Below are 144,179 nucleotides of genomic sequence, written 5' to 3'. Positions count from 1 at the left end.
GTGAACTCACCACCTTGACCTGCCCAGATTCCTCACTCCATCTCCTGAACTCGGGGAAACTACTGGGCTCTGCCTCGGTTTACTCTCTTGGTACCATGGCCTGGAAATCCTCTCCAGGAGGTAAGCAGGGACAATCATAGGGCTTACTTCACTTATTTCCTGTCTCTTAGGAATCACTATCTTTAGTTGTCTGATATCCAATGTCTTAAAAACTGTTGTTTCATATATTTTGTCCAGAGGTAAGTCCAAACCCTATTACTACATCTGGGCCAGAAGCAACAGTATAAGCATAGAAAATTAATAGAGCTAGGGGTTATGATTAGAACACAGGCATGCATATCATAAAACTTAAAGAGGTAATATCATATAGTGGTTAAGAGTATGGACTCTGGAAAAAAGACTGCCTGGATTCAAATTCTAGCTTTCCATCTTACTAGCTGTAAACCCTTGACCAGTTGTGTAATCTTTCTGGGCCTCAATTTCCTCATCTTTAAATGGGGATCATAATGGTCCTATCTCATTGGAATGAGATGAGGGTTAAATAGATTAACATGTAAAGCATTTGGAACAGTGCTTGGTTCAGAGCAAGCATTCAATAAATATTGGCTATTACTATTCTGAATACAATAGTCTCCCCCTCTTACTCACAGGGGATACATTCCAAGACCCCCACTGGATGCTTGAAACCATGGATAATACTAAACCCTATATGTACTGTTTACCTATACATACATACTTATGATAAACTTTAATAAATTAGGCACAGTAAGAGATTAACAACAATAACCAATAACAAAATAGAACAATTATAATGATATACTAGAATAAAAATTATGTACCTGTGGTCTCTCTCAAAATATCCTGTTGTACTGTGCTCACCCCACTTCTTGTGATGATGTGAGATGATGAAACCTCTATGTGATGAGATGAAGTGAGGTGAATAAAGTTGACATTGTGATGCATTGTTAGGCTACTATTGACCTTCTGATGTATTGATGAGGATCATCTGCTCCAGGTGATACTGGATTATTGAGATGATCATTGAGATCATGACAATGTTGATGGTTGGATGTAAGGAGTGGATGACATGAATGGTTGGGGATCCTGGGTGAACTAGAGCAGGCGGCACAAGATTTCATCAAGCTACTCAGAATAGTGTGCAATTTAAAACTTATGAGTTGTTGGGCTTCCCTGGTGGCGGAGTGGTTAAGAATCCACCTGCCAATGCAGGGACACGGGTTCGAGCCCTGGTCCAGGATGATCCCACTTGCTGCAGAGCAACTAAATCCGTGTGCCACAACTACTGAGCCTGTGCCCTAGAGCCCACGAGCCACAACTACTGAGCCCACCGTACTGCAACTACTGAAGCCCGCGTGCCTGGAGCCTGAGCTCCACAACAAGAGAAGCCGCTGCAATGAGAAGCCTGCGCACCGCAACGAAAAGTAGCCCCTGCTTGCCGCAACTAGAGAAAGCCTGCACGCAGCAACAAAGACCCAACCCAGACAAAAATAAATAAATAAATAAAATATTAAATTACTTAAAAAAAACTTATGAATTGTTTATTTCTAGAATTTTCCATTGAATATTTTCTGACCATAGTTGACCACAGGTATCTAAAACTGTAGAAAGCAAAACAGCGGATAAGGGGGGACTATGTACTTGTTAAAAGTAGCCAGCAAATTTGGCTGTGAGTTCTCTAGTGACCTTAGCAAAGAGGAAATATTGGTTACATGATTTAGTGTCCATAAAATATATAAGAACTCTTGTATAAGCAAAGTACAGATTTCAGAATGTTTCCTCCCAATGTTTCCTCATAAAGAGGATACTGTGTGTGCCTGGAATAATATACCAGCCAGAGGGAGTTTCCCAGGATTTTGTCTTTACCATCCCTCCAAATAGCTGATAGCTTCACACCAGAGCTCCGTTCAGTAAAAGTGACTCCACTGGGCCTGAAATATTGTAGTACCTTTGGTCTGGCTTAATCCAACGATAAAATGTATAGTGTCAACATAAAACTACTGAACCACTTGTCATTCAGGCAGTTCTCCATAAATATAGGGTGGTCAATTAGGAACCAATTACAATGGTTCAGGCAAGACAACTATAGCCTGAGCCAAAGAACTAACTCCAGGATGAGAGTGTACTGGCAGGGAACAAGCCCACTGCACAGTGAGAATCCACAAGGCTTGGCAATTTACTCAGTGTATAGCTACAGGGAGGAGGAACTTTCAAGGCCCAGGAATGGATGTATGGAAAGATGGAAAGAAAAAATGATCTTTGCGTTGTTCAAATTTTCTATAGCTTTACAAATAGTTTGTCTTCTTCCTCTATCTGTTACTGAGGAAGATGTGTCAAAATCTCCCACTATGTGGATTTGTCCATTTCTCCTTTTAATTCTGTCTTATATATTTGGAGGCAATGTTTCCAGTTGGTACAAATATGTGCTGCTCATTATATCTTCCTGATGAAACTGTCTCTTTTATCATATCTTATATATATCCCTAATAATGCTTTTTGGCCTAAAATCTATTACTGTTGCATTATTTCATTTTTTATTTGCCTAATATATTTCCCCCATCCTTTTAACATTTCTGTGTCATTATCTTTTGAATGCATTCTTAATGCTTTTTTTTTTTTTTTTTTTTTTGCGGTACGCGGGCCTCTCACTGTTGTGGCCTCTCCCGTTGCGGAGCACGGGCTCCGGACGCGCAGGCTCAGCGGCCATGGCTCACGGGCCCAGCCGCTCCGCGGCATGTGGGATCCTCCCAGACAGGGCACGAACCCGCGTCCCCTGCATCGGCAGGCGGACTCTCAACCACTGCGCCACGAGGGAAGCCCGAATGCATTCTTGTAACCAACATACAGCTGGATTTTTAAAAATCCAATCTGAGAATCTTTGTCTTTCCTTAAGCGTGTTTACATTTCTTCTACTTATGACCTATTGTGGATATTTTCCCCCTTTGTTTTGTCCTTTGCCATGTGTTTTATTTGCTTTATTCTCTTACCCTGCCCTCTTTTACTTTGGTTGTTTTCTTTACTCCCTTTTTTGCCTCACTAGTGGTTTGGAAGTTATACATTCTAATTACATTCCTTCAGTGGGTGTTCTTATGTTATCAATGTGCATACTCAACCTAACATTGTTAAGTTAATCACTATCTTTAGCACACTGTGAAAATTTCAGAAACTTTAGAGTTCTTTAATTCTGTTCTCCACCCCCTCTATCTTCCACTTAATTTGGTTTTTAGTATTTTAGTTCCAACTGACTTTTAACCACTCACCCCCCCTCCATTAGATGTTTTAACAACCAGAATTTATTTATATTTACAAACATGCATACCAATTTCTCTGCCTACCTTTCTTTAGTCCTTTCTTTTTATTGAAATATAGTTTGTGTACAATAAAATTCATCATTTTAAAGGTACAATTCAATAGTTTTTAGCATATTCACAAAACTGTGCAACCATCACCACTATCTAATTTTAGAACATTTTCATTATCCCCAAAAGAAATCTCCCCATTCCTCCTATCCCTAACCCCTGGCAACCATTAATCTACTTTCTGTCTCCATGGATTTACCTATTCTGGGTGTTTCATATAAATGGAATCATGTAATATATGGCTTTTTGTGTCTGGCTTCTTTCATTTAGCACAATGTTTTCAATGTTCATCCATGTTGGAACATGTATCAGTCCTTCATTCCTTCTTATGCCTGAATAATATTCCCTTTTATGGATAAACCATATTTTATTTATCTGTTCATTAGTTGGTGGACTTTTGAGTTAGCTCCACTTTTTGGTATTATACGTAAGGCTGCTACGTACATTTGTGTACAAGTATTTTTGTGGACATATGTTTTCAGTTCTCTTGGATATATACCTAGCAGTGTAAACCATTATTTCTTATATTCAGTGGTGTTTAGATGTTTAACAACCAGTTCTCATGTAGTAGGAGTAAGGGAGCCCTGGCTTGTAGCATTTGTTGAGCTCTGAGGTGCAAATACTCAAGTTACCAATGTGACATCACTGAAATATAGAGAAGGAAAAGGATGCACAGCAGCTATAGTATTTAGTATTTCTACCATATAGATGTGGGAGATAATAACCTCAAGTGCATAGATAATAGAAAAATTGTAGTAAAATAATTAGGAAATGATGCACTGTGAGGATTTTTTACCTTTATTTTAAAAGTAATTCGTTTAATTGCAAGTTTGTATAATTTAATTTTTAGCAATGACTGTGTTTTACAACCAGTTCTCAAAATTCCTTAAAATTTAACAGTCACTCTTTGGGCTGATAAGAGCTGACTCTAGCACCTCACTTGCGTCCCCCTCCTTACATCTAACTTATTTTTCTAGATTGAATTTTCTTTTTCCTTTTTTAAAAATAATTAATTAAAGAAACAATTTTTGGCTGAGTTGGGTCTTCTCCGCTGTGCACGGACTTTCTCTCATTGCGGTGAGCAGGGGCTACTCTTCGTTGCGGTGTGATTGTGGTGGCTTCTCTTGTTGTGGAGCACAGGCTCGAGGCGCGTGGGCTTCAGTAGTTGTGGCACACAGGCTCAGTAGTTGTGGCTCGCGGGCTCCAGAGCACAGGCTCAGTAGTTGTGGCACACGGGCTTAGTTGCTCCGTGGCATGTGGGATCTTCCTGGACCAGGGCTCGAACCCGTGTCCCCTGCATTGGCAGGTGGATTCTTAACCACTGCACCACCAGGGAAGTCCCCACAGTCTCTATTTATTTATTTATAGTTGAATAGAAAAGAGGTTTAATTTAATTTTTTTATATCTTTATTGGAGTATAATTGCTTTATGATGTTGTGTTAGTTTATGCTGTATAACAAAGTGAATCAGCTATATGTATACATATATCCACATATCCCCTCCCTCTTGACACTCCCTCCCACCCACAGCCTCTTTTAAATGGTTCTATTTTAACCCTTCTTCTCTCTAGTCTGTTGTGTTGGTTGACTCTCCATTTTGCTCATTTCTTTCCTCATGTGGTTTGATACTTTTCAGGAGCAGCTTCATCAGGGATTGTTTCTTCTAGTGGATTCTGCAAGCTCTGGATTGGTAAACATCCCTGCAGAGCTATTTTGAATTCACTTCAGCCTAAACCTAAGAATTTTAATAGGTCTTACTTCAGCCCTAACCTAAGAATTTTAAGGTCTGTACCAATTTTTCTGTTAATTTATCTCACTAGCTGTTTGCACATACAGGTAAATTTAAACCTCCATATGCATTTGGCACTGATTGGGATTTCTGTTTCTCTTGAGTGCCATTTCTTCCCTTCCCAAGGCCTCTTCAGACATCAAGGTTCCTTGAACTTCTCTAACCTTGGGGTAGAGTTTTTCCAGTCTCCTTTTCATGGAAGGGGACAAAGCTTCCAATGTCAGAGCTGTATGCAAGGGGCTCAGTTCCAGCTTTCTCACCTGCCCAGGACTGGAGCCCCATCTCCTACTCCTTAGTGTTCGGTGGAACCCTGGCCTGCAGTTCTCAGGAACTATAGCTAAGTGTGAAATCCTTGTGGCAGCTAAGGTACGTCACCTATGACCTGTTCTGTCTTTGAGCTTTTCATTTCTTTTTCATTTTTGATATCTGGGGGTTTCTCTTTATTTTTTTCAAATTTGGCAATAAAAATATAATGTCTGTTATAGTTCATCCAGCATCTCTACGTGTCTGTAGCAGGGGGTGGGATGGGAAACCCATCTATATTAGGATAGTTGATCATGTTTCTGGAAGTTCCCAGATCAGAAGGAATCATTCTGTGAGAAAGACATTTATTGTCTTCATTTTTTAGATAAGAAAATGGAAACTCAGAATGGTTGTCCAAATTGCCAAAGCCATAAAACTTTAAATGGGGAAATGGGTTTTGTATCCAGTCTGTTTGCAAAATCCCATGCAAGATATCTAGGCATCTTAAAGTTGACTTGGTACCTCTGGCTTCTCTCCATTATTAGCCTTTACGGATAATTCACCCCTGGCATTTTGCTGAAGCAAATACTCTGGAAAAGATTCTTCCTGCTTCTTAGCTAAGGCTGTTTTGAAGAGAAGGGGAGGGAATAAAACGTTGGTCGTGGAAGCTGGGCTGTCCTGAGCCTGAGAGCCCCTGGCTCTCAGAAGCATTTGCCTTGGAGGAAGTGAAAGCCAACAGGCATTTCTGCCCCATCCAGAAGCACCCCCAAGCTCACTCGTGCGGTGGGCAGTGAAGGGGACATACCAGGGGTCCTGAACATTGTCTTTGGTTTGCCTCTGGAAGAAGGAAGAAGCCCAAGTGATGGCAGAGACTGGCACATTCTGAGGCTTTTCACTTTGCTCCTTAGACTAGAGCGCCTCTTGCCCTGTGCATTCTGCACAGAGCCTGGCCCTGAGTGGGTGCCCTACAAAGGTGATGTGGATCAATGACTCTAACTGAGGAAAAAGAAGCCACATCAAGTATTTACAGTAGAGGGACCTTAATGAGGAAGACTGGTTACACAGGTGATAGGATAGGGGACAGAGAGGCATCCCAGAGCTTATCAAGGAAACCACTGCTACCCATAAGGCAAAGGGGCAGAGGGAGGAGGCAGTGTCACCAGGGACCAGGAGCCAGGAGATGGAAGCCAGGAGCCACATGATCAGAAGCTGGAGCCCTAGCAGTGGAAGCAGGAGCCATGGAAAATGTGTAGCTGGAAATACCACCTCAGGCAGATGCTATGGGGGGTGGGGTGGGCGGGACATCCCTCTGCCTCCCCTCCCCCACCACAACCTACCCCCAGTCTCCTGCTAGTACTTCCCTCGGGCCAAAGTCACATGTCTTAGGGCTTGGATTCGAAGCCTGAATGGATCAACCTCCCTGTGCTACAAAGCAGGGCAGAGCAGAAGAAGGCTGAGGGGTGAGTCTGAGGAAAACAGGCCCAGGACTGGCATGGAAGGAAAAAAGGAAGAAAAGGGCTTCCCTGGTGGCGCAGTGGTTGAGAGTCCACCTGCCGATCCAGGGGACACGGGTTCGTGCCCCGGTCCGGGAGGATCCCACATGCCACAGAGCGGCTGGGGCCGTGAGCCATGGCCGCCGAGCTTGCGCGTTCGGAGCCTGTGCTCCGCAACGGGAGAGGCCATAACAGTGAGAGGCCCGCGTACCGCAAAAAAAAAAAGGAAGAAAAGAAGACAAGCCTATGTGTAACATGTAAGCATTCTAAAATACTTCTTAAATATCCTTTCGCAATTAAAAAGGATCTTTAGGATAAAAGGTTCCCTTCCTTACAGAGTTGTGAGGATCAAATGACAAAATGGATGTGAAAACCTTTTGAACTTTGACAACTACTGCATAAATATGAGGCGATCATCATTTACATCATTAGTCCTTTGGATGGAGGAAGTGTACTTGAATATGAGTATAAATGGAAACACTTTATAGAGCATCCATTATGTGTGGACACTTTTTATGCACGTGTATTAGAATATTATTAGCTGCAAGCAATAACTAACAGTGACTTAAACAAATAGGTAGTTACTTTCTGACATAACAGAGGTGCTCCTTTGGTCTTTCCATCGATTACAAAATGGCTGCGATGCCCAACCTTCACCTCCAAGTTCAAAGCAGGAAGGTGTGGGGATGGGAAGGCAGTTCCGACTTCGCAGTCCTGTTTCATCAGGAAAGCAAAAGCTCTCTCAGTAACTCCCAGGAGAGTTCTATGTAAACCTCATTGGCCAGAGCTGGGCCATATGCGATCACCCCTAACTACGAGAGAGCTGTGGTGGGAGGGAGCAAGGGAGAAATGGCTTCTGGGTGACCAAACAGCAGGGTGTGCCACGTGCATATAAAGCACAGTACTTGGGCACAGGGTAAGTGCTCAATACATGTTAGCTATTTTGTGTGCATGAGTGTGCATGTATGTATGTGTGTATCTATGCCTGTATGGTTCTATGCAGTCCCCATTTCTCCTAACAATCCTGTGAAGTAAAATCACCTACAAATGAGGCCTAACACATGGCTGGTAAAAGGCAGAGCCAGGCTTCAGACCCAGCTCTTTCTGACTGCAGTCCAAACGCTCTTTCCATTGCCTCGCCATGGCCCACCCTGCCCCTAAACTGGCCCCTAAGATCTTGGTGTTGGAGTCACATCAGGCTCAAGTGGGCTTGATGAAGAGAGAAAGTGGGATAGGACCAGCTCTGAAATGAACTGACACCGGTACCTGGGGCTATACACGGAGTAACAATGAAGTCATGAGAAGAGGTCCCATAACTACACGTGCTAGACTTCCTGCACTTGCGTGTAGCCACTTTGGAATGATCATGCTGGGAGGCCTGGCACTTGTTCTGATGATGCCACTACTGCCCAGAAACTCCTGTGGGACTCCCCTTCACAAGTCACAAAAAACCTCAATGTCATTACTGTAAAATTACACCTCGTTTCTGACCCAAACCCAGCTGCAGCTCCTCATCTCATTTACCATGAGTTCCAAATGGCTTTTGACTATTGCCAAAAATAAAAAATCATTCCCCAAAGACAGAATTGTATTGCAACTGAGATGCAAAAGAACGGGTTTTCTGCTCTTCAGGCAATTTTCAAATCAAAATTATAGGAAAAGCAGCAGAAGAACTGTTCAAATAAATATACCCTCCTAGGTTGATATCTTGGAAGAAGACAACTCTAAGTGTGGTTGAATAATTTTTGGTGTGTTTAAGAAAAAACTACTCACCCTGAGTGGCATTGTGAAAAGAACACGGTGCTTGGTAAAGATTCCCAATGGGATAATACTAAATGTAGGTCAGGGCGTTGTGAGATAGGCACACTCGTGCATTGATGGAATTGCAGATTGGTTCTCAGAGCAATTTGGCAGTGGGCATCAAGAACCTTTGAAGAGTTTTAACCAGCTGACTTAGACATTCCATTTCTAGGAATCTTTCTTAGGGAAATAGTCAAAGATGCAGACAAAGATTTATGTATACAGTTATTTATTTTATTTGTAAGACAGTAAAAAGAAGTAACTGGTCCAAATGTCCCACAATGAGGAAATTGTCAGGTAAACTGTGGTATACTCATTAAATGAAAATAATGCAGCCATTTAAAAGAACTGTCAATGACGTGTTTATGTTCACAATGGAATAGATGCTAAAGCGAGACTATAAAACCACATGCATTACATAGTCCATTTTTACTTTCTATATGTGAAAAAAAGACTCAAGATATACTCAAAATGGTACCAGTGGTTTTATCTGGGTGATGAAATTATGAGTGATTTAAAATTTTCTTCATTATACTTTTATATATACAATTTTTTATCATTATATCTATAAATATTACTTTCATAATTAGAAAAATATGTATGATGAAAATTACTTTTTAAGAAAAAAAGAAATGTGTTTTACTAGAGAGAAGAGCTCTGTCCCCAAGGTGCTGATGGTTTGATGAAGGAAATGAGACACATACGCAAATAAATTCATTACAAGGTAATAAGGGCTATAATGGAGGGAAGGATTAGCTCTACCTGGAGTTGAAGTTGGGTGAAAAGAGGTAACATTTGTGCAGGGTCTTGAAGGATGAACAGGAGTTCTCTAGGGCTTTGTAAATTGCTAAGCATTATATAAGTGTAAGTTAGTTTTGGGCCTTTATTATGACTGTCAAAGCTTACCTCATATAAAGCTCTCTTTCTTGTCTCTTTCTCATGCTCCCTGAGGCCCAGGATCCCTGGGACAGGAAGCAGCGGCAGTTAAACAGTCACACATCAGTGCTCCAGCAAGTGAACTGAGGTGCATCCAACTAAGGAGCAGATCCAGGACCAGAGGACATAAAATTACCTGGGAGCAGGGCCAGGAAGGTGCTGGTGGGTAAACAAGTTCCCCCTTATTTGCCATCCTGTGGAAAGGCTGCCTTTGCTTGGGGCCTCCACTCTGAGTTATAGGGCCATCTCCACCTGGGGGATGGTAAAAACTGAGAATAAGCATCACATATCAGTCCATGATTTACACTGGCAGGAAATGGTGTGTCAGATGTCCTTACAGCCTCCAGACAGAGTGGAGAAGAAAGGAGGAGTGTGAGTGAGGAGACCCGGAAGGTTGGCAAGAGCTGATTTGTTTGGGAGAAAGTCTTAGAAGCTCAAGGTGGAAGAGATTTAAAAGTTATCTTACTTAGTCCTACTGATCCCCTCCCAACATCCCCATCACATTGTCATCCTTCTTGGCCTTCAGGGAGCAGCTCAGAGGCCACCTCTTCTGTTATCTCCCACCTCAATTCCTCCAGCCTATGCCTTAGGTATTCCTTGTTGTTCAATTTTATGAGAAAAAAATTCAATGCCCGCTGTGCACCAGGCTGTGTGCTTATGGTTCTTTGATTGCAGTAGGCCCTCCTGCGCCTCCTGTTGTTTACTTATTTATTCAGGCAACAAACATGTATTGAACACCTACACTATGCTAGGCAGTGTTCTAGACATTGTGATAGAGTGGAGAGAAAGACAGCCAAGATCTTGAGTTCTCTTGGACCTGCCATTCTAGTCAGGGAGACATAGAATAAACAAAGGAATGAATAAGAAAATACCAGGTTGGGCTTCCCTAGTGGCGCAGTGGTTGAGAGTCCGCCTGCCGATGCAGGGGACACGGGTTCGTGCCCCGGTCCGGGAAGATCCCACATGCCGCGGAGCGGCTAGGCCCGTGAAGCCATGGCCGCTGAGCCTGCGCGCTGCAACGGGAGAGGCCACAACAGTGAGAGGCCCGCGTACCGCAAAAAAAAAAGAAAATACCAGGTTATAAATGTCAAGAAGTCCCCTTTGGGGAAATTTAGGGGAAGAACTTTCCATACAAAGAAAGCAGCTAACTCCAAAATCTCAGGGGATAACCGTTGCTTGTTCTAGAAACAAAAAGAACACTGTGGTATTGTGCATGGAATACCCTTTTGTGCTTTATCTACAAGCAAAAATCTTCTCATTTTTTAGGACTTAGCTCAAGCATCGCCTCTTCGGGCAAATCTATCCTATTTATTTTCCCTGGGTAAAAGTGACCACTGTCTCCTTTCCTCCCCACTGGCTCAGAACAGACTTCTGTCAGCACACATGTAACGACTTGCCATTCTTACCATACTATAGCATTGCTACTCCCTAGTGGATCTCAGTCTTGTCAATGGCAGAACTTCCTGTCTAAATCCCTAATGCCCATCACAGAGCCTGGCACAGAGTCTGTAATTGGTAAACATTTGTTCCTTGAATACATGAACTCTCACATAGCACTTTCTCAGAACCTCCCTGGTACCGCTTATTCAGAATTAGCAACCGTTTACTGGTCGGTGCCAGGTCCTGCACTGTGTTCTTTCAACTCTGCTACCTCTTATAAGCCTCATGGCAGCCAGGTGCAGTGTTATTATCCTATCCTGTAGTTAAAACTCAGAGGATCAGAGTGACTTCCATGGTGACTCAGAAATAAGAATCAGGGCTGAGATTTGAACCCAAGTCCTCTTGATGGCAAATCTCAATGCTTCATTTTCTGTGATGCACCCATCATGCATCAGTTCATTTGTGTACCCATCCTCTCCTTTCTCCTAGATAACCTTTTCCCTTAGGGAAGGATCTGTACTTGACACCATTCCATTCTGTATTCTCCATGACACCAGAACAGTGCTATGTATTTAGGACACACTCAACACAAATCTCTAAGGATGGAAAAGAAAGAATGAATGTGTAAATGAATACTTCACCCAAAGCGGATCAACGACTGATATCAGTTCATAGGACGGTGATGCGCTGGAGGAAGAGATGTTTCTGAGGGGAGGGACCTTCCCAGATACCTCTGCGCCCATCTGGGAAAGCTGAGGGTGCCATCTCCATGCTACAGCACTCATTCCTTAGAAATCACACCTTTCACTCAGTTGTACATCTCATCAGGAAGCCAGGGGCACAAAGGGGAACATGCATGGCTTCCACTGAGTTGGGAAAATGAGGTTAGGTTTCGATTCAGATAGTTAATTTTTGTTTTCTGGGTCTGCACGGTCAATAAATTTTCAACGAGCAGTGATTCTGTTCCTCATCTTTCATTGCTTTATGGGACTTCAGGGAATGAAAGCATAACATCCTGCTTTCCCATAAGTTCTCTGGCCGCTAGCCTGGCACCAATTAAAGACATGTCCATGCAATTAATCAAAACCAATTTGGAAGCTCTCTGGCACTGCTCCTCTGACGTGCTGCCTGCTCCACACACAGTAGTTCCTCAGCTGCAGCGACGGAGCCAGGTATATAGGAGCTTTTGATGAACTGGTCGTGCCAGCCCCAAGTGTTAACTGTGTCATCTGACATGACTAATGAGGCTCCCAACTTGATCTGTGTGAGCGGAGCAGTCCTGCTGTCTGGAGGATGCTCAGTTTCCAAAGCCAGCCTGGGAAGAGGCTGCAATGTGCAGGGTACACACTCCATCATGTCAACTAGAGTCCTGGAGGCCTCTAGTGTTGGAGCTGAGAGTCGTCCATGGGGAGGGTGATGGAAACTGTGGGCCAGGCTCTGTGCTGGGCGCTGGTGGGAATGTGACCCGACTTAAACTTCTAGCTCAGCCTCCTCATTTTATAGACATGGAAGCCAAGAGCCAGCAAAAGTGAGGCGCCTGCCAAAGGCCTGAGCTGTGGGGAGAGAAATAAAGGAGAAGGCATGGATCCTACCTTTGAGGAGCTAAACCCCTAGATGAGCAAACAAACATGTGTGAGGATAACAAGTGGGGTCTGATGCAGGTACACCTCCTCAAGGGTTAAACTGTTGGTTTCCTTCCTTCATTCTGCAAACATTTATCAAGAGGAAGAGAGTCTGTGTTTTTGTCGCCTCTGCAATCCCAAGAGCGTGTGATTTGAAGTCAACAGGTCTGGGTCTGAGTCCCAGCTCTCCTTTGAGTTGATGTAATCTTGAGCAAATCACTTCATTTTTCTGAGCCTTGGGTTCCTCAGCTGTAACACTGGGACAAGCCAAATATTGCCTACCCAGCCTACATCCTACAGTCCTTGTGAGACCCAGCAGAGTTAATGGGTGTAAAAGTATAAGAGTCCCTGCACACGTTAGTTATTATTCATATTACTACCCTCTCCAAGGACCCCTGGCTGAAATCTCTGCAATATGGATCCACAGATAGCTTTAACTCTCTTCCTCTTCCAGCCCCTTTCAAAATGCACAGGAAAGAAAGGGATATAAAACCAATTGATCATCTGCCTACAATCTCAACAGCTTTCCCAGAGAATCCATGACACAGGAAGACAAAGAACTCAGCCCTTGTAATTTAATGTCATTCCACACTTTGATTGAGCACCTACCATATAGCAGGCGTTGGCCACGCTGTGTGGGGAATCAGAGTTGGATAAGACATGCTCCTTGGCCACATTGAGAAGCTCGCCATTCAGTGGGAGAAACAGACATGGACACAAATAACTATAACATACTGCAGAAAAATACAATTGCCATAGGAAAGATACAAATCAAGTTCTGTGTGAGTCAGAGGAGGGAATGATTCATTCCCCAAAAGGAGATCGGGAAAAGTTTCATCAAGGACGTGGTATTAAAGGATGAGCAGGGTTTAGCTCTGTCAGGAAGCACCAGAAAGGGTGCTCTAGACTGAAGGAACAGCGTGGGCAAGTGCATGGAATCATGATAGGAATGGTGATCTAGAGGACAGAGTAAAACTGAGTAAGATAGGGAGTGTGAGCATGAACAAAAGAAGACTCACTGGGCCCCAGCTCTGAAACCCAAGCATGGATGTTGCTATTTCACTGTTCTCTTTGCTTGCTGAGGTTACCTTGGCCTCTCTCCCTCAATCAGAGAGAATCCTGTACTGGTTCTTCCTCCAGCAAGGCCAAACTCAAGCCCCAGGTGGGAGAGCCAACAACAAAAATGAATGGGGAACAGCAACGACCATCAGATACAAAGTGGCCTGGACTGGGAAGCTCTGGTCACAACCATACATCCCTGGCCCAGGTGAGAAGGTCACATAGATGCAGCCATGACATCAACATCTGAAGCATGATGGCAAGGACCTGAGGCCTCCTGGCATGGGTCACACACTACATTTCTCTCCTTTCCTCCTTTGTTCAGAAGAAGCCAACTTCTTCTTTATGTGTGTTGCTGTCAGAATGGTTTTGGAAGGCCAGGAGCTGCAGCTGGGCTCCAGGCACGGCCATGGGCCACCCCAGGGACTCATATTTTCTCCATGTTTCCATTTTTCATTGTAAATTGGTGTTTTTTAATATTTATTTATTTCTGGCTGCATTGGGTCCCCGTCGCTGCGCACAGGCTTTCTCTAGTTGTAGTGAGCGGGGGCTACTCTTCATTGCAGTGCATGGGCTTCTCATTGCGGTGGCTTCTCTTCTTGTGGAGCATGGGCTCTAGGCACGTGGGCTTCAGCAGTTGTGGCTCTCAGGCTCTAGAGCACAGGCTCAGTAGCCGTGGTGCACGGGCTCAGTAGTTGTGGTGCACGGGCCCAGCCGCTCTGCAGCGTGTGGGACCCTCCTGGACCAGGGCTCGAACCCGCATCCCCCGCATTAGAAGTCAAACTCCTAACCACTGCGCCACCAGGGAAGCCCCGTAAATTGTTTTTTTATTGTGCAAATAATACAGTGATAAGAACAGAAACCTCAAAAATAGGAGAAAGAGATAACCCATTCACACATTATCTGTTTCCATTTCTTTTTGCCCCTTCCTGCTGTTGACTGTGAGCACGAGTTTGGGGGGCAGCTTTGATCACTGATACAATTACATATTCTTATTGCTCAGCTTTGTAAGCAATAAGAATATGTCATCATACAGCTTTTTCCATTTTGCTACTTACTGCCAATCTCTGGTGCCCACACAGTCTTGGCCCTGTTACCCCAAGACTGAAGAAAGATGCCAGGGCCACGTAAAAAGGGATGCCCCATAGATAACGTGGTGATTGTTGACACTTGCCATCATGGTGCAGAGGAAAGCACTGACTGCTCTGCCATCACATAGACTTGGGTTGGAATCTACGTCGAAGCTAGATAGCCCTGGGCAGATCGCGCCATTCCTTTGAGCCTCAGGTCCTTGTCTGTAAAATCGGGTTGGTATTAGTACCACCCTCATAAGATTGCTATTGCTGTGAGGATTAAAAGAGATACCAAAAGGCAAATGGCCCATAATGGTGGCTGCCCTACCTGTGCCCTTGCTGGGACTGGCCTTGAGTCCACTCTGCTTCCACCCTTCTTCTCCTGCCCACATTGGACCTTCTCCTCTCCCCTGAGCCCAGTAGGCCTCCTGGGTGAGTTCACCTAAATTCTGACAAGCACTCCAGTCTGTGTATTTATTATTATTTATTTTTTTTTTTTTTTGGCTGCGTTGGGTCTTCGTTGCTGTGCGCGGGCTTTCTCTAGTTGCAGTGAGTGGGGGCTACTCTTTTTTGTGGTGCGCGGGCTTCTCACTGCGGTGGCTTCTCTTGTTGCGGAGCACGGGCTCTAGGCGTGTGGGCTCAGTAGTTGTGGCTCGCAGGCTCTAGAGCACAGGCTCAATAGTTGTAGTGCACGGGCTTAGTTGCTCCGCGGCATGTGGGATCTTCCCGGACCAGGGCTTGAACCCGTATCCGTTGCATTGGCAGGCGGATTCTTAACCGCTGTGCCACCAGGGAAGCCCTGTATTTATTATTCATTGGATGAATGTGCCATCTTTTACTTAGGTATTCTCCTCTGATGGAAATGTTGGTTGTTTTCCAATACTGATGTAATAAATATCTTAATGTATATTGCTTACTCCATCCTTTAAAAAAAAGTATTCCTTAAGAACAATCTCCAGGAAAAGGATCACTAGAAGAGGTTAGAAACATCTGAACAGCTTCTGATGTATATTTCCAAGCTGATTTTCCAGAAGGTTTGTACCTGTTATTCCGCCACCAGCTCGAGAGAGAGGACCACTTGGACTACATTACAGGCTCTTGGATTCTGGCCACAGACTCTCATTCCTGCTCATTTTTCACCATTTTCTTCCCCAACATCTTTCTTTCTTTCTCGCCTCCCACACTGCAGCCACACAGGACAACTCAATATCTTCCCTCCAAAATAATGCTTCCATGCTTTTGTGCCTTTGTACTTCCTATTACTTCCCATCACCCTTGCCTGAGAATATCCTTCCCTTAACATACCCTCTCACCACAGAGCTCATCTTTTGTGGAACCGGGAAGTTCTATACTATCTTTAAGACCCAGCTCAAATACCCCTTCTTTGTGAACTAGTTCCAATCCTCCTAAGCGGAGTTAGTCACTCTTGCCTTATGTGGTGATTGGAGGGACCCTTGGCATCCAAGTGCTCACCAAGAAACCGTCATCCTCTAATCCCAGCTTACACGCCCAAATCTGTGTGAGTCTCCTCCCTCTCCCCCTCTCTCACTCTTTGCACCAGGCAATTACCAAGTTATGCTAATTCATATCCTAATTATAATTTTGTATCCACTTATCTCTCTCATTGCCATCACCATTGACCATCACCTCTCATCAGGATTCCTGGAATAGTCTCCTAAAAGAAAAAAAAAGTAATATGTACATGGTTCAAAAGTCAAATTTTCTTTAAAGCTTATGATAGAAAACAGTAGATTCTTGTCTCATCTCTCCCCACACCAAGCCCTTCTCCTCAGAGACAACTAGACACTTTCAACTCTTTCAGCTGTTTCTTTTGGTATTTACTTCTGTTTTCCAAATAATATAGCTCTACTGTTATTTCTTGATTTTTAAGTTCAGACATTATATATTGACTTTGAACAATGGAAGATTTCTCTAACACCACTTCCCTGCCTCTCTTCCAATACAATTATATCACAATTTTGGGTTACATCATTCTGTGGTATTTACATATTATGACCAGGAGTACCATTAAAAATATTTGCCATCTGAGATGCCAGCATTCCCTCCAGGACTGCTATCTCTCGGGGGTGAGGTCTGAGCCTGCTGGGGGAAGGCGGAACATTCAGGAATGGGGGTTGATATGTGGGAGGTGGGGCAGGCTGGCCACTGGCTAGTAGCCGGGTGTCTCTGGATGGTTTCTATGCAGGGCTCCCTGGGCCCCGGTAGGTGTAACAAGCAGTGCTGAGTTAAGCCTTCTGGGGAAACCAAAGGCAGTGCCCAGGAGGGGCTGTAGGCTGCTGACTGACACGGACACTTGACGGATCCAAAGAGATGCTGGCCTTTCCAGCAGGGTCTAGAGCCCCAGTCTGTGCCAGGTAGTTGTGGATCCTGAGAAGGTTCAAGGAGTTTTAAGATGGGGGGCAAGGGCAGCTGGAGCAGTGGCAGTGGGGTACTCAGGGAGCTTGGGGTAACTACTATTGATATTTACTAACCAGTATAGAAAAGTGTCAAAACGTTAACAACTTATAAAGTCTAATATAACTAATACAGTTCTGTTGACCCTGATTACAGCTATGTAAATATTATTCATAGTCAAGCTGTGCAGGGCTGTGTGATAGCATTTCCATTTTTGCTAAGATTTTTCCTGGAGTTTTTCCAAGAGTTAATAATTGCCTTGTTTTCTTTTGCTTAGTTTCAATATACCCATCACTAATAAATCTTCTCCCAAACTCTTTGGTAGAACAATATGATTACCAAATCCATCAAGTAATTTCTCACTTTCAGCTATATCCCAGGCACTGTGCTAGGCACTGGGAACTCAACTGTGAACAAGAAAGACATGGTCCCTGCTTTCATTGAGTTTAAGTCCAGCAAGGGATCAGATATAAGTAATTACAGTAATTTTAAGTGTCACAATGGGAGAAGTATGGGTTCCTCTTAGAACGCATAGCAGAAATACCTCACCCGGCTAGAGAGACAGGAAAGATTTCAGACCTTAAGAATGGATGGAAACTATTCATTTAGACAGTATATATTTACTGAGGGCCTCTTACATGCCAGCCACTGTTCTAAATGCTGAGAACACAGTATCAAACAAGACAGACAAAGCCCCTGCCTTCCTATGGCTTACATTCTAGTGAGAAGAGACATAGTAAACACAGAAGATAATTTTCAATTGAAACAAGGACTATAAAATAAACAGGATGACTTGATGGCTGGGGCAGGAGGTAGGGGAGCTGAGGCTAGTTTAGACAGATTGGCAAGGTCATGGAAAGTCTCTCTGAGGAGGTGATATAGGACCTAATATCTGAAGGATGAGAATAGCCAGCTATGTGAAGAGCAAGGGAGAGCGTGTTCCAGGCAGAAGGAACAGTATGTGCAAGCTCTGAGGAGGAGCAATATCATAAGGTTTCAGGGCAGAACTGAAAGCAGTGCCATGTAGCTGGAACATAAAGGGCAGGGGGCAGTTGCTAGAGATAAGCGAATGGATGTGAGATACAGGGTGGGATTCCTGGTGTCTCCTAATAATATTATTATTATTGATAAAACCCCTACTCTGCAGTTATTTGTCTGTTTGCTGTAAGATACATTTCCCCCCATCCTTTGCTCTCTTTAGTATTATAAGAAGTATAGGAACTCACAAATTACATTTTTTAAGCCTCCCTTGCCAGATGGAAGTTATTGGCAGGAGACCGAAAGGCATGAGGAAGGAAGAAGGCATCATTTTGTCCTGCTTTTTGGTGGTGCCCCCAGCAGCGACACCCCTAATAGATCAGTTACCTACTGTGGGCTGGCTTCTCCCAGGGTGGCGGCACCTTCTTCATGTCCCTTTTTCTCTTCTAACTCTCCTAAGCCCTTTCTTCCTTGGTTTACTCCCATATGCTTAACAATTTCCTGTTTTAAATCCCTTTCTGCTTGAAATGATCTGGAGCAGTGCTGTCCCATGGAATGTTCTGTGATGATAGAAATGTCCTAATTGCGATGACCAGTACAGTATCGACTAGGCATATGTAGCTACTTGAAATGCGGCTAGGGTGACTGAGGAACTTACTTTTTATTTTAATAATTTAAATGTAAATAACCACATGCGGTTAATGGCTACAGTACTGGATAGCACAGACCTAGAAGGATTTGTTTTTCTGACTGGAAAAACACTGGCTGATACAGTAGTTGATATGGAAAGTGGTTGGGAAACTGACCCTCAGAGATGGGACTCTGGGATTGTTATATGACCTGATTGGGCTTGAATTCAGCTATAAGGTCTTTGCCAGTGGAAAATGGGATACTGGTCAGGGAAGAACCCCAACCTCATGGAAGATGGCAAGCAGTAACAAGACTCCAAGTTGGCTTGCTACACTCCAGAGGTCCCCAAAGTAGACAAGTTCAGTGGATCAGAGAAAGACAGTGTATTTCACAGCACTGCAAAGAGCAGGAACAACAGCATGGTACAGCTGGTTTCCTTGCCCTCAATTCCCATGGGGCAATGCAATGGGCCCAGATGGCAGCTACACATGCAATGGGGTTGCACTGTCACTGAGGAGCCCTGGACAAGGGCTCAGAACCTTTTACAACAAGCAACCAACAAGCCAGTCTCCTTCCCCAAGGGAGTGAGTGAATAGTTGTACAACAGTCATGCTGTGGTCACCTTGGTCTACTTAATTGCCTTTGAGACTAGTTACAGAAATGACCCAGGGTCCAAGCATGGTTAGGCCTTGCAGTTTGGCACACTCAACAAGGGTGTACAGTGGGCTTCCCTGGTGGTGCAGTGGTTAAGAATCTGCCTGGCAATGCAGGGGTCACGGGTTCAAGCCCTGGTCCGGGAAGATCCCACATGCCGTGGAGCAACTAAGCCCCGGCACCACAACTACCGAGCCTGCGCTCTATAGCCCGCGAGCCACAGCTACTGAGCCCGCAGGCCTAGAGCCCGTGCTCCGCAACAAGAGAAGCCAGTGCAGTGAGAAGCCCGAGCACCGCAACGAAGAGTAGCCCTTGCTCGCCATAACTAAAGAAAGCCCGCACACAGCAATGAAGACCCAACAAAGACCCAACACAGCCAAAAATAAATAAATAAAAAACAAGGATGTACAGGGACCCTTGGGGCCCGTGGTGGACTGCCTCTTCCAGTAATTAGTAATCCGTGACATGTAACAGCAAGAGTTACTTAAACTATCACTTGTGAAATTAAACCAAAAAAATGAAAAAAAATTATCACCTGTGAATACCTGGGATGAAATGCCTATTCAAGGCCAGTTTTTGGGAGACCAAATTTCTGCTGAAATGACTATTGTGGTGGGAATTGTGACTACAAGGATTTTGAGACAGGTTGGCTGCTTCTGACGGCACCAGAAGGCTTATTGGAAGAAAATCACAAGCTCAGAGTTCTACACTCTCAGTTCTAGGCACATTAAGAGAAATGGAGAGCTTCTACTATGGCTTGAAAATAATTTTTTTACCTATTACAACTTCAGGACTGATATAATTGAAAATCAGACTCAAACTTTGATCCTGTGGCTGCCCAATTATAATGTTAGTGGAAGTCACAGGTTCCCCAGGTTTCTTTGATGAAAGTTAGGGCATGAATGAGAAGAAATGGAATCCTGAGACATGGAATGGAGACATTTGGTTTGATTCAGACAAATAGGAGAATCTAAAATGCCTAAATCCTCCTGAGATCCAGAAAAATAAAAAAGCTTATGGGGCTCTTTTCTATCTATCTAATTTCTTGGGTAAGTATGAGAAAATGACCAAGTTTTTAAAAAAAATCAATCCTTACATATAGATGTGTGTGTGTGTGTGTGTGTGTGTGTGTGTGTGTGTCATGAGACAGAAAGAGAGGGAGAGCACAGAGAGAGCACACGTGTGCATAAAGGCATCTGTACCCCCCAAGACCACTTAGGATCCCTGTGTTTGAAGATGGAATGTAGAAACTCAAAGCTGTTTCCAAGTCAGAAGAATCTAGGTCTCCTCTCCTCAAATCACTTTCACTCGAGCCCTGCCTGTTAGCATAATAGAGGCAGGCAAGGTCCATGTGGAAACACAAAATTCCCAGTCATAAATCTATCAGACTTAGAAGCATTCACAGCCTCTTGCCAAGTCTGATTTCAATCCTCCTCTTGAGGGCCTACATTTTCCCTCTCCCATTTGTTCTACACTTTTATTGTTTGTTTATTGAAATGCTCCACTTTCTGGAAGGCTCCCAAGGAAGTAAGTCATCATGCTATATTTTGCGGTTGGGATTCTGGGGGTGAAGAGGGAGGGAAGGTGAATGTGGTGCTATGTCGGGCTCCACACAACACCCATGGCAACTTCATTGGAAACTGCAGAGCTCCCCTTCACTGATAAGACTTCAGTGCAGTGATAACACTTCAACACGCTACTTATCAGAGGGTAGAGCAATGAATAAGTTGGGGAACCCTGCCCTCAACTAATGGTCTTACAATCTCGTGGTAAAGATTGAGAAGAAAAAGACAGTTACAAGTTATCAATCCAGGGAGATCAGTGCAATGACAGAAGTAAGTGCAAGGTGCTTCAGGATCACTTGAGTTTTGAGTAGGAGGTAGAGAAAGAGGGGGTGCTTTCGTGAACCTCATCCTGAAGGATGAGGAGGGGTTTTCCAGGCAAGCCTGAGAGTGGGGTTGGCATTGATTCCGGCAGAGGAAGTAGCAAGTGCAAAGGCTTGGAGAGGAGAGACAGTGTGTCTGTTCAGGGACGGCAGGTCATCACAAGAGACCAGCGACCAGAATTTGAAGGGAAAGTGATGAAAGATGAGGCTGCGCAGGTGAGCAGGGACACCTGTTCTGAAGGAGTTTTAGGTGTATGAGTGACACGGTCAGCTTTCTCTGTCAGAAATGTCATTCTGGAGGATGGCATGGGGGCCAGAGAGACCAGTTGAGAGGCTGCTGCATTACTCCAGGCCGCATTACTCAGAGAGATGTTGGAGGCTTGAAACAGGGTGGTGGTAGTGGGAAGAGAGAAGCATGTGACGACTTCAGCGTTATTTAAAAGGTAGAATTGACAGACATTAGTAACCTATTAGACATGAAGAGTGAAAGAGAGGGAAGGGTGGAGGGTGAGCCCAGGTTTATGGCCTGCCTAACTGGACGTACTCATAAGTGTGAACCAATGGAAGGTTCAAGCAAGTGCTCTCAGAACTCAGAGGCTAAAGAGACCGCTGTGGGGAAGGATGTGGAACATGTGGTTAGTGAGGGTCACTGCCTTCAAATGAGCAGGGTAAGAGGGAAAGATGGGTCAGTGGAAGAGTATGGGGCTTTGGCATCAGATACATGGGTTCAAATCCCTGCTCTGCCATTAACTTGCTTTGAGATCCAGACTAAGTTCTTATTCTCTGAGCCTCAGTATCATCATGTGTAAAAATTAGGCCAAGGCTAATTTCTACCTCTACTGGGAAAATTTAGTTTGTAAAAGTATAAGCATTGGACTTGGGTTAATTATCACTGTCTTCAAGTGCATATGTGCACGAATTCACCTTCTGTAGTCAATCAGCAAATAGTTATTGAGTACTTACAAGAACACAGGCACCATTTATTAAGCTTCACCCAATTTGACAAGCATTATGTATAGCTACCATCTAATTTAATCTTTACCATAACTCTAATGGATATTACATGATCATCCCCATTCTACAGATGAGGAAAATGATACTCAAAGAGAAATAAAGAGTTCTGCCTAAGGTCACACTGCTAGTAAGTGATAGAGCTGGGATGGGAATCTGGATCTGACAAAGCTATAGTCCTAAGTGCCGTGGAGAAGATGATTCTTGCCCATCAAGCTCCCCTCCTAAGCTGAGGACTCAAGGCCAAGAAGTGAGATCTACTCTTGGTGGGTAATGGGTTGTTAATCTTAGGCCATCAAACCCTTGAGTAGGGGAGGCCTCTAGTGCCCTCTAGGGGCAAGGGCACCAGCACAGTGGGTCACTTAGCAGAATCATTGTCTTATGGGGTCTTCTGACACAAAGGCATAGGTAACTGTTCCTGAAGGATTAGGGCTGGCAAATTAACATGCACAATCACAACTATAGAACATTACATTTGAACTGGTTCTAGTGAGGTCAATCCCAGGAACCTTTGTTGGAGATGGTCAGCCTGCTGCCCAAGTCCTCTGGCAATAATTATGTACCACTACAATAAACAGCTACATTTACTAATCAACTAAGACTTTACATATGCCATCTCATTTAATTTTATAACCATCCAACAAACTAGAAACTTGGCACTCTAGGAGATATGTGACTTGAATAAGTTTGCACAGCTAATAAGAATAAATAACAACAATAGCTAACATATATTTAATGCTTACCATGTACCAGATTCCATGTGGTAACAGACACTGTTGGTTGTCTACATAACAACCATCCCACTCCTTCTCTGCTCACAGAATCCTAGTTTTGTCCAGATATCCACCCCTAAGGAAAGGGGACTCTATCTCCAGTATGACTGGCCAAGCCAATCATGGTGATTCTATCCCTTTTGTCAGTGATTGGATTAAAGGCAGTCTTGTGACCCAGCTCCAGCCAAAGATGTGAGAGGGGGCGTCAGTGAGGAAGTAGCATATACAGACTTCGAGGAGAGAGACAGTGTGTTCTGTGATAACACCAGGGAAAGGTTTTCTTACTCTTAAAAAGAAAACACAAAAGAGATGATCCTCTTCTACTTTTGCATATTGTAGTGTCAGGATGTGATGTCTGGAACTGTGGCAGTCATCTTATGTTCATGAGGAAGGCCAGCCTAGGAAAGCCTACAAGCTGAGGTTGGAAGAGCATAAAGACAGGACAAATCTGAGTCCTTGAAGAATAAACCAATCCTGGAACTTCCCTACTTCTAGACTTCTTGTTTTGTGAGATAATAAATTTTCCTAATTGTTTCAGCAATTTTGAGTTTTATTTGTTACTTGCAGCTGAAGACATTCTAGCTGATACACGTGTACTTTATCATTTGTCACCCAAAATCAATGAGGCTGGTGTTATCGTCCCTATTTTACATATTAGAAAATGAAGGCTCAGAGAAGTTGGGTAATTTGTCCTTAGTCACAGAGATGGGAAATGGTAGAATAGTATCTGAACCTAGCTCTGCCTAACTCCAGAGCCAGAGTTCTTAACCACATCATACTATGCAAGACAATGAAAACCCAAACTGGTCTGGCTGGCTCCAAAGACCAGGATTGTTCCTCCACATTTCATTGCTTCCCAGTTTCTGGGATGAAATTCTCAGAAACTTGAATCCATGATGTGTGGTGCTTAAGATATGATGGCACCCATTAGGAAGAGGAGGGGCAGCCACAGGATGCAAGGCAGTATGGTTGCAATTGAAAGGGACCCAGACACATGTATTGGTTTGGTCTGAGTCCCCTGTTACCAGCAGACTGGGCCTTTTCTGCCACTGTGGCTTGAGAACATCTGTTGTAAGGGATAGCCTGGCCTCCAATAAGACACAACTGGACTAACTCTAATGCTTTTGTATATAAAATCTCTCTCTTGCCCCAGGTTTAGTTCTACCTGGATGGACCTAACCACTTTCCAACTCCCCCAACAGGAAATTACCTTGCATTGTCCCCTGGCAGTGAAGCTGGGATGTCACAAAGAGATTATCATCAAATTCAGGATTAGACAAAATAATAGCTAAGGTCCATTCCTTTGCTGAAGAGTCTAGGATTACCTGAGAGGTACCAAGAAGCCTAGAAAAACATTTGGGGTCATCCTGAGAAAGTTCCAGCATGCCAGGGCAGATGACTTGATTCGAATTTGGTAGGAAATGAGCCAATGAAGGCTTTTGATCAGAAACATAACATCCTCATGGGAATACCCTAGTGGTCCAGTGGTTAGGACTCCATGCCCTCAGTGCCGAGGGCGAGGGTTCGATCCCTGGTCGGCGAACTAAGATCCCACAAGCCGTGTCGCATGGCCAAACAAACAATACCACACACAAGCATGCTCAGCATTAGGCTTTAGTGTATGTTAATTCAGCAGGTACAAGCAGAATTGATGTGGGAAAAGATGGGGAATCGGGGAGATCAATTTGAAGATTTAAGGGATCCCTTCTCCCTTACCACCTAATGAAGGCACTCCTTTCCTACTAGCAGAGACCAAGTGTCTTGCATACCACGGAAAGGCAGCTTCAATGGCCTGGGAAGAAACTCACACTTCGCTCTGAGGGTTCCCTCCCAGCTCAAGGCTCACACACGTCACGGTGCACTCAGCAGAGGTGCTGACAGAGCCAGAGGACCAGGATCAGTTACACAGGGAGAGGAGGTAAGACTGCCAGAGCCAAGCGCAGAGAATTATCACTGAAGACAGGAGGCCTCAAAGGCGCTCAAGGCAGCCTCTCAGCCAGCTGTGAGGAGCCCAGAGGAGGAGTTCCAGGCTCTGGGAAAGCTGGAGGCCTTAGATAGTACTTGGAAGTGCAGCGCCGTCAGTCCCAGGATGTGAGGACTAGGGGGGTTTCTGAAGGATCCAGTAACCCTGTTACTGAGAAGCTGGGCCAGTTCTGCGTGATTACTGGGAGCAGCTTGGTTTTCTGGCCCTGGATATGGAAGCAGGGGTTGCACAGCATTTCCTCCACGCTGTCACCAGCTGCAGAGAACTCCTGCCATTAGCTGCCTCTGGGCCATGAACAAGCCCTTTTCTGAGCCCTCTCAATCTCTTCCTACTTGATTCATCACCTATTTGAGGCTCTGAAAGTCAGTGCTGGCTTCTCTTCGACAGGCTCTGGCCAGACATACACATGTCTCCTACACCTTCTTTAAGACTAGCACTCCTGGCACATTCCTTCTTGATGGCCTGTGAACACTGCAAAGTTTTATGAAAAGTAAGGCAGCCCCATGAAGTCATCGCTCCTTATATAGCAAACCCTGCAGGTAACATAAATGAGTGAGGGACCTGGGTTTAAGAGAAAGTTGCAGTTCTCCAACAGATACACATTTCTTCACGTCCACAAAGAAACATGCTATTCCTCATTGCTTTTTTTTTTTTTTTATTGCCTGCCCCTTGTGATCTAATCTCCATTTCCCCACTTTTCATGGAGACATGGGTACTAAGAAATATTTCTTCCCTTAAAGAAAAACAAGAGTGCAAGTGTGATGATAAAAGGGTGTGGTGGAGACTTGCAAGTTATAAAACACCCCTGGCATCTAAGAAGGACAAACAATACTCAGCTAACATGAGAATGAGAGCCTGGTGTGGCCAGATCTTCTGATTTTTCAACAGAAGCTGGAAATCCAGGATTTTATGTGAAATCTCCGAATTTTAAAACATTGGCTCATTTCCCTCCACTTCCCAACTGTGCTTCCAAGCCCTTCCCACCACACCAACCTGCCTGCAGCACCCCCCCACCCCCGCCAGAACTTGATCTCTCCTGTTTTCACACCTCTGCATTGTTGGTCTCAGTCTGCAATGCATGTCCTCCCTTTTCTCTGCCTGGGAATTTCTTAAGCAATTTCTTAAGACCCAGATCAAACTATACTTCCTTCTAACAGCTACCCTTCTCTTTGTAAGATTAGGTGCTCGTCATTCTCTCTCTGCTCCCACAGTACCCTGCACATACTTCAACCAGACCTCTTACTACACTGTCCCGGAATTGCTGGTTTCCTTGTCTTTTGTTCGCCAGCCTGAGAACTCCTTGAGGGCAGGAACTTTTGTAGTCTTTGACCTGAGAATCTAGGGTTTGGAGAGTGAGAAATATGTCAAGAAAGTAGAAATAGTTTAATCAGAGGGTAAAGCAAGATAGCCAAAGCCCTGAACATTTCAAGTAAAAGTCCAAGAGGTGATTGCAGGTAGTAAAGAGAAGACAAGCCCAGGAGCCAGGAATTGGGATGATTAAAACAGGCTGGGAAGTGGAATGGTTTAAGATAGAAGCTATGGATGAAGTAAGGGTATCTGGAGCCTGTTTTTACAGTGTGCTGAGAGCATGATAGGGACAGAGAAGGGTACACTTCCTTAATGTCTTTGTGCCGGACTCCACTATTAGCTTGACAGTCTGATGAGTTTCTCTTCTCCATTTCAAGGATTCATTCTCAGCAAGCATCTGTGGAGCATCTATTCTGTGCCAGGTTCTGTTAGGTACCATAACTATAGAGCAGAATCAGATATGATCCCCATGCTTGAGCTTGTGGTCTGGTGGAGGAAATGGATGCATAAATAGATAATGACAAGAAAGTGAAGTAAATGCTACAACAGAGAGAAGCAGAGAGCTATGGTAGCACAGAGCAAGGGCTCCTGATCCATTAAGGTCCAGAAATGTAATTTACCTGAGAACATACAGCTAGGGAGGATTAGAACTCAGGTCCTGTTAGACTTAAAAGGACACTCTTTTTCCATTGTAGAAAATTGGGAAAAGACAGAAATGACTTTGTGATGATGGAGGCAATTTATGTGTGTCCGCTTGCTTAAGCTGCAACTGTATGATTCTAGGTTAAACTTGGTTTAAAAAGAATAGTTGTTTGAGATTTGGGAAGAAGTGAATCAGCAGCCATTGCTCTCTGAAGTCATGGGTCTGACAGCAGACATGGAGGTGCCAGCAGGTGCCAGCTTGTCTTCACTCTCCTCCACTCCACATCCAGCTCCTCCCACTGCTGACTCTGCTGGCCCATCATAGCTCCAAGCCCACCCACCACCAGACACTTGGCTGAGCACCCACAGACTTCCCCCTTAGACTTCTCCAGGAGCTCCCCCATCACAGCCCCATTCTGCAGCTGGGTGTGCTTGGTTTCTCCTGGTTGGTGACTTCACTGATCCCCGCCCCCCTCCACTATCAGAGCTACACTGCCCCAGCTTCTCCCACAATTGTGCAAGTTCCAATTCCTATAATAAACTCCTTATCCCATAATTCATAAGAGTTCTGCTTCCTTAGGTGAACACTGACTGAAATACTGTGTTTTTCCCAAGGATGAAAATAATTGAGTGAATAGAAGAACAGACTAAGGTTAAAAGTCTATCTTCACCATTATCTCCATAAATCCAATGCCCAGGCACTTAGCAGTTCAGTAAATATTTGCTGAATTGGACTCAATTTTTAGGTTGCTTCCAGTTCGCTGGTATAGCTATCACTGCAAAGAATAGCTTCTGGGGAACAGATTTTTAAATTTTTTTGCTTTTGCTTCTGTTTAATTCTTTTCCTAGGATCAGTGCAAAGGTATGGAGTCCTTTATGGCTCAGGCTCTGAAGTTTTGACCCAGGGCAGTATCTGATGTGTTGACTGTATGTGTTCATCTCCTGGGTTACAACAGATTTTCCTCTGGCTTCAATTTTCCTCTTTCTCCCTCACCTTCTATCCCTTGCGAAAAAGAAGAAAACCTCACTCTTGTGCATTTTCTCCAAAGAAAATATTTCACACTCTAATCAGATCAGCAAAAAAAAAAAAAAACCAAAAAAAAAAACCAAACAACAACCATATATTGAGTTACCCTTATGGGAATGCTCCTCTGGCCGGCTGAGTTGGAAGTGAGAGAAACAAAGACATCTGGAAGTGGAGGCTCTGCTCACTTGGGCTGGATGGACAGCAATCAACTCTGAACCACTTAATTGCAGGGGAATTTCCTCCTTGCTACTTAGACCATTCAACGCTGGTTGAGAGAAGACATGTTACATGCTCACTTTGCCTCCTGGAAAGCTGGGTTAAATGTTGTTTCAATTAGATAACCATTTATGAAATGTCTGTCCTAAGCTAGTCCCTAATGTAGTTGCTGGAGATACTGCCCTTGAGGCATTTTCAGCCAAAGTGGGAAGGAAACACAATGAGTTACAGCACACGTCAGTTTATACTAAGTGCTAGAAAACAGGCATAAACAAAGCACTACAGAACAGAGGAGGGAGCAGTTATTCTTGATGAGGGAGTTGGGGTTGGGGAGGGGGAAGAAGTCTAATGGAAACCTAAAGAATGTATAGGCAGAGGGACCTAACATTTTTAAAGAACTGAGTTGGGTTTCAGAGAGCTAACACTTACTGATAATCTATCCTGTGCTGGTCACTGACCCAGGCGCCGTACATACGTTTTCACATTAAATCTTCCCCAAAGTCCATCTGGAGGAAACAGGCACAAGGACATGAGGTAACTTGTTCAAGAATTTGAATGAGGTAGAACTAGATTCAAACCCAAATCTTTCTGACTTTCAAGAACATGCCCTGCTCCTATCTGTGCTTGGAGAATTATTTTCAAAAGACATTTTGAGATGGACTATAAAGAATAAGAAGGATTTTGATAGGCTTCAAAAGGCAAGGGGGTGGATGAAGGGACAGGGTAAAAGCATTCCAGGCAGAGGAAGAATGGAAGAACAGCCCTAGGGCAGAGCATGAAGGTGTAAGGCCTGCCTGGGGAAACTCAGGCAGTCTGGGTGACTGTGGGAAGACATTGCCACATGCCCACACCACTGTCCTTTTGGGTTCAACACACCATTCAGTAATTCAGTCAACAGTGCTGGGGACTCAGAAGCCAAAAACCTCAGTCCTTGCTCTCAAGGAGTCTCCAATCTAATGAGAGTCTGGTGAGATAACTGTTATCAGCACTGATTGCCTTGTACACTTCAGCTCAGGGTGCGTGCGTGTGTGTGTGTGTGTGTGTTTGTGTGTGTGTGTGCGTGGCGCACATGAGCACACTCACACAAGCGTTATTTGGACCATTTCCTTCCCACAATCATTTCTCAACACATATATTCCCCAGGCTCTCCATAAGCATGTGTTCCTTTATTATCTCTCTGCCTTTAGCAAGGCTTGGATTTGAACTGCTGGCCCTGATGTGGTTAAGTTTGTGGGTTTTTTTTTTCATGTGATAAGTTTAAAGCCCATAGCATCTCAATAAGTGCCCTTTCACCCATGAGAGACCTGACTTGGTCTTCCACTAGCTCACCTAGAAAATAATGATCAATCCTAGGGTTACAGGAAAAAAAACCTTCACTGGAACTGACAAGAAAGCAGACACTTTCTACCATTTCTCTGAAGACTTCACAAGTGCTCAACACTTTTTGAAAGAGACTATGGCTCCAAGGCTTTCATTCTGCTGGCTGGAGCAGAGTTTTAAAAAATGCATTTAATCTCTGGCAAATCACAGCAAATGTCATAAACAGCTGGAAAGTCTCTGAGGTGAAGACAAGTTGAATATTATGTTTGGATTTATAGCCCCCTCCCCCATGATAGCTGATTTCCATTTCCGACAGGGTTATTATTTCCATCTTCATGAAATATTTTGGATCTCACCTTGGATAATCACTGATTATAATCAGCTCCTCACCTGAGGCACCTTAGCACTTGGGTGAACCTGAATTTTTTTTTTCAAAAATGAACTAGGGAAAACTTAATGTGTGAGATTATGTCTTTATTTCTATTTTCATTTGCAATTCCCTTTGGCTTTCTAATGATCAAGTCATTAATCAGTGTCAAATCACCATCCAGAGCACAGACAGTATTTTTGCCACTTGGGTTCCAACGAGGATTAAATGGCAATAACTTGTGTTATTAGGTCTGGTGCTCTCTTGTGAGGTACTGTGGTAATTATTTAGGGTATGGACAAGATCTCAGTGGCCACCTAAGGCTTTTAGCCAAGAGTGTACATCACAATCTTCTGAAATTTGATAGAGCTCCCCAGGTTGTTCTGACAGGTACTCCCAGTTGAGGACCACTAAGAATCCAACATCTCTCATTTCACTTCTGTGTCCTTTTATGCTTCCATGCCTTTGCTTCTCCTATTTTCTCTGCCATGACACCCTTGGTACCCTCTCCTTACTTCTCTGCCTGGTAAAATCCTGTTACTTTGTGAGGCCCAGCTCAAATGCTACCTCTCCTTAGAAGCCTTCTGTGATGGAAACAATCCTTTTCTCCCTGATCCCATAGCACTCCTTAAATGCTTCTGTGAACGTTCTGTGTTACCACGGTCTCCTATGGTATATAGAGCTATCTGCATGTGTCTAACTTCCCCACTCAACTGTGAGCTCCAGGAGGATAACTGTTGTATCTTATTCATCTTCATAATTTCATGGCCTGATATTCATTGAATGAATAAGTTGATACCCAAAAGAAGTAAACATTGGCCCATTAAATTTAGCCAGATCTGGGCTTCCTTTGCATTTATTCACTAAGTTGTTTACAAAGAAAGAGTGCAAGGATGTGAAAGGGAAGGACCTAAAGGGCCATGATGTTAGTTTTTAATATTCTTTTAAGAACACCACTTTCCCAACAAACACGGTAACTGCTTTAATTTGAATTAGTAACGGAAGGCTAGATATCAACTTGAAATTGAGGATGGGTTTTCAGAAAAGCAGACAATCTCACCAAAATCCAAATCTTAATTGATTGGTTAAATCTACCTCTCTGGGTCTCAGACACCTCTCCTGTAAAATGGGGGGGGGGGCGTTAAACTGAATATCTCTGAGGTTTCTTCTAACTCTGAGGATCTATGACCTTAACCACAATCACTAGCCAACTGATGTAGCAGTTTGTTTATTCTGGCTCTACTCCATACTTAAGAGAAAGAAATATTCTTGGTAAGACACTAAGGAGTTTTACAAAATACATTAAATCATAACAATAATATAAATACTAAAAGACGACTATACAGTGAAGGGAAAAGGATCATCCATGGTTCTACCACTCTAGTATGCTATTGTTTTGGCGTGTTTTTCTTCCATTATTTTTTTGATGTTTATATGTACATGGTTTTACCACTTATCATAAGCATATTCCTTGATGTTAATTATTTGTAATTTTCATCTTAAATGACTACATACTGAAACAGATGTATGGGGTATGTAAATACTCTCCTATTGTAAGATAATTAAGTTGTCAATCTTTTTAGATAGCATTGAAATTAAAATCTTTGTATATGTAAGTGTTCCCATATTTTGGATTATTCCCACAGATGGGAATCCTATATCTAAGGGTAGGAACATTTTTATGACTCTTATCACATTGCCATCTTTTACTTTAGTAAGCATCTGTGATTTTGCTGTGCGGCATTCTTTTATTTTCCTCTGATTATAGTACTCTAACTTTCCTAAGGGAAACCAAGCCCACGCTCACACCCACTCCCTGTGCTTTGGGAATAACTGACTTTACCCACACCCTTCCTCCTTTCCCAGAGAGTAACATGTGGTTCAGGCCTGGCAAATCAGGGCATTACATTCCCCTGGCCACAGTTCAGGGATTGGCATGTGACTCAGATGGAGTCAACAGCAACAGAGCAAGAAGACTTTCGTTAAGACTGCTGGAAGAAATGACATGTGCTCTTTTCTTCTGAGCCTATAAGCAGGCGGATCATATTAGCTTGGAACTGCTGGGAGCCAACACATGTAGCCTGAGAATGAAGCCAACACGGTAGAAGACAGAGCTGAGGGATGGAGAGATACTAACATTGGCCCTGTTAGAATCCTAGATTCTTTAATGCCTGAAGCCAGAACTACCCCAGCACTCACTTTTAAGTGAACCAAAAATTTCCATTGTTCCTTAAATCATTTTACTCACTCACTCATTCACCCATCCATATATTCATTCATTTATCATTTGTCTCTCTCTCTCTCTCTCACACACACACACACACACACACACACACACACACAGCCCCTAACTGGCACAGATAGGTTTTTTTCAATCCTTTTAACTTACGGCTTTTTAAAAAATTTATTATTAATTAATTATTTTTTAGAGCAGTTTTATGTTCACAGCAAAATTGAGTGGAAAATTCTCATTTGCCTCCTAACCTCCCTCACTATCAACATCCCACACCAGAGTGGTACATTTGTTACAATCGATGAACCTACACATCGATTATGATATGATAATGACACATCATTATCACCCAAAGTCCACAGTTTACATTAGGGTTCACTCCTTGTATTGTACATTCCACAGGTTTTGACAAATGTGTAATGGCTTGTATCTACCACTGTAGTGCCCTTTTCTTTTTATTGAGGTATAATCTACAGAAAGGACACAATTTACATGTGCACTTGGTAAGCATGTACAGCTTGGTAAACTTTTACATGTGCATATCTATTTATATAATTCCTACCCAGATCAAGATATAGAACATTTATAGCACCCTGGTACATTCCTACAAGCTCCATTCAAGTAGTTGCTCTGCTAAAGGTATTTATTCTTCAACTTCTATAACTACAGATTATATTTTATTGCTTTTGAACTTTATATAAATGGAATTTCACAGTATGACTGCAACCTCCTAGTCTCTGAACAGCCCAGGTCTGCTGTCATAATGGGAAGAGACTTTGGGTTTTGCAGGGAAGGAATGAGTGTGTTTTGCATGTGAGAGGGATATGAATTATTGTGGACAGAGGACATTTTCCAAAAATGGCCACAGCAACATTTCTGTTCCCACATGTTCTTTCAGAACTCTAACACTCTTCTATCTAGCAATGGAATCTATTTCCCTTCCCCTTGAACCCGGGTGGGCTTGACTGTTCCAATCAGGAGTATGGCAGAAATAATGCTATGACTTCCATAGCTTGATTATAAAGATGATATAGTTTCCTTCTCTCCAGTCACTCACCCTTGGAATCTGGCCACATGGAGATGCCACATACAGATGTTCCCGTTGATAATCCCAGCAAAGATTCCAGGCAACAGCCAACATCAATTGCTAATCATATGAACGAATGAGCACTCAGATGATTCCAGCTCTTAGTCTTCAAGTTGCCCAGAGGAGTAGAGATGAGCTGTCCCCACTAAACCCTACCCAAACTGGAGATTTGAGAGCAAAATAAATCGTTTAAGCCACAGCAATGGTTTGTTATGCAACAATAGATGACTAGGACTCTGTAGTATGTGTGTTCTTGGGAAGTCTTCTGGTGATATCAGACTTTGGATAATTTCTTCTCTCTAGGTTTCCTCAGTTGTAAAATGGAACAATAATTACTACATAATGGGAATGTTGTGAGGTTTAATGAGGTAATACACACAAGGTGCTCTTTTTATAATGGGACTTAAACAAATGCTACCTAATATTATTTCAACTTACTTCTGTCAAGTTGTTTTGGATTTACTGCTTTGTACAAATTCCCTTTCATGGTATGTGTCATATACACACAAATATAAAACCTGGTTTTGTATATACACACACAGGTACATCATAATACCGCAGTTTCTACATTGCTCTCTCGGAACGCTTGTTCTAGGGGACGCCAGCTACCATTTCATAAGGATGCTCAAGCCGCCTTATAAGGAGATCCATATAGTGAGAAACAGACCTCTTGACTCACTAACTTGCCAACCATGTGAGTGACCTACCTGGAAGCTGATCCTCTAGCCCTAGTCAGCCTTCAGATGACGGCAACCTTTTAGAGACCCCAAGCCAGAACCACCCTCCTAAGCCACTCTTGATTCCCATAGAAACTGCAAAAACTGTATGAAATTTAAAAAAAAAATTATTGGTTTACGTCACTAAGGTTTGGGATAACGTATTATGCACTAACAGTTAACTAATAGATCAATCATCATGAGGAGGGATGCAGGGAAGAAACTGATTCAAGGTTGAGGGCTGTTTCAGGGTCAATGTAGAAGGGCAGAGATGGCTGAATGGACTTGAAAGTGTTGATGAGACTGAGTTTGAAATAAATCATCACGGAGTCCAGGGTAGAAAGGGAAGAAAGCAAAACCAGATGAGGGAACAGATTTGGAACTGGGAGACTGTAAACTGCAGATTTCACTGAAGCTGAAGAGCAGGTTTGGTGAGGGTAAAGGAGTAAGAATATGCAAAAAAAAGAAAGTTTTGTTTTGAATGTGGAATACCTTGCTTACTGATTCAAAGGTGGAACGGGACTTCCCTGGTGGTGCAGTGGTTAAGAATCCACCCGCTAATGCAGGGGACATGGGTTCGAGCCCTGGTCCTGGAAGATCCCACATGCCGTGGAGCAACTAAGCCCTTGCACCACAACTACTAAGCCTGCCCTCTAGGGCCTGCGAGCCACAACTACTGAAGCCCACGCGCCTAGAGCCCGTGCTCTGCAACAAGAGAAGCTACTGCAATAAGCCCGCGCACCGCAACCAAGAGTAGCCCCTGCTCACCACAACTAGAGAAAGCCCGCACACAGCATCAAAGACCCAACGCAGCCAAAATAAATAAATTTATTAAAAAAAAAAAAAAATCTTCTCCTTAAGATCCTTTCATCCCTAGAGTGATGGAATGAGGGTGAAATGGAGTTTGAATGGCTTAATGGTGAAAGCCATAAAACAGGGGTAGTCGACCTTAATACAGATGTAGTGACAGGTTAGGAGAATGCCAGCCTTTATTTCTGGTTCAGGATATTGAAGATGCAGGGGAGAAGGAAGAACTCCATTTGAAAGGGCTTCAAGGGAAGCAGTGAACTTAAGGAAAACATTAGATTTTAGACTAGATTAAAAGGTGACAGCAGTGCTCTAGGAAAAGTTTAGATGTGTAAGGATGTTTCTTTGAATTAGCATGGGTTTGCTTATAAAAAAGCTAAAACTTTATTCTGTTAGCATCTGGGAGCCTCTCAAGTTTTATGCAGGGGACTGACAAGTGCTTTGAAGTTCAGAAAACTCACCCTGACAGTAGTGGCAGTATGGTAGATGTACTGGCAAGGCGTATAGAGAGGTTCCTTTGGAGAAAAAGTGTTGGTATAAAGGTCCGTCTCACGCAGGTGATGAGGCCTCATCATCTGCCTACTAAAACAATGGGGTCAGCTACCTAGGAAGTAGAGACTAGAGAACTGAATGGACAGTGGGGGAGAGTAAGGGACGCAGTGGACAAGGCAGTGGCCAGATCTTTTACCTTTCTGAACCTGTTCTAGATTGTTCCAAGCACTTCTAATCCTCTATTGAGCCTGGATATGTAATTGCCAGTTATCTCCAGTTTACTTTCCTTCTATCTTTTCTGTCCCCCAAATCCACTTATTTTGATCTACTATTTGATATTCTACTTGTATATTTTTTTAAAATTTTGGTCTTGCTATTCCCTTTTAGTACACCTTCTGGCTATACCAGTGTGCTAATAAAACTTTCTGATGGTAAGAATCTAAGGGCAGTGTGATACAGTGGAAAGAGCAGCAGCCTATAAGTCAAAAGGGCTGCTTCCCAGTCCCAATCCTGCCATGAAATTCTTGTATGACTTTGGTTAACTCATTTCTTCTTTGGACCTCACTTTTTTTTAATTTAGAAAATGAATCTCTAAGGTCTTATCCATTTCAATTTGCCTACCTGTACAATACCATAGGAGCTATTTTCAGATATTTTCATGATAATGGTGAAATCCACCTTCTCCAACAGAGTACTACAAAATTAGAATGGTGGACGGTAGGCATCTTGAAGTTTGTTCCAAGAAACCTGCTTAATCTGCTTTGTGAATACAGGAATAAAGTTTGAGATAGGTACTGTATTCCAATGCATTTTCTCAGACCAGAGGTAGAGGAGAGTGGTTCTTACTTTATTTACCATACATTTCCTGGAGTCAAAGTGCCTTCACTTGAATTCATGGCTCTACTAACTTACTAGCTTGTTACACTGGGCAAACTACTTGAAATCTCAGTGCCTTAGTTTCTTCATCCATAAAATGGGGGTAATAATATATCTCATAAGGCTATTGTGGAGATTAAACAAGTTTATTAGGTGTGTAACAGCATCTGGAACAGAGAAAGCCATCGGTAAGTATTAGCTATTATTCTTATGTGCTAGGCACAAGAGTGTACAGACTCTTGTGCCTCCTTAAAGAGCTCACTGCCTGGTCAGAAATATTTTCAAACAAATGACCATAACTCAGTGTTCTGAGTTCTGTAACAAGATGTATAATAAGTGGTGTAGGAGCAGAGGCAAGAATGCCTGTCTCATTCTAGAGAGAAAGGCAGGGGCAGGACAATATTCTTGAGGGTAGAGTTTGAGTCTGATTCTTAAAGAAGAGAATTCAATGTTGGGAACATTTGGGAATATGGAGCACTAACCGACAGCACGGGGAAGGCAGTTTCTTGCTGCAAAAGACAAATATGGTTCCAAGGAAAGGGAGGATGTGTGGTAGATCAGAGGTAGTAGTTGATGCCAGAGCATCAGCAGTTGAGAGCTTGTTAGAAATATAGGCTCTTCAGCGCTACCCAGACCTACTCAATTAAAATTTGTATTTTAACAAGATACTTAGGTGATTCTTTGAACATTGAAATTTAAGAACCACTAGTCCAGAGCACACACTGGAGCCAAGCTGCTTAAGTTTAAATCCTGGCTTTACCATTTGCTTATTATCATTATTATTATTATTATTATTTGGTCGTGCCACTGCAGCATGGGGGATCTTGGTTTCTCGACCAGGGATGGAACCCATGCCCCATGCAGCGGAAGCGAGGAGTCTCAACCACTGGATCACCAGGAAAGTCCCACCACTTACTTATTTATTTACTTATTTAAACATCTTTATTGGAGTATAACCACCATTTACTTATAATGTGTAACTTTAGGCAAGCTATTTCACCTCCTTCCTATGCCTCAGTTTCCTCATTTGTAATTAGATAATAGTTTCTACCTCATAAAGTTGTTTTAAGGATGGAATAAATATTTTAAATGCTTAGAACAGTACTTGGCACCTACCAAGACCAAGCATAAGCGGAAGGACTATAAGATATTCAGGGGACTGCAAGAAGAGAATTCAGCCAAATCTATAGGATTTGGGTGAATTCCAGTCGAAGATCAGAGTTATAAAGCCCAACTCCCTTCAATTGGGTGAGTTCCTGAATATCTGTTTTTCTCACTCCTAGTAAGGGGTAATCTTAATTATACCTGCCTCACTAAGATACTCAAATCAAAAAATATATGTTCAACTACAAAATCTTCTATTAAAGTTTCATTCATTATCTTTCCAAGAGTTAAGTATCTGGCCAGAAAGCGGTGGTACCTCAATTCAGTAGGAAATAGATGGAAAAGAATGCATTGGAAGATCAGGGAGGGAGTGGTGGGAAAGCCGGAAGACTATTTGTCCCACTTCCTGACTTTCTGAAGGGGCAGACTTGGGTTTCAACAATAATTTTCCTGGGACTCAGAGAGGATTTTTAGCTAATGGGCAAATAGTACACAAATGCCGTTATTTATTTTTTCTTCCTAACCTAACCTACAATGGAGATTCAAGAACATGAACAGTCTCACACGTTTGTATAGTGGTCCAAAATTTACAAATAACTTTTCTCTACTTTGTGTATCACAACATCCCTATAGGGTAATATTAACCTAACATTTTATAATAAAACTTTGTTAATATCATAAAGCACATTAAAAACTCCTTTCCATTTAAGTATTTTTACCATATCCGATGTCTCCCAAAGTATAAAATTTAAAAGGGAGAGCAATCACAAAACTTGATTGGATCTTCAACAGTAGCAGTTACTGGCTTCGATCTTATGGCCGCGATTATTTGTATATTGGGCCCCTTTTCTCATCCGTAAAACAGGGGCAACAATACCCTCTTCACACAACTGTTTTGTGATTAAACACGAACAAAGGCTGAAGGGTGAACCTACCACGTCGCAGGGCCTCAAATAAATCCCTTCTCCTTCTTGCCTTTGACAGATATAGCACTATCATTCCTACTTCACACGCGGAGAAACCCAAAGTTGAGAACGCTCGGGTTCCTCTTCTCTACTTGCAACTCCGCAACCCCCAGATCGGGTACGCGCAACTGCGATGTCCACTGTGTCAGGTGTCGTAGCGTGTATTCTCTCTCCTCGAGCTGCGTCTGACGGGGCTGGAGGCCGCTGATAATTGCTCCCAAGACTCTTGAGGAATCCGATCCTAATCCTCAACAGCGCTTCAGGGATTAACGTGCTTTCCCACCGTCCCTCACCCCCCCCTAGAATAAAGGTCGCGGGGAACCTTCAGCTCCAGCTACCAACGCCATCTTGACCGCTACGTGTGACGCCGCACGTAGCGGAGAGCGCAGCCCATTGGCTGGGAGGCTGCAGGCGGAGGCGAGGCGCGCGAAGCCGGAGAGGAGGGTGTGGAGGACAAGCCAAGGAAACTACAATCCCAGCCTTCCTTGCGCGTGCACACCAAGAGCGAAAGAGGAGGGAGTTTGGGTTCGGACCACAACTCCCAGCACCCCTCGCGATGTCTCTCCTTTCCTTTCAAAACGTGCCGGAAAAGAGGGACAGAAGAATGGAGGCCTTCTGGTGTCCGTTCTCCGAAAGGCGGGAAAGGCGAACTACACCTCCCGACTGGCAGCGCGCGGCTGCGCCTGCGCCTTGATACCTGTCGCCATCTTGCCCCTTCTGAGGCACAGCAAACAAACCCAATTCCTGGTGTCCCCTAGTCTTGGCGGAGGAGCCTTTTAGATGAGCCCAGAAAGGCCGGGCAGGTGGGTGATTCTTAGACAGGGTGCTGGGAAGAACTGGCAGGATAGCCAGTCTGGAAGAGCGCCGGGCCAAGCATTCGGAGCCCGGCTTGGGGCGCCCAACCCCATCCTCCGTTGTCTCCTAACGGGATCGTGGGGCTCCCGAGGTGGGCTGAGGGGGACTCTGGCAGGCCTGGTGCTGAGATTGCTTGGGTCCAGCTCTGGGGGCCTCCCAGTGAGTCTCTGTCGTCTGCCTGGCTGTCCGAGCGTCTACTCTTTCTCTCCGTTGTCCTCTCCGCTGAGGAGGGAGAGAAGCGCTGATGCTTGCCGGAGCCCCTGACTCCGGCTACTGGTCCTGAGAGGGCTTGGGTCGTGAGACATTGGGGTGAGCGCTGAGCGGCACCGGTGAGGAGGGTGGGCGGGCTGCTCTTGTTGTGGTGCTGCGAGAGAGTGCGTGTTTGGGGAGGGGGCGGGGCGGGCTTGCCTCCTTGACACTTGAGTCGGGGGAGGATTAGACAGGATTCCGGTTCTCGGAGCGGGCTCCGGCAACCTCTGCCCAGGTTTCCAGTGCGATGCGGCCCCGCAATGGGGTCCGCCGGCGGGGACGCGTCGGGATGCTGTGACGTGGTGCTTGATTCCGGCGGCCACCGGCCGCCTCCAAGATCCTGTCGGGAGGCGGGGACTGGCTTGTGGAGGGAGCGGATTCCTTTGGCTCTGCCCCTTCTTCCTCCCCACCCCTTTTCTTTATGTCATTCTGCCGGCTGGGGCGCGCACTCCAGTTCTCCTTGCTCTGGGTTGGTTCTTAGATGAGAGGACTATGGGAAGTAGGGGGAGGGGGTTCAACTTATGGCGTGGAGTTGGAGTTAGCAGTCCCAGCTCTTGGAACGTGAGATAGCAGTTATTACGGGTCGATGCCTGACTCTTAGACGAGACACTGAGCTCGCTTATTCATACATTCACTCGCTCATTCATTCATTCATTCATATTACTTGCTCTTCTCAGTCATTCATCTGTTTATTTAACAGATATTTACAGCGGATCTGCTGTGTGCTAAGCAGGTATAGTGCAAGGGCCCAGCGCTGTTGTCTTTTTCTCTAGACCAGGGAATTCCCAGTACCAAGTTCCTGACATCTAAACTTTTGGTAAATGTTTTTTTGAGGACTGCTGGGTGTAAATTCATGTTTCATTGTTAAGACTCGAGGAGAAAGTACTATATTAAGTTCCATTGACCCACTTAACGTGCTAGGAACTTTACGTATTTTATTTCATGTAGCTCATAATGAGAAAGCCGGCAGAAGTCAAGTGACTTGCCCAAGGTTACACAGGTAGTGGCACCTGTTTATGAAATAATGTGTCAGCCACTAGGATAAGAACTTCACATACACTGTTACTTAATCCTCATAACAAACTGATTGATAAAATCTCTGTTTCACAGATGTGTAAAGTTTATGTTCAGATAGGCCAATCTACCCAGGATCACACAGCCAGTAAGTTGAAAGATTGAATTAGAACCTATATGTGTCCAACGCCTATGCTCTTTCTACTATGATAGGCTGGAATAGTAAGCTCGCATATGGTTAAATTCTTCATTTGTCAGAAGCTGGAAAGCATGGAGGTGAAATAGGATTGTGAGATATTCTTACTGGTTTTGCTTCTTAGCGTGTGGATCTCCACGTGAGCGGGCTTTTGAATGTACTTTCGTAATTTGAGTTTTTGGTTTTTGTTTTGGTAGGGAAGACAAGCTCTTTGGGGCTACCAAAAAGAAGCAGCAATGCCTGTTGTGTGGCCAACGCTTTTGGATCTCAGCAGGGATGAATGCAAAAGGATTCTTCGAAAATTGGGTATGATTTTCATTTTTGATGTTTCATGCCTCCCTGTGATCCTTTTCCCTTTCTGTTTGGGTCATGGCTGTTTGCATGGATATCATATTTCATGATGGTTAGAAATTCTTTAGAGGTATAGTTCTTGTCTTACTCTGTTATTTCCCTACTGCTTTGTATAGTGCTTTGTACACAGTAGATGCATGAATCATATTAATAATAATAGCAGTTAAAAGTTCTTCAGGGCTACTGGGCTATTCTGAGTCCTTTACATTCAGCATCTCATTTAATCTTCATTCAAACCAAAAAGATAGGTATGTTTCTTCTTTTGTCCCCATTTTACAGGTGACAGACCTGAAGCTTAGAACCCGAAGTAATGCTGATAGTAAGTCATGGGGTCAGAATTTCAACCCAGGGAATAGGATTCCAGTCTCATGTTAACATACTTTTAACCTTCATGAATGTATGTGTGAATTACATACTGTTTCTGAATTCTAAGTTAATGTAAGCTATGCTGACTTTAACAAATTATATTTTACTTTCAGTAATAAAACACCATTTACGCCTGTAATGAATTATTTAGTGCTTCTTTTCCTTTAGAGCAGCCTTTCTCAACTGGCATTTAGGGAGAGAATTAAGCCCTAATACTAAGTTATCCATTGTATGTAATGAACTAACTTTTCTTCATGCATCTAGAATGGTATGTATTATCCTTGGGAAAATTGAGAAAAAAAGAGTTATTCAAATCATTTTCTTTATTCTGTGGTTTACATGAGTATCCTTGGTTGAGAAATGCAGCCTTAGACTGTAAGGTCCAAGAAGGAACCTTTTTGTGTTATTTACCACTATAGTCTCAGGCCGGCACATAGTAGAGACTCAGTAAATGAAAAAGTAATTTGAAAAAGAATATTAGATGTTTTGGCAGTGGATAGGAATTATTTAGATATCTATGACTTTGAAAGGGAAAGTGTGGACCTTGAATTCAGATAGACCTGGGGTCTTGGTCCTGTTACTAATGACCGACATGATCCAAGGACAAGTTGTTTCATTTCCCTAAATTTGTTGACACTTTTGTAAATGAAGGACAATAATATCTGCCTCATAAGTTTAAGTGTATATAAAAAGGGCCTATCACAGTGCCTGACATATGAGTATATAGCATTTTAAAGCAGCTGCTTTCAGACATTTATTTATTTGCAGGTGAATCTTTTCTTCAAAGGAAATCTTTGTTGGGAATTCCTATGCATAAATCTGAATCAAAGCAAATATGGCCCTGCCTGCTAATAACCTTTGCCCTTTTTATTTCCCCTTAGGCCACTATGAGGATTTCTATATTTTAAACTACTTAGCATTGTATTTTGGCACCTCTAGAGAGGTTTTTTGTTTTGTTTTGGGGTGGGTTGGTTTTTTTGGGAGTCAATTATTCCTTTTTTTTTTTTAACCTTATATCCAAACTTTTAGTAATTCGAGGGTGATTCTCTACACACTTATATGCAATTGCTCTAACTTACTAGTTACCAGTTATAAAGTTGGATTTTTATTTATTTCATAGCTGAAATAATTGCAGATGACAACTGAAGTTGATTGCATTAGAGTTTCTGGGCTTTTGGGACCTTGAATCAAGAGATTATGTTTGAATATAAAAATTGTAACCTTTAAGTCTAAATTTATCCTTAATTTTAGTCAGAGTTGTGTGGGTAATATTGCTGAAGAGCTGCTTCTATACAAAAGGAAACAGCCTTCCTAGAGGGTAACATCATCTTCAATGACCCTTCTTTTGGGAGGTGAGCCTTGAGAGTGATTTGCGGAAAGACTGCCTCCCCACCCGTTGGCTCATTATCATAACAGTGAAACCTTTGAATAGCTTTCAAACACTAGCTCTAGGTCCGAAGTTTAGAGAACGTACTGCATTTAAAAATTAGCTTAAAATATTTTAAGAATTAGCTTTAAGGGGCTTCCCTGGCGGCGCAGTGGTTGAGAGTCCGCCTGCCGATGCAGGGGACACGGGTTCGTGCCCCGGTCCGGGAAGATCCCACATGGTGCAGAGCGGCTGGGCCCGTGAGCCATGGCCGCTGAGCCTGCGTGTCCGGAGCCTGTGCTCCGCAACGGGAGAGGCCACAACAGTGAGAGGCCCGCGTACCGCAAAAAAAAAAAAAGAATTCGTTTTAAAACAATTATTTTAAAAAATGTTATAAATTATTTTAACATCAGATGCTAAACATTACATTTTACTTAATTGTAGAGAAATTGGGATAGAGAATTTCTTTATGACACACAGAACATACCAGTGATAGATAAATGCTTCCTTCCTTCTATCCTGCCTCTCCCCTGCCCTATTTTTTTATGACCATTCCTGAACTGTAACTCTTACATGAGGCTTTATGAACTATAGTATAATTGAATGGCTGGTTTTTTTAAATGGAAAGGGTTGAGGGCTTCATAAAAATAGTTTGGCAAATCTTTTGTTTCCTGTATTTTTTCGTGTGTTATTTTGTTATACTTATGTGTCATTAGAGTTAACACTGTAATAGAATGGTACCAAAAATAATACCAGAAATTCAACTGAGTTTGATATTTGTCAGAATTAGGATTCTCATCAAGTGAAATCCACAAATGTGAATGAGGTTGGGAAGCTAGTAAAAGTTCTTTACAATGAGTGAGTTTCTCATTGAATGAAGGGGGGAGGTATGCATTGGATTGTGTAGCTATGAGAACTGTTCTGAGTTACAGTTTTGTGTGAGGTTGCCACCTCTTTTGTGCATGACTTTTTAGTTGGACTTGGAATGAGACTTGAGATGTCAAGAATCTTTGTCTTTCTTCAGTTAATTTCACTTTTTTTGAAATATTGTGAAATAGTGAAATTTTGATCATCATAAATTCCACAGGCCAAAAGTGAAGTTTTTCCTCAAACCACTTCCTCTCTCTGACCTCTCCGTTTCTTTTTATGGTATTGCCATTCTACTAAATATCTTGGAAACTGAAAAACCTGATTCTTTTCCTTCTGCCATTCCTTCCATATTTAATCAATCACTGAGTTCTATCAAAAACTTTTTAGACTGGAAATGGTGGCTTTTCTTAGTCTGGCCCCAAACAGTTTTTCCATTTTTATCCTTGTTGGATTTTAATCACCTTGAGGATAAGGATTTTGTTTTGTTCATATAAAGATTCTCCATGGTACCTTGTAGTAGTAGTGTTCAATTAGTAGTTTGGTTTGAATTAGCAACTAACCAAGTATGGACATATTTTTACTTTCCCTAGTGTAAAACTCTCAAAATAGTCACTGACTATTACTGGAAGTTTAATGTCTCTGTGAAACATTATATGCTCTTTTACTCTCTCTGTTCCTTTTGCACATTTGCATTTCCCCCACTGCCTGCCTAGAGCACAGTTCTCTTTCTGATTAAAGCTTATGCTTCCAGACTAGATGATGTATTTTTCTTCTGTGCCTTTACCACTGTATCAGAATTGTCTGATGACTTGTTTCACTGTAGCTTTATTCTAGAGTTAACTTCTTAAGGGCAGGATTTAGCATACTATCTGGTATATATAATAGGACTCAATACTGATTTGTTGAATAAAATATTCCATAAATGGGGCATAAACATTTAGATATAGTGGTTTCTTAGTTATCCCCAGTGTCTTTCTGAACTCTACTTTAGGTCCTGGTAAAAGCTGAAATATATGTTTCCTGGAACAAAGTATTTCCTTCACTACTCCAGAGAAGCAGAGTTTGGCCTTCCAGAGAGACCACATGAAACATCTACGTAATATCCAGCCTAGATTGAACATGCAGGATGTTTACACATGGGATAATTCAGTTGGACCAGACATTTCTATTTAAGCTCACTCTTCTATATAAAGTCTTTTTTTTTGATAGAACTGTGAATAATATGAACTGAATGAGGCTGCTGTTTTATTGTTGGTGTAGTACCTTGGATGCAGGTATGCATGCCTTAATTATTTGGCTAATATTCAGTATCTGTTGTATGTAAGGCGTTGGCAAATACGGTAGCAACTTGAATTGAGTAAGAAGATAACTGTAGTCTGGACACTTATTTCTCATCATTTTGTTTTGCTCAGGTATACTTGTCTCATAGTGTTAATGGTTTGAAACAACTATTTTATTATTTCTCATGATTCTATGGGTTACTTGTCTTGCCTGAGCTCTCTCATGTGGCTCTATTCAGCTGGTAGCTTAGCTGGTTAATTGGGCTCAGCTGAGGTGGCTGGGCCTCTCTCTCCATGTGACCTTTCATCCGGGGCTTCTTCATAGCTTGGTGATCTCAAGCTTACAAGAGAGCAAGGTCCTGTGTCCAAGGCTGCTATTTGCATCATGTATGCTGATGTTCCATTGGCCAAATCAAGTCACATGCCAAGCCCAGAGTCAGTGTGGGAGGGACTATTGGAAGGTAGTACACAAGGAAGTACACTGAGAGGCAGGCATGGTTCATTGGGAGCCATTGAGGGCTTTTTGGTTTTATATTTTAACCACTACTAGGTAAACTGACAGTTTCATTAAATAACAGTTGTTGCTGTGGAAAGTTAGTGAAATGAAACTGTCTGGCATTAGGGTTCAGTGTATTATGTCCTGATTGCTGTAAGAGCAATTCATGTGTGCTAATCTGCCTTAGTCATTTTGCTGGTGGTTTTTATAGATGCAGAGGATCATAGAAATGGAAGGTACCTTCAAAGTGTCTTCTAGATAAAGAAACTGAGGATCAGAGGTGAGAAAGGACTTGTCCAAGGTCACACAACTAGTGTCAGTGCTGGAGCCAGAATCTGGTCATTTGACTCTTGATCCAGTAGTTTTACACTTGCACACTATTCACAGATAGAATATAGGTCAAATTCTTAGGCAAGCCTAAGGAATTATTTCAAAGTTTGGCCAGTAAAGGTACCTATCAATAATGCTAAAAACTTCTCTCATCAGCCTTATTATATCACTTGGAACCTGTTCCCAGGTGTTGGTAGCATCTGACTTGAATGTTCTTCAGGATGATGCATAAGACGAAATATTTACCATTAGATTTTTCTACCTAAACTTTTTATATACATGACTTCTGTGAGGCAGTCAAAAAGAAAATAAGATTATAAAAGCCACATTTTAACCTATGGTTTTAGATAAAATTTTTGAGAGGACATTAATGAAATATTTGCATATTGATTTTTAGGTTTCCTGCCCTGAAGTTTCACTCTATGTAGCCATAGTACTTAAATATTGATGGCCTATCTTGATAAAATAATTTTCTTCTTCTAGAATTGGAGGCATATGCTGGAGTTATCAGTGCACTTCGGGCACAGGGAGATCTCACCAAGGAAAAGAAAGATCTTCTTGGAGAACTCTCAAAAGTTCTTAGGTAAATTATCATAAAAGTTTGTGAGAGATGAGTCTAGAAATTTCATTTTGAGGTGTTTCAATACTTTTCACTCTTAAGGTGAAGACAGAGGTGTCAAGTTGTTGGTGTTTAGAGATCCCATCCCAGTTGTGTGCTTTGTTACAGAAAATTTTGTAATTTACCATTTATTATGTAATCTAATCAGAAAAGGTTTAAGGCAGGTTATCTTAGGTTTGGGCCGCTTGGAAAAGGGAGGTATTTTTGACCTGGGTGAAGGAAAGAAGAGCTGGCAGCGACTGGATAGGAAGATCTAGAGTGGCCCAGTGGCATTTGTTAGGGGGTAGAAGGAGACACTAGGAAGTTGTTGTGTTAATTTATAGAAATGGGTGGTGATTAAGTGTCATAGCCTTAGGGATAGTTTATCCCTTCAGCTTCCCACTAGAGTTAAAAAAATTCATTAAAAAAATTCTGGTGAAAGGGATTCTTTGATACTTTACCTTGATCCATTCTTAACATCTTGAGCTTTCTCAGTAAATTCAGTTCTGTTTTAACTGAAGTTTCCTTTCTACATTTAAGACCATTTTGTCCTATTCTTTTTTTAAGTGAAAATAGGGAAGAGATTTTTTCCCCTGCATTTAATTAACATTAAAATAGGGATGTTATTAAGCCAAATCGTCAGTCTTATTGCCTCCATACTTAACAATTTATATTTTTTGTTTGTTGTTTATATTGCCTCATAAATTTCTGCTTTCCAGCCCCTTAAATATTTTAGTCCGTGGTATAGATTTAACTTAGCAATAAAGATTACACTTTTAAGGGTGCTATTCACTTTATTGAGTATTTATGAATGGAATGGGTATAGCCTTTTTTCAGTTGTTTAGATTTAACTTTACATGTATTTAATCAGGATCAACATAAGTACATTTTTACTATAGTGGTAACATGATACAATGTAGAAGACACACAGCTCAAATGTTGAGTAATAAAGGAGTAATATCCTAGTGTCAAGTTTCATAGCATATAGCTACAGGAAACATTATCTTGCCACTTTCATTTCTTTATTATATTCACTAAACATAAAATTATAGACTCTTAAGCTTTAGAAAGGACTTTAGAAGACTTTCTTCCAAGTGCCAAAATCCTCTTCTCAGTAACCATGATTAGGGGTCATTCAGTGGCTTTTTACATTTAGATAACAGGAACCTCTGCTAATCTTGAACATGGTCTGATATTTCTGAGTTTTGGACGTAATGACTTGATATCAAGCTGAATTTGTCTTCCTGTGATTTCTAATTTGTAACTAATTCTCTCTGCAGTTACACAGAATCATTCTGAATCCTTTTCTATGACTTTAATTAAAGCATTTGAAGATATATATTAGGCCCCTGTCTATATCTTTTTACAAATCAATTTTGTCCCCCCCCACAAGCAAAATGTTGACTTAAACATTAATAAAAGTATAGAAAAGAGCTGCCTGCTTGGCAGAGTTCTATAATGGCTATTTTTTTTCATAGCATCTCAACAGAGCGCCACCGTGCTGAAGTTCGGAGAGCAGTAAACGATGAACGGTTAACAACAATTGCACATAAGTAAGCCATTAGTCATACCACCCCTGATTTTTCATGACGTAGTATACCGTAGTTTTGAAAGTCTTCCTATTGTGTAGCAGATTCCTGAGTCTTTTATCTTGATAGTAATATCTCTGTACTCAGGGATCCTGACCATAGCTGTGTTAACTATTTATTCAATTGGTTATGTTTTTGCATTTGGTTAGGCAAGCTTTAAGTACTCAGGTCAAATCCTGTTGCAATGTAATCTCTATATAACTAAAGGCCTCCACAGTTTAGCAGATGATTCCTTTACTTGAAGCAAAGTTCAATAAGAAAGTAGTGTGCTCCCCAAATTTGACAGCCCCTTAGAGTTACTTTGTAATAGTATTTGATATGTATATTGCTTTATAAATAGGCATTATAAATTTTTTGATAACTGACTAATATTTCATGTATTTTGAGATTCAGCAAAAAGATTGTAAAATATATGTTCTGCTTTTAAGAAATATGACTACAGTATACCTTAATTTACTTTGAAAACCAAAAAAAATAAAATTGTAAAGGATTCTTATCAAACTGTTTTCAGATCATTATAACTATTTGATAGATGGGGTGGAGGGTGGTGGAAGACACAGACTGAGCATTAACAGAGTATGTATGGAGACAGTGCCTCCTGAAAAACAGAAAAGAACAGAAATTATCCTTTAAATGTTAATGCAAGATGGTAGGAACATTTTATAAAATAAGGTATGTTATAGAATATTCATCTGTTTTTTATTTTTATGTTTTAATGTGAAATAAAACTAAAGGAAAAAATTCGTTTCCATAATGTAATAAATAATGCTTTTAACCCAATTGGCAGTATTGTATTGACCCTGAAGATCCATTAGCTTCATGTGGTGCTTTAATGTTACTGATTTTACTTGACTGATAAAATGGGGTGCTACCTTTTTAACTGTGTAGTTTGAAAGTTAAGCTGTTTGAATTTGGAGATTTTTCAGTGGTTGGTATGTATGCACTGTAGAAATTTGAAAATTTTCCTCTAGCATCATTAGGTATTTACTTGTTAGGCCAACATGGCTAAAACATTCACATACTGTGTTCCTTCTTTAAATGCTCTAAACTTTTAAATTGGGATACTCTAAAAATAGTAACTGAGCCTAGATTCTAATTTGAGAACTTGTAATAGGAAACTTATGTGCTAGGTCATAAAGAAGTAAATAATAGTTTGCATTCAGAGGCACTTAGAGACAAAATTAGTACCTTAAAAGCATTGGAACAGTATTGTGGGGCAATTAGTTGTAAGTTGATGCACCAGTTTCATACTTAAAGATAACACTTATTTAGTCTCCTTTTCCTTTTTTCCCCTTTAAAGAATGAATTTATCCTTATATTTGGGTGAAAGACCAAGTTACAGGTATGCAAATAGGTTATTATTATTTCAGGCTTTTTCTTGTATTTATTTCAAAATTGAAGCTCTCAATTATTCAGGGGCACATATTCCATTTATGAATTAACCGTGTCCCTTGCTTTTACTTCTCTTCCCCTCCTCCCCTTCCTTCCTAATACTGCCTACCCTTTAGCTATTTTGCTGCTTGAAAGTACCTCTAGTCAGAGGGTGGGAAGGGAGAGGAGGTGAAAATTTTAATTACTCATTTTACTACTTGTTAGTTGTCCTGGGAGAGGTTTGATGGAAGAACTTACAAGTATTTGCCAAAGTATTTTTGGATAATATGTCAGTTTCTTTGATCTGTTTGACCTCTCCCTTTCCCTCCTCTCTCTGTTAGCATGGATAATTGAGAGTTGGCTTCTATCTACCTGTTTCCTCTTTTTTCTCTCCTTTCTGAGTTCTTTAACACATAAATTTAATTTTTTGAAAACCATTTACTTCAGTGTATAATTTTAAGCTACTTAGGTCTTTCTATACTCCTGTTTTAATATTTTATGTTGTGGTTTTAGTTCGACCAGATGTCGTATTTACTTGTTGAGCCCAAGGGTCAATGAGTGGGGAATGGTGAGGAAGACATAAATCCCTCATTCTGTCCGTCTCCTCTGCCCTCTTTCCCTCAGAAGTAGTAACAGAACCTAGTGTTAAAGATTATCTATAGGAGGGCTTCAAACTCTGAGCCTGAAAAAAGTAACTTGAGGAATGCATCTGAACTGACTGCATTCCCTTTCTCCTCTCCCTTCCCTCCCCCACTCAAAACAGCAGCTTAGGCCAGAAGGAATGTGGTTGAAAGGTAAAGAGAAAGCCAAGAAGGTTGAGCACAAAGGAGATGGAAACAAAAGGAGTGGAGTGTCTGGGATCAAAGAAAAGCCTTGCTTGAACCATAACACGTGTTTATTATTTGGCACGAGACCATTTATTAAGTTTGATACTCTAATTCAGTTTTGAAACATGTCAGAATATTATAGTATTAAAGCCTGGAATGTCAAGGGGCTTCACAGTTTTTAATTGGGCCACTCTTGCCAGCATTGTATCTAAATAAAGTGGCTATCCAGAATTACTATTCTCTTAACTCCTTTTCCATCAGCCAGACATTCATGGGATACTGTTTGAGTTTCTATGTGAGGATGAGGATTTCATGCTGGTGCGCTGCATACCAAAGGATGAGAGGGCCAAGGTAGTTCCACTAGTATCTTGTTAGACTTCTCAGAAAAGGGGCTGGAGCCAGGTTTCCACCCTCCCTTGCTATATTTAGTATAAATAGAGAGGAGTTCTTTGAAACTTAGGAATCTCAGGAAAGCCCTGGAATAAGATGTTTACAGAAACCTGTAAAATTCTATCTAGATGATTTGTGCAACTAATGCATATATACACCCTCATTAGTAAGCAAAATAGGAATTTTGATCTAATTCTAACATGATGTTTAATTTTTCATTCACTTAAAAAAAGTTTGAGCATGTTTGCCTGAGTAGAAATTTGGAAGATTTATAGATCTTTCTAAAAGTTGCAGTTGTATCTTTTGCACTGCAAATTCTGTCCTTTCAATAGCATATATATTCATGTATTTTAAATTATTAATCTTCCATAATTTCTGCCACCATTTAACAATGTACCAGGTAAGTGTAGACATCACTTTATTTGTATGGTAAACTCTCACCAAGCAAATTTAGTAGTGATATTCTAATAAAATGATAGCAAAATAGGAGTAAGCCAAGAAAATGCTGAATAGCTTTTAGAATTTTTTCCTTTGACAATTAGCAATAGGTCTGTTTCTGTTTCTCTTTCTTGTTTGTAGGAATTTTGTTTCAGAACTAGCATCAATTGGAGATTATGTGATAACAAATTTGTGAGGGTTATTGGGGTCTTAAGAATCCCTCTTTCCCATATCTTAGGTAGGACTATGTTATACCATGAAGGAATTTGCAGATTTCCCACTGTAACTCAACTGAATTCATCAACTCCTAGAAATTCCTTTCTTGACTGAGTGTAAATTCTTCTCAAGTTGTAAAGTAATTTATTTGTTCCATTCAGTGAAAGTTACTAGTGATTAGACAGCAGTGCCCACTTAGTATAATTCAAAGGCAAAAGTTAGACAAAACACATTTGAAAATTTTTATACCTTCCACTTGTGATGTGGCAGTTGTTTTCAGTAGCATGATGTATGCTTGTTGAAGGAGACATTTAGTAGCTGTGTGACCATAAGCAAGTTATTTAACCTCTTGGTAATTCAGTTTTCCCATCTTAAAAATGGAGATAATAATATTACCAATTTCATAAGATTGAAAGAATTGTATGAGTTAATACATGTAAAATGTTTAGAACAATGCCTCACATATACTAAGTGCTAATTGATGTTAATTATCATCATTACCATCATCATTATTCCACTATCCACTAACAAGGGCTTTTGTGTACTCTGTCTAAATTTGAAGAATCAGTGGACCTACAGAATCTTAAACTCTAGGTTGGGTTGTAGAATCTTTGGTTTTGAAAAAGGTGCAGAAATACTTCTGACTTAGTGAAGAGGTTGATTGACTGATTGATTCTGGGTGAATTTTAAACCTCGACACTAATCATTAGTCAGGAAAAATGATACCACTACCTTTTGTGGAGCCAAGCCAAGGGAAGTGAACATATTTCATATTTCAACCTCTGTTTGGATTCCTAGGATAAAATTTGCTCAAGAAATTGAGTAAAACTGATAATAATGTCTGCTTAGGGGTAGAGTTCAATTGCCTCAAACATTCCTTAGAGTGAAGAATGGTATAAATAAGTAAAATTAAAGTAGTGGCAGGTTTCTTGCAGTGTCCTCGCATCTAGTATACTTTTTTTAACAGGAAGGATAGTAATATAACACATTGTCAGTGACACATGCGGTGATATATACAGCTCCCTTCTATCCCCCAGTACCTAGTCTCCCTCGTTTACTGCCTCAGTTTCCCTTGTTTGAAAGCCTTAGAACCTCTGGCCATGCAGGCAGTTAGGATAATTTTACAAAAGTTCAATGAATTCCATCCTTAATTATTCAGGAAAATCTGATTTTTGAAATAATGAGTACTTTTTACCTTTTTAGCTTAATTATAACATTAAGTTCTAAAAGTTAGTAGAAATACTAGTTTTCATTAGCAATACCAGATTTAAACTAATGAAAATAATGTTTATTTATTTAAAAGGCATGGGACAGTTTTTCATAGTTTCAATTATGTTCATTATAAGATTCAGATTATGGAATAAAATGTGTAAAAATCTAAGTGTGTGTGAAATTCCTTGAATTCTGATTATTATTCATAATTTTGATCTTGCTTGCTTAAAATAAAGCCTCTCCTGTTCACTCAGGGCACTTTTTATAATTTAAAAAGTTATATTTGAGTGTATATATTTGCTTCATTTTTAGCAATTGAGAACTCTTGTAGCAGTGTTTTCTTTTTTGTTTAGTATGTCTGGACCTAATAGCTCTTCAGAATGGTCCATTGAAGGTCGTCGATTGGTACCCCTGATGCCTCGGCTGGTTCCCCAAACTGCCTTCACTGTAACAGCTAATGCTGTGGCCAATGCAGCTATCCAGCACAATGCATCTCTTCCAGTGCCTGCAGAAACAGGAAGCAAGGAAGGTGAGTAGAGAAATAGTTCTGTGTGTAGAAATGACTTTTCTCAGATTCTTCAAGAAAAGTTGTCTTATTTTTCATCTGTTTTTGTCCAGTGTTTAAAAGTTGTGAAACATAATGAGCAACACTTGTTCTGAAACGAGAAACTGCCAAGTTTTTAGTCTCAGCCAAAATTAAATATCCTTTTTGTTCAAAGTGTGAATTATATTAATCACAAAATTGCGAAAAACCTTCTTGGAATGAATTTTTGATATGAGCGTGTCTTGTTAGAAGTGGATAAGAGGCCTTAACAGGTGACATGGAAAATTAATAAGATGATAGAAGTCATTTATCTGCTGAAGAAAGATGCTGAACTGATACTTCAGAAAATAAAGCTCTGTTTTTGTCTTCTGGAATCAGTGGTATATGCTGCTTCTCTGTTCCAGTCAATGTGCTGAATCTGTTAGGGGTTACGTGGCCGATGGGGGTGGCTTTCTTATTATTTAATCTAATAATTGATACATGCTTTAAAAATCCTTGGAGTCTCCTGAGGTCACCAAGAGTAATATTAAATTTGAGAGCGCATGTTTGGGTTGACTTCGGTAGCTTAGTTTGGTGTTACATGAAAATGACCCTGAAAATAATGTTGTCAGATTACTTTGCAGAATTGTCTTTTCTTGACTAGCAATGGGTTGTGGAGCAGAATGAGACATTCCTTTCATACATGCCAGACTCTGTTTTACACGGAAGGAAGCTATATTTAGGGAGAGACAGTTATCAGTGTGCAAACTTGGCCTCCATTGAGTTCCTGTTTTCTTTGTTGCAGGAGAGCTATCTTTCTTCTCTTCCGACTTTTGTCTTTTCTATTTACCACCTCTCTGGTTCACTGGAAAGAATATAGAATTTTCAATAGTCTAATCTATGTTTGAATCCTAGTTTGCCATTTCTTTGCTTTGTGACCTCCAGCAAGTCTTTTTAGCTTCTGTGAGCCTTGGGTTCCTCATCTTTAAAATGAGGATGTAGTGTGATAGTGATAATATGTGGAAAGGATTTAGCATAATGTATGGTACTCAGTAAATAGTGCCTATGAACTACTTCTGCTTGTTGTTGTTGTTATTCAATAAATTGAAATATGATGTTGTCATTACCTTAGTTATTATTGCACTGCTTAGATGGCAAGTGACTAGTGAGTTGTTTATGATAAAAGAAACTTACCTTGTTTCTCTCCAGGAGCCAAGTTGGAAATTGCTATGGTTAGGGAAAAATTATCCATCACTCCATCACCGATGCTGCTATTAGTATTAAAAAAGAATACAAGTATATGCTTTTTGTCCAACTCCTGCCATGAAGGAAAAATGATTTTCATTTTTCTCAGTTTTAAACTTGGTTTCTTTGTAACTGTGCTCTTCTCCATTGTCAGTGTCACCTGTAGACAGCTGCGAAATACTTGGGGGAAACCTAGTAAAGTGATGATTTTCAGGAAAGCTTATTAATACGTTTTAACCTAGTACTGGCCTCTAACTTCTGATTATATAAAAGTGTTAAAATTGGCCTGCAGAAAAAAAAATAATTTTACTGTATGCATGGACAGTTTTGGTGAAAGTTAACAGCAGACTTTTTTATCGTTCCTTCAGTAGTGGTTTGCTATTCCTACACAAGTACCACGTCAACCCCAACCTCTACCCCTGTTCCAAGTGGCAGCATAGCAACGGTTAAGTCTCCAAGACCTGCCAGCCCTGCCTCCAATGTAGTTGTCTTGCCAAGTGGAAGTACTGTTTATGTCAAAAGTAAGTGATACTCTCAGTGTTATCAGGGCCATCTTGACTAAAAGCTGCAGCATAGGCTCTGATTAGATCTGCCTTCCTGATTAATTCATTGGTCCACTGGCTATTAGCAGTGGTTAGTTTTTGAAGGTTGTAAAGAATTCCTTTCTTTACATGTAACTAAGTATATATTGCTTTTTAATCAGTTCTGGGGGTTGAGAAATTACTTCTTTTTTGTTTTCTGTGGGGAATCTGCCTTGAACAGTGCTATACTCTAAGATTCACTTGTTTTGGTTTTCATGGAATAGAAATGTGAATAGAAACTAAAGGAATGTGCTTATGTCATTTATGTAGTGTTTACTCCTATAATGTAATCTTTGTAGTGTTTTAAAAAATTATTTATGTACCATATCATTCAACTGTTAAATTCAGTGAAGCATTCCAGAGAGTCCTTTCATATTTCTAGTTGACTGTAATTTTTTGAAATGTATTTGCAATTTTTAACCCCTTTGATTCTACGCTGTGAAGCAGTTTAATGTCCAGTTCATTTTTTTTTAAAATATCTGTTATGTCAGTATTGATTTGCTTTTGGCATCAACTGGAGATCATTAATATTTGACTTTCATTTTTCTCAGTATAGTTATAACTTTGTAGCTTTTAGAGGTGGACTTAGCTGTTTTAGACAAATGATTTTAGGTCATTTTCAGTCTTGCTTAGGGTTTAAAAATTGAGGGTATAAGGAGTTATGTTTTATTACCAATTCCATGAGTCATGCTGTATGCTTTTTTAAATGTCTGCTTTATAGAGATTTCCTATGTATATTGCAAGGTTTTATGTTTCTCACTTGATTTTTTTAAAAAGTACAAAAACAGTTGAGGCTTTAGTGCATTAAGAAAAAACTAAGAATCTGGGAATATTAAGTTTATATCAGATTTCTGTGGATTTAGCCAAGATAATCTTTTAAAATAACCATAGAGGTCTATTTTTTAATTGTTTTTTTAAATGTTGAAAGTGAATCCCAGACATGAAGAAACCATTTCACACAATATATAGTTTGAAGTAACAGGAAGTTTATTGTTTCATTCTCAGAAGTCACACAGGCAACATTAGTTTGAGATATAATTATTCATTCACCTAACTTCATATGTGCAAGACACTATACCAGGGAAACAAACCGATAAGACTTAGTCGTTGTCCTTTGGGAGCCCCTTAATAACAGGAGATGTGCAGACTGACAGCCACATTACCATGGGGTAAGTGATACAGAAGAGAATGTACAAAGTGCTTTCTAAGCTCAGAGGAGACATGAATTCGCTTTGCTTAGAGGAGTAAGGGAAAGCTTCACCAAGGAGATGGCTTGCAGGATGATGATTGCTGGATGATGAAGAGGTCATTGAATGTATGTGGTGGTCCCCAAAGAACAGTAGTATATAGAGACTCCAGATGGATAGAATATGTGATAAGGTGGCTTTGGGGAATGGTGAGCAGTTTGGTGTGCCAGGATTATAAGGTGGGTGGAATAGGGTATTGTGTTCTTAGAAAGATATGGGACCTTGAATGATAAAGAAATGATTTTTGTGCCTCATCTTGTAGGGAGATAAAAACTACTAAAGGATTTGAGGCAGGGCATTGGCTTTATTAGATGTGTGAGATTTTTATAGCTGGTAGTAGGATGAAGGGTAGAATGGAAGTGGAGAGATTAGAAGCACGTACACCTTTTAGGAGGTTGTCGCTAAAATACAGGCAGGAGATAAGAAGGCCTGACATGGCCATAGGGTTAAAGAAAAAAGGAAAGGCATTCAGAGACAGCTTCCCTGAGGGAGGATTGATAGAACTTACTGTCTGATTGGGCATGAGGCAAAGGGAGAGGTCAAGGATGACTGATGATGCAATGATTTAAAAATAAAGTATGAAATACAAGGTTATATTGCTATAAATGTAGCAATATTGTCACTGCCTTACAGGTGTTAGCTGTTCAGATGAAGATGAAAAACCCAGAAAACGAAGGCGAACAAACTCTTCTAGCTCCTCCCCCGTTGTCCTAAAGGAAGTTCCAAAGGCTGTTGTTCCAGTCTCAAAGACGATCACTGTACCTGTGAGTGGCAGTCCTAAGATGAGCAACATCATGCAGAGCATTGCCAACTCCTTACCACCCCACATGTCTCCTGTGAAAATAACCTTCACCAAGCCATCAACACAGACAACAAACACAACAACACAGAAGGTACGTGGTGGAGGGAGTCTGTCTGCCAATTGCTGTTTTTATCTCTTTCAGTCAATATGATTCAGATTTAACAAACATGCACTGAGTGCTTACTATGTGCTTGGCATTATGGTGGGAATATTCACATCTCTTTCTTTAATTCTGCACATAAAGCTTTGGGTTAGGTATTACTATTTCACTTTTTGTATATATTTTTGTATATGAGGCTCAGAGATGCCAAATGACTTGCCTAATATGACACAGCTAGCAGATCTTCTAAGACTTTCATTTTTTTTTACCATTGTGATTCCATTTGGGAAAAAAATTAAAATGTAAAGGATTCTTTCAGCCTGTATTTGGATAACTTTACCTTTAGGAACTTAGTTCTTATATTGCCAGAGTAATGAAGTTGTCAGAGTTAGGTGTTTCATAGATGAAAGGAAGGATATGATTAAGTGAATAATTGTTATCTTCTTTTTAATTCTTAAATGCTATCATTAATTCATTTCTAAACTCTTCTCTCAGTATGTTCAAATCATCAGTATTCTGTCAATTTTGTTATTAGAGCCCTCTACTTGCCACACTGATCTGGATGCTGATGGTACCCTAGGCTTGTTATATACCTCTGTGTCCGAGATCTCCCTTCACTATCATTCTGATCTTCCTCTTTCTTGGTTTATTTACTGATTTACTGGAGCATATCTTCCAGTAGCTTCTTGGTATATGGGTGGGATGGAAAATAAAGTTTTTAAGACCTTGCATGGTAGACTGAAAATTTCTTTATTCTACCCTCCTACTGTTTTGATGTAAGTTTAACTAGGTAAGTATTCTAGGTGAGAAGTCATTTTCCTTGAGAATTTTGAAGATATTGCTTCATGGGCTGTTGGCTTCCAGTATTGCTTTTGAGAAGCCCAGTAATGCCATTCTAATTCCAGATCCTCTTTTTCTCTTGGAAAAAGTCAGAGTTCTGAAAGTTCAAGGTAATTTTCCTTGGTGTGGGTCTTTATTTTATCCATTGAGTTACATACTCAGTGGCCCCTGTTATTCTAGACACTCATATCTTTCCATTCTGGGAAATTTCTTGAATTATTTCTTTGATTTTTCTCTGTCCTCTCTTTTTGGATCGCCTGTTATTCTGGATGTTGAATGCCTAGATTGATCCTTTAATTTTTCAGTCTTTCTCACCCCCAATTTCCATTTGTTTGCTTTTTCTACTGTAGTATAGTAGTTAAAAGCCTGGATTTTAGAACTAGACTTCCTGAATTTGAATCCCATTTTATGCTACTTACTAGCTATGTGACTTTGGGAAAACTAAACTGTAGACCTAAGTTTTTTCTCTTGTAAAATAGGGAAAATAATATATCTATTTTATAGGGTTTTGGGGTGTAAATAAATGAGATAATAAATACAAACCAGTAGAACAGAGCCTAGCACATAGTAAATGCTCTGTAAGTATTATTTTCTTTATTTTTTAACTTTATCCTTCATTACTTCTCTGGAATTTTTCATTTTTGCTATCCTATTTTAAATTTCTAGTAACTCTGTCTGGTTTTCTGAAAGTTTCTTTCTTTTTTTTTGAAATAGCATCCTGCTCTTTCATAGTCACTATGTTCTCTTTTCTGATGATATTCATGATAATTTTTTTTGATGTTTTCTCTCTTACCTGTAAATTTCTTTTATCTTTTCATTTTGATCTCTTCCATTTCAGTTTCCTTAAATGCTGGTTGTGGAAACGGACACAAAAAGCTGACAGAAGGCTCCGTGTGTAGGGTGGGACATGCTGGCTGGTGACTTTCATTGTAGGTTGAGCTAGCTGGGCTGTTTTGTTGATGAACACCCGCCACCCCTTTACCTCCACCAGTTGTCGTTCTCATTAGGGCTTTTTCATGGACTGGACAGTTTCCTCAGAGAAGAATCTTCCAGTCTTTTGCCTACAGTAGTAAGCCTGTCTGCTAGTATTTTGGGAGTAAAGGCAGGGAGTGGGCTGGATAGTCTCATCATTCAGTATATAGACTTTACCTAACCTCTCTGTTTTCAGCATAGCACCTACCTGCCTCTGCCTGGTATCATCACATTCCCTTGGATTCAATCTCTCCCTCAAGAGAATAAGTTTTAAGTCTTCCTTGAGGATAAGGGAGGATAGCTGGGGATCTTAATGCTGCTTAAACAGATTTTCAACTAATTTATAGCTTTTTAGTCCCACTTTTATCCCCACTTCAGAAGTATCTGGTGTTCTCAAATTACTGAGTCTTTCTGTGGTTCTCTGAAAGCTGTCTTGTTTTTTCTTCTGTTTGCTGTCTTAGGTTTCCACTTTCTTGAGTATGCTTGATCAGTTACTACTTGTCTGTTTGTTTTCCACTTTCTAGAAGTTAATAGCTATTGTCTCCTTTCCATTTTGACCTTATGGGTTTATGTGCCTCTTCTAAAAAATCCCTTCATACTGTTTTAGAGGGATTTTGGGGAAGGAGTAGAGATGAATTCTTGTTTTCAATAGACAGTCTTTCCTACTTTTAAATCTTCAGGTTCATGATAATTTTCATTTAAAGAAACTCCTTGAGTTTCTTGGAAATATGTCATTATATAATATATAAAAATTATAATTTTCTTAACAAACTAGAAATGACAGTGAGTTGATCTGTGTAATATAATTCTAGCTTCAGTCTTAGGATGAGGCATTATAGTTTAGTGTTAAAATCAAGTAAGAATTTTTGTAGTCAAAGAGGCCTGGATTAGAACCCCAGGTCTTCCAGTATGACCTGAGATAAATTAGTCTTTCTAAATCTGTTTACCCATCTGTGAGATGAGAATAATGCCAATTTTATAAGGCTGTCGTGAGGATTAAATGGGATTGGGTATTTTAAAGTACAGCATAATGTATGTACTCAGAAAATGTTAGGTCCCTTCCCTTGCAGGTATTTTATGGAAAGCAGTGTTACCTAACTTTATGAACTTTCCAGTCTTCTTTGGTAGACCTATATAAAAATATTTTAATAGAAGGGGTAAGCCTATAAGTGAAGTCAGTGAACTTTAAAAAAAAAAATTAATTGCAGTGTTGAGAATGTGCTGTTCCAAATAATGAATTTATCAGTTCACTGAAGCTTACCCCTTAATATATAGAAATTGACTATTTTTGGTGATTTCTTAAATGTTACACTGAACATAATTTTTGTATTTAATGACTCCAAGGTAATCTTTCTGAATATCAATTTTTATATATTATTATAATATTGCTTTCTGGGCAAGCTGTATATTAGGTGTCTTCAGCCTGCTATACTCTAAGAATTTTTAAATCTACTTTTGTAATTTTTTACTACCTTCTTTGCTGGATCTATTTTATTAGTAATTCTTCTCTCTTCTTCCCCTTCTCATCTTCTCTTTTAATTTGATATTTGAGAAAATAATGCAGCAAAGTTATAGCTAAAAGAGCACCCATCTCAAATCCATGTCCTTTTATTTCCTTATTCTGTTTTGCTTATAACTAGTTGACATTATATTTATTTATTTCCTATTTCTCCCATAGAGTATAAGTTACTGAAGGTAGAGACTTTGTCTTATTCATTACTATTCCGTAGTGTTTAGAACAGTGCATGACATGCAATAGGTGTTGACTAATATTTGTTGAATGAATGAATGAATAAATGAATAAGTATATCTGGTTCCAGTACTGGCTCTCCACCTCTCTTGAGCCTCAGCTTCCTTATAAAACAAAGATAATAATAGTGCTTACTAGATAATTAAATGAGATGATTCATGGAAAGTGCTTAACATAGTGCTTATGATGAGTGTTCAGTAAATGTCACCTAACATTATTAACTTTCCAATCTTCTTAGTTGACCTATGTAAAAATACTTGTAGTAGATGGGGGCTCACCTGTTAGTGAAATTGGTGAACTTTTTTTTTTGATTCACTGACGTTACCATATTTTAATTTTTTCTTTTCTTCTGAATTGTCAGTTGAGAGTGGATGGTTGAGATTGTCAGACTTGTAATGCTCATAAGAGGACGTATTTATCTCCAAAGTCATACATGAGTCATACCATGAGATTCCAGGCTCAGAACCTTAGATTTGTCCTACTGTGTTTAAAAAATAAACATTTAAAACAAATTAAATTAAAAATAAGACTCATTCAGGGCTTCCCTGGTGGCGCAGTGGTTGAGAGTCCGCCTGCTGATGCAGGGGACATGGGTTCGTGCGCCGGTCCAGGAAGATCCCACATACCGCGGAGCGTGAGCCATGGCCGCTGAGCCTGCGCGTCCGGAGCCTGTGCTCCGCAACGGGAGAGGCCACAACAGTGAGAGGCCCGCATACCGCAAAAAAAAAAAAAAAAAAAAAAGACTCATTCATTCCACAAATATTTGCTAAGTATCTATTATGTTCTAGATGTAAAACTGTACTCTTACTTCATGTGTACTCAGTGCCATTACTTTTGTTATTTCTTGGACAAACTGAGTGTGGGTAGGACTAATAGATATTCTTTGGGATTTTTTGTATGTGTTTTGTTTTCCTTTTGCTGGATAATTGGATTTTTTTTGAAATCTCTGTAAGGCTGTTGCCATTATACATTCACCTTGGATTTCTCACAAATCATATGGAAGTCAACTTAGGAAATTACTTTAGTTAAAGTTACTTTTACATTAAGTATAATTACTTGTGAATTTGTGGACTTGATTCAAATTCAAGTAGGTCATATATTTTCAGGGTAGACAAATTTCCACCTGTGTTAATGTGGTGCCTTCATTTTGAGTATAACATTGGTACAACACTTATATAAACAAAGCAACAGAATATAGCTTTATGCTTTCACATGCTTGATTGATATTTTTCATTTTATCCTTAGGGTGCAAGTCCCAGCACTCTTAAGGAGTTTTTGTGAGTGCTAGAAGGTCAGTAATTTGAATTATGGCCTGAATAAACACTGTTTGGTTCACTTGGTTTCAAAATCCCTTTGTTTCCCTTGTTGTAACATGTAACTAAAGTGCAAGTAAATTTTCTTCAAGGTGGATCTCTAATTTTGGATAACCCCTTTTCAGATCAGAAATTAGTTTGTAGACTGAAATCTCAAAATATGTTTTATCATTTGTACCTGTAACCTAAAACATGCTCTCAAAGACTCTAGATTTATTTTGCTGAAGTTATTGTCTTAATGTTAGAAGTCTACATGCATACTCTAGTTCTAAAATTGCAAATGTTTGACCCAAGTGTGAATGCTTCCCCTTCCCTACCCATGACAGAGATTGTTTATTAACTGTGGCCTACTTTCCTGCCAAGCCTTGGTGAATCCTCAGCTGTGTCACAGAGTCCTTATAAAAACTGTACTCTAGGAAGGCACTACTATTAGTTCAGAATTGGCAAATATGAAACCTACTTGCTATTACTACTCTTAATTGGCTTGGCTGTGCTAGTAACTGTGAGCTTTTTGGATTCTCAAGGGTATCAGAATTTGGGAAAAAGATATATAAAATTTTTTAATGAAACAAAAATAGAGTACGTTAAAATAAATTTCCAGTTTGATTTGATCTATAACACCTTTACTGATATCCTTCTAACATTTATTAAGTAGTAATAACAAGATACTAATAAGTACCATTTGTGAACTGCCAAATATTGACCACCTGCTATGTGCCTAGCACTATGTTAGATGCTTCACATCATTATCTCATTTAATCCTTATAATGATTTGCAAGGTAGGTATTATTATCCCTATTTTATAGATGAAAATTGGAACCCGGAGATTTTAACATGTCCAGGGCCCTGCCATTTGTTAGTGGCAGAGGCAGGATTCAGCTCAGGTTCATTTGACTCTTAACTTCTGGTCTTTTTGCCATATTAGTCTACTTCTCGGTTTATATGATGACTGATGGTTGTGTTTGTAATAGTGCTATATATGTGTTTACTGGTTGAGTCTATGTAGAAGTATGCTGGTCAACTCTATAGAGGTGTTTGCTGGTCAAGACTTGTATGTCTCTCTTGACTCCTCAGATAATCAACAAACTCCTTAAAGTAATGGACACATACTTAGAATTCTCTAACACTGAAATATATAATTATAATGATATAATCAAAGCTTCTTTGAGATGTCAGTACTGAGTACAGACATACTCAGTAAGTTTGACTGACTGATTTAATTTCAGACCTTCTTTAGGACTGATACAAAAATGAAAAAGAATTTCCCACTTAAATTGTTTGGATTTTTCAAAACAATTTTCTCTCCTAGGTAGGTGAAAGTAATTTTGGTGAAAGAGGAAGAAGACACTCTGTGTTGTTTGGGGGTATCATTAAACTACCATTATACTTGCCCAGAATAAAACTGATACTACAGATTTATAAGTAATTTTTGTGTTCTCAGCTGTAAAATGGGGATAATAATAGTATCTCTGTCATAGGATTGTTGGGAGATTTAAATAGGCCAGTGTGTATTAGCTCTAGGAGCTAATCTTGTTTCTATTCTTTTCCTCAACGCTGCCATTTCCATACATCAAGTCCTGTTGACTCTACCTCTTAAGATAATCTGAATCTGATCACTTCTCTTTATTTTGACTACTAACACCCCAGTCCAACCAGCCTCTACCATTTCTTGCCTAGTCTACTGCAGTGGCTTCTTTACTAGTTTCACTGCTTCTGCTCTTACCTCTTACCACATAGCAGCTAGAATGATCTTTTAAAATATAAATCAAGTTTTGTTGTTTCCTTACTTAAAATCCTCTCATGGCTTCCCATTATACTTAGTATAAAACTTAGATTCTTTACTCTGGTTTATAAATTTGATCTGGACTCTGCTTACTTTTGCAACCCCTCTTTACCCTATATGCTTTTGCTACACTGGTTCTCTTTTCTGTTTTTAAATACATCAAGCTAATTCCTACCTTAGGTCCTTTGCCCCATCCTGTTCTCTCCGTCTGAAATGCTTTGTCCCGCATCATCTACACTTTTCTAATCATACTGGCTAACCTTGAAGTCTCTTTCCTGCCGCTTTTTTCCTCCATTCTGTGTATCTATGAGCAAATCCTGTTGGTTTTACCTTTAAATATATTCAGAATCTGTTCACTTTTCATCAGTTCTACCACAAACATTTTGGTCATTGAAAGAGCCTCCTAATTTGTCTGCCTGTTTCTACTGTCTCTGCCCTGCTGTAGTTTTCACCTAGCAGATCGAGTAATGCTTTTTTAAAAGTACTTTATTTTTTAGAACAGTTTTGGATTTATAGGAAAATTGAAAAGATAGTACAGAGAGTTCTCATATACCCTGTATTCAGTGTCCACTGTTCTAAACAATTTATATTAGTATGGTACATTTGTTACAATTAATGAACTGATATTGATGCATTAATATTAACTAAAGTTCATGGTTTATTCAGATTTGTTTAGTTTTTACCTATTGTCTTTCTCTGTTCCAGGATACCACATTATATTTTCTCGTCATGTCTCTTTAGGCTCCTCTTGGCTGTGAAAGTTTCTCAAACTTCCTTGCGTTTGATGACCTTGACAGTTTTGAGGATTACTAGTCAAGTATTTTGTAGGATGCCCCACTACTGCAATTTATCTCACGTTTTTCTCATGATTAGACTAAGGTTATAGGTTTTTGGAAGGAAGACCACAGAGATAAAGTGCCATTTTCGTCATAACATGTTGATATGCTATCAACAAGATCTTACATCACCTAGTCCCCCATTACTTTGCTAAATCTGTCTCCTACTGCTCTCTACCTTATAAATTTCAATCCCGTTCATTAGGGTCCTAGAGGTTTCTTGAACATACCAAGCTTGCTTCTGCCTCAGGGGCTTTGTATTTGCTACTCCTGCTTCCATTGGATGCTCTTCCTCTAGGTAGCAACATGGATCAACCCCTACTTCTAGTTTCTGCTTTGTTGTCACCTTATCAGAGAGATCTTCATTGAATGTTTTATAAAAAATCATGCACCACTTCCATTTTCTTTTATTTCCTACCCTGCTTTATTGTCTCTTCCATTTATCTCTACATGACATATATTTACTTTTTTATTTGTTTATTGTTTTTCTCCCCTTACTGGAATGTAGCTCCATGAAAATAAGAACTTTGTTTTGTTCATTCCACTATCCTCAGCCTCTAGAACCATGCCTGGCACATAGTAGATGCTCAACAAATATTTATAAATGAATGACTATCCAAATTGTTTTCTAGAAAAATTGTGCCAATTTATACTCCCTAAGCAGTATATTGAAATGCTTACTTTACTTGATCTTGTACAGCATTGAATATTGTCTTTTAAAATGTTTGGTTGGTAAAAATTGTTTCTTTTAAATACATTCTGATGATTACTAGTAAAGGAGAGCTTTTGTATATTTTTAGTTGTAAATTTCTTTTTCTTGAATTGCTTCATCACGTTTCATAAGCTATTTTTAAATTGTACGTAACTGTGAGTCTAGATACATTAGTAGTATGGTAGGTACATGAGAATAACTTACTTTATCTTCCTTAGGTTATTATAGTGACCACATCACCAAGTTCAACCTTCGTGCCCAACATTCTCTCCAAATCCCATAACTATGCAGCAGTCACTAAGCTTGTACCAACATCAGTCATTGCTTCCACAACTCAGAAGCCACCAGTGGTTATAACTGCTTCACAGTCCTCTCTGGTCAGTAGTAGCAGCAGTGGCAGCAGCAGTTCTACACCATCACCTATTCCTAATACAGTTGCAGTAACAGCTGTGGTTTCTTCCACACCATCTGTGGTCATGTCAACAGTAGCACAAGGTAAGTGGTAATTCATCAGGTAATTCTGTCCCTGTGTTTATGGGAATTGCTTTCTTTTTAAATATTTTAATTTTATTGGAGTACAGTTGATTTACAGTGTTGTGTTAGTTTCAGGTATAGAGCAAAGTGATTCAGTTATACATATGCATATATTCATTCATTTTTAGATTCTTTTCTCATATAGGTTATCACAGAATATCACAGAGTTCCCTGTGCTATACAGTAGGTCCTTGTTGGTTACCTATTTTATATATAGTAGTGTGTGTATGTTCATCCCAAGCTCCTGATTTATCCCTCCCTGCAACGTTTCCCCTTTGGTAACCATAAGTTTGTTTTCGGTATCTGTAAGTCTCTTTCTGCTTTGTAAATAAGTTCATTTGTATTTTTTTTAAAAATTAGATTCCACGAGTGATATCATATGATATTTGTCTTTCTCTGCCTGACTTACTTCACTCAGTATGAAAATCTCTAGATCCATCCATGTTGCTGCAAATGGCATTATTTCATTCTTCTTTATGGCTGAGTAATATTCCATTGTATATATGTATCACATCTTCTTTATCCATTCCTCTGTTGACGAATTTAGGTTGCATTTAGGTTGCTTCCATGTCTTGGCTATTGTAAACAATGCTGCAATGAACATTAGGGTGTGGGAATTTTGAAGAAGACTTTGTGGGTGTGTTTGTTTGCTTTGGGTGTGAAGGTACCATCTGTTATATCAGAGATTACCACTTTCCCTCCCCTAGTTTGAGAATGTCAAGATAGTGGGTTACTCAGTTTCCTTATATTAATATCCTTACTCTGAGTTTTTTTTTCAAATGCACAGTACCTAGTCACCTAGGCAATTATGTAGGTTAAATCTTGTCACCACAAATTTCAAAGGCATATACAAATATCTGTAATATAATGAAATTTTTAAGTGAGGAACTGGAAATTATTTTACTATAGGTTTTTTCAGAAGAAACATTAAATATACAACCTAAAACCTCTTCAAAGTAAGTTACCCAATGATAAGAAGTAGGGGGAAGAGGATGATTTCAAGGACATGCCATTCACCTTTTCTTCAGGCTTCTAAATTTTTCTGTATGAGAGGATGATGGAAAGTATTGAGAGGAACTGAGGCTGAACTGAAGGACAGTTGCTGCTTAATAGCAGAGGAAAGGAAATGTGGAAACCTCAGTTCCATGCTCATCCTTGAAGCTGGGTAATGGGTACAATGAGGGTTCATTTTACTATTCTGGAAATTACTATTCTGGAATTTACTATTCTGGAAATTACTATTACTATTCTGGAAACCTCAGAGCTCAATCACTTGAGCTCTCTTCCAAATCTTTGTCTTCCTCTCATATAAAGAGCAGATAGCACACTGTCAGAATTTTCTTTTTATACTGTTGGTAAGTCTTAAGATGGGAATCAGAGGGAGCCATTTATAATACAGAATTCATAGCTATGGTTGTAGTCTTTCAAAGGGAGCACAGAAGCAATATAGAACAGTATTTAGTGTTCGTTTTCATTGAATTTTACTTGCACAATATATAGCTTAAGATAGGCTGAGACTTGGAAATATCCTAGTTTATGAACTAGTGGTGATACAGGCACTCAAATAGGAAAACAGTGTTTTTCATAATTGCTTTAGTAATTTTAGTGTGTTCCATATAACTGTTAGCAAGGAAGAGGTTACATAGATGCAGATGCAGTTAGTATTCATTCATTCTGCAGGTCTAACTGGTAGGATGTGAGAGCATCTGTCCTTTTCTGCCTCCAATACCCATTTAATGTCTCAGTCAATGATAGGAAATAGTAGGCTTGAAATTTTCTTTTATTTGTTACCTTAAGTAATTTAAATAAGCCATTCCAGCCTTTCTGTTTGTACAGCAGTAAACTACAACATAGTATTATTAAAAATAGAAATAATTTTTATATAGAAAATATGTATAAATGTTGGTTGCAAACATGATCCAAATTCACCATTTCAAAATTTCAAGGTGATGAGAGAAGGAAAGACCACCTGTTTCCTCACCTGACTGACCCCTGTATCAAAGTTATCATCCATTGATAGTTGTTCCCTTCTAGTGCTCATCACACGGTTTGCCAAAGTGTTGCTGTACTAGAAGGATTACTGTTCTTCCAAGGAAATTGTTATTATTTGAGATAAGAGGGGTATTTCTCTTAGTTACTATTGAAATATTTTTAAGCAAAATGAATATTCCATGCTTCTGTTTTTCATTCTTATATTTCTCCAACTATCTTCTGAATCTCTTGGGAACTTATGACTTCCCTATTTTCTCCTTTGTTTCTTAGCATTCTATATCTCTTTGAGTCCTACGTCATTTTAGGGGAGCTAGACATCTCAAAGATTTCTCATAAATTCAATACAGCATGAAAGATGTAAAAGTAAACTATCTGAATGTAGATACTCAAGGAAACTATATGATTATTTTGGGGTTTTGTTTGAGATATTTAATTTAGATATAAGTGCTAAGGAAATTAAGCCATTTTCTTTTAAAAAGGTAAATGTTAGTGGAAGTGGTAATATATAAACTGCAGTTGTGATTCTGACTGCAGGGCTTCTTTAGCAGCTCTTGTGTGGGTACCTAGGGGACAAGGGCATTCAGAGTCTGCTTCTGTTGGGGACTAGAGACAGACTGTTTTAGAGCTGATGTATCTGTCTCTGGTTAGTCTTATAGGGGCAGCTGGTCATAGAGGGGGAAGAGTCTTAGTAGCAATAACTTCGTGGCTAACTCCATGTTTATAAGTGTAGAGATGGTTCCAGAGGTAGGGAGTAGGGGGATTGTGTATGGTTGGCTCATACAGGAAGTCTTAAATTCTACCAATTAGAATGCTTATTCTGAATTGGTCATCCACGAAACAGGATAACTGAAATTTTCTTTTTTATTATGGAAAATTCCAAACACATAAGTGGATAGAATAGTAAAATGAACCCTCATTGTACCCATTACCCAGCTTCAAGGATGAGCAACACATCATCAGTCTTGTTTCATCTGTACCTGCTATTTTCCTCTACACATCAGTGACCCGGAATATTTTGAAGCAAATCCCAAATATCATATAATTTCAGTTATAAATACTTCAGTATGTATCAAAACTCACAATACCACTATCACATCTAGAATTTTTAACAGTTTCTTCATATAATAAAATATTTAGTTAGTATCCAAATTTCCTTGATTATGTCATAAAAAAATTTTTAAAAGTAAGATCTAAATAAGGTCCACACATTGATATGGTTATATCTTTTTTAACTCATGGGTCCCTCTTCTGTTTTTTTCTTTTCTTTTCAAATTATTTGTTGAAGAAATCAGTCATTTTTCCTGAGAGTTTCCCGTAGTCTGGGTTTTGCTGATTTTAATTCCCATGGTTTAACAAGTTCTCCTATTTATTATTTTTTTATTAAATTTATTTATTTTATTTTTGGCTGTATTGGGTCTTCGTTGGTGCGCACGGGCTTTTCTCTGGTTGTGGCGAGCGGGGGCTACTCTTCCTTGAGGTGCGCAGGCTTCTCTTGTTGTGGAGCACGGGCTCTAGGCATGTGGGCTTCAGTAGTTGTGGCTCACGGGCTCTAGAGCGCAGGCTCAGTAGTTGTGGCGCACGGGCTTAGTTGCTCCACGGCATGTGGGATCTTCCCGGGCCAGGGCTCGAACCCATGTCCCCTGTATTGGCAGGCGGATTCTTAACCACTGTGCTACCAGGGAAGCCCCTCTCTTGTTTATATTTCCATAAAACTGGTAGTTAAATCAAGAAACTTGATCAGATTCAAGTCTGATTGTTTTTGGAGATATGGGGAATGAACGTTCGATAAGTGGTATTCCTGATGTGTACCTATAAGTGTATTTAAGTGTACTTCCTGTGCATCATTTTAGGAGGCACATGTCTGGTCTCTAATGATATTAACATTAATCGGTAGATATAAGTATTACCAAATGTTTTTATAGCTATTGGTAATCTTTCCCTAGATCATTATTTTATTGGTAGTTGCAAAATGAATTTTATCTTCATTTTCTTCATTTATTAGCTGGAATTCTTAAAGAACTTTAACTTACTACCATGGGTTATCCTGAGGTACAGTTCATACAGGAATTATTTCTGTTTATTTATATGTTTTCAGATAATGAGATGGTTCATTGACCAGTAAGATTTTTGTTCCCCATATCATTAAGATTTCTGATGTCTGTCAATCCATCACAAATATTCTTTTGGTGCTCAAATTGTCCAATCTGTTGCAGTGGGAGCCTCTTCAAGTTGGCTTCTAAATTCTTTTGACACAACCACAAAAGACAAATTGATCAAATTTTCCTTTTTTGGGCGGCGTCTATTTGTAGTATCAGTTATTGAGAGGAGTGTAAAAACCTCCAGCTGTAATTGTGGGTTTGTACATTTTTCCCTTTGTCGGTTGTTGTCACATGTATTTTGAGCTCTGTTATTAGGTGTATGCACGTTTAGGATTGTTGTATATTCTTGATGAGTTGACTTCCTTTTTATTATGAAACGTTGTATATTCTTGATGAATTGACTTCCTTTTTATTATGAAACATTGCTCTTTTTCTCTGGCAGTACTCCTTATTTTGGTGTTTACCTTTTCTGATATTAATGTAGCTACTCCAACTTTCTTATAATTAGGGTTTGCATCATATTTTTCATCTGTTTACTTTTAACCCATCTGTGCCTTTGTATTTAAAATACATCTCTTATGAACATTGTATAGTCAGGGCTTACTTTTTTATCCATTTTGACCATCTTTGCCTTTTAATTGAAGTGTTTAGTCCATTTATATTCGATATAATTATCAATATGATTGAGTTTAGGTCTACTATCTTAATAATTGTTTTTTATTTGTTTTCTGTATTCTTTGCTTTCTTTTCTCCCATTTTACTGTCTTCTTTTGGATTTATTGAGTTTTTTAAGAAAAAGGATTCTATTTTATCTCTTACACATTGGCTTATTAGCTCTACTTTTTTGTTTTCTTTTTTGATAATTGCTTAGGGTAGGGTTCTCAACCTCCACATATCGACATTTTGGACCAGATAATTTTTTGTTATGAGGGGCCGACTTGTGCATTATAGGATGTTCAGCAGCATTCCTGGCTTTTTACCTACTAGATACCAGTAGCACACCCTCCTGTCATAACAATAAAAAATGTCTCTAGTGATTACCAAATATCCAGGGGCAAAAGGGAGAGCACAATTGCCCTGGTTAAGAACTCAGCTCTAGAGCTTACATTATACATTGTAAATTGTAACAGTCTGTCTTCAACTTCCCATATTGTGTTAGAATCTTCGAATAATACACTTCTATTTCTGTTTCTGCTCTCTCATCCTTGCACTCTGGTTATCATACATTTTAATTTTATATATCATAAACCCCACATTGCATTGTTACTACTTTTGCTTTAAACAGTCAATTTTCTTTTAAAGAAATTACAGAAAGGTGGGGGGAGTCTTTTATATTTACCAACCTCCTGTACTTTTCCTACTCTAGTCCTTGGTTTAGCCATTTCTCTAAGGAGCCCTGATTCATTTTAGTGCAAAGTGATAATTAGAAGAAAATTTGGGTGCTAGATATGCTCATTGCTAAGGGGTGTGTGTGTGTGTGTGTGTGTATGTGTGTGTGTGTGTCTGCATGTAGATTTATACACACACGCATATACATCTATATTTATATGTTGAAAACTTTGGGTCCATACTGATATGTCCAATTTCAAACTCTGCTTGTTAATTCTAGTTTTCTCCCTTCTTCAAAAACCTAGCTTCCATTATCTTTCATATACTTACTTATTTTATCAGTTCCCCACTCTATAACTAATCTGTCATTGTTGCTGCTGTTGCCTCTACCTTCATGCAGATACCTTCCTCATTCCACTCAGGTTCTGACATCTTGCAGACTTCTACTTCACTCCACCTGAGTTCTGACACTTTCCCCATGTCACCCTTTTGCATGATGTCTTTCTCACCCTGCTCAATTTTGACACCTGTGCCAGGCCACCCTCCTACCCAGAAGTCTTCTTCACCCAGTTTGGACTCTGATCCCACCCCTTCCTGTGGACATCCTGCTCAAGCTTTGAGAACCTGTGCTAGGTGGCTCACATTCATGGAACCCCTGTTTATCCTACTTGAGTTCTAACTCTGTATGTGGCACTGTACCCTGAGCTCCCACAGCATGTACTCCCTCCTCAACCTACTTGGACTCTGACTCCCATGCTCAGTCAGTCTCTGCAGTGGGTTCTAACACCCCATGCTTAGCCATTATTCTGCTTAGCCATCTAGTGGTCCATCGTGCTTTGCAGCATCTGATGGCTTTAGCACTAAATTTTTGTGAATCGAAGAGCAAAAGGAAGAGGAAGGGGGCTTTTTATTTGTTAAAACAAAATAACATTTATTACAATTTGTAATGATAGATTTGTGTGATCATTTGATTGTCTTCTCTAACCTTCCTGAAGGTAGGGACTGTTTCATGGGTACAAAAGAGTTTCCCAAGGATATAGCATAAAGTATATGCTCAGTAAGGTTTTATTGAATGAATAAATATCTAAAGGAATTAAATACTTTAATAAGATCACACAGCTATTATGAGTTTATGTGTTGAAGACATAATTTTTTTTTTTTTTTTTTGCGGTACGCGGGCCTCTCACTGTTGTGGCCTCTCCCGTTGCGGAGCACAGGCTCTGGACGTGCAGGCTCAGCGGCCATGGCTTACAGGCCTAGCCGCTCCGTGGCATGTGGGATCTTCCCGGACCGGGGCACGAACCCATGTCCCTTGCTTCGGCAGGCGGACTCTCAACCACTGCGCCACCAGGGAAGCCCTGAAGACATAATTTGAACACAGTTCTCTGATTCTGAAGTCACCCTGACTGCCTTTACATTAGATACTTTTCCTATATAATAGGATATAGAGAACGTAGATTAGTTAGGGAGTTACTCATGTGCACAGTTTACCTCAATTAATACAAGAGCTCATTATGAATGCAATATAAAGGTTAAAGTTTTCACATAGTTTAAAAATAGTGTGTTTTACTTGAATAGCACTTTATATCCATTAAGTTATAAAATGTTGGTACTGAAAAGGGCTCCAGAGATAATCTAGTTCAGTACAACTAAGCAGTATAACATACACATGTCACCAAGATCCTAGCATTCAGGGAGGGATGGGAGTGGGCAAGGCAGGAGAATGTGTAAGTAATGTGAGTAAGCCCTCCAGGTGATTCTGACTACATCTTTCTTTTGTCTTCTCTCAAACTATTCCTCAATCTATGATTTTACCTGATCCATATAGCAACCCTTAGAGAATTATAGGGCAAGGAAAATTCAACATATGGGGAACCTGAGAGAGTCAGAGTGACTTCTCAAGGCTTCTTCTTCATTTTTATTATTCTCCAGAAACATTTTACATAAAAATGTGATATTATTTAAATTTTTTTCTGTAATACAATGTAAATGTCATAGTGGGGCTGTGGTGGAGGAGGGAGTGAAATAGCCTATTTGATAATTGGAACTTGGTAATTAGGCCATCAAATTATCAGTTTCTTTTCATTGTTTTATCAGTGCTCCAAAAGTTGATATGGAGAGTTATATTCTATCTAGGTTCTTTCTGTGAGGAGTATTAATTTACTTACAGATAATAGTCCTATTGTGTTGTTGATGAATTATAAGATTACTGATGAAAAATCTTGGAGAGGGAAGAATTTCTGTTAGACTCACACATCTTTACTGAAAATTGTTGGTATTTGCTACCTACGCATGGTTGCTAATATTAGTATTGCACTGAAAAGAAGTGTCTTAAAACCTTGTATCACGAGAATTTTTTTGCTGTGGATATATTGAGTAGTATACCGACTTGTAACTTTTCACATGATTATTTAATGATCCAGTTCTCAAGAAATGACTTTATTTATAGATAATTGGAAATGAGACATAGAAAAGCTGTTGTACTTTGCCATGCTGAATAATTCGAAAGGTGAATGTTTCAGTGTGAATTATTTTGTCTAATGCTATGTTTAAATTGACTCATTAGAACCTGAAAAATAATATTCGAAAAACTGTACTACAAATAAGACTCAAAACCTTGTTTGCTTTGTCCTTTTTTTTTTTAAACATTTTTATTGGAGTATAATTGCTTTACATTGTTGTTAGTTGCTGCTGTGTAACAAGGTGAATCAGCTATACGTATACATATATCCCCATATCCCCTCCCTCTTGCGTCTCCCTCCCACCCTCCCTGTCCGACCCGTGTTCTTTTATTCACATTGAGAACCTATGTTTTTTAAGAGAAAAACTATTGAGAGACATGTGTGAGAACATCCTGCCTGATACTTTGTTTCTTTTGTTTTGACTCTTCTTCACCAAGGGAAAATCAGTTAGTTTTTTGAGTGTTAGAGCAATGATGCCTCCCTTGCAAAGTTTGAGGACTAGATATAAAATATGTAAAATACCATAGACATTATATCTGACAGTTACTAGGTGCTTAATAATCATTATTTTTGTTGATTTACCTAGTTTTAAACTATTACTTCCTACAATAACCAGAAGTAGCTTTAATTATGTTTTACTATTAAATGTTCTAATCCTTACTCTTCTATAGGTGTATCTACATCAGCAATCAAAATGGCATCAACCAGACTTCCTTCTCCCAAAAGCTTAGTGGGTGCCCCAACTCAGATTCTTGCACAGTTTCCTAAACAGCATCAACAGTCTCCTAAGCAGCAGTTACATCAAGTACAGCAACAGACACAGCAACAGGTGGCCCAGCCTTCTCCGGTATCTCATCAGCAACAGCCTCAGCAGTCTCCTTTGCCGCCTGGCATCAAGCCTACCATTCAAATCAAACAGGAGTCAGGTAAATGGAAAATGTTTCAGGAGATGGTAATTCTTCCCCAGTCACCAGTTCTCTGAAGATTGCAATATATATGGATTCACTTCCACATACAGTTTCCTCAAGCATTAGAGTTTTAATTCCAAAATATATTTTGAGACCCTCCTGTTGGAAATACTTACATAGAGAGAACTGGTGCTTGGGAATAGAGAAGGGAGAAAAAAGCTGTTTGCACAGCAGCAAGAGGTGTTTTTCAGTGAACTCTCAGAAGAGATAAAGGAAGCCGAGGAAACAAACCCAGACTTTAGAACTATACTTTGGAGCCCACTGGGGTTATGGGAAGTGAGCAGTGGAAAAATTAGTCTGGGGAGTCTTGTGTTAGAGGCCGTATTGTGAATCTGGCATAAATTTGTCATGGGCAGAGGTGCGAAGATTAAAAGACATTGTGTACAGTGAAGAAGTTTGTGGTATAACAATTTAGCAGTTTATTGAAAGCATCTCTAGCACAGTGGGAACGCAGGGGTAGGAGGCAATTACTGTTAAGTTATCGAATCATAAAAGTATTGAATAGAAAGGCAGGTAGGATGGAGGCTTAGATACAGGGAGACGAAGAAGCATCTTAACGTACTTAATATCTTTAAGAAAAGAAAATGGATTTTTTTCCTCCACTGAAGCTGGATTTTATTTGGTGGTAGAAAAGGACTTTGGGAGATGCTGACATTTTCAGTTTTTTGTTTGTTTTATTTTATTTTATTTTATTTATTTATTTATGGCTGCGTTGGATCTTTGTTGCTGTGCACAGGCTTTCTCTAGTTGCGTCGAGTGGGGTCTGCTCTTTGTTGTGGTGTGTGGGCTTCTCATTGCGGTGGCTGCTTTTTGTTGTGGAGCATGGGCTCTAGGTGCACGGGCTTCAGTAGTTGTGGCATGTGGGCTCAGTAGTTGTGGCACACAGGCTTAGTTGCTCCACGGAATGTGGGAGCTTCCTGGACCAGGGATCGAACGCATGTTCCCTGCTTTGGTAGGTGGATTCTTAACCACTGCACCACTAAGGAAGTCCCTTGTTTTATTTTTTCATAGGAACATTTTATTTTTTTTTTTTGAGATATGATTGACACATAACCTTGTATTAGTTTTAGGTGTAACATAATGATTTGATATATGTATCTATTGCAAAATGACTATCACAATAGGTTAGCATCTATTACCACACATAGTTACAATTTTTTTTCTTGTGATGAGAACTTTTAAGATTTACTCTCTTAGCAACTTTCAAATATACAATGCAGTATTGTTAACTATAGTCATCATGCTGTACATTATTATATCCCCAGCACTTATTTATCTTATAACTGGAAGTTTGTACCATTTCACCACTGCCTCATACCTAGTATGAGGTATGGATAGTAATGCATTGATAGACATAGAGAAATTGGTCTGTAGTTTTCTCTTTGCCTGCAGTCTCTGTCAGGCTTTAGTTTCAATGGTATGTGTGCTTCCAAGAAAGAATTGTAAAGTTTTCCTTTTTAAAATGCTCTGGAACTTTTTCTATTAAAGGACAGCTTTATTGAGATAATTCACATACCATTCAATTAACTGATTTAAAGTGTACAGTTCAGTGGTAGGTAGTATATTCACAGATATGTGCAACCATCACTACAGTTGATTTTAGAACATCTTCATCAATTCCAAAAGAAACCCTGTACCATTTAGCTATCACTCCCTACTCACCGTGACAACCTCTCCAGCCCTAAGCAACCACTAATCTACTTTCTGTCTATAGATTTCTATATTCTGGATTTTTATGTGAATGGAATCATATAATATGTGATCTTTTGTGACTGGCTTCTTTTACTTAACAATGTATAAGGTTCATCCACGAAGTAGCATGTATTAGTACTTCATTCCCCCTTATGGACAAATAGTAATTCACATTTTGTTTATCCACTTGTCCATTGATAACACTTGCTAGTCTGTGACTTTTTGATTCTAGCCATCCCAGTTTGTGTGAAGTGGTATTTCATTGTGGTTTTGATTTGCATTTCTCTGATGACTAATGGTGTTGACCATCTTTTCATATGCTTATTGGCCCTTTATATACCTTCCTTGGAGAAATACCTATTTATATCCTTTGCCACTTTTTAATTGAGTTATTTGTCTTTTTATCATTGAATTGTATGAGTTTTTTTTTTTTTACTATACATATTTTAGATATTAAACCTTTATCAGGTACATGAATTACAAATATTTCCTCCCATTCTGTGGGTTGCCTTTTCACTTTCTTGATGATGTCCTTTGAAACACAAACATGTTTAATTTTGGTAATGTACAATTTATTTTTTCTTTTGTTGCTTGTGCTTTTGGTAGTATTTAAGAATCTTTTGCCAAATCCCAGGTTATAAAGATTTATCCTTATTTTTTCCCCTAAGAGATTGATAATTTTGCCTCTTAAATTTAGGTCTTTGATCTATTTTGATTAATTTTGTTACGGTGTAAAATAAGGATCCCACTTCATTCTTTCATGCATGGCTTTTCGATTGTCCCAATACCATTTGTTAAAAAGACTGTCTTCCCCCCCATTGAATGGTCTCAACACCCTTGTTGAAAATCCACTGAGCACATGTATGACTTTATTTCTGGATTCTCAATTCTGTTCCATTATATGTCTGTTTGTATGCTGATTTGACTATATTGATTTACATTGTTTTGATGAGAAAGTGTGAGTATTCCTGTTTTGTTCTTTTTTAAAAGATAGTTTTGGCTATTCTGGGTCCCTTGCAATTCTGTATGAATTTTGGAATCAGCTTGTCAATTTCTACAAAGAAATCAGCTGAGAATCTCATGGGGTTTGCATTGAATCTGTAGATCAATTGAAGAGTATTACCATCTTTATAATGTTAAATCTTCGGATCCATGAACATGGGATGTTTTTGTGTTTATTTAGATCTTTAATTTCTTTCAACGTGTTGAAATGTGTGGTTCTTAGTGTATAAATTTTACACTTGTTAATTTATTTCTAAGTATTTTATTTTTGTAGCTGTTGTAAGTGGAACTGTTAACTTCATCTTTTGGATTACTCATTGCTATTGTATAGAGGTGCAAGTGATTTTTTGTTGATTTTGTACCTGCAACTTAGCTGAACTCACTTTTTAGTTCTAGTAGTTTATAGTGAATGCCTTAGGATTTTCTATATAAAAGATCAAATCATCTGCAAAGAGAGATACTTTCTGTTACAGTCTGGATGCCTTGTATTTCTTTTTCTTGCCTAATTTCCCTAACTAGAACCTCTGGTAAAATGTTGAATATAACTGGCAAGAGTGGATATCATTGTTTTGTTCCTTCTATTCATAGAACTTCCTTGAGTGTCTGTTGTAAGGTGGTCTGCTAGCAACAAACTCTCTCTGTTTTTGTTTATCTGGTAAAGACTATTTCATCTGCATTTTTTGAAAGATAGCTTTGCTGGATATCAAATTCTTGGTTGACAGGTTTTCTTTGAGCACTTTGAATACGTTATTCTGCTGCTTACTGGTCTCCATTGTTTCCACTGAAAAGTCAGTTGCTAACCTTAACGAAATCCCATTGTAAATGGAAATTGTTGTTCTCTTGATGGTCTCAGGATTTTCTCCTTGTCTTTGACTTTCAGCATTTTTAGTATGATGTGCCTGTTTGTGGTTCTCTTTATATTTATCTTCTTCAGTGTTTGTCTAGCTTCCTGGATGTGTAAGTTATTGCTTTTCAATAAATATGGAACATTTTCAGCCATTACTTCTTTGAATACTTCTTTTTCTCTTTTCTCTCTGTTCCTTCCTTTTTGTAGTTACATTACATATGTTGTGCACTTAATGGTGTTCCACATTTCTGTTCATTTTCTTCATTCTTTTTTCTTTCCATTCTTCAGCTTGCATAATCTCTAATTGATCTGTCTTTAAATTTGCTAATTCTTTCTTCTGCCAGTTCAAATCTATTCTTGAGCCCTTCTAGTGAATTTTTTATTTCAGTTATTGTACTATTCAACTCTGCATTTTCCATTTGGTTCTTTCTTCTAATTTCTATTGCTTAATTAATATTCTCTATTTGATGCAACTTTGTCATCATACCCTCTTTTACTTTTGTAATCATGCTTCCCTCTACTTCTGTGAACATATGTGTAATGGCTATTTTGAAGTGTTTTTGTTGTTGTTAAGTCTGACATCTGGTTGCTCTCACAGTTTCTGTTGCCTGCTTTTTTTCCACTGTGTGGGTCATACTTTCATGTTTCTTTGCAAGTTTTTGTTGGAAACTGGACATTTTAGATATTTACATTGATATTTTAGATATTAGATATATAGATATTAGACATTATATATTGTAGCTGGGCACTGATCTTCCCCTACCCCCACCCCTGATTTATTATTGCTATTGGCATGGTTCTTTGTTGTTTAGTGACTAGATCAATTATGTTGCTGAAGTTAAGTCTCTGCTGTTGTTCCTCAGGGAGGTACAGCTCTGGGTATGCCCAGTCATTCTGAGGTGACAGTGATATTGGTATGGCTTTTTCCTCTTTTCCTGACCACACCCAGCTGTTAAACTCCACTAACTGATTGCTCTATTTTTTTCAGCAATTCCTGGAGCATAAGTTGCTCTGCAAACTCATCCAAATTGTGGCTTCTTTGAAGGAATAATCTCAAAGGTCCATTTTTGATATTTGTTCTGACCATAGGAGCGTTCCTCTCAGCTTCCTTACTATTCAGTTCTGTCCTGCAAACTGGCCTATAGTCTAGAAGGTATCTTAATTAAATCCATGATTCTCCTTCTAGTTGCCTTTCATCACATCCTCCACTGTTTTTAAGAGCACCCTTAGGCTTGAACTTCTCCATGCTCTGTTACGTATGAAGTCAGTTCCTCTGGGAAGAGGCTAGGAGCTATATGTTTTAGGACATGTTTCTATCCTCAGGCAGCTCTGGAGCTCTGGGGGTAGGGTCAATGGCAGACTTCTCTCTGAATGATACCCCTGCTCTAGGAGCTGAGCACTCAGTGAAGGCAAGTGTGGGAGGTTGGGCAAGCAGCCTGAGATCCTCTCAGCTTGCTTCCCCTGGTTGGTGGAGCCACTCCCTCACAAGCCAGGGCAGTGGTGGTCAGGACCCCAGTATTCTCAGTGGCTCTGTGCCCAAGATAGAGCCTTTGTTCCATGAACTGGGGGCTGGGCAGAAGCAGGGAGTACCCACCTATTGACTGCAGTTGCCTGGGACTTAAAACAGGTGCCTGGGAGCAGAAAGAGATAAGCTGAAGTCCTTCTGCTCCTCAGAAGAAAGCCCGCCAACTGGGAGCTGGAGTAGGAGGAAACCCTGTGTTCTTGACTGCAGCAGTCTGGAGAGCAGTCCTTGCTTCACCTGTAGGGAGGGAGGAGGAACAGGTGTTAGTTTAAATGTCATAGATTTCACTGTTCTTAGCAAATATTTCTGTATATTCTTTTTTCTTTTTTAAAAAATTTTATTTATTTATTTATTTATTTATTTATTTATGTTTGGCTGTGTTGGGTCTTCATATCTGTGCGTGGGCTTTCTCTAGTTGCAGCGAGCGGGGGCCACTCTTCATTGCGGTATGCAGGCCTCTCACTGTCACGGCCTATCTTGTTGCGGAGCACAAGCTCCAGACGCGCAGGCTCAGTAGTTGTGGCTCACGGGCCTAGTTGCTCCATGGCATGTGGGATTGTCCCAGACCAGGGCTCAAACCCACGTCCCCTGCATCGGCAGGCAGACCCTCAGCCACTGCGCCACCAGGGAAGCCCTTTGTGTATTCTTGAATAGATGTTTCTTCATTTGGTCTTAGGACCGTTTCCAGAGCTTTTCATTGGTTGTTTTTTCAAATCATTTTTGCCAGTTTCATTGGGTTAGCAGGTTAGCAGAGCTCCTTATGCTCTCTTGTCAGAAATCACTCTCTGGAATGGTTTTTGTTGTTGGTTTATTTTAAGTGGAGATATAATTCACATATAACATTGTATTGGTTTGAGGTGTACAGCATAATGATTTGATACATGCGTATATTATGAAATGATTACCCCAATAAGTTTAATTAATATCCATCACCACATAGTTACATATTTTTTTTCTTGTGATGAGAGGAATGGTTTTAAATACATTGGAGTTATTTTCCTTTTAAAGGACCATAGAATTGTCCTGTGAAACTATCTGGGCCTGCTATGTTGGGGGGAAAGGGGGAGGAGCTCTTAAAATTTTGTTTCAAGGAAACTTATCTATTTATATATCTTTTTTGAGGTCAATTTTTGATAAATACTGTTTTTCTAGAAAATTACCCACTTGATCCAAATTTTCAACTTGTTTGTGTAGGACTAAGCAAAGTAGTGTCTTATGATTTCCTTAATTTTTATCTCTGTGGTTATTTCTTTGGGGGTTTCTTTTTATGTACCTTAAGCATTATTGTAATTCATTAATAAGATAATATTAGAAATCATTTTTTCCCTACAACTTCACAGTTTATGATTTATTGTAATCAGAATTTATTTATACAATAATAATACTTTATTTATTGAACTCTTGCTATGTATTAGGCACTTCACAACTGTGATGTAATTAATCTTCACATAGCCCTAGAAGGTATATACTAATAGTATCTCTTTATAGATGAGAAAACTGAGTCATAGAGATTATTAAGTAATTTGCCTAATTATGCCTGGATGTCATAATTTTAACTTCTTTGTTGGCTACAAGTATTTTGAAATTATTTAAGGCTATTAAATAAATAAATTTGTTTGCTTCCTAATGTCTTAACCTAAATCACCATCCAAAAAAGTAATAAAAATTTTAGTTGTCTGTTGAAATGTATTCTATCCCATGAATTATTTCAGTGAAGTTTAGTGGGGAAAAAGTGTTACCAAAAATTTCCTTCCTTAGTTAACAATTATTAGTACTTAAATTTGTAGTTAACATGAGAGATTTCTTTTAAATGGACATCTTACATTTGAAAAGTGTACATTTGAAAGTGTTACATTTGAAAGTGTTATTATTACACTTAATAACATTTAAATTAAAAAGTTGAAAAATGTAAAAAATACCATAACATCACCACCCTAACATTCTAATTTTATTTTTATATACTGCCTTCAAGTTCTTGTCCACATGCATATTTTATGTAGGTGCAATAATAGTGCGTTCTTTACTTTTGACAAAGTGAGCTATTTAAATACTTTTAAAAGAAGTCAATTTAAAAATAAATGTTCAAAAACAAAATGTTCTTGCTCTTTGCAGTCTTAAGAGGTTAGAGAAATCTTTGGTAGAATTGAGAATATATAAAAGCTACATTAAATTTTTTAATTGGAGTATAATTGCTTCATAATATTGTGTTAGTTTCTGCTATACAACGAAGTGAATCAGCTATATGTATACATATATCCCCTCCCTTTTGGACCTCCTTCCCACCCCTCACCCCCACCCCCCAATCCTGCCCACCTAGGTCATCACAGAGCACCGAGCTGAGCTCCCTGTGCTATACAGCAGGTTCCCACCGGCTATCTATTTTACACATGGTAGTGTATATATGTCAATCCTAATCTCCCAATTCATCCCACCCTCCCCTTCCCACCTTGTGTCCACACGTCTGTTCTCTATGTCTGCATCACTATTCCTGCCCTGCTTTTATTTTTGACTTCTTATCCTCGTTCTTTCATTCCAAGTATTTGCATGGAACACAGATTGTTTGTAAAAGTTCAGATCAATGGCTAATTTGGTTTGAAAGCTCTTATATGATGTGATCATAGACAAAAGAAAAATTGTTTTTCATTAAAACTTGTTAATAGCTTTTGTGGTATTTTAATTATATTTCTGAATGAGAGAAATTTGGGAAGATAGGAATTTGAGGAATAAAAGTTAAAAGAATATCTTTCATCAGTATGAACAAAAGCCTCTTTTTAGGCAAGACTCAGTAAATGTGTGTAACTGCTGCCCTCTTGGGTTGATACAAAGCACATGTTATTAAAAATAATTTGTACTGAGATTTATCTTTCTTCTTTCAAAGGTGTTAAAATCATCACACAACAAGTTCAACCAAGTAAAATCTTACCCAAACCAGTGACAGCAACTCTGCCCACCAGTAGCAATTCCCCTATTATGGTGGTTAGCAGTAATGGTGCAATTATGACAACTAAACTTGTAACCACTCCTACTGGTAAGTTTTCTTGAGCGTCAGTCCATTCATTCATCATACTTATTGAGTAATTTCTCTGTACTAGCAATACACTTGACATTGGGAATATAGAAATTAATGAGACAGTTCTTCAAAGAGGTCTTTCTTGACTCTTTCCTCCTCCCAACTGAAATTAGCTCTCTGCTATTGTCATGGTCCTCTTCCTTTCCTTTATAACACATACTATAATTTCTAATTACTTAGCTACTTTTTGTCGATTTGTTTAATGTTATTCACCTTATTAGACCATGAGCTCCATGAGGATAAGGGACCTTGTCTGTTTTATTCACCATATATATGTAGAGCTAGTCTGTAAGTAGGTGTTGTCAGGATTTGTTGAGTGAATGAAAACACAGTCCCCGCCTGCAAGGATCTCACACTGATGAGGTTGAGAATCTATATTACATTACAGTGTAGTAAGCATTACTCAGACTGAGAAAAGCATAGGATGCCATTTTATCCAGTTATAGAGAGCATCCAGGCTATGCCCAAGGAAGTGACAGTATAGAACATTTTAAATAGTACCACCTTTTGTGACCTTGAGCAGTTTACTTTAATTCCTCTCAGTCTTTTCCATTGTCTATTTCAATGTGATCATAAAGTTATTGTAAGTGTTAAATCAGGTATGGAAAGTCCCCAGCAGAGTGCTCAATAGCCATTACGATTAATTAATGTTAGAATTAGCCAGTACCATTATTTTAAATTTGTATAACTCTTACCAGACTTTTTGAAGAGGGCCAGATTTAGATAATAGAATCTAGAGTGTAAAATGATTCCTTTCTCAAGTTTATAAGCTATCATCTATTGGCCATTATATAAAAGTATGTATAAGCATTACCCTTAATCTCCCTTAGGCTTTAATATCTTCATTTTCAGAGACAAAACAGAGGCTTTATGTTAAGCAATATGCACAAGGCCACACAGCCAATAAAAGACAAGACTGGGATTTGAATCCAGATCTGTTTGACTCCCAAAACTGCTTTAAAAAAAAAAACTGTGGTAAAATGTAGATAACATGAAATTTACCATTTTCACCATTTTTAAGTGTACAGTTCATTGGCATTAAGTACATTCACATTGTTTTACAGCCATTACAACCATCTAGCTCCAGAACTTTTTTTTTTTTTTTTTTTTTTTTGCGGCACGTGGGCCTCTCATTGTTGTGGCCTCTCCCCTTGTGGAGCACAGGCTCTGGACGCGCAGGCTCAGCGGCCATGGGTCACGGGCCTAGCCGCTCTGCGGCATGTGGGATCTTCCTGGACCAGGGCACTAACCCGTGTCCCCTGCATCGGCAGGTGGACTCTGAACCACTGCGCCACCAGGAAACCCCGCTCCAGAACTTTTTACGTCTTCCCAAACTGAAACTCTGTGCCCATTAAACAATAACTCTGCATTCCCACCTTTCCCCAGTCCCTGGTAACTGCCATTCTAACTTTCTGTCTCTTTGCAAAGCCTATGCTTTAAAAACACTGTTATTCTTGCATTAAATCTATTCTTCACCCAAAACTTTTCTCCATTTAGTACAAAGATAGTAGTGTTATGTAGATATGATTCCTCATGTTAGGGAAAGGTAGTGAAAAATAATATTGTGTCTGTGCTTATGTATATATATTAGAATAAGTGTTTCTAATTTTAAAACAAAAGCTTAAGTTGAAATATTTTCCAGCTATAATTAACTAATTCTAACTATGTATCTTCATAGCATAATTATTTTGCACTAGTTTTTTTTTCTGATTTAGATGTATGTTTGTATTCAATTTAAAGTAATTCTACTTAATGTTCTTCCACTTCTCCCTTTTTTGGGTAGTGATTATATTTTAAAACGGTAAATACTAACTGAGTAAAACCATTTTTGGGAGGGGGTTGTTGAAATAGTTATCACAGTGACCCCTGAATCTAATTATCATGAAAAAAATTTTTTTCAGTTGAAGAATGTGTTTATCTGAGTTATCTTCATTCTCCCCAAACCTAACGGCTCTTAGGAGCAGTGTTAGGAATTTAGGAACAGTGCTTAGGAATAGTGTTTCTGAGTTACCAGATTTGTGACAAACTACAACAGGCTTATCTGGTTAATTTTTAATTCCTGTTTGGGGAAAGGAAAAAGTTCTAGAAATAGTGGGGAAGAATGTAAAGTCCTTTGAGAGATATGAAGAAAAATATTCTAATGGGTCAGTTAAGAGGAAATATGTAAATAGTGAACTTTTTAGGCTAAGAAGAAATATTCCTGGTAACTCTTGGCAGCTTCAATTTTAATCTCTAGTAAAATGATGGAATAACTCTTTAAAAGATTGAAATATATTTAGAGGGTAGCAGAGTACAAAACAGTAAAAATTTATAAAATTTTTTTTTTTTTGGCGGTACGCGGGCCTCTCACTGCCGGGGCCCCTCCTGCCGCGGAACACAGGCCCCGGACGCGCAGGCCCAGCGGCCATGGCTCACGGGCCCAGCCGCTCCGCGGCATGCGGGATCCTCCCGGACTGGGGCATGAACCCGCGTCCCCTACATCGGCAGGAGGACCCCCAACCACTGTGCCACCAGGGAAGCCCTAAAAATTTATAAAATTTTAGTCAAACAATATACTGCCTTATTTGCTGAGTGCTGCCGTTGGGTTTGGCACTGAGACGGCATAAAACAGATGCAGAGACCTTGAAATCTATAACAGAAATATCTAAAATGCTCTGGCAGGAAAGATGATTAAATTTAAGTTTCTTTTGGCATCAAACTAGTGGAAGAAGGGTAATGGAAGAAGGGAACAGACTTGGTTATACTTTTTCTTGGGGTTAGTAATTTGATGCAACACATCACAAAATTTTATGTGTAAAATTAATTCAAATTGAGTTGGCTATAGTTCTTGCTATGTGCATTGAAAACTGGCTATAAATTGTTACTTAATGGCTTGACACCTTGAAATTCCATTTTCAAGTTAAAGCAATGTAGATTATGTTGAATTATAGTTAAACTGTATAAATCGTCATTCTTCTAAAAGTTATGACAAGTTTTTCTTTTGGCTTTTCCCTTTTATAGGCACACAGGCAACCTATACTCGGCCAACAGTGAGCCCATCTATAGGTCGGATGGCTGCAACCCCTGGAGCTGCAACCTACGTGAAAACTACCAGTGGTAGCATTATTACAGTAGTACCCAAATCATTAGCTACCTTGGGGGGCAAGATAATTAGCAGTAATATAGTTTCTGGTAGGTATATCTGAAGTACATTAAAGGTATAGGTGACCAATAAGAGGAAAAAACATTTCACTGTTGGAAGGATTCTGTTTGATCGCAGTTTTCTGCTTAGAAATCTAGAGCTTTGTTTTTAGTCCTGATGTTTTAGTGATTAAGTATAGTTTTTTAGTTCTAGTATTAAATCTTCATATGTTAAGCTTTTGAGAGTTTTAGAACACTTAGTTGCATTTAATCAATGGAAGGATTATGGTTTACATTTGCATAGAGATTTTTCATTTACAAAGTATTGCCCCATTTATCAATTCATACCTCATAACTCTGAAATAGTTGGTATCAGCCCCAGTCTACAGGTACAGACATATTTAAGTTTAGAGGATGAACTTGACCTGTCCAAAACCATACAAGCTAGATAGAGGAAGAATTAGTATTTATTAGTCTAAATATGTTTGAGGGATCATATCTCATAATTTCAATTACTAATGTCACTTTAGCATATTAAAAGTAAAAATACTTGAATATTTTTATTTGCTTTTCACCATTTATATTGGCTATTTACTTTTTAAAAATGTTTTACTCAGATAGTGAAGGCTAATATTTATTGGTATTTTGGAACCTTACCTGGTTTTTATTGGCTCATTTATTCCTGCAATATTTGCGTTGTGTATCCTGAAGTGGAATGTTAACATGGTATCCATTTTCATTGATTATTATTTTTTAATTAAAATGATGTGAATAATCTCTGACCAAACAAGCCCTGTGGACTTTAACTGTCTACCATTTTTGTAGACTAGCCATATTTTGTATGCCCCAGGTGAATTGTTCTAACATTTTAAAGTGAAGGGATTGAAGTTCCTGGCAGTAATATGATGTTGCTCATAACTCAAGGAGTGAAAAAAAAACAAAGCAGGGCATGGTATTGGCATAAAGCACTATATTTAAAGCTGGTAATTTTGGCCCTACTTTTTAAGTGTAAGTTTCAATGTTTGCCAAACTGAGGAGGGTGAAACCAGTAGGGAAGAATCATCATACTCCAGCTTTTAAGAGGATATTTTAAATAACACAGTTAAAACTCAAATTATAATTTATTACCTGACAATATCTTTAAATAGTATAGAGCACATACTTAAACATTTTTCAAAAAGTAATCATGTTTCTTATTAGTGTATAGCTCTTTATGACCATAAGGGTTTTTCTTTACTTACATATGAATTCTTAATACCATATAGCTTGAAGGAATGTCTACATGTCATGAAGCCTCTGTTTTCAAACCTTATTTATGATTTAGCTGCTTTGTGTGAGGTTAGAGCAATACAGGCAAGCACATTGCCCTAGAAGCAAAGAGGCGGTGAGATATATACCCTACACGTGTATACATTTCATCCACCTGTGTTTTTGAATATGAAGTAACTCATGGTTAGTCACTATTTCAAGTGTATGGGTGTACAGAGGAAGAGTTCTTAAACTTTTTCAGCACTATAGGATGTACTGGGCTCACAGCTGAAATAGCTTTATTCATTGCATGGAGCTCATTTTGCCTCAACCTTTGCTTCACTATTTGACACTTTAATTCTAAAGAACTTCTCTCATTTCTGACTGCTTTAAACTGATCCTTATGTTACATATCAGTATTCTTTATAAAGATAGTTTTCTTATTTTATAATACTCTTGTTGCTCTATGATACTGGGATTATCGGTTAGTTTATTAGTAGTTTTCAATCCCTGTCTTTTCACAGTAAACCGGTAAGCCTGGTTGGATGAATTTAGATAGTTTTCTGCCTTCATCCATGATCAGATGCTGGATACTAGAGTCCATGCCCCCACCACCCCACAACCATAAAGAAATGCTTTTCTTAAAATATACTCAAACACCTGGCTGTAAGCATAGAAGGCTTTAAAAAAATGATATTTTCCCCTTCATTGTGGGGAATTTGGAAAATACAGAAAGGTATACAAAGAAAATTAAAAACCTGTCATTTTTGCCATCTAGAGAAATATGTTAAAATTTAAGTGTATATATTTCTGTTTATTCCTTTTTCTATTTAGATTTTTGTATAAATGTTTTTGTGTATATATGTATATTTTTAAAATTAAATTTAGATCTAATACAATCAGTTTTAATCTTTTTTCATATAATAATATCATTTTCCCATTCCATTAAATGTATTTTGACACCCCACCCCCGCCCCAGATTAATTACTATACAGTGTTCTCTCATACGATGCACCATGATTTAACTGTTTATACATTGTTGAATGTTTTAGGTTACTTAACAATTTTTTTTGTCATAAATAATCCTGTGACAAACATCATTATACATAAATTATTATGTGAAGTTCTTATTTTCTTTGTATAATGTCTTGGAAGGCAAGTTCATGCTTTCAAAGTGCTTTCTAGAAAGGTCAAGTTTTTATTAGAATAAGCAATTAAGTGGAAGGCATGACTATTTTTGCAGTTATTTAATTCATGTCTTATGGAATCAAATATTTACTTATATGTGTATATAGAGAGAGAACTATTAGATATGTAAGTCTTTTGGAGAGCTTTGTTGAAGGTTGGTTGAAAAATCATGCCTATTTTATGCAGAAGATGGTTTCCTTCAGAGATAAACTCATTATCTTGACTCTAAGGACATTATGAGAACCTTTGACAATGGCAGGACTTGATTTTGATTCCCTTGATCTTTAGTACAATGTCCAGGCAAGGCTTGCATCTATATACTTGTCCATTTGTTCACTCATTTGCTCATTCTTTGAGCAAAGTAACACATAAAACATTATCCAAAAAACCAGATTGTCAGAGTGATTTAAGAATCTGTGAATAGTAAAATCTGGGCCAATAAATTTGTGTTCTTTAAGCCTACCTACCATAATGCTCAAACTTTTACAGGCATCTTATTTTTGAATAGGAATCTCTGGAATGCATCAGTATCATGGCCCATGATCCAAATATGATTCACATTTACTTGCACCCATTGTATCTTGACTCCTTATAAGTAAAGACTATGTATAGGTGAGTTCTCTAATACGCTATGAACTAGATATGTGGTCGGATGCTGTGATACACCGTGATGTACATGAGGTGCATTCTCTGCCCTAAAGAATGCTAAACAGGTGAACTTGTATAGTCTCTTGTAACATGAGAACTATACACTGAATACTGTGAAAACATAGAGGAAGACTTTATTTATTTATTTATTTGTTTATTTTTGGCTGTGTTGGGTCTTTGTTGCTGCGTGTGGGCTTTCTCTAGTTGGGGTGAGCAGGGGCTACTCTTCGTTGCAGTGCACAGGCTTCTCATTGCAGTGGCTCCTCTTGTTGTGGAGCGTGGGCTCTAGGCATGTGGGCTTCAGTAGTTGTGGCACATGGGCTCAGTAGTTGTGGCTTGCGGGGTCTAGAGCACAGGCTCAGTAGTTGTGGTACACGAGCTCAGGTGCTCCGCGGCATGTAGGATCCTCCTGGACCAGGAATTGAACCCATGTCCCCTGCATTGGTAGGCTAATTCTTAACCACTGCGCCACCAGGGAAGTCGGAGGAAGACATTTTTTTAAATGAGTAATACTTCTTTCTTCAATATAATGTAGATGTCACCTGAGATATAGAAACATGCTATTGAAATTTTAAACTTTTATAATTTGATAATTCTAGTCATAAATTGTGTTCTTAATTTATTCATAATTGTAATATAATGCTGTACTTGCTTTTCCTTATGCTATGCCTTTTTCTTCTGTTTTCTAACATTGCCCCCACCTCCCATTTTGTTAAGCTGGTGAACTTGGTTTGCAACTGTCTCATAAATTGACACACCCGTAATGGAAAGGATTTGACATTTTCATAGTTATAAATATAATTCATTTGTTAAGCAAGTTTTGTCAAAAAAGTGATCCTTGTACTTTGGTATGGAGTTAAATCTTGGTTTACATTTCCTTGAGATAGTTCTTAATGCTTACTTTCTAAGAACACTTCTTTATTAACCAATTATTTGGTGAGGGAGCATTGTCAGAGGAGGCATCATAATCACATACGAGGGACTGGAGTTAATTAAGAGTTAAAGTTGATGTAAGTGGATAAGAGGCAGCTTGGTTTTTGTGGCTCTTAACAGTTCACTATTCAGAGACTGCAGGTACAGGGAAAAACATTTGTGAAACTGGCCCACGGATAAAAGTGCTTTTTTATGTTACCTGAGCATGTTACCTTGGACTGATGAGGCATTAGATGATGGCAAGTGTATTATAAAGATATTGTAACAAGGTGGCCAAAAACTGACATATAACTAGAATATTCTTATTCTTGTGCAATCTTATTTCTAAAACTAGTAAGGAATGCTAAGGTTTCCCAGTAGAAAAGATTAAATTTTAACTTTTATTCTTGAGAGTATATTAATCAGTTGTGTTTTTAATGTGTACCCATTCTGTGCTTAGTCATTTGATAAATGATATGCAGGCCTATAGCAGAAAAATATGACTTGCCTATTTTCATAGGCAGAGAAAATTATAGGTGCAGAAGTAGCACCGGAATTGGTGTGCTCAAGGACCAGTGTGGAAACCAGCACATTGAAGGAGAGGTATATATTGGATAATCCTGAAAATTAAGGTCTGATGGAACCTGGAGGGCTAAGCAGAGCAGTTTGGTCTTTGTGTGGTAGGTAATAGGAAGCCATAGTAAAAGGAGTTACTTGTTAAACTAGAGTTTATGGTGTGTATTTTGGAGTAGGAACAAATAAGATCTAATTGGTGGATTTAAGGCCAGATTATAAAGGATTCTGAAACCCAAGACAAGAAGTTGGAACTAAATACAATGGGGATTTGGAAGGTGTTTGACCAATTTCACATGTTGTTGGTTCTTGATATGGTGAAATGAGGTTTTTTTGTTTTTTTAGGATGTTTGCTATGGCAGGATGCATCAGAGCTATTTGAATGATAGAGAAACTTGAAATAGGGAGAAAATATGGGAAGCCAAAAGAGATGTGGGCCTGTCTATTGAGCTGGCATTGATAACATTTTGAAAGAAGACATATGTTGGTGACAAATTTAGTTCATTCACATACTCATTGAACGATTACTTGAGTAATTGCCATACAGTGTGTGCTAAGCACTGAGGACTCAGTGGCGTGAAAAGATACAGTGTGAAGCCAAGGGGCTTTCATTTTGTTAGAGGGTACAGGGAGTGAAGACAAGGCAAGAAGCAAAGATTGACACCAGGATTTCCAACTTGAACAATTAGAAGAATATAGGGTATAAATTTGATAGGTAGATAGATTTGATAGGTGGAAGAGAAGCAGTTTGTGGAAGGATGTGGGGGAGAGGTTAAGATAATAATATGTTTGGATCAGTAGATATAGATCTACTACATAGATGTTAATGATGGAAAATATAAGTTTATATATATAAGTATATAAATTAGGGTTTCATTCTCTGACTTTTCAGAGTGTTGCAGGTGATGAGTATACATTTCATCTGACTTGGTCTGTGACTGTTTATTTTGTGTTTTTCTTGTCACATAAAAATAAATGACATTTCATCAATTTTCTCTATAGTCTAGTATTACATGAGAATTTTGATACATATTTGCCTCTTTTCTATGTTATTTTTTGAAGAGTTTTCCTATCACACTAGTCACATAGGTAATACCATTGAGTTTGGGAGAAATGTTTGTCATGGAATAGAGCTTCTAATTTGTTTCAGTTAACTAGTCAGGAGAGGAATATTGATGGGGAAGCAGATAGTGATACTTTTAGATTCTTAGTTTCGTGTGTAGGCCCTCAGATTCCAAAGAGATGAATGCTGTAAGAGTCAATTCTTAATATTCTCTCATTCTAGGACAGCTTGTAATTTATTATTCCAGGCCTTCATTTTCATCCTCATGACAGCCTTCACGTCATCTAGGGATGACATCAACTACATGTATTAATTGTATACAACATAAACAGAAGTAACCAAATATCACTAGTCCTTAACTCGGGCCTCCTTTTCTCCCCCCTTCTCTAAGGAACGACTACCAAAATCACTACAATCCCAATGACTTCCAAGCCCAATGTGATTGTTGTGCAAAAGACTACAGGAAAAGGAACCACCATTCAAGGCCTCCCGGGCAAAAACGTTGTCACAACATTGCTAAATGCTGGAGTAAGTAAGAGCTTGAACTGCAGACTCAGCAATCCACTAAGGATTTTAAAGACCAGCTATACAAATATTTGTCTAAGGACTTCAGAACCCACAATGGCCAGAATGGCTTGATTTTACCCCTGCTGTGATGTAATAACTGTTAAAAAACACCACCTACTGATGCCATTTTTTATAGTAATTTCTAAAACATGTTGTTCATAGCTAAGTTGCTTATGACCATGATTTAGATGCTTAGCTTGGTCCAGATGGAAGATTCCACTGGGTTAACTACAGAGGGACTTCTGTCAGAGGACAGTTTATTCCTGCTTTTGGCCAATAGATAGCAGTCTAGTTTTTTGCCTAGGCTAGGCAAAGAGAAATATTTGGGACTGAGACTAAATTAATGACAATGATTTGTTACTTTCATTTTTACTTCTTTGAGCTAGTGAAAAAAAATCAAATAAATAACAGATTCATTTATAGTTCTGAAGGCAGTTGTTAAGAGGTTAAGAGATTTGGAGTTAGCCAAACCTAGGCTTGTGTCTCTGAGTATCATAATTGTTTGACTTTGGCTAACTTATTCGACTTCTCTCATCCTTAATTTCCTCATTTGTACGTTGGGGATGATGATCTCTACCAGTGAATTTGTTGAGTAACTAACTGGTAGCTGTTGAAAGTGCTTAGAACAGTGCCTGGCACATAGGAAGTCCTCAATAATTTTTTTTTTTCTTACTGTTATTACTCTTTGTACTTAACTATCTAGGTTTGGTAGTGTCCCTACTTTGCTAGAAAAAAAATGCTGTACTTCATTGTAGTTGATCTCTAGTAGCTTCCTAGGCATCACAGTCTTTACAATGTTGGTAGGGGTCTAGTATTAGATTTTTTCATCACGTGGGAGAACATAGATTGTTCCTAGCCTTAGTTCACATAGTAAGCCAAAAGTAAAGCCAGGATTAGAATTCAGATTTTCAGAATGCTTTATCTTTTGGTTTGTAATTTCGTGGAACTGATATTAAAAGAGGGGAGTGCCATGTACTCTAGGTCCTATGGTCACATCGATCTAAGAATAGTGTGTGTGAGTACTAGCTGCTATATACATCTAATAGCAACAGTTTGACACAGGAAATGATAGTCAAACAAGCAGATCAGAGTATAAGACCATCAGCTTAACCACATGTGTACATGTACCTGTACTCATAACTTGCTTGCCTGTGTATGCGTAAACACACACACACACACCAGAAGAGCTTTTTCAAAAAATAGCCTGCTAGTTGATTTTGATTGGTTTTGAATGGTCTTTAATTATACTTGGACAGGCCCCATTGAGCTACTTAATAGAAGGGCATGCCCACTTGCAAACTAGCAGCTCTTGGCAAATGAACTAGAGCTCTTTCCAGAGATGCTGCTGTGAAGGGTGTACATGTATTAAAATAAGTAATCACATGATTGGCAGACAATCCATGTTTCCCTTAGATAACTGCGGCAGATATTTAAACATGTGAATTTTGTAATCATTTAGCTCTAAATTCACAGAGTGATTACCTTTTTGCCAGCTCACCTGGGTGCTTTGTTTTTACTGGCTGCTAAGTTTAGATGGCCACATATTTAGGTGACGATGACTAAAAAGAAAAACTGATAAGGTGAAAAAATTTCAGATCCTTTACTTTTTATGGATTTTAATTTTTTAAATTTTAATAGTTTAGTAAAATGACTGTATTTGAATTTAATTTAGTTATGTTCAAGTATTGACTCCATAACTGACCAGAAAATGGTACTTAAGAATAAAGCAGATGAAAATGGTGAAAAGTTAATGGGCTTAAACTATCTAGTTAATAGACTAAAGTGATATTAGTAACATGCTGACATGGGAGAAGTCCTAAGTTTTTTCTTTGTATTTTCCCATGTAACCTCAGAAAGAATGTTAATATCTCTGCTGATTTCATCTTTTGCCCATACTGTTTCACAGAGGCCTTCTGCTATATATCCTTATAATTGCATGTTTGGGGAACTGAGGTAGTTTATTTTGTATGTGAACATTTAGCTATTGGTAAAATGCACAGTAATTTTTTTATTACACATATGTTCATTTCAGATAAACTGTCAATAAAGATGAATGTTGGGGGGACAAGACCTATAGTCCCAACACTTAGAGATAACCATTGTTAGCATTTTAGTATATATTCTTCTATAATTTTTGACTCTTATTTTATATACATATTCTATGAATGAGACAGTGTAATAAGTATTCTTACATAAGGCGATTTTTTAAATTCACTCACCAAGAAGTATTTAATGCTTTCATAGGACAGAAGGTTGGTCAGAGGACTTCTGAGATCATTTCAACTAGGTCTAAGATTTTTGATCACCTGGAAACATTGTACTTTGTTGCAGAGTTTACAGCCCTTTGCCCATCATCCTGGTAAAACCTTTCTGTGATTTTCAGTGAAAAAATGCATATAAATCTCATATATTTACTGACTTCAATTTAGGGAGAAAAGACTATTCAGACGGTACCAACAGGAGCAAAGCCAGCTATTATCACTGCTACAAGACCCATCACCAAAATGATTGTAACTCAGCCAAAAGGAATAGGTTCCACAGTTCAACCAGCAGCTAAAATCATCCCAACAAAAATTGTTTATGGGCAGCAAGGGAAAACACAGGTATGCTAAGATATGGTGATTTTTCTTGACTCTGGTATATTTCAAATTCCTAGAAAAGATCAGTAATATTTAAAGAATCAGATTATTAAAAATTATGATTGAATGTGTATAATCATCTGTTTTCAGAATAGTACTTAAAAAAATATATATCTTAAATATTTGTGTCATGTCATGAGCAAAGCTTAGAGAACAGAATCCCCTTGGAGGACTTCCCTGGTGGCGCGGTGGATAAGAATCCGCCTGCCAATGCAGGGGACACGGGTTTGATCCCTGGTCTGGGAAGATCCCACAGGCCGTGGAGCAACTAAGCCCGTGCGCCACAACTACTGAGCCTGCGCTCTAGAGCCCGTGAGCCACAACTACTGAAGCCGGTGCCCCACAATAAGAGAAGCCATTGCAAGTAGAAGCCCACGCACCGTAACGAGAGTGGCCTCCGCTCGCCACAACTAGAGAAAGCCTGTGCACAGCAACGAAGACGCAACACAGCCAAAAAAATAAATAAAATTAAATCTTTGAAAAAAAAAAAGAATCCCCTTGGAATAAAATTTGCTGAAGGTATATATTGTTTTTTGAGAAGAAGATGGTTGAGGGATGATGGTTATTCATAATCTCTCAAAAGTATTTTTTATAAGCTTATATGGCCTTTGAAAGCACTTTGGATATTATAAAATTTGATTTACTTGAAACCTAAATAATGGAGAAGCTGAAGATCCGTTCATTTTTCAACAAGTAAACGATAAGGGAGCTTTTCTGGAGATTTGTCTGGGAAATTGAGGCTCGGGATTTAATCTTGTGTTGCTGGGCTACTGTTTATTTTGCAGGTACTTTACTTTTCTGAGAATATCAAAGGAATTGATGTCAGCTTTGGTTGAGAAATGCTATCCTAGAATTTTTGTAAAAGCTACTAATTTACCTATAAACTAATAATTTGCCTTTAGAATCAGTTCCCTCAGTATTATAGCCAAATAGTTTACATATCTAAACAATAAGTTTTGTGATTTTCTAATAAGTTCAAATTGCCTTTAAATTTCAACTGTAACAGTTTCATTTGCTCTGTCATCTAAGTCATAACCCATGTTTTCATTCTTGAATTTTTGGAAATGGTGACTTAAAGAGTCTGAAAAGGTTTAGAAACTTATATATGGGAGAAATAAAAAATAATTGTGGTGAAATAATATTTTTATTCCATGTACCCAATTGAAGTTAACTCCCAGAGTCCAGATTTTGAAGTGGAATGGTTCACTGTGAAACTTTTCTCCCATTTCACTTGTTGTAGTGTCTGTGGTTTTGACCTTTGCCAAGAGTTGATCTATTGCATGTTCCTTATCAATTCTAATAGTTGTCTAAATTAGTGTTCCTCTGGGGATTTCTTCAAAGATGACTTAGGTCCTTAGCAATTTTACTTTGTGCAGTTGTGTTAATTAGGAATTTCATTTGGTTGCTAAAGAAAAGAAACCTGAAGAACAGTGGCTTAAACAAATTAGGGTTTTATTTTTATTATGTTGATAAATATTCAGAGGAAGGAAATCCTGGACTGTTATTGTGACTCAAAAATTCCCCTGGGAATCTAGGCTCCTTGTGTCTTTCTGTTCCGCCATCCTTAGTTTGTGACTCTCTTTCTACTGTATAGCCTACAGACTGTAAAATGACTCCTGAAGTCATTACAGGCAAGAAAAAACAGGGTCAAAGGCTCTTGTTAGAATCATAGCTGTTGTAATGTAGCATGTACCGCTTGAAATTTTGTATGTGGCCTGCTATAATTTGTTCGTAGATTGAATTAGTCTTTGATGAACAGTGCTGTGCCCAAAGTATAATAAATGTACAGAGTACCGTTTTCTGTGTCAGGAAAATATTTGTTTCATCATGACCTAGAAGTTAAGCATTTTTTAAATGCTCTAAATTTATACTGGTTGTATTTTTGCTTGTGTTCTAGGTTCTTATTAAACCTAAACCAGTGACGTTTCAAGCTACAGTTGTTAGTGAACAAACAAGGCAGCTGGTCACGGAAACATTACAGCAGGCATCCAGGGTGGCAGAGGCTGGTAATTCATCTATTCAGGAGGGAAAAGAAGAACCACAGAGTTATACAGATAGTAGTTCCTCTTCTACGGAGTCCTCCCAAAGTTCCCAAGGTAAGATCCATTTTACTTCTGATTTATGTAATTACTGCTGACATCGTGCCCTAGTCCTAAAATAGTTGAATCTAGGGATCTCAAACAAACATGTATGCTTTGACTTGTTAGTTCTTTTGATTTTATTGTCTTTTGTTTGATATGTAATCAGTGAGCTGAAGTTTTGTTTTTGGTAAGGCTTATTACCATTCTTTCCTGCCTGGCATATGTTCATCAAGTAATTGGTAAATTTTAGATGATGATTTTGGCAGGTAGGTATTATCAAACTGGATAGAGCTGTGATTCCTTCTGTTTGCTTTGAGTAAGTAGGAGAAGTATGCAAGAAAGTGAATACACCTTTTGAAATGGTTGTTGCTGAATCTTGAGAAAGGATCAAGGTGGTCAGAGATGGGGCCATAAGTGGGCTGTAAGTGGGTGATCATACATTGCAGTTTGCATGGGACAAGTCTTGGTTTATTTCTGTTCTAGAATAATTATTAATAGCATTCGCTTTCACTCTCAAAAGTGTTCCAGTTTAGATGATAATTATATGGTTGTCGTAATTATAAGGAAGGTGCTATGAAGCCAGACTCCATAATAGGGAAAATCATTATCCTTAGTGCTATTTTAATTGTGTTGTTCTAGGAAGTCACTTGAAATAGACTCGTGATCATAAGCTTTGAGACTTTCTACAAATCTAGTACCCATGTCTGTCAGTTACCTTAACCACCCATATTGTCAGGTAGTATATTTATACCTGTACTTAGAAGCTCTGATATATCCAAACAAAACTGTTTATCTTCTCTTGATCATTCCTCACTCACTCCATTTCCTCTCCTCACCTCTCCATTATTGTCTTTGGAATGCTTTCTTGGCACCTTCACTTTTCTAATACAGCTTCTTCATATTGTGCAGGAATTATTATTTTAACTCTTCAGTGGAATCTTCCTAGATTAGTCTTACTAATGGTTCACATTGCTGATTATTCCATTAATTCAATTTGACATTTATTTATTAGTTTATATTATGTATTAAACTTCATGAGAAAGCTTCATGAAGGAGGTAGCATTTGAAATGGTCTTTGAAAACTCATCAATTAAAAATTAAAATGTTGATTTTAACAAACAATATGGCACTCATTTTAGAAAATGGATAATTTTCTTCTACATATTATCAATAATAGTAATATTTTCTGAATCAATTTGCTAAGATTTAATTTATTCTGTATTGATTGTGAATCAGTAGTAAGTAAGTAGTAAGTAAGATGATGCTTATTCTCTATTTCTTTTAGACTTACTGATTTGATATGTATAGATTCCATTCTCAGTTTAACTCATCAGATGTTTTTTTTCCTCTTTTATTTTTAAGTCTGTAGTTATTAGAATAATACCAGCCTTTATTTTCCCTTGAGAAATATTTTCATAGTGGTCCAGTAAAATGTTTAGGTTATGAATTGTTGCTGAAATGGGGACCTGAACAGTAGGTGTCTGTGTATACATAATCTCAGGTTATCTTTTGAAATTGCTAGTTTTTTCCCAAGAGAGCTATAAGCCAATCATTACTTCCCTAACATGCCATTTTATTAGTGAGCCTTCAATTTTCATTCTAAGAAAGGGACAAAAATTTGGCTATTTTTGGAACTGATTGAGTGTAAAGTTTTCTGCTCTTTGATCTGTTATTATACATGGCCTCATTTATTTTTGTTGTTTATCTTTCATTGCATATTACTTCTTTTTAAAATATTCTGTAATACAGAAAAAATTCACCATTCAAAGTAGGTATATGTAATATAGTTGCCTATAAAGCCAGTTTTTATAATCTGCATTTACTTCTCTCACCATATCCTTGTACAGTTCCTTAGTACATTCTCACAAAGACAAGGGACTGGGAATATATATGTTATGATTTAAGAGAAAGGGATAAAGGGCTTTTTTGGGGGTTTTTTTGGCCACATCTCAGGGCATGTGGGATCTTAGCTCCTTGACCAGGGATCAAACCCATGCCCCCTGCCGTGGAAATGCAGAATCTTAACCACTGGACCGCCAGGGAAAGGGATAAAGGTTTTGATCAGTTTAAGACTCATGTTTGGTTTTCAAGGTATAAGAGGGTCATACTTAATGGGGAATAGAAGCACTATATAAGAGTCCATTCTTTATTTATATCGCTTTTGTAGTTTTTAGTGCACCTCTTTTTAGTAACTTTTAATGTAATTTCAAACTTACAAAAAGTTGCAAGAAAATTATAAAGAACTCCTGTGGGCTTCTCTGGTGGCGCAGTGGTTGAGAGTCCGCCTGCCAATGCAAGGGACACGGGTTCGTGCTCCCCGGTCCGGGAGGATCCCACATGCCGCGGAGCGGCTGGGCCCGTGAGCCATGGCCGCTGAGCCTGTGTGTCTGGAGCCTGTGCTCCGCAATGGGAGAGGCCACAACAGTGAGAGGTCCATGTACCGAAAAAAGAAAAAACCTCCTGTGTATATTCTTTACCTAGATTCACCACTTATTTATATTTTGCCCTATTTGCTTTGTTGTTGATTCTCTTTCTGTCCTTCCTGTGTCTATAATTTTTAAATTTTTTAAGCATTTGAGAGCAAGTTGTAGATATTATGTCCTTTACCTCTAAATACTTACATTTGTAGGTTTATATTTCTTAAGGGTTAGTCTATTCATAACTAAAATACAGTTATCAAAATCAAGACATATGAAGTTACAGTTCTGTAATCTACAATCCACTCAAATGTCATCAGCTGTCCAATCATGTTCTTTGTAGTTTTACCACCACCCGCCCCCGCCCCACCAGTCCACAATCCAAATTAGGATCATGCATTACATTTAGTTGCATTTAATTGTCATGGCTCTTTTTTTCCCTTAAATTTGGATAATCCTCCAGCCTTTCTTTGTGTTTCTTGCTTGATCTTGACATTTTTGAAGGAAATAATCAGTTACTTTTTAGAATAGTCTTCAATTTGGTATTGTCTGATGTTTCTTTGTCATTTGATTCAGCAGGAATTCCACAGATGTGATATATCCTTAGCTTTGTCTTATCAGGAGGCACTGATGTCAGTTTGTCCCAATATTGATGACGTTAACGTCGATCTCTTGGTTAATTAAGATGATGTCTTCCCGTTTTTTTTTGCATTATGAAGTTACCGTATTTCCCTCTGAGATTAATGGTAATTTATGGGAGATGCTTTGAGACTATATAAATATCATATTCCTCATAAAACATTTATCTACTAGTTTAAGCATCCATTGATAATTTTCTAAAGCCCATTATTTGTTAGATAGTTGGCATTCTACTGTAATAATGAATCAACTTTGCTTGACTTCATATCCTTTTTCTGGTGACTTCCTATACACCAGTCTTAGAATAAGGATGTCTTTTATGCCAAGGAATTTCTTGATTCTACTTGTGGTTTCGAAACTTTCCCCACCATTCCCCACCCGCAAGGAGGAGCAATTTAGGCCTTATACCTTATTTCTTTCTTCTTTTTTTCTTTTTATACCTTATTTCTGAACTATCTCCTCACAGTCTAGAATAGAGACCTTCACCTTCACCTTGTTGTGGCACTTTCCTTGATCACCCTAGGAGGGTTCATCACTCCTTCTATATACTATGCTTCCGAAGTTGCTTTGTACTACCAGCTATTTTATCATTGATCATTTTATTTTGTACTTTTTTTTGTTTGTTTAATATAATTATTTTCCTTTCCACTAGGCTACTAGCTTCTCAAAGGCAAGGATCATATTCATCTCTATATATTCAATAATTAGCGAAGAGGTTAGCTAGCTCTAAGTAGACACCCAGTAAAAGTCCCTGAATGAACAAACAGCAGAACAGCAACCATAATAACTGTGGTACAGAGTTAAACTTCAGCCTTATAAACTAATTTCTGTTGCCTGAGTCCAAAACATTTTTTCCTTTTTGGCGTTTCCCCTAACCTAGTGGGTGGGCCTTTTAAGCTGTATACCCCTGAAGTATTTTTACATACTGATAGCTAGATGACCAACCCTAATAGTTCAAGGTCATACTTGCCTAGATCACTTACTGAAGATTGGACCATATGCCTTCCACAGCTCCTGAGCTTTCCTTCCTATTTGGATCTTCTTATTTTCCCTTTCTCACTTGGGAATAGGGTTATTGGGCTTATTGGGTTATAGATTTTTTTAAAAAAAGAAAGAAAAAATGTTAAAAGTTTTCTTTATTTATATTCTCTTTATTTCCAAAAGGTTTTAAGGTAGATTAGCTAGAATATAAGATTATGTGAAGTAAAATGGAAGAGAAAAAGGAGACAAAACCAAGGGTAAGGATTTAAGATGGAACATGGCATGAGGCAAATATAAAAATGCATCCTGTAAAGACATTGCTTTAAGTAGGCCACAACTTGGTTTCTAGGATGGTTTTTCCAGAAGCTTCATGATCTTGGTAGGTCATGGTGAGAGTGAGGAATAAATTGAGGTTAAGCAAAACATACTTATTGCAGAACTTTTCAGAGCCATTATATGCTAATATATGTTGTGAAAGATGAAGGATATAATGTAAAATGCCCCCAACTTTTTTGACCATGGAACCCTTCTTTTGCAGAACATCTTTTTAAAAAAAATTTATTTTTTTACTTTTGGCTGTGTTGGGTCTGTTGCTGCTCACGGGCTTTCTCTAGTTGCGATGAATGGGAGCTACTCTTCATTGTGGTGCGCACGCTTCTCATCGTAGTGGCTTTTCTTGTGGCGGAGTACGGGCTGTAGGCATGCGGGCTCAGTAGTTGTGGCTCGTGGGCTCTAGAGCACAGGGTCAGTAGTTGTGGCGCAGGGGCTTAGTTGCTCTGCGGCATGTGGGATCTTCCCAGACCAGGGCTCGAACCCGTGTCCCCTGCATCGGCAGGCAGATTCTTAACCACTGCGCCACCAGGGAAGTCCCTTTTGCAGAACATCTTGAGGAATTAATGTTCTCTGGAACATGTGGGGCAAAGCTGTATAAGCAGTTAAATACTGTGAAGACCTTGGGCTTTATGACAGTACTTCAGAGGGAAGGTACCTATTACATCATGGAAGGGATATAGACATCTTGGGTTGGGTTTAGTTTAGAAGAGGTAGTTTAGATGCATAAGGCATCTGGGAATCATTTTATATGAAGAATGGTAGGTGGAGAAAGGACATTTATCATGGAGAAGAGAAGATGAAAATTGGGTGGGGTTGTGGGGGACACGGAACTGTTGTCAGTTATCTTGAGGACTGTGACATGGAAGAGGGAAAAGAATTGGTCTTTGGTAGGTACATGGACAGAACTAGAACCATTGAGTAGCAATCAGAAGACCTGTTTCCACTCTATTATAAAGAAAATTTTCTAATTGTCCTAACAGTGCAAAGATGGAAAGAAAGTGTCTTAGAAAACAGTGAGTTCTGTGGTGTGGGATTCCTAGATTGTTAGGGATATTTTGAAGATTTTAGCATAGGATTGATGATAGTATTACTTGATGATAGTTGGTGATATCATCATCTATCAATGATCATACTATCATTGATGATAGTATACTTTCAGATTGTCTTTTCTAGCTGAGAGATCTTATGATTCTTTGCAAATGTGATATAGGCTTTTTATTATAAAGACATAGGAGACATTCTTCCATAGAGATGCCTGAATCTGCCTTTGAATATAGCAATACAGTGTTTATCTCTAGTACCTAACATGTAGTAGATGCCCAATAAATATTTGTTAAATGACCTGTGGGGAAAGATATCTGAGGCTCAGTAGGCCATCATCCTCAAGAGACATAGGAAAGTCTAGATGGATGCACACTGCATAATCAAATGGAACTGTTAGATCAGGCTCCTGGTGTCTCAGTCATTGCACTCTGACCCCAGCATCAGACTTGGTAGGCAGTAGATTTATCTAGTCTAAGCATAAGCCAAAAGTAGAGAGGAAAATCACTCAAGGAATGTTTTTCACATTTAGGTTCACACCCTCATTCTGTGTCACAGCATTTGGGGTTGCTGCATTGGTGCTTTGTTTGGTCAGCTACACTTTCTGAGTATGGGCAGAAAGAGAAAGACCAATCTCCCCAGTCCCTATGGGATGATGTTATGTGGGGTGATGTCTCTGACAGGTGGTCCCATGTGGAAATTTGTTCTCCTTTTCCAGTCTTATTCTACCTTATCTCTCTACCGGTGCAGTTTTTGCTTTCTTCTGGGTATTCAGTGTGTGTATTTTACAGAGTTGGGTTGCAAAGTCATTCTTTGCCTATAGGTCCTCTCACCTAGCCAGGGGTACTTATAGCATCATGAGAAATTCTTAAAATTGAGAACTTAGTTTATATAAAACTAATGATTCCCTAATATAATCAGTTCTCTTAAGTTTAAATTCTATATATCAACTTAGAATGAGTAAAGAAAAACTGTTATACGCCTCATGTGGCATTTGATATTACTACAGGATATTGTTCTTCAGTCATCTAGATTTTTTTTGAAAGTTTAATGGAAATTATACATCCCTGGTGTGGCATATATTCTACCTAGTGTTTAGAGGCTAGGGTGGGGAGCGGAAATACAATTTGTTAATGGTAAATTAAAATTCCAGATATTTTGTATATTGATTTTGTTTTCTTTAGGAAGACAGTTTTTTTGTTTTTGTTTTTTTAAGAGTCATTCCCCCCCCCCCCGCTTTACCTTTTTGGACAACTTTGTGGTTTTTGAAAATACAAAGTTCATAGAAGGTTGAACTTAAGTTGTTTATTCTCGGTTTTAGGGCTGCATGAATTCTTTTCTGTGATGCTTTCATTGACCATTCCAATTCACAGTAGTCTTTTTCTTTCTGTATAGTTGCCCTATTTGCCCTAATCATTTTACTTTATCCCAAAATACAAAGCTATATGTGTATCTTTATTTTATGTCTCCTCCATTATAATCTAAACTTGGGAGTAAGAGTCATGCTTTTATAGCCTGTATAATTTCCTGTGTGGTATCTTGGACCAAGGAGTTTAGGAACTTAACAATAGTCTAATACAACCTACTTATTCTGTAGATGGAAAACTCAATAAATAATTTGTTGTTTGATTTGATGTGTATTTAGTATTTACATGCATACTTATATAGCATGAATATAATACGCCTTGAGTTAGGGCTATAATTTATTTGGAAACTAACTAAAAGGCTTAGAACTTTTCAACCCACAACCAGAACAACAACAACAAAATAAAACACTTCTATTGTCCTTCATAGTTTATAAAGCTCTTTTATGTACGTCATTTCATTATATCCTTAGAAATCCTGTGAGGTAGAGAGGTAATTTTAGTGTTGCCATTTTAGAAATAATGATACTAAGACCCAGAGAATTAACTTGCTGATAATTGGTAGAGCTAGGACTGTAACGTAAGCCTTTGAACTCCAAATGTTATACGTGTCATATCATGCTACTTCTAGATCATTTATCCATTCTTGTTGTCATGGACAGGATTTCCTTTCAGTAACTCAGCCATCCCATAAGTGTTCACTGAATGCTCAGGTTATAATACAGAACACATTTTTAGGTGCACTGGGGAAAACAAGACTCATACAGCGTTTTGTTCTTACTGTACACAAACATGCACCCACCCACACAAACGCACACCTATTTATTATAGCAATTATAACATTGAATTGTAATTTGTCTCTTTACATGTCTGTCTCTCCAACCAGATTGTGTGCTTCTTGAGCATCCTTTGATTATTCTGTGAGCTCCTTTATATCCTCAGTGCCAAATGTTGACTCAGGCACATAGGTGCCTAGTCTGTTGAATCAGTGAATGAATGAATAAGTGAATACAGACATGAAAGACATTATGCCCTCTGGGGGCTTACAGTCTTCTTGGGGAGATAAAGCATGAAGTTTATAGTAAAACAAAGATTAAAAAAAAAACAAATTGTTTTTTTTTAAGAGAAACTTTGTTTATAGGGTTTTTTTTTTTTAACTAATATAAAACAGATTCCCAGCCTGTAGTTCATGTAATTGCTTCCCGGCGTCAGGATTGGTCAGAACATGAGATTGCAATGGAGACTAGCCCCACCATAATTTATCAGGATGTATCCAGTGAATCACAATCAGCTACTTCAACAATCAAAGCTCTGTTAGAACTCCAACAGACAACAGGTATGAATTCACATGCTCAATTGAATGAAGCATGTTTTCTCTAGAGATGGGTTGTGCTAAAATACTACTACTGTTATATTTTCTTTGTTATTATTTGAGCACATTTCCCCCCTCTGGACTTGTCTATAATCATTGGTGCAGTCTGTTTACTTGTCAGTTCATTAAGATGTTCACAGGAGTACTGAAGGATAGACAGACTATAATCAGTAGAAAGAAGAAAAAAATGGCAGAGCTCTTTCTTCTCTGTCTCCTGCTTAAAATGGACAATCCTGTTGCCTTTTGTCACCAGAAAGGAGTAGGTCTGTCAGTTCTAAGCACGGAGATAAATGCAGTACAGTTGCCAGTTCTATTCCAGAATAGTAGGAGGCAGATTGGAGGGCCCCTGCCATCCTCCTTGATATTGATGGGGCAGTTTTGTGGTCCTAAAACACCATTAATGGCCTTGCTAGCATTCTAATTTGTTTTTTTATCTTCATACTTCTTTGTGTAATTTAACAACTTGAGCTTACATGCAAAGCTATTCTTATTTAACAAGATCCAATCAGTATTTCTAGTTACTAAATATCTTTGATAAACTCTAGGCAAAACTGTGTTAGTTATACTGACTTTTTTATTATAATAGGTCAAATATTGTCAGAGTATTTAAGGGACCTTAGCGATGATCTCATCCAACCCTTTCATTATGGATAAATAAACCGAGACCTAGAGAGGTTACCCAGTTGGTTAGTGGCAGAGTGAGAGTCCATGTCTTTTGATTCCTAGTTCAATGTCCTCTCTATTTGTGGAGTGACTTTTGTATTCCTTTGGTTTTGTTTTGCTTTCTTTGTTTAAATGATTATCTTGATTTTGTTACATTATATGCTTGGTGAGAATAATCTGAATGATCATGCAGTGTACTTAATTACTGGTTACTATTTGTTTGTAACATCCACTCTACACTACCCAAAGAATACTAGCTTTTATTGTAAGTCTTTGGTTAATCTTTCTATTGGTGTTATTTTTGGCTTTAGGCATTTCCTCAGCTCCTTATCTTTTACATACTCAGCTATTTCCATTAAAGCCTTATAGAGGGTAGAAACCAAATGATTTTGTAGAAAAAGTGATAATATAGAAAGTTATTCTATCCATGGAAACCATTCTTGACTCCAGACCATTCCATTGACATTTTTGCAGGAACAGAGAGGCCATATTTTCCTGACACTGAAAATTTTTATTCTTTAAGAGTCACTAAAAATATTGTAACATTTCTTTGGAGATTATCTTGAATTTTTAATAGATCAAATTAAACTGGTCACTATTCACTGTGTTGTGCTCTTCTGGGCAGGTGTGCCCTAGAGCAAATCATGCTGTGTACTGCTTACTCACCCTTTGTTTTCAGGTTGGTGAACTCCACAATACCAGGTACTGCCTTGAAGAAGGGTAAAGGAAATGTTCTAAGGGGAGTATGTACAGGGGAAACAGATGCAATTGTTTGGCCTAGTGATAATAGGGGCGGATTTTAGTCTGATTACATATGAGTTCTTGCTAGGCTACTGGGTATGGTTGCACAAGTTGTGCACTCTACAGCCATACATAGCAGTCGGCTTTTTTGTTTTCAATTCACTGACTCCTTAGTTACTGCCCATGTGGCACCCCAGAGGTCTTGTTCATTATTCCCAAGAACAACTCTGGTTTTAGTACTTGTTTGTAATAAAAGTTAATTTTTCCCCTGACTTTTTTATACAGTAAAGGAAAAATTGGAATCTAAACCAAGACAACCCACTATTGACTTGAGTCAAATGGCAGTGCCTATTCAGATGACCCAGGAAAAGAGACATTCTCCTGAGAGTCCATCAATTGCTGTGGTAGAGTCCGAACTAGTTGCTGAATACATCACTACTGGTAGGTGTCCTCTTAAAAAGCAGTATTAAGGTAGGAGAGCTACATTTCTGGATTTCATGAGATGGTTGTTTTGGGGAGAGTATATTTTTTATATTTCTAGATCTCTTCCAGTTTTCTCTGAGAGCAAATTCACATTGTCCTTGGGATTTACCCTGTCTTTAATGACTAGGGGGAAAAAATCAATAGGTTGTTAGAAAGTTTGCTAGTAATATAAAACTGCAAGTTGGCCATAAATAACATCTGTGAACATAAGGCAATAGTTGCAGTGAGAGGATAGAATATCTTTTATATAAGAATAATATGCATCTGGATTTTTTAGTTTTGGGGAAGGGGCGGTGGGTCAAGGGAGAAATAAGGTATAAAAGCCTCTTTCTTTTTTTAAATGTAAAGAAAAAAATTTTTTTTAATTTTTTAAAATATAAAGAAAAAAATGTAGAAAATTTTAAATCCCTGTAAATATTTAGGAGTTCTGGTGGAAAGCACATTAGGTATTTGTTTAAAATGTGGTCTGGCAGCAAAACACTAATGAGGTTTTTGGATGGCATATGTAGAGAAGTGGAGCAGGAAGGTTAATAGATTCTTTCATATTCTGGTGAGACCACACCTGGAATACTGCTTTCTGTTTTGGACACTTCATTACCTTGAGATTTGAAATAGTTCAGAGAGTAGTAATGTGAATAATTAGGGGTTAGGAGAGATAATTTATGAGGCAGTATGTAAAGAACACCTGTCTTACGTTTTCTTTAGCAGTGATTAAAAAAGAACATAAAGTTACAAATATTTGAAGGATGTAAATAACAAAGTGGAAAAGGAATTCTTTGGGATCATTTTAGGAGATATTGTTAAGATTAATGGGTTAAAATTGCCTAAAGGGAAAATCCAATTAAAGATTATGGAAAGCCATCTAGTATCTTTCTTTAGAGCTATTTAGCAAAAAGCAGAGCATAGTATGTTGGGGAAATCAATAATAACCTCTGGGGATAGACTAGATTATCAAACAGTAAATAGATGAAAAGACCTATGATTTCTTCCCTTACTTATCCTTTTCAGAACGCACTGATGAGGGGACAGAGGTTGCTTTTCCCCTTCTAGGTAAGTGGTGTGCATCCATTTGTAGTATAACCTAAGGTAAAATATGATTGTTTGAGGGGGAACCACTTAAATGGATGCGCTCTACTCTGATCTGGTAGAGGAAAGGTAAGCTCTACTCAGTGAAAGGGAGAGAGACTTTCCTTTTGCAGAATACTAGGATTCTTTCTCAGAAATGAGCAGTTTGACATTGGAAAAATGAGTTGTTTAAAGAAATAAGTGACTGTTTTATGGTGTTTACATGGCCCAGTTAAGGTCACTTCAGCTGTTTTCCAAATATGCACTCTGTGACCTCCCTTCCATAATCTCCTCCCATCATATCCTCAGCCTCACTGAGTTTTTTCTTTGACTTCAAAGCCAGCTTCCTGGCCCTGGCCTCTTGTATCATCCTGCAGTGGATATTATTTTTCTCTAACTTTTCTGCACTCTGGGGAATTACTATGAAGAGATTTATAGTATCTTGAATGAGGATTATTTTTAAATGTTTTTAGCTGATCATCTATTAAATCCATTTCATTTCTTAATAAATTTAATGTAATAATTATGAAGATTAGTGTGGGCAACAGAAATGTGCCATATAATCTGATAATTTCATCAGAAATTATATTTATGTACTATTTATTTTTCAAATGTCATTCATTTCTGATGATGCTTATGTCAGTAAAAAACTTCATTAATTTGCTTGCTTAATTTTAATATTATTAGTATGATTTGTTTTTTCTCTTTTTCAGTTATATTATAAATGATTCAATACTTATTTTAATATAAACCTTTTTTTCAGTTTGATTGAACACATATGAAAGATTTTATTAACACATATAATTTAAAATGTACATATAAAGCATATTGTGAAATACAGTAAGATATTGTAGTACATTTATAAAAGAATACTGCTGGTGCTACCTATAACCTCATATCACATGTAGGCATATGTATAGCAACAATAGAAAAACTGCATTTGTGAATTTAGATAGAATATGTTATAAAAATAAAGCTTGTTTATATTTCACTGGCTAGTTTTAAAGTTCTGTACTATAACACATAAATGGCACTTTTACACTGATTTTTGTAGTGTTCATCTTACCCTTGGTCACTCCACTATGACTTTTTTAAGTATGGAACCACTACTACTTGAAATTGTAGATCAAGATATATGAGAATTAGAACCACGGATTATTGAGAGAGTTTTGATATTCTCAAAATCCTTAGCTAATTTTACAGATTTGTTTTAATCTGTTCCTGATTCAAAAAGTTGGTTTCCTAGTGACCATAAGCATTTTTAAAGGTCTGTAGAATAAGAAGTGATAATTGTTTATACTGTTTAAAAAGTTGAAATTGAGAAGACTTCCCTGGTGGCACAGTGGTTGAGAATCCACCTGCCAATGCAGGGGACACGGGTTCGAGCCCTGGACCAGGAAGATCCCACGTCGTGGAGCAACTAAGGCCGTGCGCCAGAACTACTGAGCCCGCACGCCACAACTACTGAAGCCTGCGCGCCTAGAGCCCATGCTCCGTAACAAGAGAAGCCATTGCAATGAGAAGCCCATGCACTTCAACAGAGTAGCCCCCGCTCGTCACAACTAGAGAAAGCCTGCATACAGCAACCAGGACCCAACGCAGCCAAAAATAAATACATTTAAAAAAGAAAAAAAAAGTTGAAATTGAGGCTGATTAAAAATGGTAGTTTGGCATCAACGTAGATGTATAGTTTTACATCTATATATAAATGTAAATATAAATGTATAGTTTACTCCATGGGACCTTGTAGCAAGAGACTAAGAGGTGGGGTTGTTTCCTAAACTATACTCTCACTCATTTGTGTCAGATGAGCTAAATTTGAATAGATGAAAGAAAGAACACTGACTTTTCTGTTATTTTGTTAACTTTATATTTTAGTACTTAACAATTTAAGGACCATTTTCAATTCATTACTTCATTTGGTCCTCTTCTAAAAAATAAGTTTTTATCCCAATAAAAAAAACAAAAATAAAACAAACACAAATAAAACCTCTAAATTTTAGAGGTTAATAACAGAGTTTAAGTGACCTCTTCAAATTCACATAGCTGGTTGGTGGCAGAGCGGGACAGAATCCAGTTGTGACTCTTGGTCCAGTTCTCTTTCTGCAGTATCACCTTGACCTCTTACATCTTTAGGATATGAGACAGTGTCACTTTATATATAAAGGAGTGAATGCTTCTGGTTTTTGTATTGCATCTGGAACAGGGACCAAGAGATTAAAGAACTTGTACTGTCTCACTGTCCTTAAAGATATTAGTCTGGGATTTGATTGCAGAAACTGATTGTTGTTTTGTTACCTTAGTGGGGTAAAGGTCACTGGAGAAAGAGTACAACTCACAAGAGGATATAACTTTAAGGGATTTGTTCCTCCTTTGTGATAATAGTTTTCACAGTGCTTCCACATACATTTCTCATCTCATCCTTCTAATAGCTCTGTTATTCCCGTTTTACAGATGAGGACACAGAGTCTCAGAGAAGCTAAGTGACTTTTTCAGAGTCACACAGCTCATAAGTGGGCAGACTCTGGTCTTCTGCCTCCTAGTGCCACACTTTCTCTCTGTGATGCAATCTCACAGACGTTTGTTTCAAATGACTGCTGGTTACAGATGCTGTGGTGATTTCTGGAGAAATATCACCTTCTCTATTTTCAGTCAGCCATCGCTCCCAGCCCCAGCAGCCCTCCCAGCCTCAGCGGACCCTCCTCCAACACGTGGCTCAGTCACAGACCGCAACACAGACTTCGGTGGTGGTGAAGTCCATCCCAGCATCTTCCCCTGGAGCAATCACCCACATCATGCAGCAGGTTGTATCTCTTCTTTTTCCTCCTACCTTCTGTAACTGCCTCCTTTCTAAAATAAGGTTTAGTTTCATCTCCTTTTATAAGAGGGGAAATAACTGAGTTGAGGAGTGTTTGTATATAGTTCTTTCATCTGTGAGGAGTGAGTAAGGGAAATGAGCTGAGAGTCTTAACACCAGAAAGTAATTAAGAAATAGTATTCTTGGATCTTCTGTGAACTCTTAACATTTCAAAAGGGTGAGGCTATCTAGATGAATCTATGACATCAGAATTGGTCACTGTTTCTATGTATTTTATTGTTATGGAAGGATTTGTCACTGAGGTAAGATTTTCAGATGAAACAGAATTTGGCTTGTTTAGCTGTTTGTTGCTGTTGCTGGGTTTTTCATTTGTTTTACTCTTTGCTTTTATAATGAATCCTTATGGAAACATTAAGTAGGTAAATAAATATTTGACTTCTTTCATTTTTTAACATATTTATTGAATATTTTACTTCTTTTACTGTATGTGATCAATTGAGGAAGAGACTCACAGGAAGGAGAATGAATTAGTATGAAACAGAAAATCTGGTACCAAGGGTAATGGGGAAAAGGAAAAAATATATTGATGACATTGATTTTGTGCCAGATACTGTGCTTTGAGCTTTAAATACTTTAACTTGTTTAATTCTTGGTATGATCCTGCAAGGTGGGTGAATTATCTCTCTTACAAATGAGGAAACTCATGCTCATAGAAATTAAATAACCTATTCTGGGTGGCAGAGCCAGGATTTAAACCCAAAGCATCCTGCCTCTATTATAAAGTTATATCATAAATATCAGATTTAAGCATGACTTATTATTAGTAGCCACATAAATTATCATTACTCAGCTGGTAGAGGTTGACCCTAATTACAGGCAAACTACTGGAAAGTCAGTGAAGAAATTGTTGAATTAAAAACCTATATGCGTAAGGTCATTATGAGATAGGGCAGGGTTTCAGTTGAATCTCAAAGTTTTAAAGTTTAGAGTAGATGTGTAGCCTTTGACAAGGCAGTGGGAAGGATGGGGTTGGGGTGGATCTTCTGTCACTGAGGGAAGCCAGATGGCCAGAGGTTTTGCTGGGTGTCCGCTCTCAGCCTGGAGTCTGGCCCTCGTCTGGCTGTCCTGACATTGACCTTCCTCAAGACACCCAGAGAGGTCGGACAGCTGACCCTAACCATGTCACTGCCTCCTCCCAACACTATTATAACTGACACCAGGCCATCTCCCTTTCTACTGATAGGAACACTCTTGTCCCCTCCCTGGTCTCCTTCCCTCCTGGGAGCCAGGTCTCTGGGGAGCCATTGCCTGGTGGGCCTAGAACCCAAGCAAAGAGCGAGGAGGGCTGGGGCAGCGAGCAGTTCATGCAGACCTTGGTATGAAGCCTGACAAACCGTCTCCACTCAGGGCCAAGAGGCCCTCTGTGGGGACTGGGATGGGCACGACCTTCAGATAACGCCTACCTTCTGGACCGTGCTGGATGGATGGGCACACGGCCAAAGTGGGCTTCTCTGAACCTTGGCTTTTCTCTGGCTGCCTCACTCCTGGGTTGCTGCGTTCTTCCTTTGGACAGGTGAAGAGCTCTGATGACCAGGCTGGAGAGCTGTGTCCTGAGCCAGGGAGCCTTTTCTTTTTCTGTGTCGTGCTGTGCTTGCAGGGCATCCTTATTTCTCTTACCTATAAGTTCTGGGCCCTCTAGGACTTTGCTTATTGCAGTGAGTTGGCCAGTTTTTGCAGTACTTAATGTTGAAGTACTAAGAGTTGAAATTATAAGAGTCTCAATCTAAGGCCCCCTTTAGGATTAGAAACCTTGAGGTTTTTTGGTCTTTTTAGGTTCTCCCTTCTGAAATTTTTTTGAATGATTCTTGTAATCAAGTCTTTTCCAATTTGAGGAAAATGTAGCAATATAGGTGTTTTTCTTATTTCATTCTTACTTTGTGCCTTTTTTACTTAGGCATTAAGCAGTCACACTGCTTTTACCAAACACAGCGAGGAACTTGGAACTGAGGAGGGCGAGGTTGAAGAGATGGACACTTTAGACCCTCAGACAGGTCTGTTTTATCGATCTGCCCTGACTCAGTCACAGTCAGCTAAACAGCAGAAACTTAGCCAGCCACAGCTGGAACAGACTCAGCTGCAAGTGAAAACTCTGCAGTGCTTCCAGACTAAACAGAAGCAGACCATCCACCTGCAGGCAGACCAGCTCCAGCACAAACTCCCGCAAATGCCCCAGCTTTCCATCAGGCATCAAAAACTCACCCCTCTCCAGCAAGAACAAGCACAGCCCAAGCCAGATGTACAGCACACACAGCATCCCATGGTGGCCAAAGACAGGCAGCTTCCTACCTTAATGGCACAGCCCCCACAAACTGTAGTACAGGTGCTTGCAGTGAAAACCACGCAGCAGCTCCCCAAACTGCAGCAGGCTCCGAACCAACCAAAAATCTACGTGCAGCCCCAAACCCCCCAGAGCCAAATGCCGCTCCCAGCCTCGTCAGAGAAACAGCCGGCAAGCCAGGTAACGGAATATTGATAGCATGCAAAGTTAAACTTCTCTGTTCACGGAAAAAATGAGAACATCACGGCCCTATCGTGATTAGCAGTGCATTCTCCTGGCAAGAGGAAACTCAAAAGCCTCATTACACTGGTATTACTTTACCCCATCAGAAGGTTGACATTAGGGAAGAAATGCACGCGTTAATATAGGAAGAAAAAAAAGCATAGCGCTCAGAACTTGATTTTCCAGGCAGTTTTTAATGAAATAACTTCAGCATTGATCAACAGTGCCTAGAAGCGATATCCCTAAATTATTTTTAATTTTTAGGTATAAAATATTTATTTCCATGCCTGTAAACTCTATTTCTGTGGCAATAATGCTAAGTAAAATATAGTCTTTTAAGGAGCTTCATTGACCATCTTCCTTTGTAGTTTTACATCATCACGATTTGGTTAATAAATTTATCTTCTAGATTTATCTTCTAGATTTTGGAGGAATTATCTGTGAATATTGAAAAAAAATTATATTATGGAAAATCAGTGGCTTTGAAGTGATGTATGTGTGTATTATAAATACATATATATAGAATATGTTTGTATAAATGTATTTTGAAGCAGAAGATTGAAAAAAATCCTACTTTTTATTTTAAAAAGCTGAAGATTATATGAAATAATTTGAGATCGGTTGAAGGTGTACTGTGTGGGGATGTAAATCCCAAAGGAAAACAAGGCTGCTGTGACTTTTTTTTCCTTTACTGTTATGAACCTTGGCTGGCTGAACAAAGGTTCTTTTGACCCCTCCTCTTTTACTAGGTTTCTGACAAGTAATCAGATACTTTCCCATCAGCCCTCTTCTTAAAACACCAAGCTTCAAAATATCTTCCTAGTATACCGCACGAATGTTTCTTTTGCCATATTGTCTGGGGTGTTTGATAGGTTTTCTCAAAGATATGTAGCTATAACACACACAACCCCAATTTGTTTTCAGGTGGAGCAGCCAGTTATAACCCAAGGATCCTCTGTTACAAAGATAACTTTTGAGGGGCGCCAGCCTCCCACAGTTACAAAGATAACTGGTGGCAGTTCTGTGCCTAAGTTGACATCACCAGTTACAAGCATATCTCCCATTCAGGCCTCTGAGAAGACAGCAGTGTCAGACATTTTGAAAATGTCTTTGATGGAAGCTCAGATTGATACAAATGTAGAGCATATGGTAGTGGATCCCCCAAAGAAGGCTCTTGCCACTAGTATGCTCACTGGTGAAGCAGGATCATTACCCTCCACCCATGTGGTGATGGCAGGGATGGCGAATTCCACTCCCCAGCAACAGAAATGTAGAGAGTCCTGTTCAAGTCCATCTGCTGTTGGCCCTCCCCTAACGACAAGGAAAATCGATGCACCAGGAGTGCCTACGACAGGCCAGTTCATGCGTATTCAGAATGTAGTCCAAAAGAAAGCTGAAGAGAGCCCAGCAGAAATTATCATCCAGGTAAGAATCGGAAGGAACACCAGAAATCTTGAGCATATTGGGGGTTGTGGGTTTGGTGTGTTTTGGGATGTCACAGGAAAAGTCAAGCCAAAATGGGAAAGAGATTTATCTTTGAGATGGCATATGACAAACTTGGTTTACTACCTGTTACAAATTTACAAATTTATACTTATTTTCTGAAACAGAGTCCTAGAAAATTGATAGATATTGTCACAACAGCACACCTTAGAGGCAGTCAAGGGCCCTGGGCCCATGTGTCTGCTTGATTCATAGATGCAAGCCACACTTGCCAGTGTTGACTCAACAAGTCAACCTACAAGATCAGCAACTTCCCAGGTCAAACTTTGGGCTCCCCAGTCTTTGCCCAAAGAATATAAGTAGTTTGTACTTCTGGGATATAACTGGATTGTACTCCTATTTCAAGTTAGTTTCGGGGACCCTTTCCTTGCAGAAACACAGTTCTTGATCCAAATTTATGGTTTTCAGGACAATAAAACCTTAATTAACTGAAATGTCCGGAGAAACATGTTGTAAGAGAATGTTTCTTAGTAATTTAATTTTATGTCTAACCTGGGATTAACCGTAAAGCTTTGCTTTTTATTTCAATCATTGTGTTATTGAAAAATCTTATTATGGTTACTGTCCTGCCCTGGTAAGTACAGGCTAGTGAACATGATGGATTATTCATTGACAGTAGATCTAACTATGCCTCACATTCCCTTCATTTTAAAACTCATCTGTCATCTTGTATAACAGATCCAGACTGAAAAGTTACACTGGGTCCAGAGTAGCTTTTAGAAGTTGTGTTTTATTTCCCTCTCTCCTTGCAAGGTATCAGGTTGTTCTCTTGACATTTATCGTTTTTGCTTGGAAGATGTCAGAGCAGCACATTTTAGTTAATTGAGAATTTGGATGTATTGAAACGTGGATAGTCTAGTATTTACCGTAGACTCACTATTGTGTGACTTAGGTGTTCCTATAGTAAATTTTGCCTTTCCTGCGATGCCAAGCCATGAGAGAATGCAAATTGACCAATATTAATCCAAATATGATTTAACTTAATATGGGGGAAATGCTTAAATGCAAGTAGATCTGGCCATTAAATTATTCAAATAATTTGTTCCTTCCTGTCAGAACAAATGTTAGTGAACTAAATAATCCTTGACCAAAGGATTTGTTACGTTTTCTTTCCACCTGCAGAGGTAGGTTTGGTGAAAAAGGAAGTTTCCTGGCTTTGCCATTCACTGTGTGACTTTGGGCAAGACTACTTAACCTCACTGTGCCTTCGTTTCCTCATCAGTAAAATGGGAGTAAGGAATGCCTACTTTACACGATTGACATAAGGAGTACACAAAATTGAGATGAAGCACCTAGCACAGTACCTGGCTTGTAGTGATTGCCCAATAAATGGTAGCTATTACTATTTTTACTAAAATTTACTGTGGCTCCTGGGAATTTAAATTGGTATGCTCACTAAATTGAAAATAATTTTGAATAACTTATTTAGAAATTATTTTCTGTACTTTGTGAAAAGGGGTGAAAATGTAATTTGCTTCATGTATCAAGGATGATAGCTAATGAGTGGGTTCTCTACAAGAATATCAACTAACTTTTAGCATGTACCATATGCTGGGTTGCTGTGCCAGAGGGAAGAGCAGCATAGTGATTAAGAACCAAGCTTCTGGAGTCAGAAATGCCTAGATTTGAATCTCACCTGTACTCCTTAACCACATTGTGGCTTGGAGCAACAGAGTTAACCTCTGTCCCTGTGATGAAATGGAAACAATAACACTTAACTCACAGGGTTGTTTTGAGGATTGAGAAAATGTATATAAAGCAGCTGGTTAAGTGTCTGATATAGAGTAATACTCAATAAGGATAGCTCCTGTTATTATAATCATCACTAATATACTGTTAGAACATTTTCAGGTCTCACTAGTTATGCTTAGCTTTGACCCAAAGTATTGATTTTTACTGATTTAGTAAAGAACCTATTGACATGAGTGAAGGAAGTCTGCAGAAGTTCTTTGATTCCTTAAAAACTATTCTGTAAAAATTCAGCATGTTTAATATTAAACGCTTTGTAGACAGATAATCTGTATTTCATTTATTCATTCATTCATTCATTCCACATGTATTATTTAACCTCTGTCTTCCAGGCACTGTGCTAGTTGTGAGGATAGAGGAGTAAACAAAAGGAATGTATCTTCTGTTCTGAAGGAGTCTATATATATGGAATTGATAGAATTTTAGGACTGCAATGACCTTTAGAGCATATCTTCTCTAATTATCTTATTTTACACAAGATTAACCAAAGCTCAAGGAAGTGAAGTGACTTTTTCAGAGGTCCACAGCAAGTCAGAGCCAGAGCTGAACTAAAATTCTGACCCTACCTGAGACTTTTTCACAATGATTAGCTATATGGAGCAGGGGCAGGAGGGTGAGGGAGGAAAAACAAAAAAACTTCAGCACCCTAGAATCAATGCCTAGGCATCTTACACTATTTTCTTGATAGTATTCAACTTAAATTTGCATCTTCCCTCAGTAGATGGTTATTTTGGTTAGGTATATTTTCAAAGTGCTGATATTCAGCTTTGCTCTGGGGTTTTTATGTTAAAGATACATTATTCATTTGGAAAGTATTTATTGAGCATCTAATGTGTGCTGGGCCCTGTTTAAAGTTATGGGCATCTAACACTGAAAAAGATAGTCGAGTTCTGTGCTCTGGTCCATACTGTCTTGGATCTTACATTCTAAGGGTGAGAAGAAAACAAAGAGATGATAAATGTAATGAAGAAAATGTAACAGAACATAATAGGAGTGGGGGGTGGGATCGAGCCAGTACTCTGGTTTCCTTTCATAGAAGAAAGGCTTTTCAAAGCCTTTTACTCTAACCATTTGAGCTAAGATGCAGATGACAAGATGGAACCAGCCATGTAAGGATTTGGAGGAGGAGTATTCCAGGAAGAAGGGAAGAACTAGTGCAAACACCCTATGGTACCAGTGAGTTTGGCATAAGGCTGGAGCCATCCATGGTAAGGCTTTTGATTTCATAGCAAGTACAATAGGAAACTAATTGTAGAGTTTTAAGTAGGGGTATGATATGAACTGATATACCTTTTAAGAAGGTATATAATAAAGTTGAGAAAAAAGAATCTGACAAGGCAATATGGCCTAATAGGTGTTTATCTATTGGTATTTTTATTGTTCAAAAGACAGTTTTGTCCTCCCTAGTCTTATTTTCAATAAAGATTGTTACTATGTGACCCAAACAAATAACTTCCCCTTTGAACTACCAAAGGGCTTAAAATATATTGTGGTATCAGCAGATTAATCATTTATCTTACAGATAATAATAAGCAAAATCTCATTACATTTACATTTAAAATATGCTTAATGACCAAATAAAAATGTCCTTCAAAGTCTGTCTCTTGAATTAGGCCCAGACTTCAGCCTCCTTTGTTAGAAGAGGCACCATTAAGGAGTAGAAAGATCACTTTGAGTTGTAGAGGACTTGGGTTTGAATCATGGCATCCTGGCATTAACACTGACCAACTGTGTGACCTTGATTAGGTCGCTTACTATCTTAGTTTCCTCATTTGTAAAATGGGAATAATATTAAGCATCTAGCACAGTGCCTGGCATCTAGTAGTTGTCCAATTAATGTCAGTTTCCTTTTTTCCTTCCTTATTGTTGTTGAGGAAATCCTTCTGTCACCTTTTTTTTTTTTTTTTTTAAACCGTAAAGCTCTCCTGTGTCTTCTCTTTCAGGCCATTCCCCAGTATGCTATTCCTTGCCACTCCAGCTCCAATGTGGTAGTAGAGCCCAGCGGGCTCCTTGAGCTAAACAACTTCACCAGTCAGCAGTTGGATGACGATGAGACGGCAATGGAGCAGGACATAGACAGTAGCACAGAAGAGGGAACCGAACCCAGTCCCTCTCAGAGTTCTGCTGAACGGTCCTAGTGTTTTGGACACAGGAGTGCACTTTAAAACCTACTTGGTTACCAAGTGTCCAGGGAAGCCCTTGTATTTTGATGTCTAAAGAGAGCACTTTGCCCATGCTTAGACTGTGGACCCTGAAACAGCAGTGTTTGAACAAGGATTGCTGCAGGAGTAGCATTTTAAAACAAGATAAAACTCACAGGGGAATGTACTTCTTTCTGAAAAAAGAAAAAGATGCACATCTACAGTGACATGAGACATGATATTCTTTCTCTGTTGGACCATGGCTAATGGAAAAGTTTGTCTTGCAGTAGAAAGAGACTTTTCCTGTGAATGTTCCTCAGCTGGTTTCTACTGAGCAAAACACCATCAAAAAAGGAGAATGTGAATAGTTTGTATTTTGAAACAGTGTGTCAGTAACAGTTTTTTTTTTAAATCTTGTATGTTTTTGCAAATCCCTGCAAGTGCTGAATTGGTTAACATTTTACATCTGCTCAGTTCATATTTTATAAAATAACTAGTTCTTTAATACTGGCATTAAAGAAACCTTGTTAGATGGTAGAAATCAGGTCCCTAACCCGTGGGAAATACTTTTTGGGTGGCTTGTACATTCTCACCAATTGTATGCTAATTTATTGTGTTGTTGTTCCTTTGTGCTCTAGGCAGCACACTTGCCTTCTATTTATTTAAATGTAAACATTTCAAAGCAGGCCATATTCCTTCTGACAAATTTCCTGTACGCCGGGATTGCCTACCTTTTCCATCTCCAAACCTCCCCCTTCTCCTTTAAGAAAACTTAATGAGAAAATGTTTCATTGTGAAACAGAGGAAAAGAAACATTTTCTGATCCAAAGGAAATGTTCAGTTATGTTCAGGAAAACAGATTATTCATATGATGCTATCTTAACATTGAAATTGCACATTCATGTTGGACTGAGACTTTGAAAATAACTTTTACATAATTTTGTTTACCCCCCTTTGAAATGTATAAAAAGTTCATTTACAGTTCTAAATGTAATGGTTTTAAACATTCTACCTTTTTAGGACACGATTTGTTAAAGCAATATGTTTGGGTCTTGTGATCACTGTCTGTCACAAGTAGAGTGAGGGGTAAGAGGGTGGGAGGGTAAGAGTCAGTTTTGACAAGTTGTGGCAAAGGAAACTATACTTTTCATTTTTTAAAAATGTAAATAGAAAAATTTTTAACGGTTTTATATGGATTTCACTATAAATAAGCATTTTAAGACTGACAAATGTTGAACTGTACATACATATATCAGCATAACTGCCCAATTTTTTGGTGCTGAAGTACTGTAAGTAGAATTCATCAGTGGTCTCCGAATTTTTACATCTATATCTGGGAAAAAAACTGTGATCCTGTAGTTAATAAATTCCCACTGAAGTGACACTGAAGATTTAAACACAAGCATTCACAAGATGCACTGATCTCTGGTAGTTGTCATTATTTCTACTACGTGATAAGGACTTATACCCATAGATGGAGCTGTTGGTTATTATTTTGTTGTACAAATTCACGTTGAAAAGACTTTGTAACTGTTTCTAGTTAAGTAATTTTTTTTAACCTCTTGGGTCATAGACTTCTTTGAAAATCTAATTATACTATGAACTCTCTCACCAAAAAGATACACATGCCAATATACATGTTAGGTTTTGCATACATTTTTAGGGGTTCATGGGCCCCTAAGCCTATCCATGTATTCCAGGTTAAGCCCTCTGTTATGGTCAATCCATTACTTACAGCTGTAAGTTTTTATAAAATATCTTTTAAATATTCATGCATCAGGTAACAAGAGCAAACTTGAATAAAGTCATTATGTTCTACTTCTACATATTCTGACACCATAGCATACCTGTGTCCCTTTGAGAATTTAGCCTTAATATGTTTCAGCAACTGAAATGGCAAATGAAATTTCCATAGTCTTCATTTTTAAAAATTAGTATATATTTTAACAAACTATAAAGTATGAGGGATATAATCTTTTTCTTTTAAAGTTGTTAATTTCAAGGAAAGCATGAATTTCAGTTTATTCGACAAATATTAATTAAGCATCTTCTGTGTGCCAGGTGCCATTCTAAGCACCAGGAATATACCGTAGTGAATAAACAGAAAATCCTACCCTAATGGAGTTGATAAACAAGGTTACCTGCTGATGAAATGGATACGAAGGCTAAAGGAAAGAGGTAACAAGAGTGGCTCTTAGATTTCTTGATTAAGTAGATGGGTGGTGATGCCATACATGGATCTCCAGGCATACTTTTATTGAAAGTCTTAGCATTAGATCTATTAGTATTTCATAAGTTTAAGTCCATAAGTTAAATGTAAATTTAAGTCATCCACATGAAAGATATTCAGAGATTACAATGCAAATGCTACAAAATTAATAAACCCTAACTGTTAAAGACAGTGGTAAGAAAAATCCATTTGGTTTAAAGTAAACATTGATAAATACTTCGTACTGCAGATGCAGTTTATGGTGAACGTAGAGAACTTAAAAAAAATAGCTTTATTGAGATTAATTCACATGTCATACAATTCACCCATTTAAAGTATACAGTTCAGTGGTTTTTTAGTATATTCACAGAGTTTGGCAGTCATCACAACAGTCAATTTTAGAACATTTGCATAACCCCAAAAGAAACCCTGTACCCCTGAAACCACCACCACCCTAGCCCTAGGCATCCGCTAAACTAATTGCTGTCTCTGGATTTGCCTATTCTGGACATTTCATATAAATGGAATCATACAATATGTGGTCTTTTGTGACTGGCTTCTTTCACTTAGTATAGTGTTTTCAAGGTTCATGTTGTAGCATGTATCAGTGCTCCCTTACTTTTTATGGCTCAGTAATAGTCCATTGTGTGGATATACCACATTTTATCCATTCATCAGTTGATGGGCATTTGGGTTGTTTCCACTTTTGCGCTCTTATGAATAATGTTGTTATGAACATTTGTGTACAAGTTTTACATACATCTTCAATTCTCTTGGGTAAATATCTAGGAGTGCAATTGCTGGGTCATATGGTAAGTATTTTTAACAATGTGAGGAACTGCCAAACTCTTTTCCACAGTGACTACACATTTTACATCCTTGCCAGCAGTGTAGGAGAGTTCCAATTTCTCTGCATCTTAACCAACACTTGCCATAATTTTCCTTTTTAATTATAGCCATGCTAGTGTATGAAGTGGTACCTCATTGTGGTTCTGATTTACATTTCCCTGATGGCTAATGATGAGCATTTTTTTCATGTGCTTATTGGCTGTTCATACATCTATGGAGAAATGTCCTTTGCCAATTTCTCAATTGAATTATTTTCTATTTTATTATTTAAATTGAGAGCTTTTGAAGTACAGAAATATTACTATTCTTAAGAGAAAAGTAAGCTGTTTTCTGGAAAATAATTCATCACCCTTAAAATCTTAATCAGGTTCTCGTTCTTCCTCTAATGTAACAAATTGCTTAACATCCTTAAAACTGTACAGAGCTTTATAGTTGAGAATGCCTTTAAATACATTTCTTTGTGAGGTTCTGTCAATAGCCTGCTGGGCTAGGAGACCTCAGTAGCACCTGGGATAGTGCAAAGGAAATAGTGGTCAGGTGGTCTGTATTTGAGTCCCAGGCTCCTCTGTTTATTGGTCATGTGAACTTGAGGAAGTCACATTCACCATAATACAAAGTGAATGTTTCTGACCCCATAGGATTATTGTGAAGACTAAATGAAATAGTTTATGTAAAAATGTCAGGCATTTTTTAAAAAGCGGATTCATCTCAAAAAAATGCCAGGCACAGAGTTACGAGCTGTATTTTTTTAAGTCTAGTATTTATACCACTCCTCTATAAATAGAAAACTGAGGGCTCGGAGAAAAATGATGTACCAAAACTCACAAATTATGCGCTAATAGGTATCGTGCCAAGTCACACAAGTTGCTGCTTTCTCTAGAGGAGTGTGTGCCACCAGACACAGGACTGGCCTTTGGAAGGACAGAGGAACTTGGTGTTGGTCTATAACATGATCTTTTTGCGAGCCTTACTTGCCTTCACACAGAAGGACAGAGGAAGGACAGAAGCCTTTGGAAGGACAGAGGAGCTTGGCGTTTGTCTATAACACTATCTTTTCACCAGCCTTACGTGCCTCAAACAGAGGTGCTCAATTCAGTTTGAGTTTAATTATGTGTCACAAGCTCCTGATAAGAGGAAGTGGAGTAAAAAAGCACCATATAAGCAAGGCCTTTCCAAGAAAGGATAGTGAAAAAAGTCTTCTGCCTCTGCTTGCAGGTTTGTAAGCCTTTAAGTAAGTGAGGTTTGACGACCTATATATATATTGAAAAAAGAAACACTGTAGATTTTGTACTTGTGAGAAGGCTCGCTCTGCCTTTTTCTCTCTTCCTTGCTTATGTATACACTGTAACTGAAAACATGTGCTTGCTTTGAAAACAAAACAAAAAACCCAACAAGCCTTGGTTTGAATCCTGACAAGCCATGTGAGTTTGGACAAGCTCTAAGAGGCTTAAAACAGCAGAAGATGGAATGAATTATAATTCCTACTTTTAAAAAAGACATAGATGAGTAATATTCCTCCCAAGTGGTTCTTTCTGACTTTTCTTTCTCTTCCTTCAAATAAAGGAGCTTCAGCCTAGCAAAGGAGATATGTTCATCAAAGATCACACCTAAATGTATTCAGTGCTAAATGCCATGACAGAGAAATAGTGCCATGATAGCATATAAATGGGAAATTGGGGAGTTTCCCTCAGGAAGGATTGTTTAAAGTGTAGTCTTAAGGAAGAGGATTGAACTAGGCATAGAGGAGGGGGACAGCTGTCCAGTAGATGGACAGCAGATAAAAAACCTTGTGGTGGAAGGGGAACTTAGGCCAGTGTGACAGCAGCATGGAGAGCAAGGGCAGTGAGCATGGTGGGAGCGGAAGGTGGAGACCAAACTATACGGATCTTGCAGCTTATTATAAAGGTTTGGGTCTTTTTTCTAAGAACAATGAGAAGTCATTAAGTTTTAAGCCATTAGAGCTGGTAAAATGAATTAATACATTTACAAAATATTTGGAGTTATGTTGGTCCATTGGAACAGAAAAATATATTTAACATTTATTTTTTGATGCTAGTCTCATCTCCTTATGTCCTTTTTCTCTAACATCTTCAGTGGTTCCCCAGTACTGTAGTATGAAGCTGGCATTCAAGGATCTTAGCCAAAGCTTCAACCTACACTTCTAGATTCTTAACTCATTTCACTACCCTGGCCTACTGCCTATCTCCCCCACCGCACACACATTATGCTCTGCATTAGAAAGTCTCACTCATTTCTCAAAGCCCAGCTTGAATTTCACCTCCTTCACTAGGACTGCCCAGATCTCTTCAAGGAGGATTCATTCCCCCCCCACCCCTCTCCCCCACTGCTAGGTTCCTCTAGCATTTTGGGAGAAACGTGTTTACTAAGCACTTATTATTAGTTACCTACTGTGTACTATTTATATTGCATAAGGATCTTTATAGGTTTTTTTTTTTTTTTGTCAGCACTTAACGCGTTGCCAGTTTTCCAATAACTGACTTTTGGCTTCATTGATTCTATTGTTTTTCTATTGTCTGTTTAATTTATCTCCATTCTATTCTTTATTATTTCCTTTCTTTTGCTAGCTTTGGTCTTAGCTTTTCTTCTTTTTCTAGTCCCTCAAGATGTAAAGTTAGGTTATTGATTTGAGATCTTTCTTTTTAATGTAGGTATTTACAGCTATAAATTTCCCTGTGCATTGCTTTTGCTATATTCCCTACACTTTGGTATGTTGGGTTTTTTTTTTTTCATTAATCTCAGATATTTTCTAGTTTCTCTTGTGATTTCTTCAACCGTTGGTTGTATGAGTGTGTTGTTTAATTTCTACATATTTGTGAATTTTTCAGTTTTACTTCTTTTATTGATTTCTATCTTCATTCCCATAGATGTTCTATCCATGATTGAAAGTGGTGTACTGAAGTCTCCACAAGTCTCTATTGTGGAACTATTTCTCCCTTCAGTTTTATTAATACTTGCCTCATGTATTCTGGAACTCTGTTTGGTGTATATATCCTTATAATTGTTTTGTGTTTTTGATGAATCAACCCTTTTATCAGTGTACATTGTGCTTCTTTGTCTCTTAACAGTTTTTACTTAAAGTCTATTTTGTCTGATATTTAGTTTAGTCACCTCAGCTCTCTTTTGGTCACAATTTGCATGGAGTATATTTTTCTGTCCTTTCACTTACAATCTATTTGTGTCTTTGGATCTAAAATGAGTCTCTTGTGTATAGCAGATTTGATCTTTTTTTAATTCAATCTGCCAATATTTTTGAATGGAGAGTTTAATCCATTTACGTTTAATGTAATTATTAATAAGGAAGGACTTACTTTTGCCATATGGTGTTTGTTTTCCATATGTCTTATACCTTTTTTATCCTCCATTTCCTCCATTACAGCCTTCTTTTGTGTTTAGTTCATTATTTGTAGTGAAATGTTTTGATTCCCTTCTCAATTCCTTTGAGTATATTTTTTAGATATTTAGATATTTCCTTTGTGGTTACCATGGGGATTACATTGAATATCCTAAAATTATAGCAATCTAGTTTGAATTGATACTGACTTAACTTTGATAGCATACAAAACTCTGCCCCTATAAAACTTCATCCCTTCTTTATGTTGTAATCACAAATTACATCTTTATACATTGTGTGCTCCATAACATATTTATAATTTTTTAATGCATTTGTCTTTTATGTAAGAAGTAAAAAGTAGAGTTGCAAACCAAAATTATAATAATAATAGCTGTTGTATTTGTCTATGTAGTTACTGGATATCTTTATTTCTTCATATGGCTTCAAGTTACTGTTGAGAGGCCTTTTGTTTTAACCTGAAGGACTCCCTTTAGCATTTCTTTTAGGGAAGAACTAGTGGTAATTAAGTCCCTTAGCTTTTGTTTGTCTGGAAATGTCTTAATTTCTCCCTTATTTTTGACAGTTTTGCCAGATATTGAATTCCTGATTGACAGGTTTTTTTTTTTCTTTCAGCACTTTAAATATGTCATTCCACTGCCTTCTGGGCTCCATGGTTTCTGGTGAGAAATTGGCTGTTAATCTTATTGAAGAGTCTTTGTACATGACAAGTTGCTGCCCTCTCGCTTCTTTCAAGATTGTCTCTTTGTCTTTTGACAGTTTGATTATGATGTGTCTTAGTGTGAATCTGTAACTTTATCTACTTGGAGTTCATTGAACTTCTTGAATGTGTAGATTCATGTGTTTGTCATTAGACTTGGGGAGTTTTCAGTTATTATTTATTTAAATATTCTTTCTGCCCTTCCCTCTCTTTCTTCTCCTTCTGGGACTCCCATAATGCATATATTGATCTGTTTGCTAGTGTTCCACCAGCCTTTTAGGCTCTGCTCATTTTTCTTCATTCTTTTCTCTTTCTGCTCCTCAGACTGGATAATTTCAGTTGTCTTATCTTCAAGTTCACTGATTCCATCTTCTGCATTCTCAGATTCGCTGTTGAGCCCCTCTAGTGAAGTTTTAAAAAAACTTACTTACCAACATCTCCCCCATTTTCCTAGCCCCTGGCAACCACCATTCTACTCTCTGCTTTCATGGGTTCTACTGTTTTAGATTCCACATATAAGTGAGATCATGCAATTTTGTTCTTTTTGTGTCTTACTTATTTCACTTAGCATAATGTCCTCCAGATTCAACCATGTTGTTTCCTTATTTTTAAAAGCTGAATAATATTCCATTGTATATATATACAACACACATACACACACACACATTTTCTTTATCCATTCATTTGTTGATGGACAAATGTCTTAGCTATTGGGAATAATGCTGCAATGAACATGGAGTACAAATATCTCTTAGAGATACTGATTTTATTCCCTTTGGATATATACCCAGAAGTGGGATTGCTGGACCATATGGTAGCTTTATTTTTAATTTTTTAGGAAGTTTTATACTTTTTCCATGATGTTTTCATTTTAATAATTGTATATTTCATCTCCAGAATTTCTGTTGGTTCCTTTTTCTAATTTATCTTTATTGATATTCTCATTTTGTTTAGACATCACTTTCCTTATTTCTTTGTCCATGTTATCCTTAGTTCTTTGTCCATGATATCCTTTAGCTCTTTGAGCATATTTAAGACAGTTATTTTATTTTTTTAATTTTTTTTTGTGGTACGCGGGCCTCTCACTGCCGTGGCCCCTCCCGCCATGGAGTACAGGCTCCAGATGCACAGGCTCAGCTGGCCATGGCTCACGGGCCCAGCCGCTCCGCAGCATGTGGGATCCTCCTGAACCGGAGCACAAACCCGTGTCCCCTGCATCAGCAGGTGGACTCTCAACCACTGCGCCACCAGGGAAGCCCAAGACAGTTATTTTAAAGGCTTTGTGTAGTAAGTCCAATGTCTGAGTTTTCTGGGTGGCTTTCAGTTAATTAATTTTGTTTCTCTGAATGGGTTGTACTCTATTTTTTATTTGTATACTTTGTGGTTTTTTTGTTGAAAAGTGAAGATCTGAATATTATGATGTGGTGACTCTGGACATCAGATTTTCCCTTTCCCCCTGGGGTTTGCAGCGTTTTTTGTTTGTTTGTTTTGGTGTTTCTTTGTTTTTGTTTTTTATTTTGATTGTTAAAAGCTATTGTTCACTTGTCTAATGACTTCTATTTTTTTTTTCAGAAACTGTTTTCCTTTTCATGTGTGGTCACTGAAGTCTCTATTCCTCAGCATGTATTCAACTAGTGTTTGACAGAGATTTCCTTGAACCCCAGGAGCTAAGCAAACACACACACACACACACACACACACACACACACACACACACACCCTTGTATTTGCAGATTGGCTTTGTGCTGTGGCCCTTCGACACTTACCCAGACTTCCACTGAGCTTAGAGACCATCCTGAGGTGAAAGCTTGAGGTCCTATCAGTTTTTTTTCCTAAGTATATGCATGGCTTTCTAAATTTCTCCTTATATATACAGGTGCTTTTGAATGCCCTAATTTCAAAAAAACAAGACAACAAAAACAAAAAAACACACCCCCAAAAGAACACTTCCCCAGCTTTTCTTCCCAGTCCTTAGGTGGTTTATTGATGTCTCAACCATAATCTTTTGCTTCAGGTGTCTACAGGTTGTTTGTCAGCCTTACCATGTTTTCAACCAATGTAGGCTGCTTTTTCAGCCTGAGTGAGTTCTGATTTAAGTGAAACAGCAATGAGTGCCTTGCGTCGGTCCTTCAAATAGCCCTGAGGTAGGTTAGAACAGATGTACACAATAATTTGCAAATAAGATTTGCTGTGCTCCTTCCAGAACCAGGAACCAGGGTCCTACACTGATAATATGGACATCTTTAAGACTACTACCAAGCCCGGGAGAGGATAGGGTGAAGGCTAGTAAAATGCCATAAAGCTTTCCTATGTTTTTTTTCTGTCTCATTTTTTTTATTGTAAAATATACATAACATAAAATTTACCATTTTAACCATTTTAAGTGCATAGTTCATCGGCATTATGTACACTCAGATTGTCGTGCAACCATTACCACTATCTGTCTCCAGAACTTTTTCCTCATCCCCAACTGAAACTCAGTACCCATTATATAATAGCTTCTATTCCTGCCCACCCCCCAGCCCCTAGTGACCATCCCACACTTTTCAAGTTGCCTTTTGCTTGATTCAGCATTTGGTTATTGCTGTAAACCTTTGTCTATATTCCAGAGTCTGACAAAGTTGGTTCTGACAGTTTCTGCTTGTTTTTCAATGTTTCTGTGGGACGATGGGAGCTTGGAGCTGACTACTCCACCATTTTGCTGGCATCATCATCAACACAAGATTTTGTCACGAGCTATTTGGAAGAGTAGAATAGCCATTAACTGAAGTAGGAAAGACTATGGGAAGATCTAATTTTTAAAAAATTAAGTTTTATTGGAGTATAGTTGCTTTACAATGTTGTGAAGATCTAATTTTGAAGGAGAATATCAAAGGCTCAGTTTAGGATAAACTAAATTCAAGATACCTGCTAGACATCAAGTGGAAAAGTCAAGTAGATAGGTAGGGAAGAAAAGAGGTCCAAGGGCTGATGCCTGGGCAGTCCAGCACACAGGGGTCAGGAAGATGAGGCAGAACCAGAAAAGAGACTGAGAAGGAGTGGCCAGAAGGATGGGAGGTAAAGCTGGAGATTGAGGTGGTAGTATCTTGGAAACAGCTGAAGAAAGCTGCTAAGTCAAATAAAATGAGAACTCACAGAGTTAGCCATGTGAAGTCATTGGTGACTTTGGGAAGATCAGTTATGGCGGAGATAGGGACAAAAGCTAGAGGAGAATGTGAGGAGGAAACTGGTGACTGAGAATATAGATAATTCAATGAGTTGCTGTAAAGGAGCAATTTCTAGAAAGGCAAGTGGGGTCAAGAAGTTTGTTTTTTATTTTAGTTTTGTAACTTAAGGAAATGGGATTCCTGATGGGATTGATCCGATGGAGAGGAGAAAGTTTATAATGCAGGAGAGAGGAGAATAGCTCGTGCACTGTTCTTTATTGTTTTTTTATAATATAAATTTATTTGTTTTATTTATTTATTTTTGGCTGCGTTGGGTCTAAGTTGCTGCGTGCGGGCTTTCTTATTTGTGGAGAGTGGGGGCTACCTTTCATTGCGGTGCGCGGGCTTCTCATTGGGGTGAGTGGGCTTCGCGTTGCGGTGAGCAGGTTTCGCGTTGCGGTGAGCAGGCTTCACGTTGCGGTGAGTGGGCTTCGCATTGCGGTGGCTTCTCGTTGCAGAGCACAGTCTCTAGGCGCATGGGTTTCAGTAGTTGTGACTCGCCGGCTCTAGAGTGCAGGATCAGTAGTTGTGGTGCACGGGTGTAGTTGCTCTGTGGCATGTGGGATCTTCCCAGACCAGGGCTCGAACCCGTGTCCCCAGCACTGGCAGGCAGATTCTTAACCACTGCACCACCATGGAAGCCCTCGTGCACTGTTCTTGAATAGTGGGAAGGGAAGGAATTTGTGGACCTGCTGGGTTCATCCATTACAACAGAAGAGAAAGAAGATATTCAGGAACAGAAGCAGGTAGGTGGGTAGGTAACATTTGCTTCAATTTTTTGTTGAGTCTCAAATCTGTATTTACAATATTATCTCTTCCCTGAGCCAAAACCAACTGCCTTGAGACATCCTCAAGTGGATTTCCTATAAGTACTTCAGCCTCAAGTTGTCCCAAACCAAGAAAGATCAACTCCTTTTCTTCTAATTCTTGGTTTCATTAGCGACACCAGAGCTGATGCTGGAAGGAGGGTAGACATCTTCCATGGGCAAGAGGGTAGGAGAATGGAATAGGCAGGTAACCCAAAGATGGGGTGGGAAATTGGGCTTGAGTGTGGAGTGACTAGGGAGCAGTGAGCTCAGAGCAGTCCCCTGGAGGCTGTTACACACCCAGAGGCCAACAAAACATTCTGTCAGGGTCTCATGGAGTTATCCATGGTTTGTTACATGATCGAAAGGACTATTTATCTTCAGTTTTTCTCCATAGCATTAGATTGTTATCCTGCTGGAAAAAGAACCCTGACAAGCTCTTTCACCTCCTGGGCCTTGTGTTCCTACTACACTGCACTTATCCCTGATTACTGACCAAATCCCTTCTCACCCTGCATCTCCAAGGTCACTTCCAGAGATACTTTCCCGAACCTTTTCCCCCTGAGCCTCTCATCTATATCTCCATTATAGCTCTTCTATATTTTCATTATGGCTCCCAATTTTTGCTCCATGAAAGTTTTGCTCTGGGAGTTGGATTCCGCTTCATGTCCCTAGGATAGGACCTGGTGTGGATGAGGCATCAACAAATTTGTTGATTGGCTGTATAAAAAAAACTCAGACCATTCTGGTCCTGGGGCTCTGCCCACAGTTGCACAAATGCTTATTAACATTAAAATGCACGAGCAAATCCTAGAAATAACATCCTTATTGCAGGCTGTTTTTGGATGAGGATGTTATTGTTGTGAGATATTTGTGTATCAGCCACTCTGGACTCAGAGCACAGTGCCCATCTCTGCTGTCATTTGTTCTGTCACTTCAAAGTGCAGGAAAACCATGGGTGGTGATTTTAGAATCTTATTCAGAACCCTCAGGGAATGAGTCATTTCATAGTGACGACTTTTCCGGATTGCCACAGTTCAAATAAATTAAGCAACAGGACATTGTTGTTGTTGTTGCTGTTAATTTTAACCTCTTTAGAACGTAAATTTCAGAAATACATTATCCTACCATCCTGAACATGATTCTGCCATCTCTTGTTTCTTCAGAATCATTATTATGAACATAGTTATAATTTTTCAGCTCCGCAATGAGAATACACAACCTTGCTAAAGGAGTAAGAGGAGGGCTCAGTCTCACTCAGTCTCAGGCTCAGTCTCTCCCTGGAGCAGATCCAGACCAGAGCCCAAAATCTAAGGTGGAGGCAGCTGAGCTGCCCCAGAAGTCAGAGGGGTAAGTGAGGGAACAGAGGCAGGCCCTGACCCGAGCACAGGCCCAGTGAGTCTCCTGCTTCTTCGTGCATTTGAACTACGTGGGGATTTGTTAACAAGCAGATTCTGATCCCGTAGTTTGGGTTCAGTTCTGGGCTGGTATCTGAGTTCTGCATTTTTAACAAGATCTCAGATGATGCCAGTGCTGCTGAACCACAGACCACACTTTCAATATCAAGTCTTTTGTTGACCTACCAGAGGTTTGCTTGTGATTTTGTGTGGGTTTTCTTTAGCGAGGCTTTCTGTGGGGCATCTTACAAGTACCAGGTGGCCTCTGGCAGTGTGTACACAGTGCTCTAAGTTTATGGAGTGCTCTCACGTGCCCCGTTTCCCTTCTTTCTCACAATAGTCCTGGGAGGTAAGTTAGCACCATTTTACTGACTGGGAAACCAGTTCCTGGCATCTCACAGATCACTAAAGGGAAGAACCAGGGCTCATGGCTCCACGTTTAGTGCTCTTTCCACTGCTTCTTGCTCCCTCCGCCACATCTGTGCTGTGTGCCTTACACAGCCCTATGGACTCCGTGCCGTGGGGGTGCTCTGAGGAAGATGGCTGCCTGTGCACACACACGTCTGTGCCTGTATTAAAATCAAGGGCTGATCAACAGCTGTAGCACCCGGGCCTGTGCAGTCTCACTTAGGACACCCCAACTGAGCGTGACATTTCCTCATCCCTCAAATCTCCCCCTCAGACAATGACCTTGCCTCATATTGTATAGACTAAACCCTGGACTCACAAGCGGCAGTGACCGTCTGCAGCGTACGCTGAGATGCTGTTAGTGCCCCACTCATCGCCCCTTTAAGCGTTTCCATTTCAGGGCCAGCTGGCTGGACTCCGTCTCCCAGCTTTGGCCTCTCCGTCCGCCCAAGGGCTTTCTCTGGCACAGGGACCTGTTGTGCCCCATGCAGGTAGTGAAATGCTGGGAAATTTATGGCCCTCCAGTCAACCAGGGACCAATGGGAGCTGATAACAAAATAATCCAGCTCTCTCACCTCTTAATTTGGGATAACTCGGAGGCATTTTCCCCACACTAAGCTCCAGTTACCCACAGTGGTAACTTGCTTGGTCATGTTGCCTTTGTTTGCTGCTTTCCCCTCCCTGCCTCACTCCCCACTCCTGTAATAGTGTTTCCAGGGATCCCCTCCTAAAGATTGACTTACACGCAACTCTTTGTCTCATGGTCTGCTGGCAGAACCCAAATTAAGACACTTCTCCCAACCACTATTCCTACTGATTTACTTACAGCTGGGACCCACATGCCTGACTTCCCTCTAGTCATAATGGAGAAAGTATTGCAGTTCCTTAGTAAGATCACACCCTCTCCCAGGGATCTGGATGACATCCTCCTGCTTCTTAAGGATTTCCCTCCTTCAATTATCTCCTTTCTCTGCAGTACCATCTCTCTCTCTCCCTCTCTCCCTTTCCTAGATCATTCCAACCTACAAACATGCCTCAATAGGACCCCTCAGGCCACGGTCTTCTGATTCTGGCCAAAATGGAATAACAGGGACTAGATTTCTCTTCTGCCTGTAAAAACAACAACCAAACAAAATATATGAAACAATGGTTTTCAAGATGCTAGACGACAAACACCAAAGAATAGTGATTCTTGAGAGGTGGGAACCTAACACGGGAGAGAGTTTCCAGACCCTAGAACAGGAGAACCCAGGAAGAGCTGGTGATTGAGAAGAGAGAACTAAGAGTCCAGAGAGACTAAGGGAGATCGACTGTGCAGGACAAAGAACAGGGAAGGAGCACGTCACAGAGAAACTCCTGGGATCTGCAGAGGGACACCTCATGTGTTCAACAGAATGCTGATTGGCACATGTGTGTGAAGACACTATCAAAGGACTGGGGAAAGAACCACCTGGAAGCATTAGAGGAAATAGTAGCTGGCACTCACACAAGGCCAGGAATAGTGTTGGTTCCCACCAGCCAGACTGAAAAGCTACATATTTCACAAGGCTTCAGGTAGAGTGCTCAAAAGAGTTTAGCCTTAGTCGTGGGGAATAATAAGCCCTGGACGAATTGCCGATTTCATCCTGCCTAACAAACCTTAAAAGAAATACCCCAAGAGGGTCAAACTGTTTCAAACTAATTTAAGTGCACCCCAGAACAAAGTTCAAGAATATTTATAGAAATATAAAAATATCCAACATTCAACAAGGTAATATTCACAATTACTTGCATCGAATAAAAATGATCAGAAATGCAAATAAGCAGGAAAATACAACCTACAATAAGAAAAATCAAATAATCAAAACAGGCCCAGGATTACCACAAATGTAAAAACTAACAGGAGAACATTTTAAAATGTTTTTATAACTACATATATGTATCGAAATTTTAAATGGAGACATAGAACATATAAAGAGCCAAGTGAAACTTTTAGAGATGAAAACTGTAATATCTGAGCTATACGGTGAATGAGATTAGCAGCAGATTAGGCATTTAAGGAGAAAAATTAGGGTACTTAATGACAATAATAGAAATTATTCAAGGTGAAACACAGGGAGTAAGAAGAAAACTTTAAAAAATGAACAAGAGCATCAGTTAACTGTGAGACAACTTCAAGCAGTCTAATATGTAAAAGTGTGTAATTTGGTACCCTGGGGAAACAAAAGGGAGTAGGGGACAGAAAAATACCTGAAAATAATGGCCAACGTTTCCCCAAATTTGATGAAAGCTATAAACCCACATATCCAGGAAGCTCAATGAACTGCAAGTACAAGAAACGTGAAAGACTGTACCTAGACACTTCACAGTCAACTGCTCAAAATCGATGAAGAGAAAACCTTAGCACCAGCACGAGGAAAAAGACATGCCGCAACACGAAGGAACAAAAATAAGGATAATAATAGATTTCTCTTCAGAAATAATAATAATTTCTCTTCAGAAGTAATAATAACAGATTAAAATAGGATAATAACAGATTAAACAGATTAAAAATAAGGATAATAACAGATTTCTCTTCAGAAACAAACAAGAAGAGAGTGGGACTATTTTAAAGTACTGAAGGAACTATCAACCTAAAATTCTGTACCCACTGAAAATAAGTCTCAAAAATGAAGGTGATGATTCTTGACAACACACTATGGTTATGTGGGATGTTGTCCTTAAGGGAAGCTGGGTGAGCATACATGGGAACAAAGAGATAGATCTAATGGCAAGATGATAGATTTCACCCTAACCATGTAAATAATCACATTAAATGTAAATTATATACCCTCAACTAAAATGTATAAAGCATTAGATTAAATATAAAACCAAGACTCAACGTCGTGCTTCCTCCAAGAAACTCACTTGAAAAATAAAGTCATAAATAGGTTAAAAGTAAATGGACTGAGGTGCAAACTGCTATGTATAAAATAATACAAGATTATAGGATCGATTCTACAGAACAGGGAATATAGCCAATACTTTATAATAACTTTAAATGGAGTATAATCTATAAAACATATTGAATCACTATGTTGTACACCTGAAATTAATATAATATTGTAAGTCAACTATAATTCAATTTTAAGGATTGAAAAATATATACCATACTATCAATAGTACAAAGAGAGTTGGAGTGACTATATTAATGTCAGATAAAGTAGATTTCAGAGCAAAGAATATAATCAGGGATAAAAAATATCATTTCCTAATGAGAAAGGAGTGAATTCATCAAAAGGACATAATTCTAAAAGCATCTGCACCTAATAATTTCAAAGTATATTATAGAATAACTGCTAGCATTGCAAGGAAAAATAGACAAAATCACTATTATGTTCAGAGACTTCAACATCTCTTTCTTATTAATTAATAGAAAAGAAGTAAAGGAAAAAAAAAGTTTTTACACTAAGAAAGCCAAAAAAAAAAAGGAAAAAAGGGCCCAAAACAAAAATATTATGCCAAGTGAAAGAAGCCAGTCACAAAACTCCACATATTGTATAATCCCATGTATATGAAATGTACAGAATAGGTGAATCCATACAGAAAGTAGATCATCCTTTGCCTAGAGCTTGGGGTTCGGGGTGAGAAGAAGTGACTGCTAATAGGTATGTGGTTTTCATCTTTTTTTTCATATTGATATGATGCAAATATTCTAAAGTTGTTTGTGGAGATGATTGTCCAACTCTGTGAATACAGTAAAAACAATTGAATTTTCACTTTAAAAAGGGGAATTCTGTGGCTTGTGAATTATACCTCAATTAAGCTGTTGTTAAAGAGTTGTTTTAAATTTTGTAACTAACCCTTGGGTTAAATATCAAACAAACAAACACCCTATGGCTTCTCACTGCACTTAGGATGACATCCCTCCCCCTAACCCTGGTGCGACTGACCCTTGCCTACCTCTCCAGCCTCATCTCGTCCTTCTCCTCATTCATGTGCTCTAGCCACAGCAGCCTTCTCTCTGTTCCTAGACATGGCAAACTGATTCCTGTCTCAGGACCTTTGCACTTACTGTTAATTTTGTCTTGAAGCCTTTTCTACAGAACTGCTTCCTTCATCATCAGACATGTTTCCTCTCAAGTATTATCTTCTCCGAAAGGCCTTCCCACATTGTCCTGGCAAAAGCCTACTTCTGACTCCATGTTACCCTATTTTATCTATTCCATGGAACTTAGTACCTGAAACCACCTTCTTTGTTTATTGACATATGTGTCTGCCTGCACTAGAATATAATGTAAATTTGTTGAGGAAAAGTTTTCTTGTCTTGTTCCCCGCTATATCCACAGTTCATAGAACAGTACCTGGCACATAGTTGTTAACTGCATAAGAGCTACCCAGGCCAAAGAGAATTGCCAGAAATGTGCACTGGTGGTAGAAATAGTAGCACTAGGGAGCAAGGCATGAAGTGTAGCAGGAGTGGGTGAAGGTCATGCCTAAGTGATACCAACCTTGCCTCTACCAGTGGCAGGGCCTGAGGGGGTAGGTTGACTGCTCTCTGCAGGTTAGCAGGCTAAAGTGCTAGCACTAGAAAGAGGCTAATGCAGTAGGAATAGATGGTTCTATACTCTTCATTAATAATTTTTAAAATTAGAAATATATAATCTATGCAGAAGAGTATATAACGTTTTCATACAGTTTAAAAGATAATTATAAATCAAACATTCGTGTAGAAGCCAACCAAGTTAAGAAATAGGACACTGCCAGCCACCCTCCAAGTCTGTGATTCTTCTTGTCACATTCCTCTTTTCTTCTCAAGACAAAACCACTCTCCTGGTTTTTATTATAGTCATGTCCTTGTTTTTGTTTTTTTTAATAGTTTCTCATCTACTTGTGCATGACTAAATAATACATTTTTCAGTTTTTGAACTTTATATAAGTGAAGTTATACTGAATTTATCCTTCTATGATTTGCTTCTTTCACTCGACATTATGTTTGTAGGTTATTCCTATGTTGATGGATGTGGCTGTTCATTGTTACTGTTGTATAGTATTCCATTGAATGGACATAACACTATGTATTTTCCAGTCTAACAAAAGTGGATGGTTTTTAGTTTTTTGCTATGCTAGAAATATTTTTGTATATGTACAAGTTTTTCCAAGCCTAGTATGTGTGTGTGTGTATACATATACATTATTTTTTCACTCCCACCAGCAGTGAATAAGAGTTCTGTTACTTCACATCCTCATCAGCATTTGGTATTGTCCAGTTTTGGGATTTTAGCCATTTTAATAATTGTAGTAGAATGTCATTGTTTTGTGTTTCTCTAGTGACAAATTATTTTGAGTGTAATCATATTTTTAATTTTCATTTTTCTGATTATTATTAAAGTTGAGTTTGTTTTCATATATTTATTGACCATTTGAATTTTCTCTTTATGAAGTGCTTGTTCAAGTTTTTTTGCTCATTTTTCAATTTGATTCTTATCTTTTTCTCATTATTTCCTAGAACTTCTTTATATATTCTGGGTGTAATTTCTTTTCTGGTGTAATGCATTGCACATGTTTTTCCTTACTTTATGGCTTGCTTTTCACTCTTTATCATGCATTTTGATGAACAGAAAACCTCTGTATTTGAACTAGAACATTTACTCTATTTATATTTATTTAAATACAGACATATTGGATTTATATCTATCATTTACTTGTGCTTCTATTTATTCTATTTACTTTATTTCTTTTTCCCTCCTTTCTCACCTTCATTTGGGTTGATTATTTGGTGCCATTCCATATTCCCCTCTACTAGTCTGAAAGATATACGCTCTGAGCAACAGCCAGCTCTACCCACCACCAGTCCCTCCCATCAGGAAACTTGCACAAGCCTCTTAGATAACCTCAACCACCAGAGGGCAGACAGCAGAAGCAAGAAGAACTACAATCCTGCAGCCTGTGGAACAAAAACCACATTTACAGAAAGATAGACAAGATGAAAAGGCAGAGGGCTATGTACCAGATGTAGGAACAAGATAAAACCCCAGAAAAACAACTAAATGAAGTGGAGATAGGCAACCTTGCAGAAAAAGAATTCAGAATAATGATAGTGAAGATGATCCAGGACCTCGGAAAAACAATGGAGGCAAAGATCAAGAAGATGCAAGAAATGTTTAACAAAGATCTAGAAGAATTAAAAAACAAACAAACAGAGATGAACAATACAATAACTGAAATGAAAACTACACTAGAAGGAATCAATAGAAGAATAACTGAGGCAGAAGAATGGATAAGTGACCTGGAAGACAGAATGGTGGAATTCACTGCTGCAGAACAGAATAAAGAAAAAGAATGAAAATAAATGAAGACAGCCTAAGAGACCTCTGGGACAACATTAAATGCACCAACATTTGCATTATAGGGGTCCCAGAAGGAGAAGAGAGAGAGAAAGGACCCGAGACAATATTTGAAGATACTATAGTCGAAAACTTCCCTAACATGGGAAAGGAAATAGCCACCCAAGTCCAGGAAGTGCAGAGAGTCCCATATAGGATAAACCAAAGGAGAAACACACCGAGACACATAGTAATCAAATTGGCAAAAATTAAAGACAAAGAAAAATTACTGAAAGCAGCAAGGGAAAAATGACAAATAACATACAAGGGAACTCCCATAAGGTTAACAGCTGATTTCTCAGCAGAAACTCTACAAGCCAGAAGGGAGTGGCATGATATACTTAAAGTGATGAAAGGGAAGAACCTACAACCAAGATTACTCTACCCGGCAAGGATCTCATTCAGATTCGATGGAGAAATCTAAAGCTTTACAGACAAGCAAAAGCTAAGAGAATTCAGCACCACCAAACTAGCTCTCCAACAAATGCTAAAGGAACTTCTCTAAGTGGGAAACACAAGAGAAGAAAAGGACCTACAAAAACAAACCCAAAACAATTAAGAAAATGGTAATAGGAACATACATATCAATAATTACCTTAAGCGTGAATGGATTAAATGCTCCAACCAAAAGACACAGGCTCACTGAATGGATACAAAAACAAGACCCATATATATGCTGTCTACAAGAGACCCACTTCAGACCTAGAGACACATTCAGACTGAAAGCGAGGGGATGGAAAAAGATATTCCATGCAAATGGAAATCAAAAGAAAGCTGGAGTAGCAATTCTCATATCAGATAAAATAGACTTTAAAATAAAGAATGTTACAAGAGACAAAGAAGGGCACTACATAATGATCAAGGGATCAAACCAAGAAGAAGATATAACAATTATAAATATATATGCACCCAACATAGGAGCACCTCAATACATAAGGCAACTGCTAACAGCTATAAAAGAGGAAATCGACAGTAACACAATAATAGTGGGGGACTTTAACACCTCACTTACACCAATGGACAGATCATCCAAACAGAAAATAAATAAGGAAACACAAGCTTTAAATGACACAATGGACCAGATAGATTTAATTAATATTTATAGGACATTCCATCCAAAAACAGCAGATTACACTTTCTTCTCAAGTGTGCACAGAACATTCTCCAGGATAGATCACATCTTGGGTCACATATCAAGCCTCAGTAAATTTAAGAAAATTGAAATCATATCAAGATATATGCTCTGTTTTTATCTTCTTAGTGGTTTCTTTAGACATTAAAAGAGCATCATGAATTTACCAAAATCCAATGTAGTTAATATCTTTAGCCTCCTCTTTTTTTTTTTTTTTTTTGCGGTACACGGGCCTCTCACTGTTGCAGCCTCTCCTGTTGCAGAGCACAGGCTCCGTACGCGCAGGCTCAGCGGCCATGGCTCACGGGCCCAGCCGCTCCGCAGCATATGGGATCTTCGCAGACAGGGGCATGAACCCGTGTCCCCTGCATCGGCAGGCGGACTCCCAACAACTGCACCACCAGGGAAGCCCTACCCTCCTCTTGAACAATAAAAGGACCCTCACTCTTGCTCTCACTCTCTCTCCCCTTTCTGGGGCTCCAATTACACTTACGTTAGACTGTTTGATATTACCTCACAGCTCTTGAGTTCTCTGTTTTGCTTGTTTGTTTTTTGTCACTCTTGTTTTCTTTGTGTTTTAGTTTAGGTAATTTCTATTGGTCTGTCTTCACTGAATCACCCCTCAGCCATTTTCAGTCTACTGACGAGCCACTGAAGGAATTTGTCATCTCTGATACTGTGATTTTTATTTCTAGGATTTCCACTAGACTCAATCTGAGTTTCCATCTCTTTGCTGAAATTCTTCCATCTGTTCTTGTGTGTTGTCCGCCTTTTCCACTAGATTCTATAATATATTAATTTTAGGTATTTTAAAGTCCTCCTCTGATAGTCCCAACGTCTGGATCAGTGAGTGGGGAGATGTCCTCTTTGTCATTTTCCTGGCTGAGTCTTAGGCTGGACCTGTGTGCCTGGGCCTCAGAGGTGGGGCTTTCTCAGCATTCCTGCCCCTCCTCCCCATGGAAGCCAATCTCTGCCTTATATTTGTGGTGAGTCTTGCACTGAATAGGATTTCCTGCCCTCCTCCAGCAGGAGGGGACCTCTAGCAGTGGTATTAGTTCAGGCTTCTGGGCCTGGGACAGTTCCCTGCCCTCTATCAGGGTAGAGGGAGTTTTCTTTTATCCTTCTCTCATCAGCAGTGGGATCTTGCCTGTGCCCCTGGGGACAAAAATGTTCGCTACCTTTGCCCAAGTAGCTGAAGGGTTTTGTTCCAGGTGAGAGTCCTGCTCATCCTCACTCCCAAAGCTGCCTCTTTATAGCCTTATCTGTAGTTTATCTGGCTTTTTCTTGTGAGGATGGGGGCACCACTCCTTCCAGCTTTCTACATCTTGAGCAGTAGTGAAACCTCCCTCCTGTATTCTTAAGAAAGTAAATAGGTTTAACTTCTTTTGCCAAGTCCCTCCCCCTCCCTGCTGCCCTCTGATCTGGTTCCTCTCTGCTTTCCCTCCAACTCTGTTCTCCATTCCCAAAGTAAAAGATTCTACCTGGCATTGCAAGACCCTCCTTACAGGCGAGGATGGGCAGAAACTGAAGGGAAAATGTAGTCTTTTTAGTGGGCAGGGGTTAGGACAAACTCTTGAATACTCATATGTTAATCATTTTTGTCCTGTCACAGCTTTAAATAATAGTAGTAATGGGAATGGGACAGGGGTCACTACACAGGATCCAATCCTGCCAAAGGGGATCCTGTGAGGGATCCTGCAGTTTTTCCCTTTATTTTCCCTATTGCTGGACAAGGGGCCAAGTTAATCCGCTTAATAAAGTACTGGGGGTGAGGTGAGGGAAATGAGAAAGAGCTGAATAGTTTAGGGTTGGAGGTTTACAGGGCCTTTGAGGTGAGAGCAGCCAAACTAAGCAGAGGACAGAAGTGGACAGAAGAAAATGGATTCTGAGAGCATTGCACCAAGTGTTTTTAGATTCATTTTTCTTTTCAACAGAATCAAGTAAAGAATGGATGATTCTACCAAGATGGCAGCCACTGTGAAGAAGGTGGCTGCAGAAGAGGTCAATGTTACTTTTGAAGACAAACAAAAGACACATTTGCACAGAATACAAGTAGAATCCCAGAACTGAAGGAAGAAATAGAAGTAAAAAAGAAACAACTTCGAAATCTGGAAGATGCTTGTGGGGACATCATGCTTGCAGGTGATGACTGCTTAATGATATCAAAATGATTTAAGATTGGCGATGTTTTCATTAGCCATTCTCAACAATGAGCACAAGAAGTGTTAGAAGAAGCGAAGAAAAATTTACAAGAAGAAATTGATGCCTTAGAATCCAGACTGCAGTCAATTCAGTGAGTATTAGATTTGGAAGTTCAGTCATATGCAAAATTTGGGAGCAACATAAATCTTGAAGCTGATGAAAGTTGAACATCTTATAAGACCTTAAAAATTTGTTTAATAAACTTGAATAATTCTTTTGTTATCATAAAATATTGACTATATTCCCTGAGTTGTACAATATATCCTTGTAGCTTATTTTACACATAATAGTTTAAACCTCTTAATCCCCTCCCCTCTTCCCTCTCCCCACTGGTAACCACTAGTTTGTCCTCTGTATTAAACTTGAATAATGTTTAAAATGACTTTTTTTTAAAAAAAAGAAGGATAAATTATTCTATTGGCTTTATCTGTTTAGGTGCACTTCTTAAATGCAATTCCAGTCTGAGAGTGAACCCTGAGTGTCTCTGGCTTCAGAAGGGCTCCGCTGCAGGCTTGCTGTGGATGTACCAGGCTGTGTTAAGGACTTTAAGGATAAAGAAACTGAGGGTCAGAGGTGGTGGGAGCCTCACCCCTAGTCACACAGCTAAGAAATGTCAGAGCTTGGACACAAATCCAGCTAGGTCTGGCTTCCTAGCCTGAGGTCTTTCAGTCTTGCGGCTCAGATGGCTCTCCTTTGATCAGCCACCGAACCCTAGCCTCATTCCTGCCCCCTCACACTTCCTGCCTCCGCACTCCCCCACCCCTGCCGCTCCATCTGTCCTCTGTAGGGCCGGGTGTTGCCTCAGGGCCCGGCTGAGCCTGCACCCTATCCAGCTCCTGCCATATCAGCCTCTAGAGACATCTCTCCCTGCCCCCATCAGTAAGAAGGAGAGAAAGTTCTTTGCTTCCTGACACTCCCCAGACAGCCAGGCCCCAGGGCTTGCAGCCAAGTGGAACCCCTCCGGGTGCCCCCAGCCTGGGCTCCGGGTGCGCTCCCTGTCACAGCCCAGGAATGTGGGCATCCAAGCATCAGCAGCAGACACGCTGGCTGTCAGCCGAGCCAGGGCTCCTGATAACTGACAGGAGCTGAAAGAACCATTAGAGAGGAAGGCTGGCTCGAGGGGCATGTTTCAGGGTCGCCTGGGCTAGGCAGAACGGTGCAAGGCAGCCAGGACTGGCAGCCTCAGAGAAGCCACTGCCTACGGGGCCTCGGTTTCCCCATCTGTAGAACAGGGATGGTGTTTCTTGCCCTGCCTGCCTCACCAGGCAGCTGTGAGAAAATGAATATGGTTGTCTGTACTACCCGGTTGAATTGCCTACTCCAGCCCATCTCAGAGAACCACAGGGGAAAATGAGGCCCCAAGAGCACAGATTACACCTTGAGCTGTTAACAGGGCCGGGATCAGACTCCAGGTCCCTGTCTTCCCAACCAGGGCTCTTCTACCCCAGTTTCAGTCCTTTCTGTCCTGAACACACTCAGGCATGGGAGGCCAGGATGAGGCAGAACTAGTCCAAGGACCTGGGATGAGGCCAGGAGTGCTGGGCTCTAGGCTTAGGCTGTCACTGACTTGCTGTGGGAAACTGGGAGAGGATTTCTCCTCTCAAGGCCATGCTTTTTTTTTTTTTTTAAATAAATTTATTTAGTTATTTAGTTATTTAGTTAGTTTTGGCTGCATTGGGTCTTCGTTGCTGTGCTCGGGCTTTCTCTAGTTTCGGTGAGCGGGGGCTACTCTTTGTTGCGGTCTGCGGGCTTCTCATTGCGGTGGCTTCTCTTGTTGCAGAGCACGGGCTCTAGGTGCGCGGGCTTCAGTAGTTGTGGCACGTGGGTTCAGTAGTTGTGGCTCGCGGGCTCAGTTGCTCCGCGGCATGTGGGATCTACCCGGAACAGGGCTCGAACCTATGCCCCCTGCACTGGCAGGTGGAATCTTAACCGCTGCGCCACCAGGGATGTCCCAAGGCCATTCTTTAGTGTAAAATGGGGTCAACGCCAAGAACAGTGCTTCTTAGACTTTCATGTGCTTGTGAATCACTGGGATCTTGCTAACAGGCCGATTCTGATTCAGCAGGTTGGGGGCGGGGCCTGAGAGACTGCGTTTCTAACAAGCTTCCAGAATCTGCTGATGCTGCTGGCCCTTGGACCACCTTTTAAGAACAAGAGGCTGGAGGAGCCCTAAGGGCTTCCGGCTCTGGCCCTCGGTAAGTGGCTGGAGCTTCAAGATGCCTCCTTCCCTTCACCCCAGCACCCCGACCCCGGGCTGTCCAGAGGTTCCTGAAACTCCTCCTGGGCAACGCTTCCTCCCTTCTCTGGGACTCTCCTCTCCACCCGCTCCTGCTTCACCTTCAGGATCAAGAAGTCTCAATTTGCTCCTCCCTCCCGCTGGGACTTGCCTCAGGAAGACCCTCCTCCAGCCTTTCATAGGAGACAGAGCCCCGTCTCTGCTGAGGATGTGAGGAGCTCATTGCACAGCTTCCCAGCTCTATGGCAAAGGCCGGGAAGCATTATCAAGCAGGGCTCCTGGGAGCCTCGTGTCCCAGGGCCTGGCGCCTGCCCCTGGTGTGGGCCCACCTGGGCTTTCCTGCCCCCATGCCCGCCCAACAGCAGCAGCTGCTGGAGTGAGATTTATGTGATGCCATTGGGGTTTTGTTAAAAAAAAACAAAAAACAAAACAGAGGGTGTGTGTTCAGAAGGAAGGAAGAAACCCAACATTTATTAAGGTCCTATTGTGTGGCAGGCATATTTGCAAACATCTCTTCCTCCCAACCCTTGGCCCTGAAAGGCACACTTGCCTGAAGGTCATGGTGAGGATGAAATAAGGTGAAGCCTGTGAAACTCCTGGGTGACTTGTCAGCAGTTTGAAGAGTGGATAGAGGCCAGCCTGGTTTCAGAGCACAAAGAAAGAGGAGGCTGGGGCAGGCGGAGGAGGGATGTCCAGCCTCGGTGTGGCCTGCGGACCTCGGATGGAGGGGGACTTTTTTCTATGAACAATGGGAGCTGGTAAGAATTAGGCAAATTTGGGACCAGAAGGCAAATTTGGGACCAGAAGATTGGCTCTCCAGGAGTACAGTGTGGTCACTGAGTGGAGATGCATGGTTGGGGCACGGCTAAATGTGTGGAGGTCAGAGGAGGTCCAAGGAGCCTCCAGTGAGGTCCC

The 144,179-nt window shown here is 39.2% G+C and overlaps 1 protein-coding gene and 1 pseudogene across 4 annotated transcripts; both read left to right on the top strand.

Moving 5' to 3' along the window:
• Positions 1-40,811: 40,811 nt before the first annotated feature.
• EMSY (EMSY transcriptional repressor, BRCA2 interacting) lies at positions 40,812-120,191 on the top strand. 4 transcript variants are annotated; one of them, XM_065881813.1, is made up of 21 exons: positions 40,812-40,881; positions 46,118-46,217; positions 47,711-47,785; positions 49,122-49,163; positions 52,629-52,804; positions 54,412-54,564; positions 56,505-56,764; positions 65,198-65,474; positions 74,067-74,321; positions 82,305-82,454; positions 85,497-85,667; positions 91,640-91,776; positions 94,245-94,418; positions 96,352-96,550; positions 104,482-104,646; positions 106,372-106,527; positions 107,578-107,619; positions 110,287-110,438; positions 112,407-112,970; positions 113,937-114,437; positions 118,208-118,402. In XM_065881813.1, exons 1-21 carry the CDS (start codon positions 40,812-40,814, stop codon positions 118,400-118,402), a joined length of 4,014 nt encoding a protein of 1,337 aa, XP_065737885.1. The 4 variants fall into 4 exon arrangements, with proteins under 4 accessions (XP_065737885.1, XP_065737886.1, XP_065737888.1 ...); XM_065881814.1 differs by lacking the exon at positions 107,578-107,619 and having other exon boundaries at positions 118,208-120,191; XM_065881816.1 differs by lacking the exon at positions 49,122-49,163 and having other exon boundaries at positions 54,415-54,564.
• Positions 120,192-140,791: 20,600 nt separating this feature from the next.
• LOC136127531 (prefoldin subunit 4 pseudogene) lies at positions 140,792-141,195 on the top strand (annotated as a pseudogene).
• Positions 141,196-144,179: the final 2,984 nt, after the last annotated feature.

This window comes from Phocoena phocoena, chromosome 8, assembly GCF_963924675.1.
Source record: "Phocoena phocoena chromosome 8, mPhoPho1.1, whole genome shotgun sequence".
NCBI lineage: Eukaryota > Metazoa > Chordata > Mammalia > Artiodactyla > Phocoenidae > Phocoena > Phocoena phocoena.
The sequence above is the reverse complement of the archived record's forward strand: the minus strand, read 5'-3'. Positions and strand labels throughout refer to the sequence as shown.

What these genes read in the sequence shown, in the direction of transcription:
- EMSY (XM_065881813.1), top strand. Translation starts at nt 40,812, where the DNA reads ATGCCTGTTGTGTGGCCAACGCTTTTGGATCTCAGCAGGGATGAATGC. An exon ending in GGCAGCAAGGGAAAACACAG is followed by an intron (nt 94,419 to 96,351) that starts GTATGCTAAGAT and finishes CTTGTGTTCTAG; the next exon opens with GTTCTTATTAAACCTAAACC. An exon ending in TCACCCACATCATGCAGCAG is followed by an intron (nt 110,439 to 112,406) that starts GTTGTATCTCTT and finishes TTTTTTACTTAG; the next exon opens with GCATTAAGCAGTCACACTGC.